Raw genomic sequence first — 143,573 nt, forward strand, 5'->3', positions numbered from 1 at the left:
CCTTGGTGTCATTAATGAAAGCATCAAGTTCATTTCCACACGTCTACTGACACTATCCAGCTTTAGCACTTTGTGACCTCACTCATCTCCTACATTGCTCCAAAATTACTGACACTGGATGAACAGAAATGTCCTTAAATTAAATGTTAGGAAGACAGAAACCATTGTTTTTGGTCTCTACTGCAAATTTTGTTCCTTAGCACCTGGTTCATCTTTCTCCCACCCAAAAATTTGATATTAAACCAGTCTGTCCACAATCTCTGTCATATTCAGTGTCAAGATGTGATTCTAAATCTCATACCTACAGCATAATACCACCTATTTCCAACACTGGAACATTGCTTAACAACATCCCTGTCTCCTTAACTGGTAAAACGCTTATTCATGTCTCTGTCATATTTAGACTTGGCTATTTCGACACATTCCTGTCTCCAGCTCATATCTCTTCAAGGTACCTTTGCTCCTCTAATTCTGGACTCCTGTTTATCTGTAATTTTAACCACTCCACCACTGGTGGCTGTGCCATCATTTGATTTGGCTCCAATTTCTGGGATATGCTCCATTCACCTCTGTACCTCAAATTCCTCCTTGCAAGACGTTCCTTAGAATCTCCCTCTTTAACTAAGCTTTTGGACAGCTGCCTTAATTTTCTTTATGTGACTCAAAGTTATATTTTGTTATATTACTGCAAAGCACCTTGGGATGTTTTATCAAATGTGCTATATAAACATAAGCTGTTAATGTGACTTGCACTGTTGTCATGTGTACTGCTGGCTACCTGACTACTTTCAGAGTCTTGTACAGTTAGTAAAACTTATTTTCTATTACAAATGAAGGTCAAGAGAGGTGGATTTAATGTGTACTAACTCTTATATTCTCTGTATGTTAATAATATATAAAGCCAATACTCTGCATATTTTAGTTTTCTTTTCATTTGTATATTTACTGTGCTTCAGGAGACATTTTTAAACCTTAGTCAATGCTAGGGTAACAATGTGTATCACATAACCAGAAAGAATTGCCACACGGAGAAATACGTTGCTCCATTAAGCCTGTATTTGGACTTCATTTCAGCAATCTAAAATTGATGCAAATGGCCTGTTTTTTCCCCATGTCTTTTTGTGCCGTCTTCTGTTTCAAATATTTGATTTACTTTAATTTTGATCAAATACTGTACATGAATTTAAATAAGGCAAAAGAATTTCACTTAATTAGGTCTTATTGTTCTTGGAATGTGAACTTGCTGAACAAACTGCACATATTGCCTATCCCTGACTGTTTTCTGATGACTGTATAAATCCAGTATTGAAACCAATGTACAGTGTATTAACCTACCACACCTTATTTAGACAGAACTCTCCATGGGGCAATGTCCAATAAATTAATTTTCCATCGATAATGTTGATTGAGTATTTATAATGATAAACATTTAACACTTTTTTCTACTTGACAGAGTGAGTTTAATTTATCTTCCTCTTTGGAAATGGTGTCAAAGTGTATGCGATTAGGTGTGTCTTTCGACTTACTACAGTTGAAAGTGCTTTATACTTTCATTACGTAGAGTTTGTAGTGAGAGAATTAGTATTGATATATGTTGGGTGTGTGACTCTCTACAAATGTTTATATATGAATGATGTGGAATTGCAAAATGCTAAAAATATGTAATTTCAGTCCTCCTATTGTTTGGTTCAGAAAAAAAGAATAGGTACTTATTTTTAGAGAAAGGTAATTTGCATCCTCAGTTAACACTACGAGGATCCCATTAGCAATATTTTGATGAGCAGGGGCATTCCCTCCTGGCTGATATTCATTCCTCAATCAACATCACTGAAACAGATTATCTGGTTGCTTTCATAACACTGTTTGGCAGAATCTGCTGTACACACGCTAGCTGTTACATTTCAGCTATTACAACAATTTGCTTCAAAATACGTTTTTGACTTTAGAATGCTTTTGCTGTCATGGAAAGGTGACTCTAAGACAATGTCAGCCAATGTGCTCTGCCATTCAATGATCTGCTTATACGCAATTCCACTTTCCTGCTTTCCCCCCCACACCCTTCTTTGCTGATTAAAAATCTGTCTTTTTCTACATAATCATATCAAGTATTCAGTCAAACTTAATCTTTTAAAAATGTGTTAACAGTTGCCCATGGGCAGAAAATTGTTTTCAACCTAAATGGAATGTAGGCGTCACTGTCTGAGCCAAAGGGTATTGCCCATCCCTAGTTAAATCATGGAGTCCTACCGTACAGACAAGTGCTTATCCTAGTACTTTTTAAAAAACGTTGTGAAGTTACTGCCTCCACCAACCTCCCAGGCAGTGCATTCCAGGCTACCACCTTTTGGGTGAAAGCATATTTCCTCAACACCCGTCTAAATCTCTTGCCTTTTGCCATAAACATACGCCCCCTTGTTACTGAACCTTCATCTCATAGAGATGTACAGCATGGAAACAGACCCTTCGATCCAACCCATCCATGCTGAACAGACATCCTAACCTAATCTAGTCCCATTTGTCAGCATTTAGCCCATATCCCTCTAAACCCTTTCTATTCATATACCCATCCAGATGCCTTTTAAATGTTGTAATTGTATTAGCCTCCACCACTGCCTCTGGCAGCTCATTCCATACACATACCACCCTCTATGTGAAAACGTTGGTCCTTAGGTCCCTTTTAAATTTTTCCCCTCTCACCCTAAACCTATGCCCTCTAGTTCTGGACTCCCTCAACCAAGGGAAAGACTTTGTCTATTTACCCTATCCATGCCCCTCATGATTTTATAAACCTCTATAAGGTCAGCCCTTAGTCTCTGACGCTCCAGGGCAAACAGCCCCACCCTGTTCAGCCTCCCCCTGTAGCTCATATCCTCCAACCCTGGCAACATCCCTGTCAATCTTTTCTGAACCTTTTCAAGTTTCACAACATCCTTCTGATTGTAAGGAGACCAGAATTGCATTCAATAATCCAAAAGTGACCTAATCAATATCCTGTACAACCGCAACATGACCTCCCACGTCCTATTCTCAATGCTCTGAACAATAAAGGAAAGCATACGATACACCTTCTTCACTATCCTACCTGCCTGCGACTCCACTTTCAAGGAGCTATGAACCTGCAAGGTCTCTTTGTTCAGCAACCCGCCCCAGGACCTTACCATTAAGTGTCCAAGTCCTGCTCCTATTTGCCCTTCCAACTAATGAGGAACATTTTCACCCTGTCTGTCCATCTCATAGTCTTATACATCTCTATCATCAGGACCCCCCTCAGTACTCTCTGTCTCAAAGAAAACCCAGGTTTATTCAGCCTCTCTTTATAACTAAAGTGCTCCATACCAGACAACATCTTGGTGAATCTCCTCTGCACACTTTCCAGAACAATCATTACAGTGACCAGAACTGCACATGGAACTAATGCTGTGGCCTAACCAAAGTTATGTACAGCTCCAATATAAACTCCCTGCTCTTATAGAAACATAGAAAATAGATGCAAGAGTAGATCATTCGGCCCTTCAAAACTGCACCACCATTCCGTATGATCATGGCTAACCATGCAATTTCAGTATTCCATTCCTGCCCTCTCCCATACCCCTTGATCCCTTTAGCCACAACAGCCATGTCCAGCTTCCTGTAGAATCTATCTAATGAACTGGCCCTAACAAGTTCACAACACTCCGAGTGAAGAAATTCTTCCTTATCTCAGTCCTGAATGGTTCACTCTTAATTCTTAGAGTGTGAGCCTTTGTTCTGGACTTCCCCAACATTGGGAACATTCTTCCTGCATCTAGTCTGTCCAGTCTCATCAGGATTTTGTATGTTTCTATAGACATCCCTCATTCTTCTAAATTCCAGACCCAGTCGATCCAACCTTTCGTCATATGTCAGTCCTGCCATCCTGGGAAGTAATCTGGTGAATCTTTGCTGGACTCACTCAATAGCGAGAATGTCCTTCCTCAGACTCGGAGACCACAATACTCAAGCTGTGGCTTCAATAAGGCCCTGTATAGCTGCAGTAAGACATCCTTACTGTGACACTCAAATCCTCTCTGTATGAAAGCCAGCATGCCATTAGCTATCCTCACGGCCTGCTGCATGTGCATGTCAACCTTCAGTGACTGTACCATCATGACACCCAGGTCTCATTATACCTCACCTTTTCCTAAACTGCCACCATTCAGATATTAACTTGCGTTCCTTTTTTTTGTAACTAAAGTGGATAACCTCATATTTATCCACATGATATTGCATTTACCAAGTAATTGCCCACTCAGCCTGTCTGTCCAAGTCACCCTGCAGGCTCCTAACATCCTCCTCAGAACACACACTGCCATCAAGCTTAGTGTCATCTGCAAATTTGGAGATATTGCATTCAATTCCCTCGTCCAAATCATTTATGTACATTGTTAACAGCTGAGGTCCCAGCACTTAACCCTGCACCACCCTGTCCGTCATTACCTGAAAAGGTCCTGTTTATTCCAACTCTCTGCCAACCAGTTCTCTATCCATGCCAATACATTCCTGAAAGTTTAAAGTTTCAGAAAAGATTTACGAGGATGTTGCTGGAGTTGGAGGGTTTGAGATATAAGGAGAGACTTGAATAGGCTGGGGCTGGTTTCCCTGGAGTGTCAGAGGCTGAGGGGTGACCTTAGAGAGGCTTATAAAAGCATGAGGGGCATGGATAGGGTTTTTCCCTGGAATGGGGAAGTCCAGAACTATAAGACATAGGTTTAAGGTGAGAGGGGAAAAATATAAAACAGACCTAAGGGGCAATGTTTTCATGCAGAGGGTGGCCTGAGGGAGGCTGGTACAATTACAACATTTAAAAGACATCTGGAGGGATACATGAATAGGGAGGGTTTTGAGGAATATCGGCCAAGTGCTGCAGGTTGGACTAGGCTAATTTAGGATATTTGGTTGGCATGGACAAGTTAGACCGAAGATTTTGTTTCCATACTGTATATCTCTATAATTCTATGCCTCAACTGATAAGAATACAAGTATCCCCTGAGAATGTGAGGGTGAACTGCTTTATGAACGGCTACAGTTTATTTGTTGTAGGTGGACCCTGAGGGGTAAAATTACCATTAGCAAGAAACTGAACTGAACTCACCAAATAAATATTATGGCCAGAAGAACAGGTCAAAGACTTGCAAATAATTCACCTCCTGACTCCCTAAAGCCTAGACACCATCTACAAAGACACAATATTCAAAAACCCATAATCTTACAGGAATTTGACCCAGCAACACTTAAAGAGCAGCAATATATTACCAAGTCAGTAATGGTGAATGGCTTGGAGCTGAACTTGCAGATGAGGGAGTTCCCATGTATCTGCTGTCATTAACCTTCTAGATGGCAGTATTGTGGGTTTGGAAACTGCTGTCTTAAGAAGCCTTGGTGAATTACTGCAGTGCATCTTGTAAATGGTACACATTGCTATTACTGAGCATTGATGGTGTAAGGAGTGGATGTGGTGCCAATCAAATGGACCGCTTTGACCTGGATAATGGCAGGGCTTTTGAATGTTGTGTCTTTGTAGATGGTGTCTAGGCTTTAGGAAGTCAGGAGGTGAATTATTCGCAAGTCTTTGACCCTGTTCTTGTAGCCATAGTATTTATTTGTTGAGTTCAGTTCAGTTTCTTGCTAATGGTAACCTCTAGGATGTTGATAAAGGGGAAAAATCAGCAATGGTAATGCCATTGAATGTCAAAGGGCAATGGTCAGATTTTCCCAAATTCAAGATAAGTATTGCCTGGCACTGAATTCTTGTTGGATGCTGCCTGAACTGCTGTGCTCTTCCAGCACCACTGATCCAGAAATTTTACTTGCCATGTTTGAGCAGGCCTTGCTGCATTTGGACATAAGACTGCTTCAGTATCTCAGGATTTGCAAATGGTGCTAAACAAATGTGCAATCATCAACAAAAATCCCCATTTCTGACCTTACGATGGTGGAAAGTGGGTGAAGATGGTTAGGCCCAGGACAATACCCTGTAGAACATATTCGGAGGTAACTGGAGCTCAGTTGACTGACCTTCGACAACCAAAATAAAACAAAACGGGAATATTTTAAATAGAAATGATTGTTGATTCAGAACAGGTGAATTCCCAAAAAGGTCACATAGCAAAAATGCCCTTCACTAGTGGGCAGACTCTGGGGATTCAGGGGAATTACTGGAAACAAACCGACTACATCAAAACAGGGACTACATTGTTATACGAAGTACGATGCAACATTTTATGTTGAAGCACTTTAGATACAATAAAGAAACATTTTTATTTTTAATGCGTGTCCTCCAACCTGGGTGGACACGTGCACGATCAAAGTCAGTGTTGTCGCCCTGACCTAGTCTCCTCTCAGACACAAATCATGAAAGATTGGTGAATTTGCGTTTATTGTAGTTTGTTGTTTTGCTCGAGCATCCTGGTTTCGATTGGTCATTTTACCTCATGTTGATCAAAAACTATGTAGACCGAAGACAAATTGTTGCGGGTTGAGGATGCAGAGAGGACCTATTTTCCGGGGTGTACAATCCGAGCCGAGCAGATTGTGGCAGGAGCGGCGGGAATAAAGATGTTCCCTTGAAGCTGCTGCTGCCCTGGTCGAATGAACAACTTCGCACAAAATTCCTGACTGACCTGCAAGCCCATAATCTTCCAAGTGGTGTTAAAAAAAAATTAACAGGAATATTGCAAAGTGGAATCTGCCCCTGAAATTCCCCCCCCAAAAAAGTCACATGGCAAAATGCCTTTCAATAGTCCCGGAAGCACCTCTCCCCTCTCCATTCTCTTTGACACACTCCAGCTTTCTAGTGGGGGGACAATGCTAAGCAATATCCAAGCATTCAAAATGTTCTCCAAAATTGGAAAATATAATTTCCCATTTATTATCAACTCCCTGCTAGTTGCCAGCGATTGAAAAAGTCAGTGAACCCAACTCCTTTCGAAATTCGATCAGACCTTTGCTGAATCACATGACACCCAGTCACATGATATCCAAAACAGCTGATCGGCTGTCGGAAGTGTGGAATGAAAAGCTGCAAGATCTCTATTTTCATTTAGTCCCTGCCCTCCCCCTCACTGTTTCGATCACATAGCAATGCCCTTTGATGTGAAGGGCACTGCTTGTCACAGGCCACTCGGGTGTTTCCTTTCTTCCTGGTGGTGGAAATTAAATAAAGATTTGTGCACTTTGTGTCTCTCACACCTGCACACACACACCATGGATGCTGGGGAGAAAATAAGCACTACCGCAGTTAGGCGGTAGTGCGGGGGTAAAGGAGGAAAAAAAAGAAAAAAAATGTGTTTAAAAAAAAGCTGCAAGATGTCAGCGATTGTGAAGGATTCAGCAGCTTGTGCTGCTGTTCCATCAGTATGATAGAGCACTCCACAAGATTCTGTATTTACCTTGATAATCCAAACAGTCTCTGTAAATAGTGCCGAGTGACAGCACAGAGATTGACATGACATTCCAGGCTGCTTTACAGGATTGTAGTTTGCACTTTTGCCAAGGCCACAGGGCTACAGGTTCATTGACACATCAACAGCAATGATTGAGTTTAGATAGCTGCGCCCGCCCTCTGCTAATATGTAATATTGAGTCCAATGGAATAGTTCCAAGTGTAAATGATACGAATTATATTACTTCTTTAAACCACCTGTGTGTCGAGGGCTTGGCTCAGTTCATCCCTCCTAATACTTTAATCCTTTAAAACTCCCGTGCCCACCATGACGGACTCGTAAAAATGAGAAACACTAATGCAATAACCTCTGCCAACCTTCCTCTGTCCTAATATTTATGCAATTTGATTATCAAATATTAGGAAAAAGGGGAATCTGTACTTTTGGTTTAATCTCGTGATCTGAATAGAAACTCCAGAAATAATGTATTTTAGATGGTGAACTTAAACTCCCAATACAATAAAGAATTCTTTCATTCAATTCACAGCACGTATGAGTGCCCATTACTTATCTAAAGATATGATTTTACTGGAACTATACTGCAAAAGGTATTTTGCAATAATCACGAGGGCAGTATTCATAAAGATAAATGTTAATTAGATATGAAGTGTTGCTCCATGGTAATTCAAGTCCAACTTTTGAGACTTGCCAAATCAGGTTGACACTTTTAGTACAGCCATGACTGAGTGCAGAAATGTTGCATGTATTGTCCCTCATGTGTTATGAAAAATTCTGCCTTAAAGGTTTAGTGTAAAAGATGCCATGGGATCATTCAAAGAAAAACACAAAGAGCCTTAAATAATAAATGTTCATTAACCAGAATTACTAAAAATAAAATGGATTACCTGATAGCTTATTGCATTGCTGTTCATTTCATTGCTGGTGAATTTCTGACATAGGATTATACTTCAAAAGTACATCTTTGGTTGTAACTTTTTTTGCAATGTCCTGATGTCATGTAGAATCTACATAATGCAAGTTGTTTCTTTTTAATTAAGTATTTGCATTCAAATAGCCTGTTAACTGACACAGAAACTGAAGAAACTCAGCAAGTCTGGCAAATTCCATGCAGAGAGAAATGTCCAAGATTCTTCTTCAGAACTGACAACTGAATATGCTTCTACATTTATTGAATATGCTGTTCACCAGAAACTGCTGCTTAATCAATATGGTTTGGGATTTCCCCAATGGCTCAGCAATTTGTCTCAGCTATACTGAACAGGAAGGTCAATCCCCAATGTGTGATAAACTTAGATCTGGCTGTAATAGATCATACAAAATAGGAGCATGGTAGATCATTAGCTCATCCAGCCTGCTTCACCAATCAAAAGATCATGATTTGACTGTGGTTTGAACTTCACTCTCTGACCCTTCTCCCGCTAACTCTTGATTCCTTTGTCAATCAAAAAATTTCTAATTCAGCCTTGATTATACTCACTGTTCTGATCTCCACCTGTGGAAAAGCAATCCAAACACTAATGAAATAAAATAAAGAACTGCAGGTGACAGAGATCTGAAACAAAAACAGATATTGCTGGAGAAGCATAGCAGGTCTCGTAGCATCGGTAGGAGAGTGTAGAGTTAATGTTTCAGGTCCAGTGACTCTTCATCAAACGTGAATGACCCTCTGAGAGAAGAAATTCCTCCTTAATTCAGTCTTAAATGGGTGACCCCTTATTTTTAAATTATGTGCCTTCCAGATTCTACCATGAGAGGAAAGGTTCTCTCAGAATCTTATTAGTTTCAATAAGATCACATCTCATTCTCATAACCTCTCTAATGAGCTGAGGCACAACCTCCTCAATGTGTTCTCATCACACAGCCCCTTCATCCCAGGATTCAGCTCAGTGAATCTTGGCAAAGTGAGTATATCCCTTGTTAATGAAGGAGACCAGAACTGTACGTAATATCCCAGGTAACACACAAAGAGGCAATGGTCTAGTGGTATTATCACTAGAGTGTTAATCAGAGACCCAAGTAATGTTCTCGGGACCTGAGTGCGAATCTTGCCTATGGCAGATGGTGGATTTGAATTCAATAAAAATCTGGAATGAAGAGTCCAATGAAGACAACAAATTGATTGTTGGGAAAAACTAATCATTTAGAGAAGGGAACTGTCATCCTTATCTGGTCTGGCCCACATGTGACTCCAGGCCCACAGCAATGTGGTTGGCTCTGGGCAATCGGGGATGGGCAATAAATGCTGGTCTTGTCCTGTGAATGACTAAAAAGAAGGTGCAATGTCACCAATGCATTGTGCAGTTGGAATAAGACCTTCTTAATCTTATATTCCATCTGCCTCACAAAACAGGTCTACTGTGTTTCTGTGGACTATGGAGGAGAAAATCAGCAAGTATCCCAATGCTCAATTCTATTCTGGTGATCAGTGTTCAAAATATGCATGGTGGTTTATTGAATGAGGATGGGATGATAACTGTCCACCCTCTCCCAATCTCCAAATACCCCTTACAGTGGTATAGCTTTCTGTCAAGGCTCACTCCTGAAAGAGACGGTCACTCCAGCATCATACCATGGACTATGGCCAGGTGAAGTAAAAACACTGTCTGCAAAAGAGGGCAAAGAAGTAATAAGAAATTATCTAGATAAAATGCTTGGTATTTTAGTCCAGGGATCTGTGGGAGAGAGTCAGATCCAGGCTTATTACTGCTTCAAAAATGAATATAACTTAATTGAATTCAATTTCACAGGACAATACTGATACTGGTTGTTAGCTATGCCCACCTTAACCTCTGGATTTCCTCTTTTTGAACCTCTTTATCACTCTGAAGGTCCCCTTTAAAATCCTCCTCTTTGGTCAAAATTTTGGTCACTTGTCCTAATATTTCTTGATCAGCTCAGTGTCAAAGGCCAAAAGGCCTTTGTTAAGGTGCCACACAGGAGGCTGCTGAGCAAGGTGAGGGCCCATGGTGTTCAAGGTGAGCTACTGGTATGGATTGGGGATTAGCTGTCTGACAGAAGGCAGAGAGTTGGGATTAAAGGTTCTTTTTCGGAATGGCAGCCGGTGACAAGCGGTATCCCGCAGGGTTCAGTGTTGGGACCGCAGCTGTTCACATTATATATTAATGATCTGGATGAAGGGACTCAGGGGCATTCTAACGAAGTTTGCCGATGATACGAAGTTAGGTAGACAGGCAGGTAGTACTGAGGAAGTGGGGAGGCTGCAGAAGGATCTAGACAGTTTGGGAGAGTGGTCCAGGAAATGGCTGATGGAATTTAACGTGAGCAAATGCGAGGTCTTGCACTTTGGAAAAAAGAATAAAAGCATAGACCACTTTCTAAACGGTGAGAAAATTCGTAAAGCCAAAGTACAAAGGGATCTGGGAGTGCTAGCCGAGGATTCTCTAAAGGTAAACATGCAGGTTGAGTCTGTGATTAAGAAAGCGAATGCAATGTTGTCATTTATCTCAAGAGGGTTGGAATATAAAAGCACCGTTGTGCTACTGAGACTTTATAAAGCTCTGGTTAGGCCCCATTTGGAGTACTGTGTCCAGTTTTGGTCCCCACACCTCAGGAAGGACATACTGGCACTGGAACCTGTCCAGCGGTGATTCACACAGATGATCCCTGGAATGGTAGGTCTAACATACGAGGAACGGCTGAGGATCCTGGGATTGTATTCATTGGAGTTTAGAAGATTAAGGGGAGATTTAATAGAAACTTACAAGATAGTACATGGCTTGGAAAGGGTGGACGCTAGGAAATTGCTTCTGTCAGGCAAGGAGACTAGGTCCAGTGGACACAGCCTTAGAATTAGAGGAGGTAAATTCAGAACAGAAATGTGAAGACATTTCTTCAGCCAGAGAGTGGTGGGCCTGTGGAATTCATTGCCGCAGAGTGCAGTGGAGGCCAGGACGCTAAATGTCTTCAAGGCAGAGTTTGATAAATTCTTGATGTCACAAGGAATTAAGGATTACGGGGAGAATGCTGGTAAGTGGAGTTGAAATGCCCATCAGCCATGATTGAATGGCGGAGTGGACTCGATGGGCTGAATGGCCTTACTTCCACTCCTATGTCTTATGGTCTTTATCTTGATAATACTCCTGTGAAGCACCTTGAGGTATTTTACTCTATTAAAGGTACTTCTTAAATGTCAATTGTTGCTATTGTATCGCAAAGCTATATCTGGTCTTGGCATTCCAGGTTCTTGCTCCTGTTTACAAGCAATGGATCCATTTTTTTGCAGTTGTTGGGGGAAGTGACCTTTGGGATTGGGTCCACACTCCAGCCTGCGCAAGTGAGTATTGCACAGTCTGAGGTGCTATCTTTGCATGAGTTATTAAACAATGACCTTATTTGCTTTCATGGGTGAACATAAGAAATCCTTGGCATTAATTCAGAGAACAGCAGGGGAGTTCTGTCTGGTGTCTTGTCCAATAGTTATGCCCTAAGCTACATCCTTAAAAAGAAATTACCTGTACTTGGTTACATTTCTACTTATAGAATCTAACTGTACATTGTAGCAATGACTACACCTTGAATAGTAATTAATTGATGGTAAAGCACTTTAGCATTGCCTAGGTTGTGGAAGTTTCTATATAAAGTAATCTGTTTAAGAATGGATGAAAGTAAGGACTGCAGATGCTGGAATTTAGAGTCGTGAGTGTGGTGCTGGAAAAGCACAGCAGAAGCGTTGACATTTTGGGCAAAAGCCTTTCATTAGGAATGTTTAAGATTGGACACATTTGTGATTTTAATAAGGAATATTTCTAATAGATGAAGACTTCTGTCATTCGCTCCAGCAAAAGTATAGTTGGCCTTTAGGATACTAGTCTCCACTGATTCTGAAATACTGACTTGGTCTTTTAGACCATAAGGCCATCAAACATAGAAGCAGAAATTAGGCCATTCAGCCCATCGAGTCTGCTCCACCATTCAATTATGGCTGACAGGTTTCTCAGAGAGGAGACAATGAGGACTGCAGATGCTGGAGATCAGAGTTGAGAGTGTGGTGCTGGAAAAGCACAGCAGATCAGACAGCATCCGAGGAGCAGGAGAATCGATGTTCTGGGCATAAGTCTTTCATCATTCCTGATGAAGGGCTTATGCCCGAAACATCGATTCTCCTGCTCCTCAGATGCTGACTGATAAGTTTCTCAACCCCATTCTCCTGCTTTCTCCCCATAACCCTTGATCCCCTTGACAGTCAAGAACCTATCTATCTCCGTCTTAAATATATTCAATAACCTGGCGCCCAGAGCCGTCTGTAGATTCCATAGATTCGCCACTCTGGCTGAAGAAGTTTCTCCTTATCTCTGTTCTAAAAGGTCTTCCCTTTGCTCTAAGGCTGTGTCCACGGGTCCTAGTCTCCCCTACAAATGGAAACATCTCCCCAACATCCACTCTATCCAGGCCATTTTGTATTCTGTAAGTTTCTATTAGATTCCATCTCATCTTTCTAAATTCCATTGAGTATAGACCCAGATTCCTCAAATGTTCCTCAAGTTAATATGTTTCTACTTTGCAATAAACTTTGAGTATCTTCGGCCTCTAGTTTACTTTAATTCCAGATTCTTAGCTGCTGGTCTTTACTTTTAATAGATTCAAAGCAGTACTCATTGGTAACAGTATTTTCCTGGCCTCCTGTTGACCTCGGATAGACAAATGATGGTAATGTCTTCTGACAGCGGTTAACGCTTACTGTTTAATGCTCTCTTCTTTCTATATGGACCAACTGATTTTCAGGCAGCAAAAAAAAAGACCCTAAGAGTTAGATTGAAGACCATTTTATTTCCTCTGCTTGAATTCCACACAATGTCAACAGCACCCTGCACAACAATGCGCAGAGTTATTTGAATAGTAATGTTGTAAGGCTGATTTTCTGCCTCACTAACACTGGACATAAATTATGCTCACGGAAAGTGGGCTACCAGTGTTGCTAGGTAACACAATTAAAGGCAGCAGGATTTAAAGTGCCTGAATAATTTCTAGGAAAGGATTCATAGTAAAGAAAACACATAATAAAACTTGAATTTATATAGTACCTTTCATGAATTCAGTGTATCTCAAAGCACCTTACAGTTTAATGAAGTACTACAGTTATAGAGATGTACTGTATGGAAACTGACCCTTCAGTCCAACTCATATATACCAACCAGTTACCCTAAATTAATCTAGTCTCATTTGCACCTGGCCCATATCCCCCTAAACTCTTCCTATTTATATACCCATCTAGATACCTTTTAAATGGTGTAATTGTACTGATCTCCACCACTTGGCAGCTCATTCCATACATTCCCACTCCCTGCATGAAACATTTGCCCCCAGGTTCCTTTTAGATCTTTCCCCTCTCATCTAACCAGTGCCTCTAGTTCTGAACTCCCCCAACCCCGGGAAAAGACCTTGTCTATTTTTCCTATCCTTGCCCCTTATGATTTTATAAACCTCTATAAGGTCGCACCTCAGTCTCTGATGCTCCAGGAAAATCAGCCCCAGCCTATTCAACCTTCTGAAATGTTTTAAGGTAGGAAGCACAGCAGCCAGTGTGTCATCTTGGAATCCTACTTACTTCCAATTCTGGCTTCTTACACATTCCTGGTTTTCATTGGCCTTTTATTGGCAGCCATGTCTGCAGCTAAAGAGGGTCCAAGCTCTGGAATTCCCTCTCTAAAACCATGCTGCCTCTTCACAAGCTAAGATGTTGCCAAACAAGTTATTTTTGCTATCATTCCTATTAGCCCATTCTTTGGTACAGTGTCACATTTTGTTTAAAGACCAGCCCTAGGAAATATCACTATCTTACCGCGTTATGCTATATAATTGCAATTGGTTATTGCTGTGGTAGCAAAGGTGGAACCTGTTCCAATGAATCTTTTCTTTAGGCCTGCAAACTTGTATTGGCAGATTTCTGGATATCTAATGAAGCCTTTTGCAAAATATCTCAATTGTGTGTTCAAACGTTATGGTTCTGTGTTGATTCATTTTGGATCAACTAATCAAGAGAAGCAACGTTTTCTCCAAATATATTTTATTCATAATATTTCTAGACATATTTCAAGTGTGACAGCTCATAAAAATCAATTTAGTTTAATACAGGAAATGACATTGTAACCTGTGTCACTACTCTCAGTACACATGTCAATAGTTCGTTTAAAACACTTTTTAATGGATGCAGCCTTAAGGTTTTGTGTTGGTTTCCAGTGTCTCAATTTCTTATGGTGGGATGACCTTTGACTGTATCATTTTGCCAATGGACCATTGTGTTGGCTACCCAAACATTAGTTTGTCCTGCAACATATTACCCTGAGCATTATAATGTGCCGATCTACAACACCTACACTGGAAGACAAACCAGTTTCAGGCAAGTGAATAAAGAGCATTTCATCAAATTAATTGTCAAGTTATCAGTGAGGTGATCAAGGCAATAACCCTGTCAATTTTTTTTCTTTCTCTAGTCCAAGTAGTCTCAAGTCACTTGAAGGAGCTCCTGGGCAGCCAGACTGGAATCAGTTAGTACCCACTAATCACATCACACAGGTGCTGCCTATAGACATTGAGGCAATAAGGGAAGGATGAGGCAAGTTCCTTTTCAATTACCACTTTATGTAAGTAATACGTTTGAACCACACTTCTCACTCATGAATGTTTGCGATGCAAAACAAAGACACCAAGTTACATATAAAGATATTACAGCATTTGTACAAAACCTTGGTCAAAGAGGTACGTTTTATGGAGCGTTTTCAAAATAAAGCAGTGTAAAAAGTTAGGATTATACAAACATATGAACAAGGAACACGAGTAGGCGCTTTCAGCCTGCTCCACTATTCAATGAAATCATGGCTGATCTGATTTTAATTTCAATTTTACATTTCTATATATTCCCAATTATTAGATTAGATTAGATTAGATTAGATTACTTACAGTGTGGAATCTTTAATTCTCTTAGTAATCAAGAATCTAACTATCTCTGCCTTAAAAAAATTTCAGGATTCTGAATCCACTGCCTTAAAAGGAAGGGAATTTCAATTATCTCAATCCTCAGGGGAATGTTTGCTTTTTCTTTGTTCTAAATGGGCAACCCTTATTTTTAAATTATGATCCCTTGTTCTCGATTCTCCCAGAGGAAGAAACACCCTTTAAACATCACCCGGTTAAATCTGCTCAGGATCTTATCTATTTCAATTAAATCACTTCTGACTCCTCTGAACTCTAGAGGATACAAGCATAGCTACTCATTCCAGGTATTAGTCTAGTAAACCTTCTTTGAACTGCTTTCAATGCATTAACTTGGTTAGAGATAAAAAAAAACCTGCAGATGCTGGAATCCAAAGTAGATAGGCAGGAGGCTGGAAGAACACAGCAAGCCAGGCAGAGGTGCAGAAGTTGATGTTTCAGGTGAAACCCTTCTTCAGGGCTGGGGGTGAGTGTAGGGGGAGCTGCAAATAAAGGGGGAGGCATGGGTAGGCTGGTGAAGTGGGGATAGACGAAGACACATAGAGGGTATGACCTAGTCGGTCAATGGGAGGAATGAATCCAGTTGGTGGCAGGGAGCAGTGGAAGGGAGGGGGTGGGGCTGGAAAGGGAGTCAGAGGAAGGGGAGGGAGATTATTTGGAACTGGAGAACTCTGGGCTGCAGGGTGCCTAGGCAGAAGCTAAGGTGTTGTTCCTTCAATAGCAGCTGTGGTTTGTTTTGGCAATGGAGAAGGCCAAGGATGGTCATGTTGGAAAGGGAGTGGTTGGGGGAATTGAAATGGGTGGTGACTGGTATCTTTCTGTAAGATGGCCAGTATTATACACAGTACTCCAGATGCACTCTCACTAAAGCCCTGTATTACTGAAGCATAAGTGCCCTTCTAAAGCAATCAATTTTCCTCACAATAAAACACAACTCCGGTTGGGAGTCAAGAGTTTAGAGCCACTATAATTGGTGAAGCAATCACAATCAAGGAAGGTGAAGAGCACAGATATTTCCAATTACTCTGGGACAAAGGCAATTGTAAATATTTCAACTTTTTTGTCCAAAGATATAGTTTATTTGTAAACATTTACCATATTATTTTCACGCCGGTTCAAATTGATATTTTTAAAAGTTCTTTTCACACGCAATGTGACACTCTGTGGTGTATAATTACAAATACACATGATAATATCTTGGCAAAACAACAAGGGGACAAGGACCAGCAAACCTTTCTCTGATCACCTCACTTGGTTTAAGGTCACCCTGAGAGTGTGAGTAGGCAGGAGACACAGCATTTCCTAATATGGAAAGCTCTACGGTCGATTCAGTGAAACTTTGACTCCTCCTCTGGAGAGCTGAATCACTTTGCAGTACTATGTCACTGTTGCCACGACAACGAGCTGTGTAATCAGCTGACTGCTCTTGTGTTCTGCTTGGAGAACTTGCCAGACTTGTTTCCATTCTGGTGTTATCAAATCCATGGAAAATCAACATTGAATTGGAGAAAATATACCCATCACTGTTCTTCTGTAATTATCCCATACTATTTTTCAGACCCCTCCTGCTCGACCCACAGAATTGAAAAAAGTGAAGTAATATTAAAGTTATGTCAAAGCCTCCCACATTTCAAACTTCTGGACTCCATTTTAGTCACTGGACAAGCTGCATGAAGAATGTGGAAGGATGACACCAGAAATGAATGGGTTTATCCCAGCAGGAAATATTGAACAGGCAGGGGAACCCTATTCTCTAAAGAATGGGTGATCAATCAGAGGCCATTATTAAATTTTGAAGGAGCTTGAATAAGCACAAGTGCAAGGATGAGGTTTATCACATGCTGAGAGCCTTGTCACGGTGTCTAAAGATCAGAACCAACCCCGCGACAGTGGGTATGGAACACCTTACTGGGGCTGGGTAGGCTGGTTATTTATTTGTTGTCTTCCATTGGTCATGGACCTGCCTTCAAAGGGAGGTTACTCCAAGGACTAATTGAGGAGACTACTAGGGTTCATCTGCTGATTTGCCCACATGGTGGCGGCACCTTCTGACACTGGTAAAACAGCGGTAGGGGTAGAAGATGGCCATGAGGTGAGACCATCACCTCATGATATTATCACTGGAATGTTAATCCACACACTCAGGTAATGTTCTGGGGAACTGGGTTTGAATCCTGTCACAGCAGATTAGATTCCACTACAGTGTGGAAACAGGCCGTTCGGCCCAACAAGTCCACACTGACCCTCCAAAGACTAACTCACCCAGACTCATTTCCCTCTGACTAATACACCTATCACTATGGGCAATTTAGCATGGCCAATTGACCGGGTCTGCACAGGAGCACCCAGAAGAAACCCATGCAGTCATGGGGAAAACCTGCAAAGTCCCAAGGCTGGAATCGAACCTGGGTCCCTGGCGCTGTGAGGCAGCAGTGCTAACCACTGAGCCACCGTGCCGTGCTGTGATGAAATTTGGATTTAATCAAGAAACTATGAAGCCATTGCTGATTGTTGGAAGAATCTATCTGGTTCACTGATCTTCGTTGGGGAAGGAAATGGCCATCCTTACCCGGTCTGGCCTATATGTGACTCCAGAGGCACAGCAATGTGATTAACTCTTATCTGCCCTCTGGGCATTGACAGAAAGGCAACAAATGCTGGCCCAGCTAGTGACACCCTCACCCCGTGAAAGAAACAAAAACTGAGTGCTCAATGGCACATCAATGGGTAGCCAAACCACAGAGATTTACTGTTAATATGCGATGTCACCAATGGACATAAAATTGACTTGATGTTTCCACTTGTGGGGAAGTCCAAAACCAAAGGACGTAAATATAAAGATAGTCATGAAGTAAATCCAACAACAAATTCAAGAGGAGCACCTTCAGCCAGAGATTGATGACCAGGCTGTGGAGGACAAATGACTGCATTTATTCAAGAAAGAGGCAGATAAATATTTAGATTTTGACAGCATCAAGGGGTATGGGGTACAAAAGTAGGAATGTGGCATTGAGATAGAGGATCAGCCATGATCATATTGAATGATGGAGCAGGCTCGAAGGGCCAAATGGCCTACTGCTCCAAGTTACTATGTACTATGTAGTGCATGAAATCTGCTATCACACATGGCAATGTGAGGAATGGGCAGATTTATGGCAAAGCAGCAAAATATGAAATCAAAACACTGAGATTGCTGAAATAAAAACAGAGAATGCAGGAAATTTTCAATAGGTCTGGCAATAGCTACAGAGAGAGAAATATTTAATGTTGATGATTTTTCATCAAATACAGACTTCAATAAAAAGAAAAGCTGGAATTAAGAATCTAAAGATGACCATCAATTCACTGTCAATTGTTGTAAAAGCCCATCTGGTTCACTACCTTCCTTAAGGGAAAGCAACTGCCATCCTTACCTGGTGTGGTTTACATGTGACTCCAGACTCACAACAATATGGTTGACTCTTGACTGCCCTCTGGGTAATTAGGGGTGGGCAATAAAGGCTGCCTAGCCAGTGACACCCCCATCCTGTGAATGAATAAAAAAAACAAATATCAAGATGGAACTGGTTGAAAGGCAGGGGAAGACAAAGGGAAAAAGAGAAGTGAAGATCTGTAAAAGAATAGAGGCAGGATTACTTCCTGTCTCAACTTTATTAAGTCCCTGCTTACTACGACTCTTCAGAATTCCTCTGCCCAAAACAATTTTGTCAACTTAGCTTTCAATTTTTGCTTTTCCCTCAGCTTCATTTGGGCCACCTCTGGCTCCTCTTTTCCCTTTTCTGGGTTCTCTATCTCTGTTTCTGGGGATTGTAAGCCCACTGACTTAGAGTCATAGACTCATAGAGATGTACAGCATGGAAACAGACCCTTTGGTCCAACCCGTCCATACCGACTAGATATCCCAACCCAATCTAGTCCCACCTGCCAGCACCTGGCCCATATCCCTCCAAACCTTCCTATTCATATACCCATCCAAATGCCTCTTAAATGTTGCAATTGTACCAGCATCCACCACATCCTCTGGCAGCTCATTCCATCCAGTACCACCCTCTGCATGAAAAAGTTGCCCCTTGGGTCTCTTTTATAGCTCTCACCCTAAGCCTATGCCCTCTAGTTCTGGACTCCCCCACCCCAGGGAAAATACTTTATCTATTTATCCTATCCATCCCCCTCATAATTTTGTAAAAGTCTATAAGCCTCCGACACTCCAGGGAAAACAGCCCCAGCCTGTTCGGCCTCTCCCTGTAGCTCAGATCTTCCAACCCTGGCAACATCCTTGTAAATCTTTTCTGAACCCTTTCAAGTTTCACAACATCTTTCCGATAGGAAGGAGACCAATATTCCAACAGTGGCCTAACCAATGGCCTGTACACGCGCAACATGATTTCCCAACTCCTGTACTCAATACTCTGACCAATAAAGGAAAGCATACCAAACGCCTTCTTCACTATCCTATCTACCTGCGACTCCACTTTCAAGGAGCTATGAACCTGCACTCCAAGGTCTCTTTGTTCAGCAACACTCCCTAGGACCTTATGATTAAGTATATAAGTCCTGCTAAGATTTGCTTTCCCAAAATGCAGCACCTCGCATTTATCTGAATTAAACTCCATCTGCCACTTCTCAGCCCATTAGCCCATCTGGTCCAGATGCTGTTGTAATATGAGGTAACCCTCTTTGCTATCCTCTACACCTCCAATTTTGGTGTCATCTGCAAACTTACTAACTGTACCTCTTATGCTCGCATCCAAATCATTTATGTAGATGACAAAAAGTAGAGACCCAGCACCGATCCTTGTGGCACTCCACTGGTCAGAGGCCTCCAGTCTGAAAAACAACCCTCCACCACCACCTTCTGTCTTCTACCTTTGAGCCAGTTCTGCATCCAAATGGCTAGTTCTCCCTGTATTCCATGAGATCTAACCTTGCTAATCAGTCTCCCATGTGGAACCTTGTTGAACGCCTTACTGAAGTCCATATAGATCACATCTACTATGCTGCCCTCATCAATCTTCGTTGTTACTTCTTCAAAAAACATGATTTCCCATGCACAAAGCCATGGTGACTATCCACACTGTACTTCCTCCATTCCATTCTTTCTGCAAGAATGTTATTCCATTTCCCCAGTTTTGCTGTCTCTGACTCACTTGTTCTGATGGTGCAGGCGAAAGTGAGGACTGTAGATCCTGGAGATCAGAGTCCAGAGTGTGGCGCTGGAAAAGCACAGCAGGTCAGGCAGCATCTGAGGAGCAGGAGAATCAACGTTTCAGGCAAAAGCCCTTCATCAGGAATTCTGATAGTGCAGTCAGTGCTTCTAATGTTCCATTGATAGGCTAATTATTCAGTTTGGTGTAAAACAGTATTCCACAATGAATATTGTTGTGTCTGCTCCATTTATAATTTACCTCAATGATTAGGGCACCAGAACAATATCAACATTTGCCAACAGCAATTAAACTGTCTGTAGCTAAAGTAACGTGAAATATAATAGATGCAGTGAAGAAGGCATCTGATATGCTTTCCTGCTTTGGTCAGAGCATGGAGTATAGGAGTTGGAAGGTCATGTTGAGGCTTGCAGGACTTTAGTTACGCCACTTTTGGAATATTGTGTGCAATTCCTGTCTCCCTCCTATCAAAATGATGTTGCGAAACTTGAAGGGGTTCAGAAAAGATTTACAAGGATGTTGTCAGGGTTGGAGGATTTGAGTTATAGGGAGATGCTGAATAGACTGGGGCTATTTTCCCTGGCATGTTGGAGGATGAGGGGTGACCTGACAGAGGTTTATAAAATCATGAGAGGTATGGATAGGATAAATAGACAAAGTCTTTTCTTTTGGGTGAGGGAGTCCAGATCTAGAGGGCATAGGTTTAGCATGAGAGGGGAAACTTTTTCACGCAGAGGGTTGTGCGTGTATGGAATGTGCTGCCAGAGGAAGTGCTGGAGGCTGGTACAATTACAGCATTTAAAAGGCATCTAGATGGGTATATGAATAGGAAGGGCTTAGAAAAATAGGGGCCAAGTGCTGGCAAATGAGACTAGATTAGTTTCTGAAGGATCTGTTTCAGTGCTGTACATCTCTATCACTCTATGAGGAAACTTGAAGATCATGCAGTTAAGTTAGAAATAAGCTGTGGCATTGATAAAGATGATACACTTTCATAGAAAATGTAGGAGCATCGCTTTCATTCATTAAAAATAAGAAATGAATGTGCTACAAAGCAATGATACAGGTGAATAAATCATGAAAAGCAACGTTGCAGGTTTGCAAAACAATTTAACATTGTAATGAAGCTCCTCTTTTTCATCTGCTACAAATAGCTACTTCTGCCAGAAGATCTGCAGTCATGACTTGCCCTGTCTGGCTTTCTTATGTCATCCTAATGCACTGACTGTAGCTGATCTGCACCCACTCTGTGACATTCAATATCCAACTATGGCTTCGCTGAAACCTCTTTCTGCTGTCCTTCACAAAAGATCTCTTTTCAGCTCTGATCAAATAGCTAAAACACAGACATTTTCTTTTCTGGACATTTATGGAGGCTTAAAATTCAACATTTGTGAAGATACATTAAATCAGAACCCAGTTCAGACAACATTTAAAATGCTGCTCTGCACATTTCTTAAGTTTCTTTGTGCTATGTACTATCAAGAAAGGACATGAAAACATCAGACAAGGTACAAAGAGAGTTTCCAAGGATGAGGCCAAAGCTGAGAGATTATAGCTATCAGGAAAGTGTGAATAGGTTGGAACGTTCTTCTTTAGAATGAGTTGGATAGAATAGATATGGAGAGAATATTTACACTAGTGGAACTGCCTCTCAGATCTCTGTCCAAGATTTAATTTTAACAATTGATACAGCATTCATTACTACACTTCCTGACTTTCTAGAATCTTTAAGATGTGGTAACAGGCCATTCAGACCTACAAGTCCACACCAACCCTGTGAAGAGTATCCCACCCAGACCCATTCCCCTACTACTCTACATTTACCCATGACTAATGCACTTACACATCCCTGAACACTACGGGCAATTTAGCATGGCCAATTCAACTAACTTGCACATCTTTGGATTGTGGGAGGAAACCACAGCACCTGGAGCAAACCCACACAGACCCGGGGAGAATGTGCAAACTCCATAGAGATAGTCGCTTGAGGCTGGAATTGAACTTGGGCCGCTGGCGCTGTGAGGTAGCAGTGCTAACCACTGAGCCACCGTGCCACCCCATGTCTGTGGGTCTAGAGTCACACATAGGGCAGATGAAGTAAGGATGACAGATTGTAGACATTAATGAACCAGATGGGTTTTCACAACAATTGACAGTAGTTACATAGTTACTGTTAAATAAACATTCTTTTTGTCCCAGATTTTTACTGAATTCAAATTTCACTATTTACTCTGGTGGCATTTGAAAGCATGTCTCCAGAACAACAGCCTGGGGTCCTGGATTACTAATCCAGTGACATTACCACTATACCCTGGGATAAAAAGCTGGTCTGATAGTGACCATGTAATCACTATCAATTGTCATAGAAAAACCCATCTGGTTCACTAATGTCCTTGATGGAAGGAAATCTGCCTCCCTCATTTGGTCTGTATAGTGATTGTAACAGGGTCAGCCACCTGCTGGGAAATAGATTGTGAGTTTCCTGATTGGGGCTGTTAATCTGGTCCAATACAAGAGCTCTGGCTGACAGAGAAAGATGTGGAGTGTCAGAGATACTGACACTCTGATAGCTGACTCTGAATGAGGCAGTACTAAAATCATTATCACAGAGATGTACAGCACTGAAACAGGCCCTTCAGTCCAACTCGTCCATGCCGACCAGATATCCTAAATTAATCTAGTCCAGGACTGTTCATGTGTAAATAATGGGTGATTTGGTAACGGACACCAGACTCTGTGGAGTTAATTCAGTCTGGCCTACATGTGACTCCAAACCACAGCAATGTGGTTGGCTCTTAACTGCCACCTGGGCAATTTGGGATGGGCAATAAATGCTGTGATGCCCTTTTCTAAAAACATATTTGTTCACAGGATAAGTCTTTAATTGGAGGAGTAAGGGAGGTAGAATCTCTGATTGGAAAACAGCTCCTTCTGATTCTGTCTCTGGGTTATGGGGATATTATTTCTCCAATTAGTCACAGTTGGAGAGAGAGGGGGTGGTGCGGCCTAAGCCTGGGACCCCCGAAGCACCATCTGCTCCACCTTGTGTGGGCACTACCTTCCCACAAGGCTATTATTTAACAAGATGAGTTTGTGCTATTAATTAACATTAACTTTTGTTTGAGATTGATTTAATTAATTCTTTTAAAACATTTTTGCTGCAATAGTGAGATTTTAACTCCTGCAGTTTGGGGATCATTAGTTCAATCCTTTGAATTATCATTCAGTAATATTACCGTAAAGGCCCATCCTCAACACCTACTTGGTGGTCCAGTATAAACAACAGTACAGGGATCATACTGTAATTATGTCCCTATCCTTGAGGCCGGGGGGAGGGGGGTGAGGGGGGGTTGGGGGAGGGGGGGTGGAGGTGGTGGTGTTGTTGCGTTGAAGTCCTACCTACTACTCCAGAGGTGTGTAATAACATTGTGGTGTACAAAGTTAAAAATCACTCTACACCAGGTTATAGTCCAACAGGTTTAATTGGAAGCACTACTTTTCGGAGCACTGCTCCTTCATTTGTCTTACAATTGTGTACCCCACAACCACCTGATGAAGGAGCAACGCTCTGAAAGCTAGTGCTTCCAATTAAACCTGTTGGACTATAATCTGCAGTTGTGTGATTTTTAACGTTGTTGAACAGGTTTATTAAAACAAAATTGAAACACCTGTACAGATTGGTTAGGCTAATATTCTATGACTGCTGTTTTATGTAATTAAACCAGATATGGTGAACTTTATTTTCTATCGTGATCCTTAAACTTGTACAGAAAGGTAAGCACTACAATGATAAAGGAATGAATTATCAGGAATGTATTAAGAATAATTTACTGTAAAATGTTGTGAAACTCCACTGATTCCTCCTCATTTGGTTAATATGATGGTGCTGTTTTTGTTTTACTTCAGTTGGTGGAGGTTTGATGACTGCCTTCAGTCATTCAGTTGATTGACCTTTCACTTGACATTGGTGTTTCTTCGATAGTAACTACACATTAGTATTTCTAGGCCTTGCAGTCTTCTTGCCCACTAGTGGCCACTTCCCTCCATAGCAGCTGTTCAGATCAATGGAGCCTTGCAGGGCTCCACCAGCTGGACAGAGGGCATCAAGGTTTTTATTTCTGGCAGGGTTACTGTTTCTGCTCATTGACACACAGAATCCTCCTGTGGCAAAGATGTTGTCTGCTATTTTGACCCTGACCTTCCCAAATACTGGAGATTTAGCCTTCAGCTCAACTGGTCTACTCTGCTGTAAACATTAAAATGCTGTAAGGGCAGTACCAAACTTAATAGTTCCTTTTTGATGTTACAGAATTTTCTCTGGTGGGTGTTGAGTATCTTTGAAAAGTAACCAACTGGCTATTTAATTCCATCATCATTTTCCTGTAGCAGAACAGCTCCAACTCCTGTGTCAACTCCTATGTCATGAGCATTGATTACAACTTTGAAGGGTTTCAGAAAGTTTGATGTAACTAAAACTTATGGAAGAATCCGCTTAGTCCCAAAAATCAAAGCACCTCTGTCCTCAAGGTTGGTTGTGGAAATTCCTCAATGGCCTTTGCCTTAGCGTTCCTTGGGGTCAACCTTCCATGACTGATGTTATTTCCCGAGAGTGTCACCTCTGCTTTTGTGAATTCTGTTTTCATTAAGTTTATTACCAGTTCTGCTTCACTTAATCATTCAAAGAGCCCTGCCAACTGTAGCATGTGATCTTTCCATGACTCACTAAAGACCACTACATCGTCCAGATAGACTGCACAGTTTATTAACCCAGCCATAACTCTGTTCATGAGTCTTTGGAATGTGGTGGGTGCGTTCTTCATTCCAAAAAGCATCACTTTGAATCGGTATAGCTTATTTGGGGATACAAGTGCAGAAATGTCGCTTTTTTTCTCTGATAAAGGTACCTGCCAAAAACCATGCAGTAAGTCCAACTTTGTGATGTAACTGGCTTGTCCAACTTTCTTGATACAGTTTTCTGATCTCAGTATTGGGTATGAGTCCAATTTCGTTACGGCGTTGACTTTCCAATAATCCACACAAAATCATTGAGTCCCATCAGGTTTGGGAACTAACAGGATTGCCAAGCTCCACTCGCTGTGACTCGGTTAGACGATATCTTCATTGAGCATCGCATCCACCTCTTTCTGCAGCTGTGTGGCTTTGAAAGGATTAAACCTGTAGGGGTGTTGTCTTATCAAGACAGTATTCACTACTTCTACTTCATGCATAGTAGCATTAGTCCTCCTGATCTTATTCCTCATATTGCTCCCATACTGCTGCAACAAACCGTTCCACTGCGGTCTTTGCTCCTGAGGTAGATAGTTCACTAACCTATCCCACTCCTCAAGGACTTCCTCATTGTCTAATGTATTTTGAGGCACATCAAACTTCACTACATCTGGAATGGAATTCTCACACTGCAGGGCAGTAACTAACACCTGTTTCTCCAATTCCCTCTCTCAATTATAATAAGGTTTCAACATATTCACATGACAAAGCTGATGCAGTTTTTTTCCTATCCAGCATTTTTGCCAGATAGTTTACCTGACTCAATTTATTTCTCAATTTGATAGGGACCACTAAACCTGGCCTCAAAGGGATCTCCTATCACTGGTAACAATATTAATACGTCATCCTCATAGGAAAATGTCCTTTTCAGGTGCTGTTTCACCAACTTACCCACTTCGTTTAATCTCTCCCTCACCTCCAATTTATAATCTAAGTGTGAGATCTCCGACTTTGGTCTGTCAATTTCTCGTTAATTAATTTCAAAGTGCCTCTCACTTCATGTCTGAATATTAACTCAAAGGGAGTAACCTGAATAGATTTATTTCATCCATCTCTATTGGCAAACAATACGAGTGGCATACCTTTATCCCAATCATTCGGGTAATCCTGAGAGTACACTCTTAGCATGGTTTTCAGGTCTGATGCCATCTTTCCAAAACTCCCTGGGATTGAGAATGATATATGCTTGTTTTAAGGTGCTATATGTCAAAGCTATCCATGAATTCCTTAAACAGCCTAGCAATAAAATTAGACCCTTTGGTCTGACTGAATCTCTCTGGGTAGCCCAAACCACACAAAGAAAGCTACTAACTCCTCTACCACCCTTTTTGCCTTAATACTCTGCAATGGAATTGCCTCTGGGAATCTGGTAGACACATCCATTATGATTAACAAGTACTGGTTCCCACTTTTAGTTGTTGGGAGGGGACCTACACAAACAATCAATCATAACCTGCATGAAAGGTTTCTCGAATGCAGGAATTAGCAACAAAGGTGCTGGTTTTATTACTGCCTCTGGCTTACCTACCATTTGGCACATTTGACATATATGGCAAACGTTAACCACATCCTTGTGCATTCCAGGCCAATAGAAATGTTTTTGTACCTTAGTTTGAGTCTTCTGGTAATTCATGTGCTACCTGTAACACTTCCAGTCTGTATGCTACCGGCAACACAATCTAGTCACTTTTGCCCATTTCTCCTCTGCACTAACCTGCAGTGATCTCCATTTTCGTCTGAGGATTCTATCTTTAAGACAATAACCCTCAGGAATATTCTCTAAATCCTTTTCTGAGTATGCATCAACACATATATCTTTTTTTTTGTAGATATTTTTATTGAAATTTAACATTTTTGCAAATTTACAAAAATAAACAAAACTCTCAAATACAAACATTGATGTACAATTAAATCATATATACAATAGTCATAATTTAACAAAGAAAAGAGAAAGAAAGAAAACAAAAAAAGAAACGAAAAAAGAAAGAAAAAAAAACCTCAACTTTCTACTAATCTAACCTATAACTAACCAGAGTGTATACCTAAGTCTCTTACATGCTCGGAGTGTATAAACATCAAATATAATAAAACCCGTATTCGCGCAGGATTCCTCTCCCAAGGGGCCCCGGAGCAGCCCGGTCTGAAATCTTCACTAAATAAAAGCCCTTGTTAGGATAGCCGAAATATCTGCATTTATATAATTCAAAAAGGGCTGCCATATTTTATAAAATAATTCAGTCTTTCGGTGCACCATATTTGTGAGGAAGTCAAGGGGGATATATTCCATAATTAATCTGTGCCAATTTGAAAGTCCAGGGGGGGCCTCAGCCACCCAGTTCACCAAAATATTTTTCCTTGCACAGAAAGAGAGAATAGAAAATAGTCTCTTCCCATGCATATCCAGAGATGAGAGGTTCGAAAAGCCCAAAAGGAGAGATACAGGGTCCACCCTAATTTCCGTTCCTAAAATTTCTGTCAGGGTATTTGCCACTTTAGTCCAGTATCTGCGGATTTTCTGACAAGTCCACAGACAATGTACAAGAGTACCCACCTCTATTTTGCATTTAGGACACATTGGAGATGCTCCTGCCTTAAATTTTGCCAGTCGAGCCGGAGCTATATGGGCCCTATGAAGTATCTTTAGTTGGATAGCCTGAGTTCTGTTACAGATAGCAATTCTTCTAGCATTTTCCCAAATGTCATTCCACATATCCTCAGAGATTTCTAGCCCCAAGTCCTGCTCCCATGTTTTAAGCAGGTCATCCATGTCTCCTGAGACTCCATCATGTAGCAAATGGTATATAGTACTAACGGAGGATGCCCCCGCTGGTCGTAAGACATTACGTTCTCTGTCTGATTTATAAAGACTATCTATTAATGTAGTCTTCCTCTGTATATAATCTCTAACTTGGAAGTATCGAAAGAGATCCCCATTAGGTATTCCGAATTTCAGACGCAGCTGCTCAAAGGACATCAGGATCCCATCTTTAAATAGGTCCCCTAAGCATGAGATGCCCCTGGATCTCCAGAGTTTAAAGGTGGTATCTGTAATCCCCGGTTGGAATCCCCATGCGCCTACTATTGGTGCATGGGGGGATGTTTTATGTGAGTTACCCTCATTTTGCCGCATTATATTCCAGGCCTTAATTGTGTTTAATATTATGGGATTTTTACAGTGGTTTGTAATGATTTTCCTCTTATCTGAAAATAAAAGGTTAATAAGTGGGTATTTTACTTGGGAGGCTTCGATATCCAGCCAAATTGATTGTGGATCAGATGAAACCCAATCAGCTATGTAACTTAGTAGGGAGCTTAACTGATATTTCCTAAAGTCTGGGAAGTCCAGTCCTCCCCTTGCCTGTGGAAGTTGTAGCTTCTTCAGCTTAATAAGGGGCCGTCTATGGTTCCAAATAAAGGAGCCTAACCAGCCATATAATTTACATAGGGCTAGCCTTGGCAGTATCAGCGGGAGCATTCTCATAGGATATAAGAGACGGGGCAGAACATTCATTTTAATTAATGCTATTCTCCCTAGCCAGGAAATCGGAAGGTCTCTCCATCGCTGGAGGTCCTGCCTTATCCTTTCCATTAATTGTACAAAATTAGCCCTATACAGCTGATCAAATACTGGCGTGATAAAAATACCTAAATATAAGAAGCCCTCCAGGGACCAACGGAAGGGAAAAGGGGATCCGTCCATTAAGTGGGGTATCATAGCCAGACCACCCATTGGCATGGCTTCCGATTTTGAAAAATTAATTTTATAGCCTGAGAATGCACTAAATGTATTAATAACTTGAATTAGACGAGGCACTGACATTAAAGGATTACTGAGGAATAAGAGAACGTCATCTGCATAGAGGGTAATTTTGTGTTTACCTGTACCAATCCTCGGGGCCGTTATATTAGGATCAGTCCGGATGGCTTCTGCTAATGGTTCGATTATCAGTGTAAACAACAATGGTGAGAGAGGACATCCTTGACGGCAGCCCCTACCCACACTGAAGCCATCCGATCTTAACCCATTAGTAATAACAGCTGCTTTGGGGTCATTATACAATGTTGAAACCCATTTGGTAAACACCTGTCCAACGCCAAACCTCTCCAATGTGTAAAATAAATATGACCATTCAACCCTATCAAATGCCTTTTCCGCATCCAATGAAATTACTACTCCTGGTATCTTTCCCTGATGACAGGCTTGGATCATATTCAAGACCCTTCTGATATTATTGGATGATCTGCGGCCCTTAATAAATCCCGTCTGGTCCTCCTTTATAATATATGGCAGTACCCTTTCTAGCCTTAGTGCTAACATTTTTGAGAGAATTTTAAAGTCTGCATTTAGTAAGGATATTGGTCTGTAAGATGCACAATCTTCTGGGTCTTTTCCTTTTTTGAGGATAAGAGAAATATTTGCTTCTTTCAGCGTGGGCGGGAGACAGATCTGACTATGCGCAAAATTATACATATCCATAAGTGGGTCAACCAATATTCCTGTAAATTCTTTATAGAATTCAGCTTGAAAACCATCCGGGCCCGGTGCTTTTCCGCTCTGAAGTTGCCTAATTGCCTCAAGTATTTCTTGGACTGTTAAAGGGGTATTTGGGGCCGACACCTGTTCCGGAGTCAGGCCCGGGAAGGTCAAATTTTTAAAAAATGACTGCATCCTCCTAATCCTATCTTCACAATCCTGCGATCTATATAGTTTAGAATAAAATTCTTTAAAGGTCGCATTGATCTTTTTATGATCATGAGTCAGGGTACCTGTACTTTCCTTGATGGTCGGAATAGTTTGAGGGGCTTTCTTTTTCTTTGCAAGAAATGCTAAGTATCTACCCGGTTTGTCGCCATATTCATATAATCTTTGTTTTGCAAATAATATTTCCCTTTTAGCCATTTGAGTAAGCGCAATGTTTAAAGCTGTCCTAAGAGCTGTAATCCTCTGCAATTTTGTGATAGAAGGTCTATCAGCATATGCTGTTTCGGCTGCTTTTAGGCGAGCTTCGAGCAGACGCTGTTGCTCTCCCTTCATTTTCCTCTGGGTCGCTGAATAGGAGATGATCAAACCTCGTGCATAAGCTTTGATGGTCTCCCACATCATTGACGGATTGCTAGCCGTACCAGTATTAATTTCTAAAAAAGTTTTAAGTTCTTGGGAGAAGTACTTTAAAAATTTGCTATCTTTTATCAGGAAGGGGTCCATACGCCAATGCCGAGCAGATGTCCCATTGTTCTTTACCTTAGTTTCCATGTATACAGCGGCATGGTCAGAGATTGCTATAGTACCTATTTTACAGGTTGCTATAGAGTTTAGAAAAATCGATGGGGCAAAAAACATATCAATTCTTGTGTGACATTTATGTGGATTAGAGTAGAAAGAAAAATCTCTACCCTGTGGATGGAGACATCGCCATACATCTACCAATCCTAATTCTTTATTCAGGTCCGCCAGTTGTCTAGATCTGGGAGATACTCCAGCGGCACTCTTGGGAATCCTGTCTATTTCCGGATCCATAATACAATTAAAGTCTCCCCCTATAATTGTATGACGGGCACCAAAGGCCATCAGTTTTGAAAAAGCTTCCGTTATGAATTTAAAGGGGTGTGCCGGGGGGCAGTATACATTTAAGATCCCATATTCCTCTCCATTTATGAGGGCTTGAATCAAAATATATCGTCCAGATTCGTCTTTTATCTGATTTAGAATTTTCAAAGGGAAGTTCTTCCGGACAAGGATAACGACTCCCCTACTTTTTGAATTAAAAGAGGAAAAAAAGGCCTGATCAAATCCGCCCTGTCGTAATTTTAAGTGTTCTTTATCCGACAGGTGTGTCTCCTGTAGGAGAGCTATATCAACTCTCTCCTTCTTAAGATTTGATAATATTTTCTTCCTTTTAACTGGCGAATTACTCCCCCTGACATTCCAGGTGCACCACTTAACCGACTGTTCAGCCATAATCATCTGGACAGATCCGAGACCCCTCGGGAGGGGAAACCCTATCTGGAACATCCCGAGCATGGAGCATACAAGATTTACAAAAGTAAAGATTCTCTGATACACTCAAAACAATATAACAAAAAACTCTTTCTAAGTATAAAAAATGTAAAACATTCCGAATTGGAGATTTTCTCCCTTGTTCCCAGGGAGCGTCACTTCCTCTCCCACAGTCCATCTTACCCTCTTCCAACCAGTGCCCCACCCTTGACCCAGGTGTTCCTCAATAAAATGAGGAGAATTCAAATATAATATAAAGCTAGAGTTAACAGTGAACACCCCACCCCCACCCACACCCACATCTAAATATATTTGGGAATATTAATACCATATATAACTATAAGATTACAATCTCAACATGTAATACTTAAATATAATACCACAAAATAACAGGGGAAAGAAAAACAACCCCGCTCCTAAAAACAGAAGTAAAATAGAATAAGGTAACCACCTCTCCCCATCAACATTAACCAAACGCCCCAACATATATATATACATACACACATAGGGGGAAAGATAAGAAAAGATGAAGGGATGTAAACCAAAATAATGGGAAAGGCAGACCAGCGTCCACAATCTCTTACAGTTTATTTAAGAGAGTCCAAGAATTCCTTAGCCTTCTCCGGTGATCCGAAGTTATATATGGATCCTTCGTGGCTAAGGCGTAGCGTCGCTGGATATCGTAAGGAGCACTGGATATTTAAGTCCCTTAAACGCTTCTTCGCCTCATCGAATGCCTTCCTCTTTCGGACCAAAGCTGGGGAGAAGTCCTGGAACAGCATGATCCTGGATCCTTTGTGGGTCATAGCTTGGGGATCTTTTCCCAGATTTCTTGAGGCTTCCAGGAGCATCTGCCTCTCCCTATAGCTCTGCAGCTGGAACAGGACCGGGCGTGGGCGCTGGGTTGAGCCGGGCCCACGTACTGTGACCCGGTAGGCCCATTCTACCCTTACCTGGCCTGATCCATTATGCAGATTTAAAAGTTGTGGCAGCCAATGCTCTAAGAATGCTGTCAGCTGACCTCCCTCTTCCTGCTCGGGCAGGCCCAACAACCGAATATTTTTTCTACGACATCGATTTTCGAGGTCATCAATGTGGTTTTCTAGGTTCTGGACTCGATTCTCGAGAAAACGGATGTGGTCGGCTGTTGATTTTATCCTAATCTCTGAGGCTGCGGCCTTCGACTCCACCTCTCTGACTCGGCATTCCAATTCCTGAATGTCTCTGCCCTGCTTCTGCAGCTCGACTGATAGTGCTTCTCTGCTCTGCCGAGACTCATCGATAAAAGCATCAATCTTCGCCTCCCACCTGGCAAACATCTCCTCAAAGCTCATCTTCATTGGTAAATCTCCTGAAGTAGCTGAAGACACCTTTGTTGCAGCTGAAGAGGGAGAGGGTGGGGGAGGGGTCCCTGCTTTCTTAGAGCTGCCTGTTCCCTTCCCTTTACTCATTTTCCAGCTAGTATTAGACTATTTAAATGTACTAATAGGTAACTATTTAAGGTTAACAACTATTATAAATGGTTTAGTGAGTGTGGTGGGGGTGGATAGCCCACTTTTCCCAAGTTTTGGGTAGAGCACTGTGGACTCAGTCTTGCTGGGTCGCCGCCATCTTGGATCCCCCAACACATATATCTTTCATTGTCTCATCTTTTTGTTGAAAGTCCATTAGCCTTTCAAGATTAAACACGTCTGCCTGACCCACTGCCTGTTCAGGTTTTTCTTACACCATTACATCAAACAGGGTGTCCTCTAACTGAACCTTAACTCCTTCATCTTTCTCTTAGGGTTTGCTTCATGTTATGACTTATGATAGTGGGATCACGTTACTACACAGTTTTAGAAAATTCTGGCGTAGTTTTTTTAGATTAGATTAGATTACTTACAGTGTAGAACAGGCTCTTTGGCCCAACAAGTCCACACCGACCCGCCGAAGCGCAACCCACCCATACCCCTACATTTTCTTTGGCTTCTCTGCAATAAGGGGTGTCACTCCCACCTTGGATCATGCTAAATCTTTGCCAAGACCAAACTGGATTCCTGGAACTGACACTCTGTCAATCACTCCCACTGTTACTTCCCCAGGCTTGAGTTGGCACTCCAACCTGATCTTACATTGGGAAATGCTAAATCTCAGTCCATCTATCCCACAAATTACCACAATCTCAGGTAACAGGTCAAAAAGCGTGCAAATACATTCATCTCTTATTATTAGAGACTGATTAGATTCTGTATCTCTCAAAATTATAACTTCTTTCCCTTCTCTCACAGTTCTTTCTGAGTCAAAATTACACACAGATGTGAATTCTTAATAGAGATCAGGCACTAGCTCCATTCCCAGCCCCTGTCTCGGCTGTGCACTCTCCTGCAGCTCCTCGACTTTTCTTTACTACTATCACTAATGCCACTGGTTTAGCTTCTTTTACCACATCTTTTCCCACCGTGCCTTTCTTTTTCAACCACCACTGAGACTTTATGTATTCCACTGTTTGGCAGTGAAAACACCTTTTCCCAGTGCCCTTCTGAAACTACCGGCACTGTAATTTTCTGTGTCTCACTTCATTACAGTGAAAATACCTGAGGCCTTTCACCTCCTTTCCACTCCTTGGGTTTTTAAAAAAAACCTGTGGTAAGGAATTACTGTGTTCTCTACTCTTTGTTTTGTAGTGTATGATCTCCCCTTCTCCCAATTTCTCTCCCTTAAAGGATGAATCTTGCCGGAAGCTAAACTTTGCCTTATGCACCAACGTTTATTAATCTGCCATCTCTGCTGCTCTTCTCACTTCTTGAACTTTCTGTTCACCCACATGCCTTCATATCATCTCTGGAAGTGAGCTTTTAAACTCCTCCAGCAGAATAATCTGTCTGAGAGCCTCAGGTCTTATCTACTTTTAAGGCCAACCCATCTATCAAAATTACTATGTTTAATTCTTTCGAACGCAACATAAGTCTCACCTGGTTCTTTCTCTAAGTTTCTGAACCATTGTCTATATGCTTCTTGTACCAATTCATAAGCACTTATAATAGCCTGTTTAACCTCTTTATAATCTCTTGACCCCTCATCTGACACATGGCAAATACCTCACCAGCTCTGCCTGCCAGCTTAGTCTGAACTAGCATTACCCACAAGTCCTCTGACCACTCCATCTGCAGAGCCAATTTTTCAATGAAATAAAGAAGGATTTGACATTTTTCTCGTCAAAATGTGGCAAAGTTTTAACATATTTTTATATACCACTACCCTCTGTCTTCTTCTCCATCCTGTTAACTTGACTTTCCTGACGAAGTTCAAATTCTCTGTCCTTTTCTCTTTCTTTTCTCTCTTTTTATCTCTCCCTTTTTTTCTTCTCTCTCTCTTTCTCTCTCCCTTTCTTTTTCCTCTCTCTCCCTGTTTATCTTCTAACTCCATTTTCCTCAATGGTAATTTAAGTTCTTCTAACTCTACTGCACGTGTCAGTTTTTCTGACACACCTAAGTGCTTGACTAACTCCCTTACAATTTCAGTTTATTTTTGTCCTTGGTTAAACCCAAATCTAACCTCTTTGCTAATTCTAAACGTGTGGTCTTTTTCTGTCCTTCTAAACTTACTTGGCAAATTTGTGAATCATCTTCAAATCCCAGAACGTCTTTTGCAATCTTATGAGCCATTTCTCTCACTTTTAATTTAACCAGCCACAAATAACTGAAATTAAACAAATTGTCTCACCTACATTTTATTTAAAGATCTCAGATATTAATCAGCACGTGTTTAAATCTGCTGGGATTAAATCTGTTCAAATCTCAGACTGGACCCGTCTAAACCTGTCCAAATCCTGGACCCATGCCCCCAAACTGTTCTGACATGGTGGCAGACACTTTAAACCAAACACCCAACAAAGATCACCTCATCTTGTAATCTGTTAAAGTATGAGTGACAGAGAACTCCCAACTATTTAAAGAAAAAAAAAGCCCTTCATCAGGACTGAAACGACACATCTGCCAGGGCTCCCTCTGACCTTTCATCACAACTAGGAGAACATACACATCCGACAGCTTTTCACCCAAAGGGTTGTATGGGACAAGGAGATAATTGTAAAAGATGGACCATTGAATGAAGGTCACTTTTGAGTCCAGCAGCACTTGCCTGCCCTGAGTCGAGTTTGTTGGTATCATCCAGTGTGGCTGCCTTGCTAAATCAGGCTTGTTGGTCTGGACAGGTTTCAGGTTTGTACAAGGGAAAGTTTGGGATAAGAAGGAGCCAAGTTACTGAAAAAGTTTATTCTCATCAGAGTTTGGAGGAAGAAGTCTCCCATGCCTGGTACACACACCAGGTTTGTGAACACACAAGTTCACTGGTTTTGTTTCATGAGATTGTGACCTTGCACCTAATTCTGGATTGCCAGGATGTTAATGAGAACTCATGAAATGCTAATAAATGCTAAAGAGGTTCTGTGAAGGTCAAGAAAGTTAACCAGCCTGAAAGGTACTAGAAGCTAACAGCAAACCTGCCAGGAAGTGATGTTTTTGTTGCTCTCCCTGCCCTTCCAAAAACTCCAGGCAAATCGAGAAAATTCCACCCTGTAATATGGCTTCCCTTTAACTGCATTTATCCATTTTGCCTCACTCGTTCCTTGTGATAACTTGCTCTACATTCACACCACTGTTTTGGGTAAATAAGTTTATCCTGATATCTCTGGAATTCATTTGTTACTATCTTATATTTATGGCTCTTGATTTTGTCCCAACAAGTGGAAACATTCTTACTCTGCTTCCTCTATGTGTTCTGCCTGTCCAATCCTCTCTCAATTTAAATATCTCTATCAGGTCATCTGTCAGCTTCCTCTGTCAGGCCAGTCTGTTTAACCTTTCTTGTTAAGTGTATCCACTTAACTCTGCTATTATCCTGGTAAATCCTATTTGAATCCGCTTCACTCCCTCCCTATGTTTTTATGGTAAGGAAATCAAAACTGTTCCCATTACTTCAATTGTGGTCTAACTAAAGTTCAATTCGATTTGTCTACTCTGTACTCTGATAGCAGCAGCAACAAATTAATAGACTTTGCTTTATGAAATACCCGAGCTACATCAATTAAAGGGAGCAAGGGAAATGCATAGGAAAAAGAAACAGAATAAATCTGCATTTGTTGGGAATCTGAATTAAAAACAGAAAAGACTGAAATGTACAACAGGTCCCCAAGTATCTGTAAGGAATCAAGACAAGTTTCTGTCTTCTCCTTTTTGCAGTGTTAATTACTCTGTTATGTTTCCATTATCACAGACCACATTCCAACAATGTGCACTGCCCATTGCCCCATGCCCAGCTTTACAGCTACTGCACCTGTACCCATGCTGCCTGCTGAAGACTTCGAGGAGGGGGATGTTCTTTCTCTTTGGAATGTAGTCAGCAAAGTTCATAGATCTGTCACCTTCCCTGATGAAGGGGACAACAAAGAAAACAGCAGAGATTGAAGCCCTCTTGGTCTGTACATGCCAGCTGTGGATCAGCTGGTAATTCAGTCTGGATCAAGAGGGCCTGGGTTCAATTTCTGTTCCAGAGACATAAGGCGGAAATCCAGGTTAATATTCCAGTGTAATGTTGACAGAGCGTTGCAGTATTGAGTTGCCACCTTATTGTAAAGTCCCATCTTTTATTTTCTCCCTGATGTTCTGGACAATATGTGTCCAATCAGAAAGTGTCACTGAAACGTTATTAGATATTGTTTGTGGGAGTGTGCTGTGTAATTTGACAGCTGTATTTCCGACATCACAACAGTGATGACATTTAGAGTTCCTACCACTTGGCCTGAAGGTCTGGGTTCAAGTCCCATCTGCCCTGGAGATGTGTCATAATACATCAGAACAGCTTGATTAAAAATATTCACAGAGTGTTCTTGGGACATCCTGAGTTCATGAGAAGTCCGATATGAATGCTAGTCTCTCTTGCTTTATCTGGATTATTTATCTGTGAACAACTGTGGTAAATGGAAAAATGAATTTTCCTAAACTCTAAATTTATAAGTTCCTAACTCATGAAACTCTGTCTTGCATGTGAGTGGTACATGCTTACAGATGAATAATATGGGTAATGATGCAGTGACAACTGTACACTGCAAATTATAGCATGCAGCTATCAGGAGGAGTTGAGATTCTCACCTTCACTGGCAATGGTCAACAAGCAGAGGAGGGTAATTGTAACAGAACAGGGCGGAATGGAATATGTTGGTCGAGAGTCAGTAATTATCCCAATTTGCAACAGAAATGCAACCAATTGTATCCATTGTTCCTCATTTACATTAGAGGCTGTTCAGGTGTGCAGCACAAGGGAATAAATATTGTTTTTCTCAATTTCACTTGCTGATTACCTGATACAGATACAACTCCAGCTTGGGAGCAGCCTTGGTTCAAACATAGATGAGAAAGCTGAACTCTTAGGACCATATGATATAGAGCAGAAGTAGGCCATTTGACTCATTGAGTCTGCTCCAGCATTCAATGAGATCATTTCCTGTCTTTTCACCATAATCCTTGATTCTCTTATTGATTAAAGATCTGTCAACCTCAGCCTTGAATATGCTTAATGACATAACCTCAAAGCCTTTTAAGGTAAAGATTTCCAAAGATTCACTATCCTCAGATAAGAAAGAATTCTATGTTCTAAGTGTCACACTCCTTCATCTAGGGCAGCATGGTTGCTCAGTGGTTAGCACTGTTGTCTCACAGCGCCAGGTACCCAGGTTCGATCCCACCCTCGGGCAACTACCTGTGTGGAGATGCACATTCTCCCTGTGGGTGTGTTCTGGTTTTCGACACAATCCAAAGATGTGCAGGTTAAGTGAATTGGCCATGCTAAATTATCCATGGTGTTTAGGGACATGTTGGTTAGACGAATTAGTAGAGGAATGGGTTTTGGTGGGATACTCTTTGGAGGGTCAGTGTGGACTTGTTGGGCCAAAGTGCCTGTTTCCACACTGTGGGGATTCTAATCTGTGATTGCACACGATGATCCTAACACTTTCAAAAAGGTGAAAAAGATAGTTCAGCATCTGCCTTTTCCAGTCCCCTAAGGACGTTGTATGTTTTAATAAGATCGCCTATCATTCTTCTGAACCCCACAGAGTACAGGCCCAATCTATTCACCATCTCCTCATAAAACCATTTCCCCACATTCAGGAGCAACCTACTGAACCTTCTCTGGACTGCCCCCAATTCTAGTATATCTTTCCATAGATAGAGGACTAAGGGTGGTGATGGCCATAATACGAGAAAGTTACACATTTAATCCAGAAACTCAGCTAATGTTCTGGGGACCTGGGTTCAAATCCCACCATGGCAGATGGAGGAATTTGAATTCAATAAATATCTGGAATTAAGAATCTAATAGTGACCATGAAACCATTGTGAATTGTTGGAAAACCCCATCTGGTTCACTAATGTCCTACATTAGTGATACATACAAGTCACTTGGATGAAAATGTAGGGTTAGTAAGTTTGTAGACAATACAAAGATCAGTGGAGCTGTGGATAGTGTAGAAGGTTGTCATATGCAAGGAATGGAGAGATATGGATCATAGGCAGGCAGGAGGAATTAGTTTAATTTGGCATCATGTTCAGCACAACATAGAGCCATAGAGATGTACAGCACAAAAATAGATCCATCAGTCCAACTCATCCATGCCAACCAGATATCATAGAACACAGGACAGAGAACAGTACAGCACAGCACAGAAAAGGCCCTTCAGCCCTGCATGTTGTGCCAGCCTATATCCTAAATTAATCTAGATCCTTTTGCCAGGACTTGGCCCATATCCCGCTAAACCCTTCCTATTCATATTCCCATCCAGATTCCTTTTAAATGTTGCAAATGTATTCGCCTCCATCACTTCCTCTAGCAACCCATTCCTCTACTAATTCCTCTAGCATGCGCCACCTTCTGTGTGAAAAAGTTGCCCCTTATGTCTCTTTTATATCTTTCCTCTCTCACCCTAAACCTATGCCCTCTATTTCTGGACTCCCCCACCCCAGGGAAAAGACCTTGTCTATTTACCCTATCCATGTCCCTCATTATTTTGTAGACCTCTGTAAAGGTCACCCCTCAGCCTCTGTCACTCCAGGGAAAACAGCCCCAGCCTATTCAGCCTCTCCCTTTCACTCAAATCCTCCAACCCTGGCAAGTTGAACCCTTTCAAGTTTCACAGCGTCCTTCCTATAGGAGGGAGACCCTCTTGGACTGAAGGGCCCATTCCTGTGCTGTACAGTTCTAAGATCTATGTTCTGCAGTCTTTCACTATTTAAATAACCTTCAGTTTTTCTCTCCTTCCTGCCAAAGTACATAAATTCATGTTTTCACACACTACCTGTCATGCAGATGCGGACTGTCACTGTTGGATGACTTTCCATTGGGTCTTCAGCATTAAGAGAGTAACCTCTATCCTTAATTGGACAATGGACCCTCTTCCTCTTTTTTAATTGCATTAGAATCAAATATAGGAGGAGTCCTGTGGGGAATATAAGGGGTCAGGACCCTAGATAGACCCCAGTGTCAGGTTTCTGACCCAAAAATTGAAATCCCACACATTTATTCCATTTATCTCCCTTTGTAGCTTCCTTCTCTCTTGTGCACAACTTGCTTGACCTTCTAATGGACTGTGTATCCAAGGTTGCAAATGAAAACTCTTTACCCATCCAATTTATTTATTGGCAGTGGAATGCTGTGATTCCATTGTAGATCCCTGGAAATAATATTTATTTTATTCTTTCATTGTAGGTCGGTGTTCCTGGCAAGGTATTTTTGCCCTTGAACTGAAAGGATTTCTAAGTAAATTCAGAGACCCATTAAGAGTCAACCACACTACTGTTAATCCAAGTCATATGTAGGCCAGACCAAGTAATGGTGGTAGATTACCTTCCCTAAAGTACATGAGTGAACCAAATGGGTTATTTACAACAATTGCTGGTTGAATCATGGCTCTTTACTGAGGCTAGTTTTGTACAGATTTATTAATTGAATTTAAATTCCACCAACTGCAATGGTAGGCTTTGAACCATATCCCCAGAGCATTAGTGTGGACCTTCATGTTACTAGCACAATGACATTTTTAATATGCCACCATCTCCACTAATCACAAATCCGATGTGAAATACTTATTGAGTTGCAAAACTGAGTTTCAGTTTCCCACTATATGTTATTTTTCTTCTCTTTCTGTCTGAAACCACAGATTGCTGTTCGGTATATTGCCAGGGATTCTGGCATCAACTTGTACTTTTAATGCATGATTTAGGCTGTGCCACAATAGAATATACAGTATCAGAGTTGCCATTCAGGAATCAAACACACATTCTCCTTCAGATGTCATGGGAATACAATGGGGAGCAGTACTGCAATAAATTGTACTACCAGTTGCTGGCCAGGTGGAGATGGATTACATTTCTGGCCCCTTTTTGGACCAATTCTTGATGAAGCATCCCTCTCAGATGATTCTTCCCGACATTAAGTTGAGAAACATAGTACTAAATGTGTCTGAAGGTCTGATTGAGTTCTCTCTACAGGAAAGGAGTCCCTGTGAATTTTGTTACCCACCAGAAGGCCATTCAATCAAATTCCATCCGTTAGAATATTCTGTTAGGATATTATCAGGTGCAGGGAATAATTCCTCAGGAATGTACAGCCCTCTCCCCACCAAACAGATTTGAGAATGTGGTTCTCATGTTAGTAATGCAGGAAATTATGTGAGACAATATAAATTATAAACAATCGAGAAGTTTATTAAAGAATGAAACATGCAATTTGTAGTGTAGTGAAAATGTTCAAGTTGAGAATCCAGTTTTTAAATTCAGCTATTGTTACAGTTTAATATCTTAAACAGGAAATATACAAGATAGAGCTCAAGAAGTTGAGGATAATGTATTAGTAAAGGGACGGTGGCACAGTGGTTAGCACTGCTGCCTCACAGCGCCAGAGACCTGGGTTCAATTCCCACCTCAGGCGATTGACTGTGTGGAGTTTGCACGTTCTCCCAGTGTCTGTGCGGGTTTGCTCCGGTTTCCTCCCACTATCCAAAGATGTGCGGGTCAGGTGAATTGGCCATGCTAAATTGCCCATGGTGTTAGGTAAGAGGTAAATGTAGGTGTATGTGTGGGTTGCACTTCGGCGGGTCGGTGTGGACTTGTTGGGCCGACGGGCCTGTTTCCACAATGTAAGTAATCTAATCTAATAAATTGGGAATTTTAATGTTGACAGGCTGTAACTGGTGGGGTGCAGTGTGGATCAGCTATTCAGACACAATATGAGTGAAAAAGACAATTCTATGTGGAGATGTGAGGAGAACATAAAGAGGATATAAATAACGAACATAAATATAAAGTAAGCGAGTGAGCAAGCTGGCCTATAATGTGCGAAAGTTTGAGGTGTACACTTTGGTCGTAAGGATTAAATACAAAATACTTATTAAAAGGCATGGATTTTAAATGTTGATATTCAGCAAGCCATGGATACATTTGTATAAGAAACACTAAAAATTAGCATAAAATTATTGCAAACAATGAGGTAGTACTTCTAATGTACTACCAAAATCTCCACAATCTGGTCCATTATTAAGGATGACATTGCAGAGTACTTGGAAGTGCATAGTAAAATAGGACTGAGTCAGCACAGTTTCATCAAGGAAAGGTTATGCCTGACAAATCCATTGAGGAGGTAACAAGCATACTAGACAAAAACGAGCCAATGGATGTGATCTATTTGGCTTTCCAGAAGGCCTTTGACAAGGTGCCACATAGGAGGTCGTTAAATAAGAGCCCATGGTGTTAGGGGCAAGGTGCTGGCATCTATAGAGGATTGGCTGACTGGCAGAAGGCAGAGATTGGGGACAATATTGTGTTTGTCAGGATGGCAGCCAGTGACTAGTTGAGTTTGGCAGGGGGCAGTTTTGGGAGCACAGTTATTCACGTTATGCATTAATGATGTGAACGAAGGAACTAAGGGCATTGTTGTTAAATTTGCAGATAACAAAAAGATGGAGGGGCAGGTCATGTTGAGGAAACTGGGGAGGTTGCAGAAGGAGTTGGACAGGCTGGGAGAGTGAGCAAAAAGGTGGCTGATGGAATACAATGTGAGGGTATGCACTTTGGTAGGAACAATAGACTGGGGAAAGGCTTCAAAAATCTGAAGCACAAAGGTTCAGGATTTTCTTAAGATGAACATGCAGATCATTGATAGTTAGGAAGGCAAATGCAATGTTAGCTAGAAGACAAGAGCAGTGTCATAAAAGAGGCTGTATAAGGGTCTGGTCAGGCTGCGTTTGGAATATTGTGAACAGTTTTGAGCCTAAGGGAGAATATCCTGGGCATGGAGGGGATCGAGAGAAAGTTTACAAGAATGATTCCAGAAAGGACGGCTTATAATATGACGTGTGGTTGAGGACTCTGGGTCTGAACTCAGTGAGGTTAAGAAGGATGTGTGCGTGTGTGTGTGGATGAGTGGGTGAGGGGGTGGGGTGGTGTGGTGTGGTGTGGAAGGGTGGAATCTGATTTAAACTTATGGAGGACTTAGAGGCCTGGATAAAGTGGATGTGGAGAAGATATGTCCTCGAGGAGGAGAGACTAGGACCTAACGGCACAGCCAAAGAGTGCAAGGACGACCCATTATAAACTGAGATGAGAAGGAATTTCTTCAGCCAGAGGGTGCTGGTCTATGGAACTCATTGCCACAGAGGGTTGCGGAGACCAAGTCATTGAGTATATTTAAGAGAGAGATAGATTTTTGATTAATAAGGGGGTTAATGGTTACTGGGAGAAGACAGGAAAATGGGCTATATGAGAACATACCAGCCATGATCAAATGGTGGCACAGACTTAATGGCCCTATTGGTATAACAGTCAGCCATTCAGCCCACCCTGCATATTATTTCTATTTAAATAATTATCTCATGCCTTAGAATCATATAATACAGAAGAGGCTTTTCAGTCCATTGAGTATGTATTACTCCCTACACTTACACCACTTTCCCACCATCGGCCAGTAGCCTTGACTTTTTTTTAATTTCAAAAATATACTTTATTCATAAAATATTTTGATGATTTGTACAATTGGTCATGCCATACATATGTATACGTTCTATTTCTTTACATACAGTGATTGGAATTAATCAATTGTATATACAGGTCTGTACATTGATCATCCATATGTTTAGCTGAGGCGTCAGCGGAGCCCACTTACTGCGTGGGCTCCCTATTCTTCTTTAGGCAGGCAGATGTTAAACAGTGGTCTTTCCCCACTGCGAGTAAAAAGTGAGGTCTGCAGATGCTGGAGATCAGAGCTGAAACTGTGTTGCTGGTTAAAGCACAGCAGGTCAGGCAGCATCCAAGGAACAGGAAATTCGACGTTTCCATATCTCTCTGAATTTTTCCTATTAATTTACCCACCCAGATGCTTTTTAAATTCTGTAATTGTACCCACCTCTACAACTTCCTCTCTCAACATTTCATACATGCACCATCCTCTGCGTGAAAAGTTACCCCTCAGGTTCTTTTTAAAGCTTGCCCCATTCACCTTAAGCCAATGACATCTAGTTTTGGACTCCTTCACCCTAGGAGAAAGACATTGGCTATTCACCCTATCCTTCGTGATCACCCCTCAGTCTTTGACACTCTAGGTAAAATAAAGGCCTCAGCCTTTTGTCCAACTGCACATGTTTGGTCCTTATTCTCAGTCCATCTGGAAGGATGTTGTTAAACTTGAGAGCGTGTAGAAAAGTTTTACAAGGATGTTGCCAAGTCCGGAGGGTTTGAATTATACAGACAAACTAAATAGGCTGATACAGACTGGCATAGAAGGATCCTCATGACGTCAGCCTGAGATGACATTATCGAGCCGTCTTCTTCCTTCAGGCTGCTGAGCACAGAGCTCTCTGTGTGCACCTTCTGGAAGAAGAAACGTGAGCACGTCTCGTCCTGCTCCACCGAGTGGACCCTGGACCGGAAGATTATCTTGGAAGCCTCCGAGGCAAAGAGTGAGGCTTGCTGGCCCTTCACCTCCTTGAGGTCCTCCGTGACATCGACCCCCATCGTCTGCAGCAGGAGCAGGTTCTGCATAATTTCCTGGAGCTGGGACAGTTTTCCCCGCCTCTCTCTCACCTCCTGAACACCTTTGAGGATGAAGAACCTCTTGATGTTCCTTTTTACTGTTTCCCACCAGTCCGCTGGGGACTCAAAGAGGGGCATCACGGTTCTCCAACCTGCGTAGTCCCTCTTGAGCTCCTCAATGTTTCCCGGGGTCAACAGTTTTGTGTTCAGCTTCCACCTTCCCTTACCAGCCCGCTGCTCGTCCTGTAGGTGACAGTCGGCCAGCAGGAGGCAGTGGTCAGAGAAGAACACTGGCTTGACATCGGTGGATCTGACCAAGAGCAGGTACCTTTTTTTAATTTCAAAAATCTGACCGTATCTCCAAGAGCTCCTCCCAAGTCCTGCTTAAAGGTTGTGAAGTTTCCTGCCTCAGTACCGCTCCCAGACAGGGCGTTCCAGATTTCCAGCACTCTCTGGGTGAAAATTGTTTTCTCAAATCCCCTGCCTCACTTTATGAAGAAAAACACCTTTGACCACAAATCCGTCCGGAAGTGGTCAAATCTCCTCTAAACCTGTTACCTTTCACTTTAAAACCACTTCCGATTGAGCCTGTTTCCACCACACGTTCAACGAAGTCGCTGGTGAACACTAGTGATACGTTTTGTTTTTTGTTTGTGAAGGAGGGGCGTTTATTTTGTTCATGTCCAATGAGTCAGCCAATGATTAAAGGGCTTTTTCTTCGACAGAGGCAGGTTCCGCGTCAGCTTGTATTGTCTGAAGGCGGACATGTCTCCGAAACAGCTGCTGGCTGGTGTCCTGTTTGTCGCTCCGTTTATTTACTGGAGCCCTGGCTTGCTGCTGAATGTGCTGCTGCTGCTGGTTTTCAGCTGGTGGCTCCGTGCCCCGGTCACTGAGGGGAACACCGACCAGCTGGACCAGCTGGACCCCAGGCCGGATTGCGGGGACCAGGCATTGTCTGAGACAACGGAGGAGCTGGTGGTGGTGAGTGCGGTCTGTTTGCTCAGGAACAGCGATCTTCAGATAGAGAAACACTTAGCTTTTCTCTTCTCCAAAACCTCCACTGCCGAACCGTGACAACCGCAGTCTACACCACTGATTCTGATTTGGTTACAATTTCCTCCATTGCGTAGCCTTTCAAGTTGCTCAGTATGATCTCCTGTCTGTTTCTGCAGGCGGAATCGCTATTGTCTGTCTCTGTGTGAGGTTGAGGTGTTAGTTTTAGACCAGGAATTCTTGGTTATGGGGTCCACTGTGGGAGTCAAGTATGAGAATTAAGCTTAGGTGTATGGATTATGTTCTGGTCAGGTTTGGAACCAGGCTTGTCTGGTCATGATTGAACTGATCTGTAATTTACCCCACTTGCCCATTTTCACCCAGTAGCTCTGCATATTCCTTAAAACACAACAATCTCACTCACTTTTGACATCCTTGATTGTCGCTGCCTTCACTATACTCCAGGACAGTGCATTCCAGACTCTAAACAGCCACTGTGTGAAAAATATTTTTTCTTGACATTACTTCTTGTGCCAATTATCTAAAACTTCTGCCTATTAATCATCAAATCTTCCATCAATGGGAGCAGTTTTTCCTTATGTCACTATCAGATAGAGTCATGGAGATGTACAGCACAGAAACAGACCCTTCAGTCTGACTCGTCCATGTCAACCAGATATCCTAAGCTAATCTAGTCCCATATGCCAGCACTTAGCCCATGTCCCGCTAAACCCTTCCTATTCATATGCTGTCGGAGAAATTTGCCCAATTGGTTAGAGATCACAAAACACAGCTCGAAGTGAAATTGACAAACAGTTTATTGCAAGCTATATGGCTGGAAGAGAAACTGACTAGGCTGACACAGAACTGACAGTTTGTAGGTAGATCAGATTTCTCTTCCCAGAGCTGAGGATGAGATCAGTTTTATAATAGTGCTGCACGAGGCTGGTTACGAAATTGAAAACTACAATGTGTCTGGAAATGGAGTAATCCAGTTACAAGGATGCTAATTGGAAAACAGTTATCAGACGAACGTTCTGTTCGTTGGCACGGTGGCACAGTGGTTAGCACTGTTGCCTCACAGCACCAGAGACCCAGGTTCAATTCCTGCCTCAGGTGTGAGACTGTGTGGAGTTTGCACATGCTCCCAGTGTCTGTGTGGGTTTCCTCCAGGTGCTCCGGTTTCCTCCCACAGTCCAAAGATGTGTGGGTCAGGTGAATTGGCCATGCTAAATTGCCTGTAGTGTTAGGTGCAGGGGTAAATGTAGGGGAATGGGTCTGGGTGGGTTGCGCTTCGGCGGGTAGGTGTGGACTTGTTGGGCTGAAGGGCCTGTTTCCACACTGTAAATAATCTAATCTTTAAAAAATGCACAATGCATCATCCTGTAGTATAGATGATTTCATTCCTCTTTACAGGTAGGTGTTAATGTCTCCTTTGAAGTGGTGAGGTGCTTCCATAGTCCTGTTCCTGGAGCATGTCCTTTGATTAGATTAGATTACTTACAGTGTGGAAACAGGCCCTTTGGCCCAACAAGTCCACACCGACCACCTGAAGCGCAACCCACCCATACCCCTACATTTACCCCTTACCTAACACTACGGGCAATTTAGTATGGCCAATTCACCTGACCCGCACATCTTTGGACTGTGGGAGGAAACCCACGCAGACACGGGGAGAACGTGCAAACTCCACACAGTCAGTCGCCAGTCGGGAATTGAACCCGGGTCTCAGGCGCTGTGAGGCAGCAGTGCTAACCACTGTGCCACCTTTGCTGGTGCCTCTCTGTCTGACCTGCTCTTTATGTGACTTTGGTATTGCTGAGTTGTGAAACTGACCTTGGGGCAATGAGATATCTGTGGTGCTCTGTCATTCTTAATGAGCTTAAAGTGTATTCTCCTGGTGTGTGGGCTGTCTGATTTGGCTTGTGAGCCTGCTTGGGAATTCTGGGTGTTTTTGGTACAGTTTTTGTGGGCCTATCGTGGCTTAGCAGATCTTTTCCCACATATACCCATCCAGATACCTTTTAAATGCTGTAATTGTACCAGCCTCCACCACTTCCTCTGACAGCTCATTCCATACACGCACCACCCTGTGCATGAAAAGATTGTCCCTTGGGTCCCTTTTATATCTTTCCCCTCTCACCCTGAACCTATGCCCTCTAGTTCTGGACTTCCCCACCCCAGGGAAATGACCTTGTATATTAATCCTATCCATGCCCCTCATGATTTTATAAACCTCCATAAGGTCACACCAAAATTGGAGGTGTAGTGGACTGTGAAAAAGATTACCTCAGATTACAGTGGGATCTTGATGAGATGGGAGTTTAGATCAGTGTGGTGCTGGAAAAGCACAGCAGGTCAGGCAGCATCCAAGGAGCAGGAAAATTGACATTTCAGGCAAAAGCCCTTCATCAGGAATAGAGGATCAGCTGGGCCAATGGGCTGAGGAGTGGCAGATGGAGTTTGGTGCTGCATTTTGGAAAAGCAAATCAGAGCAGGACTTACACTTAATGGCTAGGTCCTGTGTAGCGTTGCTGAACAAAGTGACCTTGGAGTGCAGGTTCATAGCTCCTTGAAAATCCCAGTTGGCCCTGGGGAAGATACTGGTGAACTGTCTTCTTGAATATCTGCCGTTGAAATAAAGGTGCACCCTCAGTGCTGTTAGAAAGGGAGTTCCAGGTCATTGACCCAGCAATATTGAAGGAGTGGCAATATCACTCCAAATCAGGTTGAAGTCACTATCCTTTAAGTATGTACTGTTATATTCCTCATATCTCTCTGTTCTGTGATCGTCAATGATTTATGCCCAATAAATCCAGATCCTCTTGCTCATGCACCCCTTTTAGAATTATGCCTTCTATTTTGCAGTGTCTCTCTCCCTTCTCCATACTAAGATTAGTGGGAAGTGATGACCAAGTGGTATTATCACTGGACTGTTAATCCAGAGACCCATGTAATGTTGTGGGATACTGGGTTCAAATCCCACCATCTGGAATTAAGAGTCTAATGATGAGCATCAATCTGTTTATGATTGTTGGAAACATTCATCTCATCCACTAATGTCCTTTAGAGAAGGAAATTGCCAGTCTTACCTGATCTAGCCTATTTGTGACTCCACACCCTCCTGTAATGTGGTTGAGTCTTAATTGCCCTCTGGGATGGGCAATAAATGGTGGCCTAGACAGCAATGTCCTCATCCATGTGAATGAATTTAAAAAAAAATCACTTCACATTTTTCCTAATTGAATTTTATCTGCTTTTGCACTGACCTATCCACATTCCTTTGAAGTTCTGCATGGTTCACAATAATTCCAAGTTTTCCCTATATACCAAGCTCCATGTCATTAATGTGCAACAACAAGAACAGAAGTCCTAAATCCATCCTGGGGAACTCTGCAATGACCTTTCCTTCAGTCCAAAAAAATCAGCCATTAACCACCAGCTTCTGATTCCAATCAATCAGCTGTTCTTCTCACGTTGCTTTTTATTTCATGAGCTTCTTATTCAAGTCATTCATATCAATGTCATTATTTCCCAGTTCCCTTCATCCTCAATTCCCTCAGTCTCCAGTTGTCTGAACGATCAGTTCCAGCTTTGTGTGACTCTCCTCTGACTTTGGATTGCAGTTTATCCCCCTCCCTCATTCATTGTCTGTCGTAACTCCAGTCCAGTTATTTGGAACTACCTTAAATCCACTTTCGCGCTTCAGCTGTCCATCTGTCGTTTTACCATTTTCTATCTCCACTCTCATCTGCTGCTCAGTGCTGAATGCTCTGCTGTATTCAGAGCACTGAGGTTTGAAGTGAATAAGGCTGCAAACTAAATACAAATCGTGAGACGGCTGGAGAAACTCAGCAGGTCTGGCAGCATTTGCGGAGAGAAATTTTATGTCTGGTACAGAGTTCCAACACGTTGACTAACATACCAGCAGGGAGATTTGCTAGAGCTGCCGGGGAGGATTTAAACTAGTGAGGGGTGGGGGGAGTGGGGGAACCCAGGGAGGTAGTGAAGAAAGAGATTAATTTGAGACTGGTACAGTTGGGAACAGGAACGAATCAAATACTCAGGGCAGGCAGGAACAAAGCAGGAAACAAGGTAGGACTGATAAATTAAACTGCATTTATTTCAATGCAAGAGGCCTAACAGGAAACGCAGATGAACTCAGGGCATGGTTAGGAACATGGACTGGGATATCATAGCAATTACGGAAATATGGCTCAGGGATGGACAGGACTGGCAGCTTAATAGTCCAGGATTCAAATGCGATAGGAAGGATAGAAAGGGGTCAAGGGAAAGCGTGTCTAATAAGGGATACCATTACGGCTGTACTTAGGGAGGGTTTTTCCGGGGATACATCCAGGGAAATTATTTGGGTGGAACTGAGAAATAGGAAATGGGATGATCACCTTACTGGGATTGTATTATAGAACCCCCAATAGTCAGCGGGAAATTGAGAAACAAGTTTGTAAGGAGATCTCAGTTATTTGTAAGAATAATAGGTTGGTTATGGTAGAGGATTTTAACTTTCCAAACATAAACTGGGACTGCCATAGTCTTCAGGGTTTAGATGGAGAGGAATTTGTTAAGTGCGTACAAGAAAATTTTCTGATTCACTACGTGGTTGTACCTACGAGAGAAGCTGCAAAACTTGACCTACTCTTGGGACATAAGGCAGGGCAGGTGACTAAGGTGTCAGTGGGGGAACACTTTGGGGCCAACTAATTCTATTAGTTCTAAAATAGTGATGAAAAAGGATAGACCGGATTTAAAAGTTGAAGTTATAAATTGAAAGAAGGCCAATTTTGGTAGGATTAGGCAAGAACTTTCAAAAGTTGATTGGGGGCAGATGTTTGCAGGTAAACAGGCAGCTGGAAAATGGGAAGCCTTCAAAGATGAGATAATGAGAATCCAGAGACAGTATATTCCTATTAGTTGGAAAGGCAAGGCTGATAGATGTAGGGAATGCTGGATGACTAGAGAAGTTGAGATTTTGGTTAAGATATAGAAGGATACATATGTCAGGTATAGACAGCGGAGATCCAGTGAATCCTTAGAGTATAAGCAGTAGGAATATAGATAAGAGGGAAATCAGGAGGGCAAAAACAGGACATGAGATAGCTTTGACAAATAGGGTTAAGGAGAATCCAAAGGGATTTTATAAATATATTAAGGACAAAAGGGCAACTAGGGAGAGAATAGGGCCCCTCAAAGATCAGCAAGGCAGCCTATGTGTGGAGCCACAGGAGATGGGGAAGATACTAAACAAATATCTTGCATCAGTGTTTACTGTGGAGAAGGACATAGAAGATGTAGAATGTGGGGAAATAGATGGTGACATCTTGAATAATCTCCATATTACAGAGAACAAGGTGCTGGTTATCTTAAAACGCATAAAAGTGGATAAATCTCCAGGACCTGATCAGGTGTATCCCAGAGCTCTGTGGGAAGCTAGGGAAGTGATTGCTGGGCCCCTTGTTGATATGTTTGTGTCATTAAAGTCACAGGTGAGGTGCTGGAAGACTGGAGGATGACTAACGTGCTGCCACTATTAAAGAAAGCTGGTATGGAAAAGCCAGGGAAGTATAGACCGGTGAGCCTGACATTGGTGGTGGGCAAGTTGTTGGAAGGAATCCTGAGGGACAGGATTTACCTGTATTTGGAAAGGCAAAGACTGATTAGGGATAGTCAACATGGCTTTGTGTGTGGGAAATCATGTTACACGGACATGATTGAGTTTTTTGAAGAAATAATGAAGAGAATTGATGAGGGCAGAGTGGTGGATGTGATCTATATGGACTTCAGTTTGGTGTTCAACAAGGTTCCTCATGGTAGACTGGTTAGCAAGGTTAGATCTCATGGAAAACAGAGAGGAGTAGCCATTTGGATACAGAACTGGCTCGAAGGTAGAAGACAGAAGGTGGTGCTGGTGGAGGATTGTTTTTCAGACTGGAGGCCTGTGACCAGTGGAGTGCCACAAGGATCGGTGCTGGGTCCACTACTTTTCATAATTTATGTAAGTGATTTGGATGTGAGCATAAGAGGTATAGCTAATAAGTTTGCAGATGAACCAAACTTAGGGGTTTAGTGGACAGCGAAGAAGGTAACCTCAGATTATAACAGATCTTGATCAGATGGGCCAGTGGGCTGAGAAGTGGCAGATGGAGTTTAATCAAGATGAATGTGAGGTGCTGCATTTTGGGAAAGCAAATCTTAGCAGGACCTATACACTTAATTGTAAGGTCCTGGGGAGTGTTGCTGAACAAAGAGACCTTGGAGTGCAGAGAAGTAGCCATTTGGATACAGAACTGGCTTGAAGGTAGAAGACAGAGGGTGGTGCTGGTGGAGGGTTGTTTTTCAGACTGGAGGCCTATGACCAGTGGAGTGCCACAAGGATCGGTGCTGGGTCCACTACTTTTCATCATTTATATAATGATGTGAACATTTGGATGTGAACATAGGAAGTATACTTAGCAAGTTTGCAGATGACACCAAACTTGGAGGTGTAGTGGACTGCAAAGAAGGTTACCTAAGATTACAATGGGATCTTGATCAAATGGGCCAATGGGCTGAGGAGTGGCAGATAGAGTTTAATTTAGATAGATGTGAGGTGCTGTTGTTTGGAACAGCAAATCTTGGCAGGACTTAGACACTTAATGGTAAGGTCCTAGGGAGTATTGCTGAACAAAGAGACCTTGGAGTTCAGGTTGATTCTTGAAAGTAGATTCACAGAGAGGTAGGATAGTGAAGAAGGCATTTGGTATGCTTTCCTTTATTGGTCAGAGTATTGAGTACAGGAGTTGGGAGGTCATGTTGCAGTTGTACAGGATATTGACTAGGCCACTTTTGGAATATTGCATGCAATTCTGGTCTTCTTCCTTTGAACAAGTAACAAAGAGGATTGATGAGAGCAGAACAGTAGATGTGATCTATGTGGACTTCATTCGACAAGGTTCCCCAGGGGAGACTGGTTAGCAAGGTTAGATTTCATGGGATACAGGGAGAACTAGCCATTTGGATACAGAACTGGCTCAAAGGTAGAAGACAGAGGGTGGTGGTGGAGGGTTGTTTTTCAGACTGGAGGCCTGTGACCCGTGGAGTGCCACAAGGATCGGTGCTAGGTCCACTGCTTTTCATCATTTATATAAATGATTTGGATGTGAGCATAAGAGGTATAGTTAGTAAGTTTGCAGATGACACCAAACTTAGAGGTGTAGTGGAAAGCGAAGAAGGTTACCTCAGATTATAACGGATATTGTTCAGATGGGCCAATGGGTTGAGAAGTGGCAGATGGAGTTTAATTTAGATAAATGTGAGGTGCTGCATTTTGGGAAAGCAAATCTTAGCAGGACTTATACACTTAATGGTAAGGTCCTGGAGAGTGTTGCTGAACAAAGAGACCTTGGAGTGCAGGTTCACAGCTCCTTGAAAGTGGAGTCGCAGGTAGATAGGATAGTGAAGAAGGCATTTGGTATGCTTTCCTTTATTGGTCAGAGTACTGAGTACAGGGGTTGCGAGGTCGTACAGGACATTGGTTAGGCCACTGTTGGAATATTGCGTACAATTCTGGTCTCCCTCTGATGGGAGAGAGGTTGTGAAACTTGAAAGGGTTCAGAAAAGATTTACAAGGATGTTGCCAGGGTTGGAGGATTTGAGCTATAGGGAGAGGCTGAATAGGCAGGGGCTGTTTTCCCTGGAGTGTCGGAGGCTGAGGGGTGGCCTTATAGAGGTTTACAAAATCATAAGGGGCATGGATTCGATAAATAGGCAAAGTCTTTTTCCTGCGGAGGGGGACTCCAGAACTAGAGGGCATAGGTTTAGGGTGAGAGTGGAAAGATATAAAAGAGACCTAAGGGGCAACTTTTTCACGCAGGAGTGGTACATGTATGGAATGAGCTGCCAGAGGATGTGGTGGAGGCTAGTATAATTGCAACATTTAAAAGGCACCTGGATGGGTATACGAATAGGAAGGGTTTGTGGGATATGGACAGGTGGGACTGGATTGGGTTGGGATATCTGCATGGATGAATTGGACCAAAGGGTCTGTTTCCATGCTGTAATTCTCTGTGACTATGAGAAGGATGTTGTGAAACTTGAGAGGGTTCATTCACTTATCAGAACTTTTGGTGTTTTTTTTATGAAGAGAAAGCACATCCTCTTTTTGATTCTGTTTATTTATCCTAAATGAATCTTTCGTTTCACTTGTGCTGACAAAGTCACCAGATGCTGGTCATCCAATCAACCTAATGATTTTTATGTTAAGGACAGGGTTTGAATTGATCAGTATTCTAACAAGCATATATAAATTTTCCAAAAGTAAAGTCATTTTAAGTAGTGTGGGGAACCAACTAGTTTGAAATACAGGAAGGCATTGTGGTTCTGTTCACCGAGCTGGGAATTTGTGTTGCAGACGTTTCGTTCCCTGTCTAGGTGACATCCTCAGTGCTTTTGAGCCTCCTGTGAAGCGCCAACAATGAAACGAGGACATGCCACAACCCAAAGGACTAGCCACACTACCATACATCAAGAGCATTTCCGAACTGACAGCCAGACTATTACAACCACTAGGAATCATAACAGCACACAAACCAACAGCCACTCTCAGACAACAACTCACCAGAACGAAGGACCTGATACCCAGCATAAGCAAAACCAATGTAGTGTACAAAATCCCATGCAAGGACTGCACAAAACACTACATAGGACAAACAGGAAGACAGCTAACGATCCATGAACATCAACTAGCCACGAAACGACATGACCAGCTATCCTTAGTAGCCACACACTCAGATGACAAGTAACACGAATTCGACTGGGACAACACAACTAATATAGGACAAGTCAAACAGAGAACAGCCAGGGAATTCCTAGAGGCATGGCACTCATCCACAGATTCAATCAATAAGCACATCGCCCTGGACCCAATATACCGACCACTGCAGCAGACAGCTGGAACTGACAACCGGCAGCGGCAGATTCAAACCACTACAAACGCCGGAGGAAAGATCACAGAAGCGCTTCACAGGAAGTTCCCAAGCACTGAGGATGTCACCTAGACAGGGGACGAAACGTCCGCAACACAAATTCCCAGCTCGGCGAACAGAACCACAACAACAAGCACCCAAGCTACAAATCTTCTCACAAACTTTGAATACAGGAAGACATTAGGCAGAATGTGTCTTTGCACAATATTCTTTAATGCAACACTGGATGTAATATTCAAGATGAAGGGCTTTTGCCCGAAATGTCGATTTTCCTGCTCCTCGGATGCTACCTGACCTGCTCAGCTTTTCCAGCACCACTCTGATCTAAACACTGCAATATTCAAATGTCAACATGATAACATGGGCACTGGGTTTAAGTTATTAGATAATCATTGTATTGTCAAGATTTCATTTAGATGTCTTCCAAATGCACCAGTTCCATACCACATTATTTCCCAACCTCTGTATCCTCAGGAAAAGTCCCTTGTATGTCTCTCTTAGGTACTTCCAATCTTAAACAGAAAGTACATATGTTTTCCAGTCTTTGGTTATGACTCAATCCTCTGTTAGGAACTCAATCTTGTGACTTATCTCTGTTTCATCAATATGGCTGGGTCTTTCCTTTCTGTGTGAGAGTTCAGGGAAAGCTGAACATACTTCTCAAATATAGCCTGAATGTAGTCTTCTGCCTTATTCTGAATTAAATTAAAATGAGAAAGGTAAGGATAAAGAATGGCCAATAGGTCCATTTCATATACTCCTCCATAAGAACCTACAGCTTTTTACCAGCAATGCAGCAGTTTCTGACACACAGCACTGGAGTGTCATAGAAACATGGGAATAGGAGTAGGTCATTCAAACCTTTAAACCAGTTCTGCCTTTCAGCACTATCGTGGCTGATCAAGCAATTCAACACCTTTTTCAGCATCATCCCCATAACCTTAAATGCCATTGATAATCAAAAGATTATCAACCACTTTTTAAATATACTTACCAACTGAGCTCCCACAGCCCTCTGTAGTAGAGAATTCCAAATATTCACAACCTTCTGAGTAAATAAAATGAGGTAGTTAGGGAAAAGGTTAAGGCTTTGTAGAATGAATACAGGAGGTTTGTTGAAGGTTAAAAGCAGAACCTCAAATGTAGTAATCTCTGGTTTACACCCGGTGCCATGTTCTGGTGAGAGTAGGAATAAAAAGATAGGGCAAAAAAGTCAACAGGTGATGAAATGGAGCAATTTACAAGGATTCAGATCCTTGGATCATTGAGAAGATAAGGTGGTTCATATGTGGAATGAACTTCCAGGGATAGTGGTGGATGGAGCTACAGTTACAACATTTCACATACATATGGATAAGTACATGAATAGGAAAGATATGGGCCAAACACAGGCAAGAGGGGCTAGTTTAGTTTGGGAACATGATAGGTGTGGATTAGTTAGACTGAAGAGATTGGAAACACACCCTATTATCTTATGATCCTAAATGTCATTCCCTCTGATTCTTAAATTGTGTCCCTGGTACTAGACTGTCCAACCAAGGGAAACATCTACCCTGTCTGTCCTTTAAAGCATTTTGCAAGTTTCAGTTGGATCAACGTTTCTTCTTTGAAACTGTAGAAATAGATATTAAGATTAAATTACTTACAGTGTGGAAACAGGCCCTTTGGCCCAACAAGTCCACACTAACCCTCTGAAAAGCAACCCACCCAAACCCATTCCCCTCCATTTACCCCTTCACCTAACACAATGGGCAATTTAGTGTGTCCAATTCACCTAACCTGCACATCTTTGGACTGTGGGAGGAAACCGGAACACCCTGAGGAAACCCACGCAGACATGGGGAGAATGTGCAAACTCCACAGTTGCCCGATGCGGAAATTGAACGCGGGTCTCTGGCGCTGTGAGGCAGCAGTGCTAACCACTGTGCCACCGTGCCACCCTCAAATACTAGAAACGCTAGAAGAAATCTGGTGAACCTGTGTTCCATTCCCTCAATGGCAATAATATCGTTCCTCAACTGAGATTATGGTCTTCAGTCTTAGCATTCACCTTGATGCCTTAACCTTCTGACCTCATAAGAATGTAGCAATTGTGGCCAGTATGTCATTCTCCTATTTACTTATTTGATTTTCTGGTTGTGTCTATGCTGACTATCAGACACCAAACTACCCTCATTCTATTTATCTGCACTTGGTCCATAGCCTACTATACCCTGGCACATGAATGGATTTAGCGTAGTGTTATTCATTTACTATGTAATTACTTGGTAGTATGGAACTTATTCATTGTTAAAAGGAAATGCTGTCAAGGATTTTTGCTTTGCACTAATCAGGATTGAAATGCAAGAAACAAATTGAAAAAGGGACACCAATTTATAAAGCATTAAAAAACTGCTGATTCCTTGGACTGTGGTTGTCAAAATGTCTTCACATGGTTCTTGCATGATAGCTTTCAGTTTTGATGGCCTTTATCATCACTTTCCAGTATCAGAGTAAGTGGGGACTGTGCAACAATTGCTAGAGTCCAGTCACTTCATAGAGTTCCTGCTGTGATTAACATTTGCTGTTACATGTATTGACATTCTATGTAGTAATTCTAATTGCTAAATTAAATGTTCCTTCACCAACCCCAAACCTGGCACAGATAGAAGTGCATAATGGCATCAAAGGAAACCAACATGTTGAACTACAATGAATCCACATTTCGGATAAACTCACTCATTTTTTAAAATTCCATTTGTCCCATCTCTGTCCTTTAACCCTTGTTGTAATTGATTGATAAAATGCTTCTATAATGCTGTACTGTAATCTGCTTTCTTGACTTTACTTGACATATTGCATTAAACACATTAGTCTTTTTAGATAATGGATTTCATCATTGATGGGTTGCAAGAAGAAGGGCCATCTTCACATGTAGTTTGTACTATGATACCATTTTTGTAACATTTTTATCAATTAAGGACATTTGGGGAAACCTTACATCGATCCTGATCTTGAGAAATGTTGGCCAAGATCTTAAAATCTGCAATTAAATGACAATGTTGTGAACCTCTGAGGAATCCACCCACAGCAATCTAGCAATCTGTGGTGTGGATTTTTAATTTCCTGATATTACTTTGTATTTGGCCTGAAGTCCAGGAACTGCAGATATGTAGAGACAGTGATGTCAGCAAGCTGGACATACACACATGGAAGTATTCTCACAGACAACATACCAGGAAGTAAAATACACTGAGTATTTTTCACTCTTTATACTTTATATGCTCTTCACATCTTACAGATTTTGAAATAAGTAAGTGATAGAAACTTAAAATGATCAAAATTCCAACTTTTAAAAAATGTATCAAATTTCCTGGATCATAACAGAGAAATTTAAAAAGATCAATTTTCCAAGGTCGGAATTTTTTTCCGTAATATTTATGAATTTACATACTAAGAACCCACGTGACATTTTCAAGAAAGACTAATAATGTAAGAAAGTTAGTTTTCATCAGTGTAGTGTTTGTAAGGAGGCTTTCAACGCTGCACTACATGAAGAAATGTAGAATCAATAACAGCAATTTTTGGATATTTTGCACACATGCAGATACTTAATTGTTGTCCATTTCAGAGAAGTGCTGATGGTTTTGTTATAACTACTACAAAATGTTGGTGATTATCAGTATATTGACTTCACTTTTGCCCCATGCTGTCTGTGAAAAGCTGCTACAGAGTGCATTTTGTTCTCTTGGCGTTCTTTCCTATGTTACCATCAGGAATGAAAGATATTCTCACACTTTATTTGAGTGAAAATGAAAGTTAAGATCAACTAGAGCATTAATCTCTTTCCTGTGCATTCACTTCAGTGGGAGTGATTTTGAGGTTAATATGTCAGTGTTGAAATAACTTGAGTGTAATTGAATATTCTTATGTTCTATTGAGCTACTACTGAACTCTTTCCACTGGATTGGTTTAGTATTGCGTTCCACTTCCTGTTGTGCGACTTTAAACCACACTATTGATATTGTGGGGTATTTAGGGAGCTGCAGAAAACTACACATTGGTATTTTAAATGTAGTTTTAACTCTGTGGTTCATATCCATGTGTTGTTATTCGACAGTCTAGCTCATTGCCTGTTATAGATGAATAACTATTGATTATTATTGCTGAGATTGTCATTACCCATGATTGTTCACTGCCTTTGGATGAGAAAGGGTAGACAATTAGCAATGTGGGAGTACATAAAATAGAGAATTCTAGGATTTATTGAAGGTCATTAGTCTAATTCCAAGTCAGATTTTGATGTTCTTGTCACTGCTGTACTGTTTAACTTTTTCGGTATGATGACAATGGTGTTGGTCAAATGATACTGCAAACCCAGTGCTTTCATGAACAGCAATAGATTCAGTATCACAATATGGCCAGGCAGAAATGCAGACCTGAGGATGTAAGGAGCATCCACAAAGAGGTCAAAGTCAGCCTATTCCCACAAAACATGGTCAAGTGGAACTTCTTATATCTGTAAGAGCCAGTAGACTTTCAAGATAATGAAAGGACACAAAATAATTTAGGAAACAGAGGTGATTCTCGGGTTCTGGGAATTATTCTTGGAGTCCTCAATGTTCCCAGTTTACTTATAATAGAATCATATTCAAATTTCTTTCATTTTTACATGTCTACCTAACACTGTTTTCCAGTTCACACACTTGTAGTTAAGCATTCTAAAGTCATTCTATGATCCAGAAAATTCCAAAATCTGAAAATTATTTGGCATTTCTATATACAGTCATCTTCCTTTGCTCCCTGTGATGTTCAGTTCAGATGCAGGTTCTTTTTTTCTTCCATTTCTCTCCAATACAATCTGTTTTTTATGCCTATCTAATTAGTATCTTTCACCTTTCTCACTCTGGATGTGTAATTCTTTTTGAACTGTTAGTAATGCAATACTGCAAGAATCCTTCCCCACCCACTGTCAAGGAAGGGAAGCCATTGCAAGTGATTGTCCTATATAAAGCCTTTTCACTACAAAATGGTGGATTACATTCATTCTTAATTTTTCAAAACGTTACCGGCTGGATAAAATAAGCAATTGAAGTCTTGAAATACTTTTGAGTGGAAGTTACTGTTTGTTCCCAAATTACAAAGTTTTTTTTAGGGGATATTCTTTATACCTCAATACATATGATGTGCAAGGCATAACCTTTTGATGGACCCAGCACATGGTAATCACTCCTAATCAAATAATCTGTAATATTTGGACCATAACCTTATATTTAATTTTTTATAGGAAGTAGGCCAACCTCAAGATCATGTGGATGCACCTGATAGGAGAGAGCAGAATTCAGTTGTGCTTGATCCAGGCCTTCAACAGTCCCTCAGGAAAGGTAAATATTCCATGTTTCTGAATTCAGGCCATTGTTTTTGTGTGTGCTGATCACAGTAAACCTGGGACCAAGTAGTCATTTCTTTGTTGCTATTGAATCGCCAGTCCTTAACATTTTTGTTTTGTTTTAAATGGTCAACTTGAGTGCACAGAGGGTTTCAGATTAAGCCACTCATGGGCTGAGAGTTTCCATTTCTGTGCCAGCAGCCAGTGACTTTCTGTTAATTGGTGTGAATGATGGTGATATGGGAGGTGATGGCGGTATTGCTGGACTGTTACTCCAGAGACCCAAGTACTGTTCTGGGGAAACCGAAAGAATTGCGGATGCTGCAAATCTGAAACAAAAAGCAGAAATTGCTGGAGAAGCTCAGCATGCCTGGCAGCATCTGTGAAGAGAAATCAGAGTTAACTTTTCAGGTCGGGTGACCCTTCCTCAGAACTAACATTCAGGGGACCCAAGTTTGAATCCCACCATGGCAGATCATGGAATTTCAATTCAATTAAAAAAAGGTCTGGAATTAAGAGTCTAATGACGACTATGAATCCATTGTTGAAAAAACTCATTAGGTCCAATCTTGTCCTAAAGGGCAGGGAACTGCCATAGGTTTGGCCTAGATGTGACTTCAGGCCCACAACACTGTTGTAACTCTTATCCACTCTTAGAGATGGGCAATAAATGCTGGTCCTGCTGGGGATGCCCTCATTCCATGACTGGATAAAAGAAAGATATGCAGGACCACACAAGACCAAGGCTTTGAGATGCTGGAATGCATCAGATACTTATCACAATCAGAACCTCAATTGGGAAAGCTGAGAAGAAAACATTTTCATACAGCAAGTAGTTAGGGTGAGGAGGGCACTGTCTGGAAATGTGGTGGGGGCAGGTTCAATTGAGGCATTCAAAAGTGTAATGGATGATTTGGATAAAGATAATGTGCAAGGCTATGGGGAATTTGAATTCAATTTAACATAATCTGGAATTAAGAGTCTAATGATGACTAGGAATCCATTGTTGGAAAACTTCATCCGGTTGACACTGGGTAATGATCATTTGGAGAGCTAGTGTAGACATAACAGGCTGAATCCCTTGCTGTATCACAACACTTCTGTGATTCTGTAAAACATGATCCATCCCTCTATTTGTAGTTAGTTGGGTAAATCACAATTACCTGTTCAATCAAAATCAGGAGGTCTGTTACAAGATGGTCCTGTTTGTTGGTGCTACATTTAAACACATTCAAATGTTTTTTTTTTGCAATGTCCAAACCTCTTTGATTTTCTTCTAGTGTACACTAATGGTTCTCCCATGGCACCTCTCACATATGTAATTTTCTGAGGTATGGATCTACCAGGTCAACTTTTTGCATGAGTTTTCACCCAGAAACGTAACTGTTGTTTTGTTTAGGAGGAATGCTTTGCACAAGTATTTCTACTGAATCTTTTTCTCATTGAAATTGTTATTTCTTATAGTGTTTGAGTGCAGTTACTCACAGTTCATCTTGTTATGGTACAATCCACCCGAACCCCGAGAAGATCAGCCACTCTACCAAGTCCTGTTCCATGAGTTCACCTTGGCTGTAGATCATGCAGTCTTGAAGATCAGGAATCTGGACCTCACCAGAATAGAAATCGGATTGATTCAAACATTTGCCAAGCATTTGAAATCTGCCAAGAAGGGAAAGCAGAGGTATTGTGTGTGTTTTTAAGTTTCAAAAGGGAAATTTCAGTGGTTAAGAATGGGACTTCAGCTAAAATAGGAATATCACCAGCAAAATCCACTAGAATTTCATCCCTACTAACTGTTTGTGTTTATCATTCATCCTTAATATGGTAAAGTATAACCTTTAGAAATAAATTCCTTACTTTGAGATTGACAAGAGCTTTACAGGACATGAACTTCCGTAGCCTTCCCTTGGGTGAGGCAGCATTTCTAGATAGATTAGATTACTTACAGTGTGGAAACAGGCCCTTTGGTCCAACAAATACACACCGACCCGCCACCCAGACCCATTGCCTTACATTTACCCCTTCATCTAAGGTGGTGAGGCAATTTAGCATGGCCAATTAACCTAACCTGCACATTTTTGGATTGTGGGAAGAAACTGGAGCAAACCCATGCGTAGAATGTGCAAACTCCACACAGAGAGTCACCTGAGACTGGAATTGAACCCAGGTCTCTGGCGCTGTGAGGCAGCAGTGCTAACCACTGTGCCACCTTGCTGCTGTTCTGTATGTTCAGCAGTTTACCCTGTAATAATGCAGAAGTTAACAGAGCTAATAAGTCTATGAAAAATGTGCAATGTTTTGCAATTTTCCAAACCTTGAAGGAAAGTCCCATGACCCAAGACCAATGGCCAAGAGCTCTTACTGCATTATAACACAAACAACATGTCAGCCATCATCTTGGTCATGACCCCTTAACAAGCCTTATTTGGCCAATGCCTCTTTTTGTGAATCAACCCTCCTGTTACCACATCTGTCAATCTGGCCTGTTTTCATCACCGCATACTTGACTTGTTTTTCAATTAAGTAAGCCAACATCACTTGTAAAAACAAAATATAGCTCAAAATGGGCCACTTTTCCTGATTGATGTAGGAACAGGAACTTTGAATGGAATCTTGGAGGCAATGGAGATTTGAGCCTTGCACCACCTCTTTTCAGGAAGACCTGTCCCCATTTGTTCCACTTAGGTACTTGACAATGATCCTTCTAATGGGATCAGGCATCTACCTGCTGAAAGCTGCTGACCTGGCATCTCTGAATGGCAGTGCCACTGGGAGTGAGGTAGCTACTGCTGGTATGCCAGCAACTCAAAGCCAAGGATCATCCCTGGCTCCTGGGTCAGAGGTGAATGATAACAGGAGGGGTTGGGGTGGTTGGCAATAAAGTTGACCAGTAGGCCTCTTCCTTCCTGATATCATTAGGATTGACCTATTGGAACGTCAAAGCAATTATAAAAAGGGATAAGACACCCTTGAACATTGAACATGCTGAGACCATTTCCTCTAGAAAATTGAAGAATGAGGGAGTGACCGGTTAATGGGCTTTAAGGTTCTGAAAATGTTTGATATGTTAAATATGGAAAAAAATATCTCTACAGAACAGGGATGCTGAAATATGAGGTAAAGGGGAATTCTAGAGGAACTTATTTACTCAATGTGAGTGGGAGTTGACTCATGGTGATTTGAAACACCTGACCTAAATGTTTTCGTGCTTAAGTTGTACACAATCTTATGCATTTCGTTATTATGCCTGCATTTTATGAACTATCAATCTCGACCTAGTTTTACAATTCCTTTAGGGAAACAAACAGGGAAACAAACTCTGCTCCAACTCGTCCATGCTGACCAGATATTCTAAACTGATCAGATCCCATTTGCCAGCATTTGGCCCATATCCCTCTTCAACCCTTCCTATTCATATACCTACCCAGATGTCTTTTAAACATTGTAATTGCACCAGCTGCCACCATTTCCTATGGCAGCTCGTTCCATACATGTACCACCCTTTGCATTAAATAGTTGATCCTTGGGCCCCTTTTAAATCTTTCCCTGCTCACCTTAAAGTCCACGTCCTCTGATGTGCAGAGGTTTCCAAGTGTAGTAAACCTGTTGGATTCATGCACTGGAAAGATCCATTTCCTTTTATTGAGTTGGCAATTCCAATAATGTCCTGCTAGATCACCAACTGGCTGAGCTTTAGTCATGATGGTCATCCCCAAGGTGACTTTACTGCATGTCTGTAAGATTAGCATATAATTGAGGTAGATTTATAATCTGGTAAATGGACAGCTGGCAAAGAAAGTGGAGCTGGCACTTAGTTTCAGTTTCTGTTGGAGTATATACATATAGGCAATGAACATAGCAATTGCAATATTAGAATTGTTTAGATTAGATTAGATTAGATGTGAAGCTATCGAACCTGTATTTATGCTACTTCTAACTCAAAGTTTGATTTTCACCAGAGGCATCTTCACCTTACCTAGACCCACCCTATATACATGTCCAACTGATCCAAAACTCTTACCTTTAGTGGGAGTCTTGACTCACCTTTGATCCAGTATCGAGCTTCGTCATTCTACTGTACTCTATCCAACCCTCTTCATTCTCTTTACTTCTAGTCCTTCAAAAGCCTCTGTCAAAGTTTTCTCCAATGTTCTTTTCCATAAAGGAGCAAGGTGCTTTGTGCAATGAAGAGTCACTGTGCAGATGGAACATACTGGAGGTTCACTGAGAGACTCTCAGTTCAAAAAGAGTATAAGTATGCTACTATTATTGGTTTGCTCTCAGTTGCCATTGTAAACTTGATACTTAGCCATTTCTAGGTTTGTAATTTTTTTCTGTACTATATAAAGCCCCAAAACAGGCCATTTGTCCCATTCAGCCCATGCTAGCATGTGTAATGATTGCTTGTGTCAGCCCTGACTCAATTTGTACTCCTTCTCTTTCTCAGTCAAAATGTTCTGTGTTTGCATTCCACTCCAGGACTTGAGCACAAATATCACTCCATTGCAATATTGAGGGAGTGCTGTACTGTCAGAGATGCTGTATTTTGGGTGGATGTGAAACTAGGGGCCGATCTTTAGTTTGAGTTGTGAGTAAGAGATCCCATGGCACTATATTGAAAAAGAGCAGGAGAGTTTTCCTAGTCTGGCTGTAAATTATCCCTCAATCACCATCACAAGAATAAGTTACCTGGTCATTATCATGTTGTTTGTTTGTGGAGGCCAGCTGCATGTAAAAACATTTCCTGAAACACAACAGTGATTTTTAATTTGATTTATTATTGTCACATGCACTGAGATACAGTGAAAAATATTATTTAGAGTCACAGAGTCATAGAGATGGACAGCATGGAAGCAGACCCTTCGGTCCAACATGTCCACGCCAACCAGATATCCCAAACCAATCTAGTCCCATCTGCCAGCACCTGGCCATATCACTCCAAACCCTTCCAATTCATATACCCATCCAAACGCTTCTTAAATGTTGCAATTGTACCAGCCTCCACCACTTCCTCTGGCAGCTCATTCTATACATGTACCACCCTCTGAGTGAAAATGTTGCCCCGTAGGTCTCTTTTATATCTTTCCCCTCTCATCCTAAATCTATGCCCTCTAGTTCTGTACTCCCCGATCCCAGGGAAAAGAGTTTGCCTATTTACCCAATCCATGCCCCTCATAATTTTGTAAACCTCTATAAGGTCATCCCTCAGCCTCCGACGCTCAAGGGAAAACAGCCCCAGCCCGTTCAGTCTCTCCCTACAGCTCAAATCCTCCAACCCTGGCAACATCCTTGTAAATTATTTCTGAACCCTTTCAAGTTGCACAACATCTTTCCGATAGGAAAGAGACCAGAATTGCACGCAATATTCCAACAGTGGCCTAACTAATGTACTGTACAGCCGCAACCTGACCTCCCACCTCCTGTACTCCATACTCTGACCAATAACGGAAAGCATACCAAATGCTTTCTTCACTATCCTATCTACCTGTGACTCCACATTCAAGGAACTATGAACCTGCACTCCAACGTCTCTTTGTTTAGCAACACTCCCTAGAATCTTACCATTAAATGTAAAAGTCCTGCTAAGATTTGCTTTCCCAAAATGCAGCATCTCGCATTTATCTGAATTAAACTCCATCTGCCACTTCTTAGCCCATTGGCCCACCTGGTCAAGATCCTGTTGTAAACTGAGGTAACCCTCTTCGCTGTCCACTACACCTCCAATTTTGGTGTCATCTGCAAACTTACTAACTATACCTCTTATGCTCGCATCGAAATCATTTATGTAAATGACAAAAAGTAGAGGAACCAGCACCGATCCTTGTGGCACTCCACTGGTCACAGGCCTCCAGTCTGAAAAACAACCCTCTACCACCACCCTCTGTCTTCTACCTTTGAGCTAGATCTGTATCCAAATGGCTAATTCTCGTTGTATTCCATGAAGTCTAACCTTGCTAATCTGTCTCCCATGGGGAACCTTGTTGAATGCCTTACTGAAGTCAATATAGATCACATCTACTGCTCTGCCCTCATCAATCTTCTTTGTTACTTCCTCAAAAAACTCAATCAAGTTTGTGAGACATGGTTTCCCATGCACAAAGCCATGTTGACTATCCTTAATCAGTCCTTGCCTTTCCAAATACATGTACATCCTGTCCCTCAGGATTCCCTCCAACAACTTGCCCACCACCGACATCAGGCTCACTGGTCTATAATTCCCTGGCTTGTCCTTACTACCCTTCTTAAACAGTGGCACCACGTTTGCCAAACACCAGTCTTCCGGCACCTCACCTGTGACTATCGATGATACAAATATCTCAGCAAGAGGCCCAGCAATCACTTCTCTAGCTTCCCACAGAGTTCTCGGTACACCTGATCAGGTCCTGGGGACTTATCCACCTTTATGCATTTCAAGACCTCCAGCACTTCCTCCTCTGTAATTTGGACATTTTGCAAGGTGTCACCATCTATTTCCATATCTTCCATATCCTTTTTCACAGTAAATACTGATGCAAAGTACATATTTAGTATCTCCCATTTTCTGCGGGTCCACACAAAGGCTACCTTGCTGATCTTTGAGGGGCCGTATTCTCTCCCTAGTTACCCTTTTGTCCTTAATGTATTTGTAAAACCCTTTGGATTCTCCTTAATTCTATTTGCCAAAGCTATCCCATGTCCCCTTTTTGCCCTACTGGTTTCCCTCTTAAGTATACTCCTACTTCCTTTATACTCTTCTAAGGATTCATTCGATCTATCCTGTCTATACCTTACATATGCTTCCTTCTTTTTCTTTTGTGTGCTACAGACAAATCATATCTTGCAGAAGTACATCAGGGTAATTGAACAGAATGCAGAATATAGTGTTGCAGCTTCGGAGAAGGTATGGAGAAAGATCAACTCTAATATGCGAGTGATCCATTCATAAGTCTGATAACAGTGAGGAAGAAGCCGTTCTTGATTCTGTTGGTACATATTTTCATACTTTATTTATTCTGCCCAATGGAAGAGGTTATTACCAGGGTGGGCAGTGTCTTTGATTTTGTTGGCTGCTTTCACATGGCAACAGGAACTGTCTGGTTAGGCCCCATTTGGAGTACTGTGTCCAGTTTTGGTCCCCACACCTCAGGAAGGACATAATGGCACTGGAATGTGTCCAGCAAAGATTCACACGGATGATCCCTGGAATGGTAGGTCTAACATATGAGGAACGGCTGAGGATCCTGGGATTGTATTCATTGGAGTTTAGAAGATTAAGGGGAGACTTAATAGAGACGTACAAGATAATACATGGCTTGGAAAGGGTGGACGCTAGGAAATTGTTTCCATTAGACGAGGAGACTAGGACCCGTGGACACAGCCTTAGAAGTAGAGGGGGTCAATTCAGAACAGAAATGCGGAGACATTTCTTCAGCCAGAGAGTGGTGGGCCTGTGGAATTCATTGCCACAGGGTGCAGTGGAGGCCGGGACGCTAAATGTCTTCAAGGCAGAGATTGATAGATTCTTGTTGTCTCGAGGAATTAAGGGCTACGGGAAGAATGCTGGTAAGTGGAGCTGAAATGCCCATCAGCCATGATTGAATGGCGGAGTGGACTCGATGGGCCGAATGGCCTTACTTCCACTCCTATGTCTTATGGTCTTATGGTCTTAGGAACTATATCACAGAATTCCTACAGTGTGGAAGCAGGCCATTCAGCCATTTAATCCACACTGATCCTTTCCCTGTAACATTGTGTTTCCCATGGCCTAGGCAATCCACCTAGCCTACATATCCCTGGACACTGCACATCTTGGTCTGTGTTTTGCCTGGAGTCAATGGAAGGAAGATTGGTTTTCGTGATGGACTGCGCTGTGTTCACAACTCTGTAATTTCTCGTGGTCTTGTGCAGAGCAGTTGCCACGCTGTGCTGTGAAGCATCTGGACAGGATGCTTTCTGTGGTATATCTGTAGAAATTGGTAAGAGTTATTGTGGAGATTCCAAATTTCCTTAGCCTTCTCAGGAAGTATAGGCTTTGATGTGTTTTCTTGACTGTGTACTGTTGACGTGGATGGACTGGGATTGCATTTCAAAAGTGCTCGATTCTGACTCCCAGGTGCTATAGACAGTAAATATAGACATGGGTCAGAAGCAGCACACAGATCATAGCCGGTTGATAGACTGAGCTTTATTTGCAAACCTTCCCTCTGATTGTTGGGATATGCTGGTAAAAATTTCAAATGTTGCTGAGGTATGAGTCCATTAGTGCTTGTTACTTTTTGTACGTTATCCAGATCACTTTTATTCATTGCTATAAAGACCTTCAGCAGGCCAACTATGCACAGAAAACAATAGAACTAAACAAGTGTAATTTGTGTTCAACTCAAGAGCAGCATCTTTAGTTGACCTTCCCCTCCCTACTTCTGAAGAAACTCTTATTTTATTCTCTTGCAGTACTGTAAAATAACTGCTTTTCTACCCGTATGTTCTAAGCCGCAGCAAGTTATTACATCTGGTGAAATGCTTTTTGCGACGAAGATCACTACATAACATTGCAACTGACCTGTCCCTGTTATTAGTGAGTTCAAACCCACCATGTTACCTATAGCTTAGTAAAATTCTGTGCTAATCTGGTGAAACTGATACATTTTCTTCTGTATTGCTTCTCCATCCAAGCTCCTCCTGTGTCTAACTGAACATTAGAACCCTTATCCCCCACTCCTAGTGCGATTTTAGAAATTCTTTTCATATGTTTTTTATGTGTGTGCCTGAGATCCTGCCAACTCTCAGTTTGAGAAATCTAACCTGAGGTGATATGTTTTAATCCAAAGAAGTAAAGTTGCTGAAAGTAAGAGGTTTAAATACCATAATAGGAAAGAATTTGCCCAGTTTGTTGCCTGGCTTTGTATAAAGTGACTCCTTTGTGACTACTAATGTAAGTTATATCTTATCGCCAACAATTTCAAGAATTGAGGCCCTTGCTTTATCTCCAACTCAGTTTTACTCTAAGTATTAACATTCTTACAAGAATCTGATGCAGGTTCTGACATGTGACTGAATCAACAATCGCCAACTATTCCAAACATTCAGAAGCTGGTTTTAATTTTTCTGGCTCATGTGCAGTATCAAAAATAAATCACATGAGAACAGAAAAGCTAACAACCGTTCAATTGGGGTTGAAACCCAGTCACATGGATGTTAAAGTTTCTCACAGAGTTGCCAGGAAGTCTGGAAAAGTAGCGTTACTTAGGTAGCTTGTTCCTCGTGGTTCAGCTGACTGTTATACGATCCCAACAGTGTGGAAACAGGCCATTCGGCCCAACTCGTCCACACCAGCCTTCCGGTAAGCATCCCATCACCCTACATTTCCCACGGCTAACTCCCCTAGCCTGCACATCCCTGAACACCAAGGACGAATTAGCGTGGCCACTCCATCTAACTTGTACACCTTTGTGACTGTAGGAGGGAACACCCAATGAAAACCCATGCAGACACGGGGAATGTGCAAACTCCATACAGTAGTTCAAGGGTGGAGTTGAACCCGTGCTGCTGGCGCTGTGAAGCAGCAGTGCTAACCGCTGAGCCACTGTGCCATTTGCAACTGGTTAGCTAATGTGGTGGGACACTTGCCTGTGGTTATGAATGTAAGCCATATTCCAGAACAGATTCTGTAATGCAGGACTAAAGAAGTGAAAGACTGTCTGAGACTCTAGTATGTGAGTGAGATATTACATGGAACCTCTGCTTGCCTGATCCAGGTGTGCCAATGGGTGTTAGTAAATCCTTTGGCGCTGTCAGATAAAGTGTATTCTCCCTGTGTTTCCAACTTCAGATAACACTGTGCAGGAGAAAGCTATTTGGCATAACATACCTGTACCTGCTCTTTGCTTGATCATTTAGATCACACTCAAATGCTGTTTTGTTGTACTCTTACAACTTTTTTCATTTCAAATTCAGATACACTGCCTGAGTGGGTAGTGGAGGAAATTAAGTGAAGATTATTCAATGGGACCCCAGCAACTGCTGAAAGCTAAAACTAAAGATTCTGGCCTTCTGGGAGCTTGACCCCACCCATTCAGGTTCTTGTATAGTTCCACCTTTTTCAAAAAAGACCCAAGGCCTCATAAGCTGTCTATTTTATTGGTGTTGAGCAGACCACTTGATACCTCTGTCTTTCTTCAGGAAAATAAATGATTAAATACACCACTTAAAGCCAGAGTATAATTACAAATCTGCTTCTGCTCCCTCTCCGGGTTGTGCATTCTGGATCACAACAAATCGCTACCTAAAACAGAAAAACTACTCTCTGTTCCCAACTACAAAATGAAATCCAGAAGAAAGATGTTTTCTGCAAAAGAGTCACTGGACCCAAAACATGAACTCTGTTTCTCCCTTGGCAGGTACTGCCAATACCTGCTGAGTTTCTCCAGCAACTTGTTTTTGTACAGGATTTTTCAATGTCTGTAGCAAGTGGAGGATGGAGTAGTCTCTTAAACATAGAATGAGTTCACTTTCCTTTAGGAATCAAGGAATGAGTGTCAACAGAGTTTAAGTGAGAGGCATGATTTGGAGATGCCAATATTGGACTGAGGTGTACAAAGTTAAAAATCACACAACACCAGGTTATAGTCCAACAGGTTTAATTGGAAGCACACTAGCTTTCAGAGCGCAACTCTTTCGTCAGGTGGTAGTCACCTGATGAAGGAGCAGCCCTCCGAAAGCTAGTACTTCCAATTAAACCTGTTGGGCTATAACCTGGTGTTGTGTGATTTTTAATTGAGTGAGAGGCAACTGTCTGTGTGAAGTTTGCACATTCTCCCTGTGTCTGCATGGGTTCTGCTGTATCCTTTGGTTTCCTCACTCGGTCCAAAATGTGCAGGTTAGGCCATGCTAAATTGCCCCATAGTCTCCAGGAATGTACAGACTAGGTGGATTAACCATGGTAAATGCGGGTTACAGGGATAGGGTGGGGTGACGGTTGGACGTTCTTCAGAGGATCGGTGCAGACTTGGTGGGTCAAATGGCTTCATTCCGTACTGTAGGGATTCTATGATTCTAATTCTTGCTCATTCCTGGATTTGTGTCTGTTGGTATAAATCAAATCTGTGTCCAGGCTCCATTGCCATCACAGGTTGTGTTGAATCCACTTTATGTATTGTTAAAATTAGAAATATGAGAATATAAGAAATTCTTGTTATTTGCAAAAAATATTGATTCAGGCTGATTAGAAATCCCATCTAAGGATTTTTAAAAATAATCTTTTATGGGATTGGATGTTGTTGCTCATTCCTAATTGCCTGATGAGCTATTTCAGAGGGCAGGTAAGGGTCAGCAACGTTGGGTGTAGTTCTGGAGTCACACATCAGGTTAGGATGACTGATTTCTTTCCTTAGTGAATCGGATGAGTTTTTACAGTAATCAGGGATAGCTTTATGGTTACCTTTATTTGTTGATATTTTAATATTATTGAATCTTAAATTCCACCAGATGTGGGGTGAGATTTGAACCCACATCCCTGGAGCATTGCTATCGGCCTCTGGATTAATAATCCAGTGAAATTACCATGATACCAATCTTCTTCCTAACCATGAACATGGGATCAAGTGAGGTTTTGGTTCATCATTCTCCCTCAGTGCTACTTGTAAGGTGGAAAGTATCAATCATAACAGAGTACTGTTCCACAGATGATTGCAATGTGGTAGCTTGTCCAGTGGTCAAGACCCTCCACCTACTGTCCTTAATTTCAATTAGTGTTTGCCGGAAAGAAACCTTGAGCACAAGTCTTGGCTGATTTTGTTTCTAAAATTACGCCTGGGACACTGATCACAGTTGCCGGTCTCTGTAATCCTGTGGGTGAGAACAGCTGAATTATCACTTCCAGAGACAGAAGTTGTTGGGTCACATCAAAAGAATGCCACATGATTTTACTATATTTAGCCATTGAAACATAACATGGAGTCACACAACACAGTCCCAACCAGTCCGTGCTGAACGTAATCCAAACTAAACTAGTGCCACCTGCCTGCTCCTGGCCCATATCCCTCCAAACCTTTCCAAGTGTCTTTTGAACGTTGTAATTGTACCCATATCCACCACTTTTCCAGGAAGTTCATTCCACATGCAAACCACCATGTGTGCAAAAACAAGGTCACCCCTCATGTCTTTTTAAACTGTCTCTCTTCTCACATTAAAATTGTGCCCCTTAGTCTTGAATCCCCCATCCTAGGGAAAAGTCAACCACCATTAACTCTGTCTGTATCCCTCCATGATTCTATAAAATCACTTTTCAATGTTACATTTTCCGGTGAACTTCAAGATCTATTTTGACATGCTACAAAGTAAAGCCATCCTTCTTTACAAGAAAATTCACCGATATGTCCGGTTACAGGGAGAAGATGTTCCAAACCCGACAAGAGGAGGTCTTTTTCCTGAGGAAGGCTGCAGAAACCCTGATGTGGAATCTAGTTCCGGATTCATTGTGGAAATTAAACACTTATCAGCAACTACTGAAGGAAGTTGTTGCTCTGAAAGGCAGGTACCAGCACTGGCTGTGTTAAATATACATTACTGTGTTGTCTTCTGCCCTTGTAAATGTTGGCTCACCAAAGATTTGTTTCGCATATCCTAACTCCTCTTTACCCATCATCCCTGCGCTTGATGACTTACATTGGTCCCTTGGATCTATGTTGAAGGTATTAAACAAATGCATTTTATGATTGTCCTTTGACCTAGCTGGAGACTTTGGTTAAAATTGCCAGACACCCTAAGAATTTTATGCGCTTTTTATTTTCGCTGCCCCTCGGGATTTTTAAAGTATTATTTTTTATTTTGCTTTATGCACAATTCAATAAACTCTAACAAAAACTGAATTTGCTGGAGAAACTCAGCATCTATGGAAAGAAAGCAGAGTTAACCTATTGAGTCCAGTGACCTTTCTTCAGAGGTGATGGCAGGAAGGGAAAGATAGTGTTTTTGTTGAAGACAGGGGATTGGGGTTGGGAGAAAGGAGTGAGAGGATAGGGAAGATGGAACCCAGAGAAAGTGAATGACATTTTGGGAAACTCGGGGATGGATAATCTGCTCAGCAGAAAGAAAAGCTGATAAGGGGACCAGACATAGGTGGCTTCCACACAGCCAACCCATTTAGTCCTACTTTTATAAAGCACAAATACCACCTTTTTCTAGCTTGATCAATTGGGTCAATGGGCTGAAGAGTGGCAGCTGAAGTTTAATTTGAGTAAATGTAAGGTATTGCATTTTGGTAAAACGAACAAGGGTAGGACTTATACAATTAAATACAGGGCCTTGGGTAGTGCTGTACAAGAGAAACCTAGGGGTTCATGTACATTTGGAGTTTGAGTCAATGTAGACAGGGTGGTTAAAAAGGCATTTAACACACTTGCCTTCATTGCTTAGGCCTTTGAGTGTAGCCGTTGGGTCATCATGTTGAGGTTGTAGAGGACATTGGTGAGGCTCCTTCTGTGTCAAGTTCTGCTCGTCCTGTTACACAAAGTATGGCTAGAGAGGCTTCAGCAAAGCTTTACCAGGATTTTGCCAGGAATGGAGGGATTAAGCTATAAGGAGAGGCTCAATAGGCTGGGACTTTTTTTCACTGAAGCATAGGAGGTTGAGGGGTGACCTTTACAGAGGTTTATAAAATTATAAGGAGTATAGAAAAGGTGAGTGGCAGGTGTCTTTTCCTTAGGGTTGGGAATTTCAAGATTAAGGAGCAAATTTTTAAGATGAGAGGAGAAAGATTTAAAAAAGACTTGGGGCAACATTTTACACACAGAGCAGTTCATGTGTGGGATGCCCTCCCAGAGGAAGTGGTGGATACAGGTACAATGACAATGTTTAAAATACAATCGATAAATATATCAATTAAGAAATGTTTGGAGGGGTATGGGCTAGGAACAGGCAGGTGGGATTAGTTTAGTTTGGTATTATGGTTGACATGGACTGGTCGAGCTGAAGAGTCTGTTTCCGTGCTATATGACTCTACGCCTCTACTTAGAGTTCTCAGGAAGGGTCACTGGACTCAAAATGTTAACTTTGCTTTCTCTTCACAGATGTTGCCAGACCAGCAATTTTTGTTTCAGATTTCCAGCACCTGCAGTTCTTTTATTTTAATGCAATAAACTGTGCTGTGTTTCTTTTCAATGAGCTTTTACTATGCTTAGTTAAGTCTTGACATGCATCTCTTGCTCAAAGTAAACACAAACCAACTAGATTGGCTGCTTGAAGATTCCAGGCTAGAACTTGTCTGGAATCAGCCTTCATGAATCTAGTAGGTGTACTGTAAGTTTGGTGTTGGCTTTAAGAGATTCATTTATCAAAAGGTGGAAATGCTAGCACTTATTCAGTCCAATGCAATTCCCTGCAATCTGTTAGAAGACCACAGGAAGTTGAAGCAGGAGTTGGCCGCTCAGACCCTTGAACTTGCTCCTCTATTTAGTAAGGTCAGGTCAGATCTAATTATGGTGTCACTTGCCTGACCACCGTATCCCCTGATTCCCTAACTGAGTAAAACTATAACTCAGCCTTCAATGACTCACCCTCACACTATTTTCTTAGGAAGACAATTCCACAGGCTAACAATGCTCCAAGAGGAAATAATTCACCTCATCCTAGTCATGGCACTGAGAGTATGTGGCAGCAAGAGGCTTGTATCTGTGACAAAACATGCAACCATTCCTTCCTGATATCGTTGGTGCAAGGGACTGGTCTGTGTGTCACTGGCCAATTTATACCACCCGCAATCCCCCTCCATCCTAACACATTGAGCCTTGCTTTCCGATCCACCTGAAGCTGTTGCACACAGGTCATTCACCCAATATTCTGTAGAATGGGACAAGCTAAATACTAGTAACTGCATTGGTTGATCATTGAAATTGTTGTGCATCTTTTAGCTCTGTGATTTTGTCAGAATTTTTTTAATATAATGGTTTAAGGTGTTGGAGGAAGGTGCAAGTTGGAATTTTCAAGGAAATTTTCTTAGAATGGAATATATGTGATTTTTGCTGATTTCAACAGCCAATCTCCCGAACTAGTGCTGAGCTTAGATATTGAGAAATGTGTGGCTGGATAAGCTGAAGTCAACTGGAAGGTGACTCATACTGAGAAAGACAGCCTTGCAGCAGTAACATGCTGAGAGCGTGCTAAATTGCTTAGCCTCCCACATACAAGGCAATCGTCAAGATAAGAAGGAGGGCAGTGCCAACAGAACTGCACACCAGCATGGCTCAGCCTAGAAAGGACTGCTAGGCGTGATAACTACAGTGAATCACAGTGTATAAGGCATTATTATATGTAAAATATATGAATATTGCTATAATACAATCTAAACCATGAGAAAATAAACATTCATTGTCAAATTGATTTTTTTTTAACTCCAACATATTTCCCAACTGCGCAGTTTTGGAGGAAGTGATAAATATGGTCTGTGATCCGGATTTTATCAATCAGACATTGATCAAATTTCTGGATAAAGATTCAGGTGAAACTAAAGAAGTTAAAGACATTGAAAACCCTCCCCAGAAAATGGGAGCAAGTAATGAAATCAAGTGAGTAGAGTTTTTATAATGCACGATGTACTTTCTATCTTCCTCCTGCTAGAATAAAAAATTATTTCTTTGAGTGAGACATCATTGCACTTTGATCCCATTCCTGATTGAACTCTGATCCCACTTGCAAGGTCATATTCCTGCCTGGGGCTTAAAATTGGACCTCGTGGAAGTCATAGAGATGTACAACATGGAGACAGACCCTTCGGTCCAACTCATCCATGCTGATCAGATATCTTAACCTAATTTAGTCCCATTTTCCAGCATTTAGCCCATGTTCCTCTAAACCCTTCCTATTCATATACCCATCCAGATGCCTTTTAAATGTTGTAATTGTATCAGCCTCCACCATTTCCTCTGGCAGCTCATTCCATACACACACCACCCCCTGCATGAAAAGTTGCCCCTGAGGTCCCTTTTATATCTTTCCCCTCTCACCCTAAACCCATGCCCTCCAGTTCTGGACTCCCCCACCCCAGGGAAAAGACCTTGTCTATTTATCTTATCCATGATTTTATAAACCTCTATAAGGTCACTCCTCAGTCTCCAACCTTTAGGGAATTCAGCTTCTCCCAATAGGTAGAATCCTTCAAGTCTGGCAACATCCTTGTAAATCTTTTCTGAACCGTTTCAAGTTTCACAACAACCTTCTGATATGAGGGAGACCAGAATTGCACAAAATATTCCAGAAGAACCAATGTTCTGTACAGCCGCAACATGACCTCCAAACTCCTGTACTCAATGCTCTGACCAATAAAGGAAAGCATACCAAACACTGCCTTCACTATCCTACCTACCTGCGACTCCACTTTCAAGCAACTATGAACTTGCACTCCAAGTCTCTTTGCTCAACAACACTCACCAGGACCTTACTATTAAGAGTCTAGGACTGAGGAAGGCTTTGTAGCTGGGTCCAAACCATCCTTACCTGATATTCACACATATGTACTTGGCAGAGTTTCTGGATAAAAATCAGGAGGGGGTAGCCATGACAGCTAGTGTTTCTTCCTTAATTCAGAACCACCAAGGCCAGTTATAGTTAATGGGATTAGACAATCCATGCCAGACTGGAGATCGAGCTTTTATGGGCTAAACCCACACGCTCATTAAATAAACTCATCTATCCAATGGTGGAGAGAGATGATTAAAAGAAAGCACTTGCATTTATATAGCATCTCAAAACATCAGGAAATTACAAGCTACCACAAAACAAATTAAGTAATTTTGGAGTGTGGTCACGGTTGTAATGTAGAAAGTTCAACAGTTTGATTTTAGTCATGACCATCGAATATTGAGCAAGGGTCCAAAGAGAACTCAATTGCTCTTCTTCAGAATAATGCCACAGAATTTTATGTATCTGACTTAAGAGATACACAGGCACAATAATAATTTAATGTATCTTATGTGTGAAGCTGAAATATTATTGTTCCATTCCTGCAGAAATTGTAATATTCCTAAGGAAAACAAGAAAAAGAAATCATACAAAAAGGGTGAGTAATTTTCCTAACAGTCCTTTGTAAATTTTTTTACATCTTTGTCGGGTTGTGCATCTTGTGTCATGTTGTCATCACTTTAGGTATCTCCAAATCTTTGACAAGTTGCTGCTTCATGAACACACAAACATGTAAAAGTTTCCATTGGTGCTCCAGGACTTGGTTGCTCTCTCAATAGAGATAGGTGACTGGTGAAGAGTTTAATCTGAGCTTCACCACACCTCAGCCAAGGAGTGAGGTTGAGAGGATGGGAGTTTTGTGGTTCAATTCTGCTGTCCCTACTATAGGAAGAATGTTGTTAAACTTGAAAGGGTTCAGAACCATTTTAACTAGGGCTTTTGTATAGCCATGATGCTTTGATCTGGTGTACTTGAAGTCCTTGAAGGAAGAACTCCAAGTAAATTTGTGTGTAATACTTAGTGCTCTCAGAGGTTGGGAGCTGATGTTTTGTTGTGCTGAGTTGTTTTATTTATTTATTAATAACCTTTACTGATTTGCCTATTTTGCACATGGGTATAGTTGTGTTTTGTTTGTGTTGGTGTTTTTTTTCTCTCTTTTGTTGTTAAATACCCATATTGAGTAAGGTTTTTTCCCTCTCTTGGTGGTTTGTTAGTGTTGTATTTTGTTTGTAATTTTTTTGGAAGAAAAATTTGCTTTTAATAAAAATATCTAAAAAAATAGGGTTCAGGAAAGATCTACAAGGATGATATCAGGCTTGGAGTGTTTGTGATATAGGGAGAGGCTGAATAGACTGGGACTATTTTCCCTGGAGCCTCAGAAACTAAATGGTGACCTTCTAGGGGTTTGTAAGACCATGAGTGACATGGATAGGATAAATAGTCCAGCTCTTTTCCCCAGGGTAATGAATTCCAAGATCAGAGGGCATAGGTTTAAGGTGAGAGGGGAAAGATTTTAAAGGGACTAAAGGAGCAAAGTTTTCACACAGATGGTGGTGCGTGTATGGAATGAGCTGCCAGAGGAAGTGTTGGAGGCTGGTTCGATTACAGCATTTAAAAGGCATTTAGATGAGTATATGAATAGGAAGGGTTTAGAGGGATATGGGCCATATGCTGGAAAACCAGGATTAGATTAATTTAGAATATCTGGTCAGCACGGACGAGTTGGACCAAAGGGTCTGTTACCATGCTGAACATCTCTGTGACTCTATGGCAACCTCAGTCCATATGGAAGCAGAACCCACACCATTGCTGTCACTCTTAATCACAAACTAGCTGTCCAGCCAACTGATCAAACTGACATCCAACATGAGCAAGTAACCATCAGATGATTTTATACAAAATCTATGTGACTATCTAATTTACACTCTCTTGCCCTTTTGAATGTTGGAATATCTTGAATTCATGAAAAGTCAGATGATCAATGTTCTCTCAACATCAATGAACTTCTCTGTTACTTTTCCACTGTAAACATGCTTCATGATGCTTCTGCTGTATGTTTAATCAACTTCCCATAGATTTTAATTTTTCAAAGCACTCAATCTTTATTGCAGCCGCTTAATTTTTTCATCTTCTCCATGCTCTTCGAGACAATGGAAATCTTGTTTCTTTTTTGCTGTCATAAGTCAATTTACCTTCATTGTATATATAATGCTCCTAGGATGGAAGTTCTGATGCTCTTTTTTTTTACATTCTGGAATTGTTCACTGGTTTTATTGTTTAATTTTGATTCGAATGTTTATTCCATTCAAGCATTCAATTCAAAGTTTTCAAAAATATTTAAGAGATCCAAAAAGAAGGGTGCTGAAACCAGTTCATCATTTGGCCACACAGATGAAGTTGATGGAGAGTCTTGTTCTGAACTTGAAGCTGTTGACCAGAGCTTTAGATCATTTTCTACAGATGTGGAAGACAGTGTTGACGATTCTGCAGAAGAAAAAGACATCAAATTTCCTGATGAGGTCTGTGGGAAATTCCTTTAGAAGTAATCTATAGCTGACGTAGTCAATGTCTAACTTTTCAATGGTGGTAAATAATGAAAATATTTTATTCTCCTTTAGATTTTTAAAGTATTTCTAAGTTTTTTTTTCTCTCTCCTACAAAACTTTTCTGAGAGGGGAACAACTATATTAGAATGGCCTCAATTGTCTCCTGTGTTACTTTGGAAAGGAAGATTTCTTAACCTGTTTTAGCCAGGAGCATAGTTTATTTTGAATAAGGATTCTTCAAATTGTAGAACACTCCTGGATCAGTTCTGGGAATTGTTCACAAAGGCTTGTATTATTTCATGCCACCCAGCACTCTGATGTTCTACCAAACTTGGTATTGGTTTGTTCCTACACAACTTTTAAGGTTCAAAAAACCCACCCATTGTTACTGGATTCATTATGATCCTAAAATCATACAAAACAATACACATCACCTTAATAATGTGCCCCCTCATTAACCCTTTATCTAAGGGGAACAGCTTCATCCTAGCCACCCTGTCCATGTCCCTCATAATCTTATACACCTCAAAGAAGTTCCCTCGCAAGCTGCTCTGAAGAAAATAACCCAAGAGTTTCTAACCACTCTCAAATAAACTGCTCCATCCCAGGCAGCATCTTGGTGAACCCCCTCTGCCAACCCCATTCCAGTCCAGAGTGGCCTAACCAAAGCTTCAAACCAAAATCCTTCCAACACATGCCAGTGTTGAGAGTGGGAGATATTCCCAGTCAGCCATGTGATTGAAAGAATGCTAGCGCTTCTTAAATTGCTAACTCTGGCTCCGAACCACAAAACAATATAAAGGTAGATGTTGCCACAGCAAATCAGACTCCCAGAGTGAACTGTAACACACCATCACACCTGTTTGACATTGAATCAAGTTCTGTTTGACTGCTAGATGAAATGTGTAATAAGTAATGGGGACTGGAATCCCATAATGGTGAACGTTGGAAATAAAGTATTTGCATTCTCGGTTTTAGCATGCTGCCAGTCCCTAGTTAAGGTGAATTCCTGTACCTTTCTGGGGTCTACCTACCAATCTTGCATCAACTTGTTGAGAATAGCTAACAGACTTAGAAAGGATCCCAGAAAATCTTGATTGCAGTCCACTGCCTTCCTGTGGTGGGGGTTATGAATTTATACATGATGGTGAATCTTAGGCCCTCACTGTTTTGGTGATGTGTTCAGTCCGTTGGCTCTTAGTTAGGCCATCCAGACTCCCCATTGCACTGGCTAATTTCATCTTGGCCATTATGTGATGAGATTTTCTTGCCATTGATAAGTGATTTTTAAAAAATTTATCTTGCCCAAACCAAATCTAATCTAATCTAATCTGAGGATCTGCCATCAGTAAAATCAAAAGAGTTTATGTTTATGCCAATATCTTGCATAAATGTTTTATGGTGCTGTATATTTAAAATTTAGATGCTTGAATGGCTGAAAGAAAACCTTCTTATTACCACTGAAAATGAAGAATCATCACTAAGAAACTGCAAGATCACTATTTCAATGGTATGTTGTAAATTAATTTCCTAAAGCACACATCATTCTTGTGGTATATGTTGTGGTTGTTTGGTTTTGTTTTAATGTATTTTTGGATATTACAATTTAAACAGAAACAATCACTTTCATTTTCTAAACTTTTCTATCCTCAAAGGAAATGGCTTAGTGCTACGGAATGGAGCAGTCACCCATATTAGGTCTTTTGTATGCAACACAATATTATGTACAGTCAGTTCCACTATAAGACCATGAGACCATAAGACATAAGAGTGGAAGTAAGAACATTCGGCCCATCGAGTCCACTCCGCCATTCAATCATGGCTGATGGGCATTTCAACTCCACTTACCAGCATTCCCCCCGTAGCCCTTAATTCCTTGTGACATCAAGAATTTATCAATCTCTGCCTTGAAGACATTTAGCGTCCCGGCCTCCACTATAACACGATAGTTCTGTTCTCATGCAATCCTGCGCTGTAAGAAAGTCACATGAAACCAGCACCATTTAAACTAATGGGGCCAGAATTGCATTATAACCAATACACACTTTAAAACTTTGTGCTTTCGAAATGGTGTCCCCATTTCATCAATTCTGTTAAAGCAAGTTTGCATTAGCAAAACGTCCATTATAGCAGAATGACCTGTAGTTGGATAGAAAGGTTCTGAGCTGAAAATGTGTTGCTGGTTCAAGTGCAGCAGGTCAGGCAGCATCCAAGGAACAGGAAATTCGACGTTTCGGGCTAAAGCCCTTCATCAGCATCCTGATGAAGGGCTTTAGCCCGAAACATCGAATTTCCTGTTCCTTGGATGCTGCCTGACCTGCTGCGCTTGAACCAGCAACACATTTTCAGCTCTGATCTCCAGCATCTGCAGACCTCACTTTTTACTAGAAAGGTTCTGCTCTTGATAATCCAGGCTTCAGTGCAACAACCACCCCCAATTTCATTCGTGCAAATTTTAATATTTCTCACCTTTGACAGCTTTCAGACTCCTCTCCATGAGATTGTGAACTTCTGCTCTTTTTACAAATTGACTAAGAAGTAGCTGGATTGTCTGAATTCACTTTTCTTTAGAATATCCTGTTCAATGAAAGCCTTGTAGAACCATGTTTTTGATTCCGGTCATGATTTTAATCTTTCACTTGGCATTGACTGTAACCAGTTGGGCCTCATAGAAAACGAGTTTCCTGATTGGGACTGTTAATCTGGTTGACAGATTAAAAAAAAAGGAGTGTCAGAGATACTGACATTCTGACAGCTGACTCTAAAGAGGTTGTATTAGAGTCAAGCACTGTTCACATGTAAAAGGTGAATTGGCGAATGGATACCTGCCTCTGTGGAGTTATTTCATCCTTCCTGGCAGCTGTCCCTGAGGCTGAACCAGACTGGTTGCAACTTTGCACTCCTACCTGACTCTGCAATGGACTTCTGATTATGAATCTCCATCAGAGCTATGACCACCTATTTCCACTTCCATAACATTGCCTGACTCTGCCCTGCCTGGTTTTTCTGCTGCTGAATCCCTCATCTGTACTTTCACTATCTCCAAATACGATGATTCCAATGTCTGGTTGAGCACTGATCTATTTCCCTCCAAAAATCTGAGGTTATTTAAAACTGCTCTCTGTGCCCTGATTTGCACCAAGTCTCATTTCCTGTCACTGCCATGTTTACTGACCTACATTGGCTCCTGAATAAGCATTTCTTAATGTTGAAATTTCATCCATCTTTTCAAATCCCTCCATGATGTTGCTCCTCCCAGCTTTTGTTTATCTCCTCCAGCCTGACAGTCTCTGAAATATCAGTTCCCTTTCATTCTGACTTCTTGAACATCTCTGATTTTAGTTGCTCCACCATTGGTGGTTGTGCATTCATCTGCTGAGGGTCTAAGTTCTAGATTTCCATCGCTAAAGATCTGTCTCTCTAATTCTCTTCATTCTTAGAGGCTGGTCTTAAGGAATTCCTTTCAAACTAAGTGTTTGATAATCTGCCCTAAAAAGTCTTCAAGTCTTAGATTGTATTTTTATATTGTATTTGATTACACCCCTGTGAAGTGCCCTGAGGTAAAAGCAGACTACTACAGATTAGATTAGATTACTTACAGTGTGGAAACAGGCCCTTCGGCCCAACAAGTCTACATCGACCCGCCGAAGCGCAACCCACCCAGATCCATTCCCCTATATTTACCCCTTCACCTAACACAACGGGCAATTTAGCATGGCCAATTCACCTAACCTGCACATTTTTTTTTGGACTGTGGGAGGAAACCGGTGTACCCGGAGGAAACCTTCGTAGACACGGGAAGAATGTGCAAACGCCACACAGTCAGTCGCCTGAGGTGGGAATTGAACCTGGGTCTCTGGCGCTGTGAGGCAGCAGTGCTAACCACTGTGCCACCCATTGGAATGCTGGAAATCCGAATCATGTAGAAAGTGCTGGAGAAACTCTGCAGGTCTAGCAGTATCTGTCGAGAGAGAGAAACAAAATTAATGCTTTGAGTCCAGGATGATGATTTTAAAATGAAGCGCTTTGAGGTTTTTATTACCTTTAAAGATGCTATATGATTGCAAATTTTTGTAATGGATATCTTCCTAACTCATACTATATAATTTGACTGTGTGGCTCCATATTATTAAAAGATTTGTCGGGAGGTGCTGACTGACACATGCTGGAAAACAAGTTAGCTGCCCTCAACACTACTTTGTATATTGCTCATGTGATTATTCTTCAGTGGACCTAGATTGTGAGTGTCTTTAGGTTAATTGATTGTGCAGAGATACCACACCTGAGCTAAATTTGCTCTTGACTAATGTTGTGGTTGAACAGTGACAGCCCTGGCTGATTTCATTTTTTAGCAGGAGCAAGGGACATAGGAACCTACAAATCAGAAGCAGAAATAGGCCACTTGGCTCTTTTCACTTGTTTCATTATTCAACTCATGGCTGATCTGATCTGATTGGTCAAGGTCTATCCTGTCCCACGAGGGAAAACATGCTAATGTTACATGTTTTGCAGGTACTTTGGGATGAAATAGAGAATCCAACTTGTGTAATAGATATAGAAAACGTGGAAGTTGCAGAGGAATGCTGGTCTATTGAGAGAGAATACCATGAATTTGAGGAACTTCAGAAAGAGCTCAGTAAGGTAATCAACTTCTTTCTTCAAAAATCCAGAAGTGATCATCTAATTTTCTAAAAGAATTTCTGTAAAAAACAATCATGTGAAAATATCTATTAATGTTGGATTATTGATTGATAAATTTTCGCAATTCCATGTGATCAGTTGAGAAATTTGACTTGCTGTTTTGGAACTGGATATTAAAGTGACTTTCAGCCTCATTGTTTAATCCTCTGAGTACTGGTTTGATTTGTTTTGCCTTCCACACTGGGCTCCCCCTTTCTCTCACTCCCTCCTGAAGGCACTGGTTTCTTGCAGAGCTCCAAGGCAATGTAATCTGGTGGTCTTCTTGACCATGTTGTGTATTTGGATTTTCAGAATGCATTTGATAATTTGCCACATAAAAGGATATTGCACAAGTTAGCAGCTCGGGGAGAGGTAGTGTATTGGCATGATTAACACACACAAGGTGAGAGTCTGGATGAAAGGGCCTTTTGCAAAAAGGCTTTTAACTAGGGCTTGATTAGCTCAGTTGGCTGGACAGTTGTTTTGATATACAGAGTGACACCAACAGCTTGTGTTCAATTCTCATATTGGCCGTGGTCACGATGAAGATCTCAGTTTCTCCACCTTGTCTAAAGCACAGTGACTCTCCAGTTAAATTCAATGCCAGTCATCCATCTGTCAACTGAGAGGGCAGTCTCTGGTACTTCAGCAACTTGTAGCTTCAGTAGTGTCCCGTAAAGCTGTTATGTGACTACAGTCTGACTCTGGAGCTGGTTTGTGATCTTACAGTGGAGCAGAGTTCCTGGGAGGATCAGGTCCTGTGGGTCACCTTGGCTCAAACTAACCTGAAATGTTAGTACCTGAGTAACATGCTTACATCCTGACAATAAATTAATCAGGATAGATCTTTCTCTTTGGCATATAGTAATAATTTATTTGAATTGATACCCCATACATACAGGACAACGTATGAACGGGTCTTTCAAATGGATGTCACTCCTTGTCACCAGATTACTACAGGATGTAGTGAAGACAAAAGTTCAGGCAAATGTTATAATTGGAAATTTTAAGAAAGGATGCTTTCATGGGATGTGTGTGTTGCCAGGAAGGCTGGCATTTGTTGCCTATCTTTAATTGCCCTGGAATAGAGCAGCTTGCCAGGCCTTTTTCGAGAACAGTGAAGTGTCAGCCACATTGGTCTGGAGTTCAATGTTTGCCAGCCTGGCAGAGAGCAGACCTTCCCTGAAAGACATTAGTAAACAAGATTTCTTTTGACAAACAACGGTTTCATCGTCATCATTGTTGAGACTACCTTTATACTCCAGAATTATTAATTGAATTTAAATTCCATGAGCTACTTTGGTGGGAATTGAACCTGTGTCCCTGGACCATTAACCCATGTGTCTGGATTACTAGTCCAGTGACGTTACTGCCACATTAACATCTCCTCTGGCATTGTGAGTTTAGGTCCCTTTATATTGTTGACAAATTTGGAATTCCAAAATTGAAGTCATTGACTATTCTTGCCATTGTCAGAGATTTGACTTCTGACTTTTTCAGTTTGTCCTGCAGTTGAGCGCAGTTTGTAGAAACTGAAAGATGATTTTCTGATCCGTTATTTCACTAAAACCATTGTTCTTCTTTTCCAGACATTCGACACTTTGGTTGAAACAAAGCTACCATCAATCAATAGTGTGAAACCTGACACCATCGACGATAAATTCAAGGAAACTATTGAATGTCAACTAAATGGATTTTTAAAGGTTAGAGAACCAAATAACTTAATAATGATTGAATTTGGTCTGATGAAAATTGAAGAAGATCTGATTTGAACAGCTTCTCGATTAGCATAGTCTTGTTATTCCAATGTTTTCTTTGGGGCAACAAAGGAGCAGGAATAGGCCATTCAGCCCGTTGAGCCTGCCCTGCCATTCAGCATGACCATGGCTGACCATCTACTTCAATATGTTTTCTCATGCTATCTCCATGCTCTTTTACTTCACTGGTATTTAGAAATCTGACAGTCTCTCCTTTAAATATACACAATAACTGAGCTTCCAATGGTCACGTGCTGCTCTCCTAACCAAGCTGTTCCAGTATAGTTACAACACTGACATCTGTTCAGCAATAAGGAAAACTACCCAAGTAAGCCCTGTCCACAAAAAAAAACAATCTAACCTGGCCAATTGCCATTCCACTAGTCTATTCTTGACCATCAGTTAAAGTGATGGATGGGGTCATCAATGGTACTGTCAAACAGTGCCTCCTCAGCAACATCCCACTCACTAACGTTCACTTTGGGCTCTGCCAAGGCTCTTTAGATCCTGATCTCATTACAGATTTTGTCCAAACATTGATGAAAGAGCTGAATTGCATGGGTAAGGCGAGAATGACTGCACATTGACAGCAGGGCTGCATCTGACAGAGTGTGGAGCCCTAAAGGAGCTTGAGTAAACTGGAGTCGATGGTAATTAGGGAGAGGAAAATGTTGCTGATGTTTGCAAAGTGTTGAGCACAATTTATGACTCCTCACTTACTGAAGTAGCCCTTGTCCAAATTGGACAACGGTAAGGCTTGAGCTGATACATGGCAAATAACAGTTACTCCACACAGGTGCCATGCAATGACCATCTTCAATGAGTGAGATCCTAATCGTTGCACCATGACATTTAATGGTGTGATGCCTGGCTTTAACACCCTGGAATACTTTGATTTGTTAGGTTGGAAAGTGTCTAAATCTTTAATTTGTTCAAAACTAATTTAGCCTAATTTAGTTTGTAGTTGGCTTCAAAATGAAATCTGGATTTTAGATTCAAGAGTTGCAAAGTTTGAGCAGGTTTACTTTCAAAGTTTCTTTTGGTAGAGCAGAATGGGGATTATTCAGGTGTGAAGAGCAGAGATACTATACTCATTAGTTAATAAATTAAATAAAGTATGATAAAGATGGCAGGTCAGATAGTGCTGGATACAAAGGTGATCAAAAGTGAACACAACTGGCGCGAGTGTTTGTATCTCAAAGATCTTCAGATGCAAGTTGGGGAGATCTAGGCTGAGTTATAGACTGTGCCACCTCAGGAAAGGGCAAGTTACCTGGACACTTGGATCCAGGAGGCAGGAGCACCCTTAAATTAGTTGATTCAAACTTAGATAATGATCAAAGAGATGAGGGTGTGATTGCACATGAGACAGGTATCAGCTGTCTAAGGAACCTGAGGTACAACTCTTGAGGAGTTCCAGTCCCTAAAATTGTCCAGCAGTTATGAGGTTCTTGCAAGCTTTGTGGATGAGAAAAGGAACTGCAGGGAGGATGAGCAAACTGGCTAGGACACTTTGATGCAAGGAGACATTCAAGTAGGAGGAAGGTGGGAATATAGAAATGGTACAGGATAGTATAATTAGGTGGATTGATACTGTTCTCTACAGTTGAGCATGAGTTCCTAAGACTGTGTTGTCTGCCAGGTGTCAGGACATCTCCTTGGGGCTGTGGAGGAAATTGGAGAGGGAGGGGGAGGAATCTAATTGTCTTCATCCACATTGATACAGATGATTTTTGAAAGGACTAGAAAGGAGGTTCTGCTGAAAGGTTTTGAATAGTTAAATTAAAATGTAGAATCTCCAAGGTAATAATGTCCTTCAGTTGTAACCTTCACAATAATCTATAGCCCCAGTAGCATTAGAATACTAGACTAGCACACTTGCACCATGTACCCTCAATTTTTCACCACTTCTCTTGTGTATTCCTGGCAGTGGGAAGCAGACACGTTTTTCACTTGTACTGCTTCCTTTCACCATATTATGTCCATAGTCTGGGACTGTGACTCTCGAGTGATAGTTCAGCTTTCTGCCTTGTATCTCCTCCTTTTGAAGTGTTTCTCTAAAATTCCTTCAATGTGTATCATTCCATAGTCTCTCCAGGGACTGGGTGTAAACCACACAAGAATTTCCCAGAGAACCATTGGATTGCATTCTCCAAAATCTCTGGCTTGTACTACCTTTTCTAAAAACCAGTCAAGCCATCTTCCTCTGATAAATCTGTAAGTAGTTGGGGATGATGATCATTTGTTGTGGTAGTATGACACTGCAAGGACAGCTATGGTTTGAGAAGGTGACTCAGCACCAATTTCCACAGGACAAATAGGGGATGGGCTATAAATGCTGGCCCAGCTAGTGACTGCATTAAAAAAACATAACAGAGCTTCTCTTTTCACATGTACATTTCCCTGCAGGACCAAGTCCATCACTATGTTGTGATCTGCTTGCAAATACTCCTTTACATTCAAAAGTAGACAAGGGCTCTTGTAGTAATGTCAATTTCAGCCTAGGCTCATGTCCCACCTGTTCCAGAAGTGTGTAGTAACATCCCTGAACAGATTAATGAGAAAATATGCAAAGCATTCCAGGAATGAAAGGCACCCTGTAATGAAAGCTTTCTTTAACTATATGACTAAAACCTGCTGTTTTCTCTCTTGCAGAAGCTGGTGTCTGAAGAGTCCATTTTGTATAACGAGAGTACCCGCAAATTCTTCTCGGCCAGTGATGAGCTTCGAGAATATTGGGGGCTATTAAAATCTCTGTTCAACGAGGATGATGAGGTAAATGCATACGATATGGGTATTTGTCTCAGCTTATGGGTCTCAACCAGGTATAATAGTGAAAACACATGAAAATTCTTCTTAAAAAAGTGAACAACAACTACGGTTTTCATTTCCTTGCGATGTAAATCAATAGTCCTGACTTTGCATTTATCATTGTCACTGTGTGACCAATGTTTTTTTTCTCACATTGAAACAAAACAGGGAATTAAGGGTATCAAAATAACTTGTGGTAGCTGCTATGCTCGTTACAGCTTTGATAAGATTAGGAAGGTCCACACGCATTTGTGTGGACATGAGGAACCATTATTGAATACAATTATATATAGCTGATGAAGGCATCATCAAGAATTCTGCAGACCCAACCTCCATGTGATCTAATGACACATTGACTCACTCTTCAGCTGCATCATCAAAAGGTCTGAAGTGCTGATGTTTGCTAATGATTGCATAATGTTGAGCATCATTTGTGACTCCTCAGATACTGATGGAATCTATGTCCATAATGCAGCAGGACCTGGACCACGTCCAGACTGGGGTGATGTGATAAGTGTGACAAGTGCCAGGCAATGAGCGTCTCCAGCAAAAGGGAAAACAACCATTGTCCCTTGATGTTCAATTGGATTACCATTGCTGAATGTTCCACTATCAACATCCTGGTAGTAACTGTTAGCTAGTTTTGAGAAGATTTGTAGCTCAGGTTGAGGTTTTGGATATAGGTTTGCTCACTGAGCTGGAAGGTTCATTTCCAGATGTTTTGTTACCCTACTAGATAACATCTTCAGTGGGCCTCAGGCAAGGCAATGCTGAAAATTCCTGCTTTCTATTTATATGTTTGGGTTTCTTTGGTTGGTGATGTCATTTCCTGTGGTGATGTTATTTCCTGTGGTGAAGTCACTTCCAGTTCCTTTTCTCAGGGGGAAGTAGATGGGTATTAACTGTAAACCAGAAGCTAAATAGGACAAACCACTTTACATGCTATGCCTATAAAAGTAGGTCAGAGTGACAAATAACTTCCCTCCTGTCTGGTAATGTCTGTCCAATATCTACAAGGCTCAAGCCAAGAGTGTGGTGGAATACTCTGCACCTTGCAGATCACACCAAACTTGGACATGGAGGGGACAGCAAAGAAGGTTACCTCAGAGTACATGGAATCAGATGGGCCAATGGAGGAGTGACTGGTGAAGTTTAATTTAGGTAAATGTGAGGTGCTGCATTTTGGAAAGGCAAATCAGGGCATGGTAAGGTCCTGGAGGGTGTTGCTGAACAATGAGACCTTTGGAGTGCAGGTTCATAGTTCCTTGAAAAGTGGAGTCGCAGGTAGATAGGACAGTGAAGAAGGCATTTGGTATGCTTTGCTTTTTTGGTCATAGCATTGACTATAGGAGTTGGGAGGTCATGTTGCAGCTGTACAGGACACTGGTTAGGCCACTGTTGGAATGTTGTGTGCAATTCTGGTCTCCCTCCTATAGGAAGTATGTTTTGAAACTTGAATGTTACCAGGGTTGGAGATTTGAGCTATAGAGAAAGGCTGAATAGGCTGGGGCAGTTTCCCTGGAGTGTCAGAGGCAGAGGGGTGGCCTTATCGAGGTTTATAAAATCATGAGGGGCATGGATAGAGTAAATAGGCAAGTTCTTTTCCCTGGAGTGAGCGAGTCCAGAATTAGACCGCATAGATTTAGGGTGACAGGGAAAAAATGTAAAAGGCACCTAAGGGGCAACTTTTTCACAGAAGGTGGTGCATGTATGGAATGAACTGCCAGAAGAAGTGGTGGAGGCTAGTACAATTACAATATTTAAAAGGCATCTGGATGGGTATATGAACAGGAAGGCTGTGGAGGGATATGGGCCAAGTGCTGGCAAATGGGACAAGATTAACTTAAGATATCTATTCAGCATGGTCATGTTGGACCGAAGGGCCTGTTTCCATGCTGTACATCTCTATGACTTTATGACTGTCAGCAGCTCCAACAAGACTCAAGTAGCTCAACTCCATCCAGGACAAAGCAACTGGCTTGCTTGGCATCCCATCCACTTTTCAACATTCACAGTCTTCACCTCCAATGCATTGTGGTAGCAGAGTACCCCATCTACAAGTGCACTACAATAAAAGACCAGGGCCTCTTTGATAGCACCTCCCACACCGGAGACCTCTACCACCTAGAAGTACAAGGATAACAGATTCATGGGAGCACCACCACCTGGAAATTCTCACATACCATCCTTAGTTAGAACAATTTGCTGCTCCTTCGTGGTGCTAGGTCAAAAACCAATAATCCCCTTCCCATCAGCATTGTGGGGTTCCGAAATGCTAATGGCTGCTGCAGTTCAAGACGCTCGCCACCACTTTCTGAATCCGAGCTTTTCGATAAATGATGGCCTGAAAGGTGACACCCAAAAGGAATACTTTAATGTCCTCCTAGGTGTTCTTCCCTTGTGTGTTAGATAAAAGACAGGGGGTTGATTTGGAATTTAACGAACCAACCCCCTTTTTATTTAACTCTTCAGGTGTCAGCATAAAACATATATTCGTTGCAACATTTAATTTTCATTTCATCTAATTTCAACATGAACTCATTTCGTTTCATTTCACTTTAACTTAATTCACATTTAACTCTAATTCTAAAGTGAACTCTATAAGTGGTGACACCCACATGCCTTGAATAAAAAGAACTATAACTTAGTTGCGTACACTCAAGCTTTTCTGAGAATGTTGGTGTAATTAGCCTTTTACACTTCCATGGCCAAAGTTACAAATAGTTTTCTTTAGATTATGGCCAGTGCATTGGCCTCAGTCTTTTGAATTTAAACAGCAAAAGAACAAACTTTTTTTTTCAATAGACTTCTCAACTTGTTCTGCTACCTTAACAGTCCCATGTATGTGTGCCACAAATGTGTCTTTGACTCCATACTGTATGTTAACATTTATATAATTTATTTTATTTTACCGCTCATCATCATTCCTCCTAAAATGAATGTCTTTATACTTCTCTGTGTTAAGTCTCAACTCCCTTGTGTCGGGCAGCGTAGAAAGTGAATGTCTCTCCTGCCAATACCAAAGATAATGTTGAGTTCAGTTTAAAGCAAGTACCAAGCAGGTACCAAGCCTGACACACTTGTCAGTGAAATTTAACATTGTTGGTGGCCATAGTTTCAACTGCCAAGGACTTAATCTCTGCCCCAAACCTCATTACCCCCTTTAAGACACTCCTTAGAATTTGTCTCTGAGATTAAGTTACTAGTTCCCTATCCAAGCATTTCACTTTGTGACTCAGAGGCGACCTTTGCTTTGCAACATTTCTTTTGTGAAGTATTTTGAGATGGTTTATGACTTTGAAATGACTAAATAAGTGCAAGTTGAAGTAAAGTTACCTTTCTACTAGTTTTACCTATCCTACTCCCATGATTGTGTAATGTTTCTGGTTTACCTTCCCCGTTGTAAGAGTGCAAAGCTTATTTACCAGTCATTCCTCATAATAGAGACACTGCCTCCAGCACCACTGGACTTGCTCAGTGACTTGGTGACTAGGACTGACTCCATTGACCCAAATGCAAAGCAACAGCACCAATTTATGTATCTGCGGCACCTTCACCAAACCATAATGCCCCAATTGGGGTTGCACTAGCACAGATGTTATGTCAATAAAATACAGAGTCAGGGATTAATGGTCCTTTGAATTGACTTCTGATTTCAGTACAGAATCTCACTCCAAATACATGGGGAGGAGGTGAAGGTGGTCAAAGTTGCCGCTTGATTAGCATGATCTTCACAACATTCAGTCACTCACAGCCGATGCTCAGTAGCAGCAGTCTGTACTGTCTACAAGATGCGCTGCAGAAATTTGCTGAAGATCCTTAAACAGCTCCTTGTGAACCCACAACCATTTTCACCTAGAAGGACAAGGGCAGCAGTAGATACATGCAAATGTCACCAGTTGCAAGTCTGCCCCCGCTCCACCACTCCACAAAGCCATTCACAATGCTGACTCGCTTGCCTTCACTGTCACTGTATCACGATCCTGGAATCCCCTCCCTCAGGGCATTGTGGGTCAATTGACAGCAGGCGGACTGCAGCTATGCAAGAAGGTGACTCACCCCCAGCTTCTCAAGGGCAAGTAGGAACAGGCAAAAAGTTCCTGGCCTAGCTAGCAACACCCACATCTCATGAGTGAATTAAAACAAAACATTGGCGCAGATGATAGAAGGAATCATTGCCAGCAGGTCGCAGTACATATAAGATCTGAATTGAAGAATCAGAGTTTTGTGGGTGTGCGTTGAAGGTAATTTTAAGAAAATAAAGTAGTTCAAGGTGTTTCTCTCACTGTCACCAAAGAAAATTTGACAGCAAAAGACACACGATGACTTTGGGTACACGACAAACGTTTGATCAAAGAAGTAGATTTTGTGTGATTTAGAGGAGGAAAGAATTAGGAATGTGGAGAGTCATAGGCATGATGTGGAGGAGCCAGTGTTGGACTGGAGTATACAAAGTTAAAAATCTCACCTGATGCAGGAGCTGTGCTCCGAAAGCTAGTGCTTCCAAATAAACCTGTTGGACTATAACCTGGTGTTGTGAGAGTCAGAGTCATACAGCATGGAAACAGATCCTTTGGTCCAACTAGTCCATGCCAAACATAATCACAAACTAAACTAGTCCCACCTGCCCATATCCCTCCAAACCTTTCTTATTCATGTACTTATCCAAATGTCTTTTAAATATTGTAATTATACCACCATCCAGTACTTCCTCAGGAAGTTCATTCCATATGCAAACCACCCTTTGTGTAAAAGATTTTAAAATTTGCTCCTCATGCCTTTTTTAATTCTTTCTCCTCTCACCTTAAAATTGTATCCCCTAGTCTTGAAATCCCTCATCCTGGGGAAATGACAACTACCATTAAACTATCTATACCTCTCATTATCTTATAAACTTCTTTAAGGTTGTCTCTCAACCAGTGTTCAAGGAAATTATTCCAGAGTATTGAGATGAGACAAATAGATGAAGGCACTGTCATCACTGCCCTAGCAGTGAAGATTTGGGATGGACAGGAGGCCAGAAACGATACGATTTCAGAAAGCTGCAGGTGAGGGTGGGAAGATAGATTAGATTAGATTCCCTACAGTGTGGAAACAGGCCCTTCTGCCCAACAAGTCCACATCGACCCTCCAAAGAGTAACCCACCCTCCTTTGACAAATGCACCTAACATTATGGACAATTTAACATGGCCAATTCACCTGACGTGGACATCTTTGGAATGTGGGAGGAAACCCACGCAGACACGGGGAGAATGTGCAAACTCCACATAGACAGTCACCCGAGGCTGGAATCGAAGCTGGCACTGTGAGGCAGCAGTGCTAACCACTGAGCCACTGTGCTGCCCAAACTGTGCTGGGAAATGAAGAAAGGCAGTTGACACAGTAACTATGTAGGTAAAAACAATGACTGCAGATGCTGGAAACCAGATTCTGGATTAGTGGTGCTGGAAGAGCACAGCAGTTCAGGCAGCATCTGAGGAGCAGCAAAATTGACGTTTCGGGCAAAAGCCCTTCATCAGGAATGGTACATTTGTGTAATTTACTATTCAGTGTGTCTGTAAAACGAAATGTAGTTTTGTAAGCTTGTGTGTGAAAATTCCTGATTTTTTTCACTGTCCTATACCATAGGTGATTTGTACAGGAAGTGGTACTTCAGAAGACCCATGTAACACTGATGTGGGTGAAGATGAGCCTTTGGAAACAGATCCAGAAAACACAGAGATTCCGAACCATAAGTCCGTAGAATCACTACCTTCCGAAATACTTAGTGAAGACTCTGAATCAGATTGTGGCTTCAGATTGCTGTCAGGTACTTCTAAAAAGAAAGTTGCAGGTAGAGTCAGCATTTCCAGCAGGAAGAGGATAAATGGACTATCTTGGGGAAAGATTCCACAAACTTCAGAACGGACAGAATGCCTCACAAACGAGGTTCAGAAGCTCTTGGAAGAATTGTTTTGTACAGGTGAACTTTTATTTTCCTTTTTTGAAGCAGCTTTACGTTAATATTTTGACATGAGGCAATGGATTTTCCCACACACACTCTTTATACTGAGTGCATCTTTTGTTTAGACTCCATTTAACCTGACTGTTTTGATGAGGTTCATAAATAAGAACATAGCTCTGTGGTTCTGTTTCATATCTTTCTGCAATAGAACAGAATCGACTGAAGGCAGTGTGGTAATTACGGGCTCAGCCTTACCAGAAACTGGCTCAGTGGCATTTTTGTCATTTTTGACCTTTCTGCAACGTCTACTGAGATTTCTTGAGTTTATCATTCCACATTCACTTCATTATCTCCATATTGGTACTCCTTATAGAGTTATAAAGTCATAGAGATGTACAACATGGAAACAGACCCTTGGTCCAACTCATCCATGCCGACCGGATATCCCAACCCAATCTAGTCCCATTTGCCAGCACTTGGCCCATATCCCTTTAAACCCTTCCTATACATAAACCCATCCAGATGCCTTGTAAATGTTGTAATTGTACCAGCCTCCAGCACGTCCTCTGACAGCTCATTCCATTCACGCACCACCCTCTGCATGAAAAAGTTGCCCCCTAGGTCCCTTTTAAATTTTTTCCCTCTCACCCTAAATCTATGTGGTCTAGTTCTGGACTCGCCCAACCCAGGGAACAGGTCCTGTCTATTTACCTAATTCATGCCCCTTGTGATTTAATAAACCTCTATAACGTCACTCCTCAGCCTCCGACATTCCAGGTAAAATAGCCCCAGCCTATTCAGCCATTCCCTATCACACACATCCTCCAACCCCGGCAACATGAGCAATGCTAGCCCGATTCCCCCAATCTCTATAGGTGGATACTGCTAAGATATCGCAGGATGCCTAACGCAGGAACCATCTTTGACCCCTAGGTTAGGCACTGACACTCCAGAGTTTCCATTCATTTAATGGGATAGCAGCCACAAGCCAATACTTATCAGGGCACCTAGGTGGCGTGGCTAATATTTGTCTGTACACATAACTGCACGTTCTTATATTGATCAACCTTCAAGCACCAAGCCACACAGGTAACCTGTCCTTAGAACCATTCCATCTTAAAACCCTCTCTAAGTCACTGCTTCTGTTTTCCCAATGGTCACTCTTGCCCAGAATTTTATGAAAAAAAAATGTTCTTTGAACAATGGGGGCATCACTGGTTGTGCCAGTGTTTATTGCCTGAGCCTAGTGCCCTTGAGAAAGTGGTGGTGGATTGCTACTTTGAACTGCTGCAGTCCCTGTGCTGTAGATAAATCCCTTTGGAAGGGAGTTGCACAATTTAGGCCCAGTCACACAATCAATGAGTGGTCACCACACTCGGCCCACATCTACCAAAACGGGTACTGATTAGTCCTGTCCAGCTTGCAGCATCTGACATTGCTCTCTAATAATATGCAGAAAGCTAAGTTCTTCCTGCTTCGTAACTTCATCTTCCTATTTGGAAAATTGCTCCAGCCCTCTCAGCTCACCAGCATCCATCATATCGCCACTTCGGCTGCTCTTGTTGTGAAGAGCACATCGTGCTAGGATTATATGATAGATTCTGTAATCTCACCCTTCCACTTCCAATCAATCCAAGCAGCAGAACCTCAACTTGAGGAGGTCTACCTGGTCAGGTCCACGTCCCCCAACAACCCACCCTCCCATCCTGGCACCCTCCCCTGCCACCACTGGAATTGCAAAACCTGCGCCCACACCTCCTCCCTCACATCCATCCAAGGCCCCAAAGGAGCCTTCCACATCCATCAAAGTTTTACCTGCGCATCCACCAATATCATTTATTGTATCCGTTGCTCCCGATGCGGTCTCCTCTACATTGGGGAGACTGGACGCCTCCTAGTAGAGCGCTTTAGGGGCCATCTCTGGGACAGCCGCACCAATAACCCCACCGCCCTGTGGCCCCACATTTCAACTCCCCCTCTCACTCTGCCAAGGACATGGAGGTCCTGGGCCTCCTCCACCGCCGCTCCCTCACCACCCGATGCCTGGAGGAAGAGCACCTCATCTTCCGCCTCGGAACACTTCAACACTTCAATAGTGGGTGGCACGGTGGCACAGTGGTTAGCACTGCTGCCTCACAGCGCCTGAGACCCGGGTTCAATTCCCGACTCAGGCGACTGACTGTGGAGTTTGCACGTTCTCCCCGTGTCTGCGTGGGTTTCCTTCGGGTGCTCCGGTTTCCTCCCACAGTCCAAAGATGTGCAGGTCACGTGAATTGGCCATGCTAAATTGCCCGTAGTGTTAGGTAAGGGGTGGGTGTAGGGGTATGGGTGGTTTGCGCTTCGGCGGGTCAGTGTGGACTTGTTGGGCCGAAGGGCCTGTTTCCACACTGTAAGTAATCTAATCTAAACCCCATGGCATCAATGTGGATTTCACCAGTTTCCACATTTCCCCTTCCCCTGCCTTACCTCAGCTCCAACCTTCCAGCTCAGCACCGCCCTCATGACCTGTCCTACCTGCCTATCTTCCTTTCCACCTATCCACTCCACCCTCCTCTCTGACATATCACCTTCATCTCCACCCCCATTCACCTATTGTACTCTATGCTACTTTCTCCCCATCCCCATCCCTCTCTCATTTATCTCTCCACTCTGCAGGCACCCTGAAAATGAAGGAAATGTGAATTTAGTTCTGAAGGTGATTGGCCTTTTTTTTAAAAGAAAAGTTCAGAAAGCCATTTTAAGCAGTGAAGTAATGATTTTAAAAAAATATGTGACCAAATTAAATATTCAGTCCGTTTCTGTGGAGTTGATTACTGAAAGTTTACTAAATTAAGCTTTATGATATAGAATGAGTTCAGGGACCAATAGTAAGTTGAGTTAAGAGGAGTTATATCAGCTGAATTTTAGGTGGTATAAATCCCCAAACTGTCAGAATTAGAAGGACATGTCCAAACTATTAGAGCTGAAAAGAATTCTTAAGCAGTCCCAGGAGAAGAATAGAAGGGAATTATTTGAGTACAAAATTAAAGATAGGAGTGATATCTCACTGGGATTGCGTGACGATAAAGGATATTGCTAGGAAAAGGGTTTGAATCATTATTCCTAATACTAAATAAAAACCAAAAGAACTGCGGATGCTGTAAATCAGAAACACATGAAGCTGTTGCTGGAAAAGCTCAGCAGGTCTGGCAGTAGCTTTGAAGAGAAATCCGAGCTAATGTTTCAGGTCCAGTGACCCTTTCTCAGAACTCAGGTTCTGGGTCACTAAATCCAAAACGTTAACTCTGATTTCTCTTCACAGCTGCTGCCAGACCTACTGAGCTTTTACAGCAACTTCTGTTTCCCTTTCTGATTATTTTTAATATTTCCATTAAGATCTTTCTAAATGGTTTGTACAGATGAATTACATTTGGTTTAATAAAGTTATGTTCTTTTGTTTAAAGAACATTGCCAGCCTCAGTTGAATATGTTCACTGTCTGACAACCACAGTGACCAAGCTGCAAGAAAAAAAACTTACAATCTATAAAGTTAGGTTTCACTCTGAGAACTGACTTTTTCAGTAACGCTGTTTTCTGTGGGCATATTTATCTGTGTAATTTTATCTTTGTAGGTTCTACATGCCTACATTTAATTAAAAGTTAATAGGTTGATGTGGTTGAGCATGCTTTTGCCAAGGTTTGGATGCTCTTGGTCAAGTGAACTCCTATAAAGACAAAATTGTTATTATTGCATTTCTCATCATTGACTCCTCAGACACTGATGCAGATTGGCCACTTGGTACCTTTGTGTTATTGGTTTACATCAGACACGACTAAAAGACATCTTTCAGATGAGGCATTTGATTTGAATTATTATTGTCAGGCATACCTAGGTACAGTGAAAAGTTCTATTTTGCCTGCACTACAGACCGATCATGCCATACAAAGTGCATTAGGGTGATAGAACACAGCAAGGAATGTTACAGCAGCAGAGAATGTGCACAGAGATCAAGATCAACATTAAATTTAAAATTTGAGAGGCCCATTCAGAAGTCTAACAACAGGAGCGAAGAAGCTGTTCTTGAATCTGTATAAAATTTTTATATCTTCTGACTGATGGAATAGAGTATTTCTGGGATGGGATGGGTCTTTGATGATTCTGGTTGACATTGGACCAAAGCTACTCCTTCTCCCTGTCCTTTCACTCCAACAGGAGCAAATTAGGAACTTATCGCAGTTAAACTGAGCCTGCATTTTAGTCGACTGTTGGAACTGGAGCTTAGGCTTTACATACTTAACACAGTTTCAGTCTGCTCCTCTTTCAAGTCAATGTTTCCAGAAATGTTATGACACACCTCTGGGGCAGATGGCACTTCAACCTGGACCTTCTGGCCCAGAGGTAGGAACACTACATTTGCACCACAAGAGCTCTCCTGCTCCTACTTATAAATGTACAACTGAGTCCCAGTTAATGCCCTCTGCTTGAATATGATTACACACACAATTAATATACAATCAACATTGTATATTAATTAAGATTGCCAAATGAAATGTTTGTGGCTCTGCTGTGATAAGTTTCATGTTTCACGTTTCACATGACAGATTCACATCAGCCTCCACCTATTCTATTTATCTAATCCTATCAAGATATCCTGCTAGTCCCTTCTCCCTCATGTATTTATCTAACTTCCCCTTAAATACATCTATAGTATTTAGCTTAACTGCTCCTTTTAATAACAAGTTCCATCTTATAACCATTCTCTTGATAAAGAGGTTCTCATGAATGTTTATTAGTTAATTATTTACCTTGTTCTACTTGTGGATTGCCCTGCAGTGAAAACATTACCGAATGACAGAATTGTTACGGCTAGATTACTCACAGTGTGGAAACAGGCCCTTCGGCCCAACAAGTCCACACCGACCCGCCGAAGCGCACCCACCCAGACCCATTCACCCCTGAACCTAACACTACGGGCAATTTAGCGTGGCCAATTCACCTAACCTGCGGTTCACTGTGTCTGCACCAGCTCTCCAATGAACATTGTAACTTGGTGCCAGTCTCCTGGCCAAACCCTATTTAAAAATAATCTAATACCATCTTGACTGCCTCAGCTGAATCTACTTTTGCAACACTTCCAGGCAGACTACTTGAGACCTGAATCACCCTCTGTCTGCCATTATGTTTCATAATTCGCTTTCACTTCTCTGTCCTCTTCCAGAGAAATTAGCCTGAGCCTATATAGTCTGTCCTGAATGTTCAAACTTCTCCAATCTATAAGACAAATGGATGTGATCTGGTACGGTTATAGAGACATGATTGCAGGGAGACCAGGTTTGGGAATTGAATGTCTAAGGATTCTCAGTGTTTCAGAAGGATAGGCAGTACAGAAAAGGAGGCAGTGTAGCTTTGTTAGTAAAGGATGATGTCGGTGCTATAGTGAGAAATGATGTCAGCACTGGAGATCAAGACATAGAATCAGTCTGAGTCAAAATAAGAAATAGCAAGGGAAAGAAGTCCCCAGTGGGAGTAATCTATAGGTAGCTAAACAGTAGTTCCACAGTGGGCACAGTATAAACTAGGAAATACTGCCAGAAAGGTACAGCAAAAATCATTAGTGATTTTAACATGCATATAGATCAGATTAATCAAATTGCTAGGGTAGACTCGAGGGAGAGTTCTGGAACGTATTAGAGATTGTTTCCAGAACATATTGCTCCAAGAAAGAATCAGGGAAATTGCTATTCTCGAAATGATGTTGTGTAATGAGGTGCAGATAAATTAATGATCTCATAGTAAAAAAGCCTTAGGAAAGAGTGATCATTCAAATTCAGTTGGAGGGTGAGAAACTGGAATCCCAAACTAGCGTTCTGGAGTTACACAAGGTAATTACCTAGGCATGAGGACAGATCTGGTCATAGTGGGACTGGAAGGGAAATCTAAAGATAGGGCAGTTGATGAGCAGTGGCAGGTATTTGAAGAGATATTCAATTGCTCCCAACTAAAATATTTCCCAGAAAGGAAGAAATACTGTAAGAGGGAAAGAAAGCATCCATGGCTAAGCAAGGAAGTTACAGATGATGTAAAGTCAAAAACTATGGCGTACAATATTGGAAGAGTTTAAAGATCAATAAAGGGCCACCAAAAAAATTCATACAGAAAGGGGAAAATGTGAAAAAAACTCAGCACAAAATATGGAAACGGATGACAAAAGTTTCTGTAAATATATAAAATGGAAGAGAGTAGCAAAAGTAAATGTTGGTCCCTAGAACTGAGTTGGAGAGCTAATAATGGAGAACACAGAAATGACAGGGTCTCTAATTGAATATTTTGCTTCAACTTTTGTCGTGGAGGACACTAAGACTATCCTAATTTTACAATGTAATGTAAGGTTATAAAACAGGAGAAACTTAGAACAATCGTCATCGCTTGAGAAAAAGTATTAAGCAAACTATTGGGACTGAAAGCAGATAAATCCCCACAGCCTGATGGCCCAAATCCCATGGTTGTAAAGGAACTGGCAGCTGTGAAGATGATTGCATTGGTTATGATATTCCAAAATTCCCTGGACGCAGGCAAGGTTATAGTGGATTGGAAAAAGGCTACTAAAACACACTTATTCAAAATGGGAGGGAGGCAGAAAGTAGGAAATTACAGACCAGTTAGCTTAAAATGCATCATTAGGAATTTGTTGGAATCTGCTAGAACATAGAACATTACAGTGCAGTACAGGCACTTTGACCCGTGGAACCAATCTGAAGCCCGTCTAGCCTGCGCTATTCCATTCTCATCATATGCCTATCCAAAGACCATTTAAATGCTCTTAAAGCTGGCAAGTCTACTACTATTGCAGGCAGTGCATTCCATGCCCCTACTACTCTGTCCTATATCTATCACCCCTCAACTTAAAGCTAGCCATTGCCATCAGAGGAAAAAGACACCCACTGTCCAACATATCTAACCCTCTGATTATCTTATTATATCAATTAAGTCACCTCTCAACCTTCTTCTCTCTAACAAAAACAGCCTCAAGTCCCTCAGCCTTTCCTTGGAAGACCTTCCCTCCACACCGGGCAATATCCTAGTAAATCACCTCTGAACCCTTTCCAAAGCGTCCACATCCTTCCTGTAATGCGGTGACCAGAACTGTACGTTGTAAAGGAAGTAATGACAAGATGTTTCAAAAGTCAGAATGCAATTCATCAGAGTCAGTGGATTTATAAAGAATACATTGTATTTGACTAATTTGCTAGCATTCTTTGAAGATGTAACAAACAATATAGGAATTGAGGATTCTAGTAGATGTAGTAAATCTGGACTTCCAGAAGGCATTTGATAAGGCACCACACAAAAGGTGGTGTCACATAGGCTTAGGGATAGTTATTAACTTGGATAGAGGATTGGCTAACCAACAGGAAGCAGAGAGTGGAAATAAATGTGTCTTTTTCTGGTAGGCAGGATGCCACAGGAGTCAGTCCTTTTGCCCCAACTATTTATAATCTATACTCAAAACTTAGATGTGGGAATGGAAACTACTATGGCTGAATTCAGAGATGACACTAAAATATGTGAGGAAGTAAGTTGCAATGAGGAAATAAGGATGTAATAAATAAATATGGATTGCTTAGGTGATTGAGTAAGTGTTAGGTTATCCATTTTGGTCCTAGGAGTAGAAAGGCAACTTCCCATCTAAATGGAGAGAAAGTTCAGAGTTCTTCAATGCAGAGGGACCTGGGTGTCTTTGAGCATGAATCATAGGAAACTAGTGTTTAGGTAGAACAGGTAATGGGAAAGCAAATAGAATTTCAGTATTTATTGCTAAAGGAGTAGAGTTTAAATGTAGGGAAATGTTACTAGTGAGAGCACAATTATGGTCTCCTTATTTGCAGAGGGATGTAGTTACGTTGGAGGCAGTTCTGAGGAGATTCTCTAGATTGATTCCAGAGTTTGCGTCATGAAAAGAGATTGAGCAGTTTAGGCCTATACTCCCTGGAGTTTAGCAAACTGAAAGGAGATCTAATTGGAGTGTGTAAGATGCTAAAGGGGATTAACAATGTAGACATGGAAAGGCTGTTTCCTCTATAGACAATCTAGAATGACAGGTCATAGTTTTAGGATAAGGGATGGCAGATTTAAAACAGAAATGAAATTACTTCATTGAAAGGATCATGAATCTGTGAATCTCCATTACCCCGCATTCGTTTTAGTTATATATGACACATGAACCTTGTTAATTTGTTTAAGACAGGAAAAAAAGTTTCCGGCAATATTTGGTGTGGAATGCACTGCCTTAAGGGGTGGTGGCAGGAGATACATCAGTAACTACAGATGAGAAATGGATATTTACTTGAAAAAGAAAAGCTTGAAAGACTTTTGCAGAATAACTGGGATTAAGACTAAATTCTTAACTGTTTCAAAGTGTTTTGTTTGTGCAATTGGTTTTGTACAATTTTATAATTAAATACGCTTCATGTTATCATCCTGTCTATAATGTACAACTGTCATTTTAGTGGTATATGTATCTTTTTGTTACAGATGATTATTTTCTCAACAAATTATTTCTGAGAGTTGCATTAAATTTTGTCCGGACATGCAAAAGGAAGTAAGTGGCTTATAATTTCACAATTTAAAACATTGGCTAATGGTAGGTTCTGTCAGCACTGACATCATAAATGCAAATTTGACTGCATTCTGGAGAGCAGGACAATCTTAACCTACAAACAGCTCATCCCTGCTTCTTATTAATTAGCAAGTAGTTTACTTAATTTACCTCCCATTGTTTACCATCCCTCATCAGTGTCGTTACTCCAGCTTCCATTTTAACTGAAGGTCAAAAAGTCACATTACATCAGGTTTTGTTCAACAGGTTTATTTGAAAACACTAGCTTTCGGAGCACTGCTCCTACAGTTGCTTCAAGTTGGCGTGTGAGTTTTGACCTTGTCCAAGCCAGTTCAACACCGGCACCTCCAAATCATGACACTTTTAGCTGAAGGCAGAGAAGTTAAGGCTAGGATGGTTGCTTATTGAGCTGGTATTAAGAGGAAGCCACATTATAGCTGGTACCCATCGTGAACCATGCTATGACTGGTCAGAAGGTCAAGTCCCAGTGTGATTGATGGGGTAGATGAAGGAAGCAAGAGATTTACATGGAACAGAAACAAAAGCATGAACATGGCCTGTTTCTATGTAAAATCTAGCGTCTGACTGGACCTGTATGTTGTGTGTACCAGAGTTACAATGGGTAGTGCCTGGTTTGCTAGGAAGGCATCCAATATTAATTCCACATTCACTTACCTGTTCATTACAGTGATATTTTATCACAATAGCTGAAGGTACAAGTTGATGATGTGGCAATCTTGGAAACTAGACATCTGGGACCTGAGTGAGCTAGGTATGTAATTGTATCCTCTTAAGCAATCAGGTTATAGATATTTTTAATCAGCCTATTCAGGAATGTTACAACACATCTCTTGAGCCAGCGCAGCTTGAATCCAGACCTTCATGGCCTGGAGATAGGGACACTACCACTGTGCCACAATCAGATTGTAGGAATATCAAGTTAACAACCTGGGCGCTGAGAAAAGCGTGAATTCAATATTGTCAGGAACAAAGGGAAAATAGAGAGGAAAAGGACGTTTGATTAAGCCTGAAAATAAGCACAGAAAGAAAAACGTTTTTAAATATGTCAGAATTTCATACTTTTCCAATTCCTAACAATTAAAACCAGAAGACTGAGAAACAATTGTTAATTTCAATGTGAGATCTTCATTGGCAGAAACCAAAATTCAGACCTGTTTTAGGATTTCTGACAGCCATTCTTGACATAATTAAATATGTATGAATTTTAATTGACTCCAAAAGAGGCTCTTACCGTCACTTCAGACCAGCTAAAGCCTTCTATGATGTTACTTTGTACAAAAATGCGAGATTATATCATTCGGTGTGGCATAGCGCAAGATGCCATTTTTGAAAAACTAATGATGGAAGAAAGCATCTTGGACATTAATTCTGGGTTTCCCTGTTTCATCGTGTATCTTTCCATAGTGTGTAGCACAGGCCCTATAAATATCAGCAAAGGTTATTAGCTTTGTGGCTATTTTGACAGCAGCTTATGGCCCGTGATGTTTGTGTTTGCAAATCTTTGAATGATGTGAGTTATGGGAAACCACAACTTCTGAACAAGCAGAAAGGGAAATCAAAGGCACATTTTTTTTTTACATTAAGTTGCAGAAGAATAAGTTCAAGCTATGGCTTTGGAAAATGCAAAATTGCTTTTGACTTTGAAATTTATCTAACTAATTCTGTTTTCAAATAGAAGTAGATTGTCCTATAAAAGTGAATTGACAATTTGAATTCCATACCAAAAGAAGTTGAAGTATTGAAAATGAAGATCTATTCTAATATTGATGGTTTGTATTTGACTAACTTAAATTTTTTGATTTGATTTATTATTTTCATGTACCAAGGTACAGTGAAAAGTTTTGTTTTGCGTACCATACAGGCAGATCATACCATACAAAGTGCAAGAACAAGAAATATAATGTTACACCTGTACAGAAGGTGCACAAAGAGTGAGATCAACATTAAATTTAAAATTTGAGAGGTCCATTCAGAACAACGGAGAAGAAGCAGTTCTTGAATCTATTTTAACATAACATCAATGTGCATAGAAATTCCTTCAATAATTGAAATAATTGAACTTAAATGTTTTTAATTTGTTCAAACTAAAAAAAAAAGTGTGTTTGGTTTTAAAATAAAATCAATATTTTTGACTTTTTAAGAAAGATACATTGGGAATTTGAGTAGTGTAGTTTAAATGTAAATACAAGGTTTATGTTAAGTTGTTGCACTTCAGTACCCTGGTTATGCAAAATTATCTGTTTCCCAATGTGTGGAAGCTCTAAAATAGAGCAGATTTAATCTCTGAATCCTAAAAACAATTTAATGTAAGGACAAAAGCTAGTTAAAAGTTTCAAAATATGTAAACCCCTGCACATATATGAAAACTGGAAAAATGTCCTCTATATAGTCATCCAATGTGTCTGTTCTTTTGTTGATTAAACTATATTGATGATCTAGTTTTAGCTCTGGCCTCTTACTCACTTTTCGATGCATCAATTATGTTTCCTTTGTAGATATATTCAGAAAAGGCTGGACCAGTTCTTCAGTAAGGAACAGATGATTCTGTATGTGGACTGTCTCAGAGAGACATTGTGGCCCAATGGAAAACCTGCGGGGCCACCTCCAGAAAGATCCCTTGAAGAGAAAACCTCTGCTAAAGAAAGAGCTGAGGAACTACTACAGGAGAAAGTTTCAGGTAAATGTTTGTAACTCTGAATTGTATTTTCATGCCTTTTATTCCCTGTAAACTTTACTTAAATGTTCCTATACACAATCTAATCTTGACCAGGAGAGGTGATTCTTGAATATTATACGAAGATTAGACCGATCTTGCTATTAAATCAAATCATGGCTTCAGATTCTCCTCTTGTTTGGTTGTCTCCTGCACTGATTATGACTTGGTGGATGTGGGAAGAGAATTTCCTCTTGTTGGTCAACCCAGAACTAGAGAGCACTGTTTTTAAAATTAGGGGTCATCATTTTAGGACAGAGATGATAATCTTTATTTCTCTAAGAGTTGTGCGCCTTTGGAATTCTCTGCACCAGAAAGTGGTGAGGTGGAGCTGTTGAATACTTTTAAGTTAAAATTCACACAACACTAGTTTGTTGTGCAACAGGTTTATTTGGAAGAATAAGCTTTCAGAGCGCTGCTTATTCATCAGGTGACAAATAATAGGAAGGATTGAAAGTACACAGAGAGCTGAACGTTGAGAGAAAGCAAAACTTGTGCTCTCCAGTGTGTTATTATAAAGCTGATCAATTTATCGCCAGCTAGTCCTTTCAGGCAGTGAATAAATGAGCTGCCTGGCTGTTCTGATGGGCTAGAATTAAAAGTCTCAATGATACTACTTTTTTTTCTACTAACCTGGAAACTAAGTAGCAAAGAACATTGGATTTTTATTTCTGCAGTCCAAGTATAAATGCAGCTCAAACAGGTGGGACAGAGGTCTCCCAACCATAAGGGGAATGTGGGCATATTGAATTCCTATTTAGTTCTGCGCTGTGAGCATGCTATCATTACATAACATTTGCAAACAGCCCATTTGGTCTAACCAGCTACAAATGGGTGCAAGAATTGCAATCTCGCTCAGCATGATCAAGATCCATTCTCCTGAAGGTTTAGTGCTGAGATCCATTAGTTAGGGTAGCTTGGAGAGAATTTGCTGGCTGTTGCCCAGAGTGTTGGATGTTGCCAATGAACAAGTCTTATTAGTGGGAAAGAACAATTCTCTGAAGTCAGACAAAATTCCCAACCTTGCAGTGTCCCCATTTATCAGAACCGTTTTTGCAACCACCCTCTTGCCAAAAGTACCACCTACTGGTAAAATACCTGTGATAGCAAGACCATACAGAAAATACCTTTAAAATAGTACCAGGTGATTGAATAGGGTTAGCTCAGTTGGCTGGATGGATGGTTTGCAACTGCAAAATAATGCCAACTGTGTGGGATCAAGTCAGCTGAGGTCACCATGAAGATCCCATCTTCTCAACCTCTCCCCTCACCTGAGGCGCAGTGACCACCCCCCCCCCCCCCTTCCCTCAGGTTAATCTCTCCACCAGTCATCTCACTGTCTCTACTGAGAGAGCAGCCCTATGGTCCTCTGGGACTATGGTGTTTACCTTTTACGTGACATAAATCTGCATTTTGACCACTGCAAAGGCAAATATTTGCTTGATGGAGAGTTTAGCTGTTTCGGAAGACTCTAACTGCAGCATTGTTTCCAGATACACCGGACCAAGTCCTGACAGGATAGGAGTGGTGGTGTTGGTGAGAGGAAAGGGCTAAGGGGTAGAGTTTAGTCCACTTCCCCCTGCAGGTTCAGTAGTTCAGTTCCTAATCTTAGGTGGTTGTGGGGGTGAGGACATTTATGGTGGGGCCTTGAGGGACTGTGGGAAAGCATTTGCCTACACCCTAAAGTTGTCGATGCCCCCCTTCAACTGTCTCATTTCATAGAATTATAGAATCCCTACAGTATGGAAACAGGCCATTTGGCCCAACAAGTCCACACCGACCCTCCGAAGAGTATCCCATCAAGACACATTCCCCTACCCTATTACTTTACATTTACCCTGACTAATACACCAAACCTACACATCCCTGAACACTATGGGCAATTTAGCATGGCCAATTCACCTAATCTGCACATCTTTGGACTGTGGGAGGAAACTGGAGCACCCGGAGGAAACCCACGCAGACATAGGGAGAATGCACAAACTTCACATAGATTGTCCCCCAAGGCTGGAATTGAACCCTGGGTCCCTGGTGCTGTGAGGTCCCACTGAACTACCGTACCACCCTGTCATTCCCTGAGGAGCCTGCCAGCAAGTCTTAAATCAGAGGTTGCCTGTCTCATTAAAACAATTAATTGACAAAACCATCTCTTAGAGATGAGTTGGCTCCCCACTTGTTGTCCCATCGTTGTTAAACATGAAAATGGGTCAACTGGTCGTGGATTGGAGTAAATTTTGGGAATTTGAAGGTCTAGCAAGAATGCTCAATTTCAAACAATCACGGTAATTTATACTACAGGAGAAAAGGTTGCTGATTGGTTAGCAAGTTATCTCTGGCTGAGGTGTTGCCATTGGAGTTATCAGTATTGCTGATGAGTACAAAATGAGAAGCTTCCACACACAGCAGAAGCTGTATTCAGGTTCTGCCATCCAGGTGAATGATTTTTAAAGTCTAGCATTTATTGAGGAATAAGATTCAGCCCACACTGTCAATTTACAGTACACTTTACTATTTATTTACACGGCTCCCTCTCAGCAATAGACTTATTGTGTGGCCTTGACTGTGTCCATTCAGTTGCTAAAGTGTTTTCATGGGTTATAATACATGGAGAAAGTGATTTTCATATTATCTTAATCAAAAAAGAAGATTTGATGTCTGTGACCTTTTGTTCTTATAAACTTTAAGATAGCAAGTAAAAACTGACCTTTTTTGTTTAATTTCAGATTTAAAAATGCCTTCAGCTTTTTTTCCTTTTAAAGAAATTGTGCAACGTTTGTTACCCATATTTCAAGATGTGGAAACTAATAAGAGACTTGTATATGTAAGTACCACAAAATGGTTTATAAGGTCTTTTACAACACAGAGGGCTGGAATATATACTCCCCTTCCAGAGGATTTGAAGGTTGGGAAAAGGAACTCATAAAATCCAGTGGGCGGCCTATCTTCTCGTCCTGATTTGTCTGAAACTTTCAGTGAGGGCGTTGATGCTCCCACTAGAGCTGTCACCCTGCCCATCCCCAAGCCCTTGCAAGTATTGAGGCTCTTAAATAGCCAATAGCCAATTTGTTTTTTTTTTTATTCATCCATACATCTGATGTAGCATTTATTGTCCATCTCTAATGGCCCAGGGGACGGTTAAGAGTCAACTACATTGCTGTGGGTCTGGAGTTGCACGTAGGCCAGACTAGGATACAAGGCAGTTTCCTTTCCTAAAGCACATTAGTGAACTAGGTGGGTTGTTCCCAGTCACCAGACTTGTTTTTTTATTGAATTCAAGTTTCACAATCTGCCATGGTGGCATTTGTACCTATTTTCCCAGAGCATTAGCCAGGGTTTATGGATTACCAGTCCAGTGACATTATCACTATGCTCCCAGCTCTCCCTGTTATTAATGGTCACCGAGCCTTATCCTACCAGTAGCATTTTACCCATGTAACAGGAAAAGCGCATGTCATGCAGTATGTCTGAGGCTGTGTGGGTTGGTGACAGGCAAAGGAAATGAATTTGCTGAGTTCCTCGCTGGCTGGCTGTTAACAAGCTGATTGCTTTGGCAAATGGGGATGATGAGTCAGTCACCATTGATCTCGTCGCCCTACATTTAGGCTGGAAAATGTAAAATGACAGAATTATTATGGCCCATCATGTCTGCAGTGGCTTTCTGAGCATTTTGACTTTGTGTCAAACTCTTGCTTTTTCTCCCATAACCCTGCACATTTGGTTTTAGTTTTATCTTGGCCTGGGTGCGATAGGTTAACCTGGAGGTGCATTTATTAATTGCACTGCCTTAACATTTCTTCCACTCTTATTTCTAGAAAAGTCTTATGAAGTTGCTTTGAATACTGGGTCTTGTTTACAAATGTTTGTCAGTCCTGGGGAACACTCTTTGTTAAGATACTTTTAATTAGAATGCTTCAGTTAAATAAGGGGACATTCATTCATTCTGCCGTAAGGATGTTAGTTAATCAGATAGTTTTCCTCATTTGTTTTTACACAGAACATGCTGAAGTTTTTGTTGTCTGAAATCACAACTGGGGCAAAGGAGTCTTGGAAACCTGATGTGATACCTTGTTCGAGAAGATTAAATGACAATGAGCTAAATGATAAACCACTGTGAGAGCAACCAAATTGGAAAAAAAAAATTGCCTTGAAACAAATGATGATATTCATAAACAATTGAAAATGTTAGGGGGATGCTGTTCTTCTGCAGACTACAGAGGTTCCCCCCAACTCATTTGACCGCTTGACAATGAAATGACAATGAAATGTTTTATAGATATTTTCTAATCAATCTGTTTATGGATATTAGAACACAGCTCTGGAGCAGGTGCTACTTGAGCCCAGGCCTCCTGGCTCAGAGATAGGGATACTACACAAGTCCATGAAATGCTTTCCATGCTGGTAGGATTGGCAATGCTTATTCATCAATGAATCCACTTCTGTGCCAGATATTGAAACATGTATCTTCCAGGTTTTTTTTAATACTTCAGGATTAATGACCACTTGTGACTTAGTACTGTTTGCTCTACATTGGCAGACAATCCACAAACACTTTAAACATAGTGTTTACACAAAGTATTGAGTTATTTCTAAGGCATGTTTTCAAGTCAGTTAAGCAGCATGGTGGCTCAGTGGTTAGCACTGCTGCCTCACAGCACCAGGGTCCTAGGTTCAATTCCAGCCTCGGGCGACTGTCTGTATGGAGTTTGCACATTCTCCCCGTGTCTGTATGAGTTTCCTCTGGGTGCTCTGTTTTCCTCCCGCAGTCCAAAGATGTGCAGGTCAGGTGAATTGGCCATGTTAAATTACCCATAGTGTTAGGTGCATTAATCAGAGGGGGTGAATTGCTCTTCGGAGGGTCAGTGTGGATGTTTTGGGCTGAAGGGCCTGTTTCCACACTGTAGGTAATCTAATCTAAGAACATTCTGAACCACTCCTTTCCACCATGTGTACAAAGAATACCGTCTGCCTCTGATTGTTACTCTGTGGAAATTTCTTTTGATGCGCTGAAAATGTCTCTTCATGGAGACATGTGTCTGATCCAATGTCACTATGTCTTTGACCAAAGTTGTAAATCAGAATGTAATTTCATTGATTTGCTTCCTGTACTTAATGTTTTTCTGAGACATTTTACTCCTTTACAAGCACTGTATTGAAGTATATTTTTTGTGAACAGATTCATAATCCTTAGTTTATTTTTAAGAGTCAACAAAATTTTATAGAATTTGATTCCTATAGATGATGTATGAGGAGCTCCATGTTTAGAATCGTTGGAGTTAGTAGATCACTAGACTGGGGCAGGAAGGGATAGCGTACACAAAAATAGAAATTCAGCAGCTAATAGAGTTAAAGGGGGACAGAATGGTAAAAAGACAAAATTTGAATGGACATCACATTTAGAACAAAATAAATGAACCAGCAGCATAGATAGAGGTAATGGGTATGATCTTATAGCCACAATGGAGATATGATTATGCTAGGAGATCAACCAGGAACTAAATATTCAGGGCCATGTGACTGTTTGAAAGGAAAGACAGGAAGGTATAGATGATGGGATAGCTTTGTAAGCGTGGGATGGAATAAATATGATAGCAAGAGATGATCTTGCATTGAAAGATGTAAATGTGTGGAGATAATAAATAAGAGGAAGAAGACGTTGGTGGGAGTAATCTATGGGCCTCCGAGCAGTAGCTACACTGCAACACAGAATAAATCTGGAGATAATGAGGGCATGTCAGAAGGGGGTCATTGTGCATCAATCACAAAAAGCTAGCATCTAAGTTCAGTAGGTAATTAGGAAGGTAAATGGGATGTGAGCCTTTCATTCAAAGGGAATGGAACACAAAAATAGGGAGGTCACTAAAAGGTACTAAATTGACTACGCCTAGAATATTGTGAATAGTTTGGTCCCCATATCTAAGGAAAAATATATTGGCATTGAAGACAATGCAGAGCGGGTTCACTTGGTCAATGTCTGCTACGCAGAGCTTTTCTTGAGAGGTTGAGTAAGTCAGGCTTGTACCCATTGGAATTTAGAAGAGAGAGAAGTAACCTTATTGAAACAAACAACTTCTTAGGGGGCTGAGGGAAGATTGGTTCCCTCAGTATAAGAGTCTAGAATGAGAGGCCATTCTCAAAGTAAGAGATTGCCTGTTTAAGACATAGCTGAGGAGGTATTTCTTTAAGGGTGATGAATCTGTGGGATTCTTTACTGCAGACAGTTATTGAGGCTGGATCATTAATTATATTCAAGACTGAGATAGAGACTTTTTTAATAAATAAGGGAATCAAAGGGAAAATGCAGGAAAGTAAAGTTGAGAATTATTAGAAACAAAAGCAGAAGTGGCTGGAAAAGCTCAACAGGTCTGGCAGCATCTGTGAATAGAGATCAGAGTTAATGTTTCGGGTATGGTGACCCTTCCTCAGAACAGTTTTTATTGAGGATTATTAGGTTAGCCGTGATTTCATTGAACAACAGAGCAGACTCAATGGGCTGAATGGCCTACTTCAGCTTCTATGTCTTATGGTATAAATAGAATATTTCAAGTGGATTAACATTTTAGGAGAGATGTGTTCCTCTGTTATGTATTGTCAGTCCTGGAAATTGAATATTGTCTGCTGGTCAGAACCTTTTATCAAGCGTCAGGTATTTTGCCACAAATACCAAGAATACTGAAGAAACTCAACGTCTGGAGAAACTTGTCAGTTCTGCAGAGTTTCTGCCGCATTCTATGTTTGCTTCAGATTCCCAGGATCCACAATATTCAGAAACTTTGAACTTATTGACTGCAATTTTATGTGTAATATTTTAAAGGTATTTGGGTGTACTTCAACATTTGAACTTGTAAGTGTACTTTTCAAATGTATTCCTTAGCCTATTTTAAGTTTCAGTTTAGTTCAATGATAGATCACTTGCCTCCTGGATTCATACCTCAGTCCATGGATTTGAGCACATTATCCAGACTGGTGCTACTGCAGTTACTTAGGGAGTGCTGCCTTATCAGAGGTGCTGTCTGATATATGCAATGTTGAATGAGATCCTGTCTGGCTCTTCGATGGACACAAAAGGTTTCTTGATGCTTTTTCAAAAGAGCAAAGTAGTGCCTGAGACCTACAACCAGCAATACAGTGAAGAGCTGACAAGAACATTAACTTATTACTATGCACAAGTTGATTCCTGCATTTCCCTCAGCTGGGATTATATTTCAAAATGAATGAATTGGTTGTAATTCGCATTGAGATATCCTGAACACACACAAGGTCCTATATAAGTACAAGTCACTTATTTAAATTCAACAGTGTGCTGAGTGACTAAATTTTAATTGAACACATTGGGACTAGAGATGTCAACTTTCAGATATTGTATTACTGCACTTTCTGAATATATACATAAATAAACCAAACATTGTTGTAAATCGTACTCTTAAACAAAAAATGTAACTGTGATTTATTAAAGAGGACTCGCTTGTTTACAAATAAGTGGTCACTGTGTCCTATCCGTTATTCTCACTAAAATGTTTACTTTTATTGTTCACAAATGGGAATCTGCATGTTGCTGCTGGCCAGGATTTATTGTCCATCTTTAGTTGCTGTTGAGAAAGTGAATGGCTCCTTGTACTACTGAGGTTTGTTTACTCTAGGGACACCCACAGTGTTATTGGGGAATGATTTTCAAGATCTTGACCCAGATTTTTGATGCTGAAGGGACAGCGATATATTCCCAAGTCTGGATGGTGAGTGGCTTGGAGGGAACTTGTAGGTGCCAATGTTCCCATGTATTTGCCGTCCATGATTTCTTTAAGCTGCATGGCTCTCACTGATCGGGAGAGGGTTTAAAGAAAGGATCAGCCTCTTCTTTTAGCAGAAAAGTGCAGCCAAATCATTGTGGAAATTATTGTGAAGTGTCATTTTTGAAAGTAAGGCTTTCTATAATACATGTTTTAATAGACTTGAATTAAATAACTAAGCTATTGCATAATGAAATTTTAGCTGTCTCAAAGTATACTGATTCACAATACCACATGGTTTGAAATGAAAATCCCCTCCACTGCTAATATTATTTACTTAGAAGCATAGTTTTGTAGAGACCAAAAAAGTGACTGGGAATTGAGAGTATAAGAGTCTGTAATTGTTATTGCTTTGTTTATCTTGGTAAAATTTGCAATGTTCACTTGCCAATCATTTTGGGGTCACAAATGATGAATGCGTGGGAAAACAATGTAATAGTGCACTCAGAAATGTGATGAGCATCACATTTCTTAGATCAGTAGAACCTCAAAATTTGACACTAAACCCTGAAAATCTGCAAGTGAAAGCTAGTCTCAGGGATGATCACAAACTTAATATCAACAGTCATCCAAACACATCGGTTCATTAATGCCCAGCGGAGAAGGAAGTTTGTCATCCTTACCCAATCTGAAAATAATTGGGTTGTTTCTTGCTGTCTAAAATGGCAGAGCAAGCCATTCCGTTCAAAAGTATTTCAGGATGGGGATCACATGATGACCTTGTCAGAAAAGCCCAGTGTCATCCCACTAAGGTTGGCTCAAGGTGTAGGTAACAATTTCTGCTTTGCCAGTGACGCCACCTCCAGACACAACTTTTAAAAAGAATCACACAATTTTGGGATTTGTGCTTTTGTTCTTTGGTTGTGAGCATTGCTGGCAATGTTAATTTAACTTCTCACCCCTGATTGCCTAAGTGCTCTGTCCCTTATTTTTTAAATATATCACCAAAAATATAGAACAAAATGTCAGGTGGAGGGGAATAAGTAAGTTTGAGCAGAGTGGTTGACAGTAATGAAGGTACAAAAATAGAAGATATCTTTAAGGTTCTTGCTACACCAGCCATTTCAGTTTGTTATATGAAAATAAGTAAATGAGCAGCACAGAATATTCCAATTAGTATTTATTTTTCAAGAAATAGTTAATTAAATTTGTGTTGCTCAAGATAAAATGTGTCTCTATTTTGGGGGTAATGAAAATGTTCATTTGGCTACCTAATTATTTATCTAAATATCATACTTATTGATGTCTAAACATTGTGGGTGTGTCGTATTACAGGACTCATAACCCAGGGGTCTGGTCTCTGGTTTCTTCTCTCAGTCCAAAGATATGCAGGTTAAGTGGATTAGCCATGCTAAATTGCCCCATAGTGTCCAGAAATGTGCAGGCTAGGTGGTTTAGCCATAGTACGTACAGAGTTAGGATCTGGGTGGGTTTGATGGACTGAATGGCATGCTTCTGTGCGGTAGGGATTCAATGATTCTATGATCCAAAAGTGTGTGTCAAAATCTCATCATAGCAATTGAGGAATGCAAATTCAGATAATTAACATAAATCTGGAATAAAATGCTAATATAAGGAATCCATCCCTTTGGAGATGGAAATGACCCTCATGTCACTCCATTGCATTCAGGAAGGTCACTCACTGTCCTTTTCTCAAGGACATTTAGTGATGGGATGCTGGTAGATACAAAAACAAAGAGCTGGAAATACATAGAAGCGCTGGCAGCATCTGGGAAGAGTGAAGCAAAAGTTAATGTTTGAGTTGAATAAGACTTTTCTTCAGACCTGAAAATGGGAGAAATGTGACCTATTCCACTCCCAAAACATCTGTCTCTAATTTTTAGATCATGCTGCTCAGTCCTAAACTCCCAAAGGAAATAGTTACAGTGGAAATATTCTTTCTCCACCCACCCTCTCTGATCCCCCTAAAATCTTGAAAACCTAAATTAAATCACTCCTAACCTAGTAATTGGTAACAAAGAAAACCCATGTTTGTCTAATCAGTCTCATAATGTGAGCCTTAGAATTCCGGTGATAATCTGGAAAGACTATATTTCCACTTCCCACAAGGTCAATATATCCTTCCTGAGGTGTGGTGCCCAGACTGTTCAAAGAATCCAAAGTTTTGTATATTTGGAGTATATTTTCTACCTCTTTATTTCTGTCCCTTAGATAGAAAGGCCTTCATTCCATTAACCTTTAAGTGGTTTTTTTTGTATCTAATCATGACTCTTTGTAATTTAGTGCCACCCCCACTGACGCTCAGTGGTAGCACTGCTGCCTTCACAACACCAGGGACTTTGCTTCGATTCCAGCCTTGGACAATGGTCTGTGTGGAGTTTGCACATTCTCCTTGTATCTGTGAGGGTTTCTTCTGAATGCTCCGGTTTTCTCCCACAGTCCAAAGATGTGCAGGTTAGGTGGATTGGCCATGCTAAATTGCCCTATAGTGTCCAGAGATGGGCAGGGAGGTGGATTAACCATGGTAAATGCAAGGTTATGGGGTAGAATAGAAGGCTGAAATCTGGCTCTTCAGTGGGTCGGTACAGACTTGATGGGCTGAATGGCCTCTTTTTGCACTGTAGGGATTCTACGATTCTGTGACATTTTGATGAACTCTCCAGTGCAATGCCTAAGTATTTTTGGACCTCTACTTTTCCTAACTTTTCAGAATTTAGAAAGTATTTCAGTTAAACTAAGCACCCTGCTTTTCTGTGCAGTGGGTATATATTTGCTTATTATAGCAAAAGGCAGCAGTCATAGGGTTGTAAAACACAGAAAGAAACCCTTCTGTGTCTGTGCCAGTCATCAAGATCCTATCTACTTTAGTCCCATTATCCGTACTTGGTCCATAGTCTTGTGTGTTGTAGCATTTCAAGTGGTTGCTAAATGTTGTGATGGTTCCAGCTCTACAACGCTTTCAAGCAATGAGTTCCAAATACCCACCACCCTCTGGGTGAATAAAATCTTCCTTAAATCCCCTCAAAGCCTCAGTCCTTTGCATTGCATCTATGCCCCCTTGTTGTTGATCCCTTTACCGGGGGAAAAGTTTCTCTCTACCTTATCTCTGCCCCTCATAATTTTTATGTCTCAATTATTTGCCCCTCAGCTTTGTCTACTCTAAGGAAAAGATCCTTGTTATTCATCTTGATTTTATAAACCTCAATAAGGTTACCCCTCAACCTCCTATGCTCAAATGAAAAAAGTCCCAACCTATTCAGCCTCACCTTATAACTAAGCCCTCTATTCCAGACAATGTCCTGGTAAATCTTTTCTGAACCCTCTCCAATTTAATAATCTTCTCCCTTTAACACAGTGACCAGAACTGCACGCACTAGTCCAGAAGAGGCTTCACTAATGTCCTGTACAATCTCAACATGACGTTCCAACTCCTATACTCAAATGTCTGAACATTGAAGGCAAGCATACTTAAACACCTTCTTAACTACCTTGTCTACGTGTGGCACAAGTTTCAAAGAATAATGTACCCGAACCCCTAGGTCTCTCTGTTCAACATCACCACCCTACCATTAACAGTGTCCATCCTGTCCTTGTTTGTATTATCAAAATGTAATACCTCACTTTTATCCAGATTAAACTCCATCTGCCGCTCAGCCCATTGACCCAATTGATCAAGATTTCGGTTTTTAAAGACCACCACTGCTTCATTGTAGATTTTCCTACAGTAGCTACTCCCAATCCGTTTCTGCCAGATCCAGTTTAATCAGATTAAAAGCTACCTTCTCCTAATTCAAAACCTTTATTTCTGATCCATCTTTGTCCTTTTCCATGACTACCTTAAATCCAACTGAGTTATGGTCACCATCACCAAAATGTCCTCCCACTGACACTTCTACCACTTCCCCAGCTTCAATCCCTTAAAGTGAGATCCAGCGTTGTTCCGTTCTTGTATGATTTTTTACGTGATCTCTGGGATACATTTTAAAATATTCTACCCTTTCTAAGTCTTTCACACTTTGTCTATCAAATTAGGCAAATTGAAATTCTCTACTATTATACACTATTATTTTTACACTTCTTTGAACGTTGCCTACATGCCTGTCCTTCTATATCTTTGATTGTTTTGGGGTCCATGGTACACTCCTAACAATGAGATTGCTGTCTTTTTGTTTTTAAGTTCTACAAATATGGCCTCATTTGAGGAGCCTACTAAGTTCTCACTCATCCTAATATCAATAAATGACTCCTTGATCAATATTGCAATGGTACCTAGTCTTTTGCACTCCTTCCTGTCTTGCTGTAGGATTCCATAGCCCAGAATATTGAGCTGCCAGTCCAGAAGACCATAAGACATGGGAGTGGAAGTAAGGCCATTCAGCCCATTGAGTCCACTCTGCCATTTAATCATGGCTGATGGGCATTTCAACTCCACTTACCCACACTCTCCCCATGGCCCTTAATTCCTTGCAGGCTCAAGAATTTGTCAATCTCTGCCTTGATGGCATTTAACATGCCAGCCTCCATTGCTGTCCGTGGCAATGAATTCCACAAGCCCCCACTCTCTGGCTGAAGAAATGTCTCCTCAGTCCTGTCCCTCCCTCCCTCAACCGTGTTTACAGTAATATCTTGGATTTATTCATTTATGGGATGAGGGTATCACTGGCTAGGCAGCACTAATTGCCAATCTCTAAGTGCCCAGAAGGCTGTTGAGAGTCAACCACATTGCTGTGGGGCAGGAGTTACACGTAGGCCAAACCAGGTAAGGATTGCAGTTTCTTTCCCTAAGGGGCATTAGCGACACAAATGGGTTTACCACCAAATGGCAATAGATTCATGGTCATCATTAGATTCTTAGTTCCTGATATTCATTGAATTCAAATTCCACCATCTGCCTCAGTGGGTTTTGAACCCGGGTCTCTAGAACATTATCTGATCTCTGGATTGACAGTCCAGCAGTACTACCAGTGGGGCATTGTCTCCCCTACAGGTTAATCAAAAGCCTTCTATCATCTGCCTTACTTGCAAGACCCTTTATATTAGAATAAATGCAATCCAGCCTGGTTGTTATCTCTTGTGCTTTAACTTGCCATATGTGCTCTAACTTCCAGGCTGACTTGGCTTTCTTTCAACAGTCCATCAACTGTTGTAACTTCACTCTGCATTCCATTTCAATATCAGATTAGTTTAAACCCTCTCCCTCCCGGTCCTTGCAAGGATGTTAGTCACATTTCGGATCAGGTGCAAACTGTTGGACCTTACTGGTTCCTGCCTTCCCCAGAAACAGATGCAGGATTTTAAAACTCCAACTTGCAACAAGATTTCGGCCACATATTCATCTGTTTTAGCTGCCTATTCCTTTATTCATGAGCACTTGGCACTGGGAGTCATCCAGAGATTTACAATCTTGGAGGTCCTACTTTTCAGGGGTCCTGAGATATCCCAGCAGCCCTGAGTGCTTCAGTCTGTGGCTAAAATAGGGCTGGAATCAGATAAGCAGAACTCCAAAGAGGTGAAGTACCTAAGTAATCAGGTGTGCGAGGCATGATAGTGAGAGAAATTTCACTAGGCTTTGTGGAAAGAGACCATCCATTAAACTTGTCAAAAATGGTGTTTAGCTGATTTCTGATAGCACTTAGCCCAAGGTGTCTAAAGTTCAGTATTTTTTCTTGTCTCTCGCACCGAAGTTCTCCACTGTTACTCACTGCCCCATCTAGTGGTTCAGACAGAAACAACTGTATTCTCCCCTGTAGATTTGGAAATTCTGATAGTTTGCCGTAATAACCATCAGACACTGTTAGAGTTGCTCTCAGTGATTCTACCTTTGAAAGCTCCACAGTCTGTAATCAATCTGTAATCAGTGTCATTTTACATTGTCATTGTAAGAATCATTGAAGGCAAGCATGCTTAAACACCTTCTTAACAACCTTGTCTACCTGTGGCACAAATTTCAATGAATAATGTAACTGAACCCCTAGGTCTCTCTGTTCAACATCACTACCCTACCATTAACAGTGTCCATCCTGTCCTTGTTTGTATTATCAAAATGTAATACCTCACTTTTATCCAGATTAAACTCCATCTGCCGCTCAGCCCATTGACCCAATTGATCAAGATTTCGGTTTTTAAAGACCACCACTGCTTCATTGTAGATTTTCCTACAGTAGCTACTCCCAATCCGTTTCTGCCAGATCCAGTTTAATCAGATTAAAAGCTACCTTCTCCTAATTCAAAACCTTTATTTCTGATCCATCTTTGTCCTTTTCCATGACTACCTTAAATCCAACTGAGTTATGGTCACCATCACCAAAATGTCCTCCCACTGACACTTCTACCACTTCCCCAGCTTCAATCCCTTAAAGTGAGATCCAGCGTTGTTCCGTTCTTGTATGATTTTTTACGTGCTCTCTGGGATACGTTTTAAAATATTCCACCCTTTCTAAGTCTTTCACACTTTGTCTATCAAATTAGGCAAATTGAAATTCTCTACTATTATACACTATTATTTTTACACTTCTTTGAACGTTGCCTACATGTCTGTCCTTCTACATCTTTGATTGTTTTGGGGTCCATGGTACACTCCTAACAATGAGATTGCTGTCTTTTTGTTTTTAAGTTCTACAAATATGGCCTCATTTGAGGAGCCTTCTAAGTTCTCACCCATCCTCATATCAGTAAATGACTCCTTGATCAATATTGCAATGGTACCTAGTCTTTTGCACTCCTTCCTGTCTTGCTGTAGGATTCCATAGCCCAGAATATTGAGCTGCCAGTCCAGAAGACCATAAGACATGGGAGTGGAAGTAAGGCCATTCAGCCCATTGAGTCCACTCTACCATTTAATCATGGCTGATGGGTATTTCAACTCCACTTACCCACACTCTCCCCATGGCCCTTAATTCCTTGTGGGATCAAGAATTTGTCAATCTCTGCTTTGAAGGAATTTAACATCCCAGCCTCCATTGCTGTCCATGGCAATGAATTCCACAAGCCCCCACTCTCTGGCTGAAGAAATGTCTCCTCAGTCCTGTCCCTCCCTCCATCAGCCATGTTTACTGTGATATGTTTTATTATTCAATCATGGAATGAGGGTATCGCTGGCTAGGCAGCACTAATTGCCCATCCCCTAAATGCCCAGAAGGCAGTTAAGAGTCAACCACATTGCTGTGGGTCAGGAGTTACACGTAGGCCAAACCAGATAAGGATTACAGTTTCTTTCCCTAATGGGCATTAGTGACCCAAATAGGTTTTACCAACAACTCACAATGGATTCATGGTCATCATTAGATTCTTAATTCCTGATATTCATTGAATTCAAATTCCACCATCTGCCACTGTGGGTTTTGAACCCAGGTCCCCAGAACATTATCTGATCTCTGGATTAACAGGCCAGCAGTACTACCAGTGGGGCATTGTCTCCCCTACAGGTTAATCAAAAGCCTCCTATCATCTGCCTTACTTGCAAGACCCTTTACATTAGAATAAATGCAATCCAGCCTGGTTGTTATCACTTGTGCTTTAACTTGCCATATATGCTCTAACATCCAGGCTGACTTGGCTTTCTTTCAACATTTGCCAGTCCATCAACTGTTGTAACTTCACTCTGCATTCCATTTCAATATCAGATTAGTTTAAACCCGTTCCCTCCCGCTCTTTGCTAGGATGTTAGTCACATTTCCTGTTGGACCTTATGGGTTCCCGCCTTCCCCAGAAACAGATGCAGGAATTTAAAATTCCAACCTGCAACAATATTTCAGCCACACGTTCATCTGTTTTAGCTGCCTATTCCTTTATTCATGAGCAGGTGGCACTGGGAGTAATCCAGAGACTTTGAGGTCCTACTTTTCAGAGGTCCTGGGGTATCCCAGCAGCCCTGACTGCTTCAGTCTGTGGCCAAAATAGGGCTGGAATCAGATAAGCAGAGCTCCAAGGGGGTGAGGTACCTAAGTAATGAGGTGTGTGAAGCATGATTGTGAGAGAAATTTCACTAGGCTTTGTGGAGAGAGACCCTCCATTAAACTTGTCAAAAATGGTGTTTAGCCGATTTCTGGTAGCACTTAGCCCAAGGTGTCTAAAGTTTATCAACCTTTTTTGTCTCTCACACCAAAGTTGTCCATTGTCACCCACTGCTCCATCTAGTGGTTCATCAAGTTGTATTCTCCCCTGTGGATTTGGATTTTGATAGTTTTGTTATAATTACTGTCAGCCATTGCTAGAGTGATACGTCCCAGAGTTGCTCTCAGTGATTCTACCCTTGAAAGCTCCACAGTCTGTAATCATGAGGAATCACTGATCTGATGAGACATTGTCATTTTACACTGTTCATTGCTCTGTAAGAATCATGGGAAAATCTTGTATCTTATTGAGCTTTTTAAATTAGGTGATTGTGATGAAGGAGCAGCATCCCGAAATCTACTGCTTCCAAATAAACCTGTTGGACTATAACCTGGTGTTGTGTGATTTCTAACTTTGTACACCCCAGTCCAACACCGGCATCTCCAAATCATGAGCTTTTTAAATGGCATTCTAAGTTCAAAATTACTGCTGAACAGTCTTACCGTTCACTTATTAAATAATGATGTCGTCGAAAGTCAATATTTTCCAAAAGGTTCCACATTTTTATCTTTTCTTAAGTTTTCTTTCACAATACTCAAGCTTCTACCTTAATCCAATATGGCCCAATCTTGCACTTAGCTCTCTGTTTTTCACTTTTAATTAAATTTCTTTGCATTTCGCTCCCTGGTTTCCATACCATGATTGCTACTTTTCTTTCATATTAGTGATGAGCCATGGGCTTCACTGGCTGGGCCAACGTTAATTCCTCGTCCCTAGATGCACTTAAGAGCCATACAACACAGAAACAGACCCCGCGATCCAACTCATCCATGCCAACCAAGTTTTCCAAATTAAACTAGTCCCACTGTCTGCGTTTGGCCTATATCCCTCTAAACCTTTCCTTTCATGTACCTGTCCAAATCTCTCTTAAGTGTTGTTACTGTACCTGCATCTATCACTACTTCTGGTAGTTCATATCACGTATGAACCATCATCAGAGTGAAAGGTGCCCATCTTTATTCTCTCACCTTAAAAATATGCCCTCTAGTATTGAACTGCCCCACCCTAGGGAAATGACCTGTGCTGTTCATCTTATCTATGCCCCTCATGATTTTATAAGTTGAGAAGATGATGGCAAGGTGCCTTCTTGGACAGATGCAATCCAAGTGCTGAGAGTGAGGGAGTTCCAGGTTCTGACACAGTGACAGTGAAGGGACAACAGTATACTTTCAAATCAGGACGGTGGGTGGCTCAGAAGAATCTTGCGGGTGGTGGCATTCCCATGAACCCGCTGCCTTTTCTTTCTAGGTGATCGAGGTCAAAGGTTTGGAGGAGACCATCGAAAGAGTCTTGGTGAGCTGTTGTATTGCTTCATAGAAATGGTATACACTGTAACACCTGTGCATTGCTGATAGACTGAATGTTGACATTGATAAATAAAGTGACAAAGTAATAAAACCCTTGCTGTTCTTTTTTAAATCATTTTTGGTGGAAAGTGTGCGCTGAGAGTTGAAGGTGACATTTGCACTGTGAACAGCAGTTTACAAAAAAGGACAACTAATGAACTGATACTTGTTTATAGCATTTATTGTGGAAGTTAATTGCAAATTGACTCTTGATCAAAGAATATTGGCTCTGGAGATGTGTTGTGCTAAAGTGCAGGCAGATGTTTGGATGTTAACGGGGACCATCAGAGAGAAGCCAATGCTCTCTTGGTTAACAAAGAGAATGTTTAGAAAAAACAGAGCAACGACATTTTGAACTTTTTTGTCCGATTTGGTGGAGCTGGTGTTGAAGTGGGTGGACAAAGTTAAAAATCACACAACACCAGGTTATAGTCCAACAGGTTTAATTGGAAGCTCTAGCTTTCGAAGCATTGCTTCTTCATCAGGTGCTTGTCTACCTGATGAAGAAGCAGTGCTTCAAAAGCTAGTGCTTCCAAATATACCTGTTGGACTATAACCTGGTGTTGTGTGATTTTTAACTTTTTTGTCAGAAGGATTCTGGTGGCAAAGCTACAGGATGGGTGTTTAGTGGCTCCTTGTTTATCCTCCCACTATCAACTTATTGAAATTTCAGAGAACAGAATCTCTGTTATAAGAATTAAATGAATATTATTTGGAGCTTACTGCAAGCTATTTGTATTGACCAGTGACTTCAGAAATCAATCAAAATACAATCCCATGTGCCTGTGATATTATTGTATTAATACATTTTTAATTCTTTTATTTAAAGTCTAGATTTGGTATTGGTGATTCAATAAGTTTGATTAGCAATCATTGGGGCAATTTTGAGAGCCAGTGAATATGTTAATTTTAATCTGTTGTGTATACAAGGATAGGGAGGCTGATTTGATTTGACTGCCTCATTATAGGAGAAAGTGAGGACTGCAGATGCTGGAGATCAGAGTCGAGAGTGTGGTGCTGGAAAAGCACAGCAGGTCAGGCAGCATCCGACAAGCAGGAGAATCGATGTTTCAGGCATACACCTTCATCAGGATGGTGGGCTTATGCCAAAAACATTGATTCACTGGCTTTTCGGATGTTGCCTGACCGGCTCTGCTTTTCCAGCACCACACTCCTGACTCCGAATGTCTCATGATGCTTTGTCCGAGATGGTGTTGAACTTCTTGAGGGTTGTTGCAGCTGCACTGCTCTAGAAAAGGGAAAGTGCCTGCCACCAGGTTCTTGATCTGTGCCTTGAACACAGTGAACACACTATGGGGAATCGGGAAGAGAGAAACTACAGAGTTCCCAACCTTTGAACTGCTGTTGTAGCCACAGTATTCATATGGTTGGTGCAGTTCATGGACAAGCCCAAGTATGGGTATGATGAGGGTGTTAGTAACGGTCAAGATGTTGAATGTCAAGGGTATTTGGTAGTGTGTGGGGCGGGGTGGGGTGAATGTTTAGACTGTCACATTTTGGGAATGTTCATTGCCTGGCATTTGTGTGGCACAGATGTTACTTGCCACTTGTCAGCCCAAATCTGGATTTTGTTCGGGTCTTGCTGCATTTGGACAAGAACTGCTTGAAAATGGGTCTATCAAAAAACGATAAGCATTCTGGTCAATGTCCACAATCTGTGAATAAGCTGACCTTAAATTACAGCAAATTACTTTTTTAAAAGCCAAATAACCCATCATTGTAGCTAGTAAATTGTTCTTTACAGAGTTCATCTGTAAAGCAAAAGAATGCAAAAGCTTTTCAAACTTACTTATTGGTTTATTTTATACTGGAAACAAAGCATACTCTTGCAAACCTCAGAGTATTAACCAAATTGCTGTAATTAAGGGAAACTCCCATAATGATTTAATTTGATTTTGGGATGTGTGAGCAGTTTTGTGGGTTGGGTCTCCTAGCATGATGCTTCTCCAACCAACCCACAAGATTGTGGAAACTTAATTTATACAGAGAAGATAATTTGTGCTTGGAATTGAAATTTAACTGGTTTGGTCAATTTCAGGTGAATTGCATTGTTCAAGGTCACTGGCATACTCCAGTAGCTGGTCATCATGAGGATTCAATCAGCCACTGGCTTGAAAGGCTGTTATTCTGCAGTGGAAATACTGTGTTGCCTGGCAGAATGCAAGATTTTCTATTTTTGTTCAACATGCAGCATCTGATTTAGTTGGCATCAGGAAACTAGGTCATGTCCCTGTTTCATTTTCAGTAATTCATCCTTGGTTTCATACAGTTTCATGTGCAGTATCACAGATGGGAGCAGCTGGTGTGGGTTTAGGTGGATAGAGAAATAGCTTTCAGTTTCCTATGAATTAATGTTTCAACACTATTTTTTTCTGAAAATTATGAGAGATTTTAATCAACATGTTTAAATGTGTTATGGCACACTTCTGGAACAGGTGAGACTTGAACCTGGTCGTTCTGGCTCAGAGTTAGGGATGGTCCCACAGATGAGCCTATCAAAATTACTTGGAGCTGTAGGAGAGGTTGAAAATGCTGAAGCTGTTTTCCTGGAGCTGACGGGTGACCTTTTAGAAGTTTATAAAATCATGAGGGGCATGGGTACGGTAAACAACCTGGTTGGGAGAGTACAGAACTAAAGGGCATAGGTATAGGATAAACGGGGAAAGATTTAAAAGGGACTGAAGGGGCAACGTTTTCACTAAAAGGATGGGGTATGTCCGGAATGAGCTGCCAAAGGAAGTAGTGGAAGATGGTACGATTACAACACTTAAAAGGCATCTGGATGGGTTTAGAGGGATATGAATAGGAAGAGTTTAGAGGGATATGGGCCAAGTGCTGGCAAATGGGACTAGATTAATGTAGGATACCTGGTCAGCAGAGACGGGTTGGACTGAAGGGTCTGTTTCCATGCTGTACATCTCTATGACAATATTCTATCAGTCCCACCCACTTAATTGACACTTGTCGTTGCACTTTTTTTCACACATTTTGTGGGACATGGGTGTAGTTGACTGTCCCTAGTTGCCCTTGAGGTGGTAGTGAGCTGCCTACTTGAACTGCTGTAGTCCACCTGCTGTGGATTGACCCACAATGCCATTAGGCAGAGAATTCCAGGATTTTGACCCAGCGGCAGTGAAGGAACAGCGGTATATTTCCAAGTCAGTATGGTGAGTGGCTTGGAGGGGAACTTGGAGTGGCTTGTTATTGGAATATGTTCAATCCAGGAAACTCCTGTGACAAAACAGCCAGCCACTCTATGGATGTACCTCTCATCCCTGTTCCCCGTCTCCAAAAGTGCTGGGAATCTTTTGTTGCATTTGGTGGTTTCCCCAGTGCAACAGGGTAAGTGAGGGATATTGTGCTGGCAAATTACCACATTTTAAGGGGGCAAGCCACTATCAGATTTATCCTACCAGCCCTGACACCTGGATACAGTAGGAAATGGACACCAGAGGCTGGGGAGAATTCTGGCAACAGTTGAAAACTGGGAATTTCCAAAAGGCATTTGAAAAGGTTCCACATCAAAATTATTGCAGAAAATAAAATCCCAAGTAAGAAACATATTGGTGTTGTGATAAATAAATAATTTGGTATTTAGATTTTAAATAGAAGCAGTTATTCATGAGTTAGTTCTATGAAAGTTTTTTTTAAATGGTCAAAAAGTCTGTTTGGAACTGAATACATCTGTTCCAAAAAGGTATGTGAGTTCAGTTGAGTGTCTAAGAAACCCATACAATGTTAATGGATAAAATGCTTACACTGTTAGGTTTATGACAGGCATAGCAAAAGCATAATGGCAATTAATTTAGTTTTGCCATCAGAACAGAATGTTCAAAATTTTAGTTCAGAATAATCTGGAGTTCAGTTCAAAAGGGAGCATTCTTTGTCTAGCAGGAAATTTGAGTTTTTAGTTTAGCTCATGGGAGCCAGTCATCCCAGCAGTCATGGTTACTAGTCTACAGAGCTTTTAAGCCAGAGAGTTAAGCAAGAAATCTTCATAAATGAACTTGTAACAATGGTCTCTGCAGTCCAATTAAAATGAACTGAATAGTGCCAATTAACTAAAAAGTTGTGATACAAATGATATTTCTCTGGATTGACAGTCTGTAATGAACCATATTCGGAAGTAGGTTGGAACTTTGTTTTGATGTTTGTGTTAATATTTTTGAATTGTTATTTATAAATTTAGAGCTTGTTAGCTTATTTCTTCTTTGATGTAATAAAGTTATGTTCGTTTGTTAGAGAACATTTCCATCCTCATACGAATGTCTTTCAGTGACTTGACACCATGTTAACTAACTGCAACAAAAAAAAAATTTATCAAGACAATTTTCATTTTGGGATTGATCTATCCAATATTACCAACAGCTAAGGACATAACAGCCTGATTAGAAGATTGGCTAGTGAACACATAACACATTTATGGCAGAACACATAAATGGCTCTTTTCAGATTGGCAAGATGTAACAAGTGATGCGCCACGGAGATCAGCGCTGGTGCCTCAACTTATATAAATGACTTAGATGAAGAGACAAAAGCTTTATGATTGCTAAATTTGCTGATAATACCAAGATATGTACATTGTGAAGAGGCCTTAAAGAAGCTACAAAGAAGTGTAGATAAGTGAGTGGTTAAAGATGTGCAAATTGGGTACATGGGAGACCATATGAATTTGTCCATTTTGGTTAATTAGAAAGGAAACCCCTTCACCAAATGGTGAGGGTTTACACTGCTGTCATATGCAGAAGGATCAGAGTGTCTTAGTGTGTGAATTGCAAAAGGTTAGCATGTGAGTAAAACAAGTAATTAAGAAAGCTACTAAAATGTTACCGTCTGTTGAAAGGGAAATTGAACACAAAGAAAGGAAGTTATGTTTCAGTTGTACAGGACATTAGTGAAACCATATCTGGACAATATCGGTTTCTTTGCCTAAGGAAAGATGTAAATATGTTGGAAGCAATTCAGTAAAGGTTCGCTGGACTAGCAACTGGAATGTGTGGTTGGCTTATGATGAAAGGTTAGGCAAACTAGGATTGTCGTCGAAAGTGAGGACTGCAGATGCTGGAGATTAGAGTAATGCTGGAAAAGCACAGCAGGTCAGGCAGCATCCGAGGAGCAGGAAAATCGACATTTCAGGCAGGAGCCCTTCATCAGGAATCCTGAAACATCGATTGTCCTGGTACTCCGATGCTGCCTGACCTGCTGTGCATTTTCAGCACCACTCTAATCATCACTCTATTAAGAGCAAACCCATGCAAACAAGTCTTGGGTGGGAAGGTGAAGAGGTGCCATCAAAATGGAGGACAGAATTCATTGTCTGGAGTTGTTCCACTCAACGTTGTTCAGTAATATCAATTTAATACTAATTTATTCAGTATTTTACAAGTTATAAACTTATTCAGCAATTTATTCAGCCCGACACGTCGATATTCCTGCTCCTCGGATGCTGCCTGACCTGCTATGCTTTTCCAGCACCACTCCAAACTATGATTGTATCCACTGGAGTTCAGACATGTGAGAGATGATTCGATTGAAATGTATAAGATCTGAGGTACATCTACATACTGAATCAGAAAATTGTGTTGTACACACTTAACAAATTCCTCTCCATCTAAACCTTGAAGACTATGGCAGTCCCAGTCTATGTTTAGAAAGTTAAAATCCCCTACCATAACCACCCTATTTTTCTTACAGATAGCTGAGATCTCCTTACAAGTTTGTATCTCATTTTTCCTTTGACTATTAGGGGGACTATAATACAATCCCAATAAGGTTATCATCCCTTTCTTATTTCTCAGTTCCACCCAAATAACTTCCCTGGATGTATTTCCGGGAATATCCTCCCTCAGCACAGCTGTAATGCTATCCCTCATCAATAACACCACTCCCCCTCCTCTCTTGCTTCCCTTTCTATCCTTCCTGTAGCATTTGTATCCTGGAACATTAAGCTGCCAGTCCTGCCCATCCCTGAGCCATGTTTCTGTAATTGCTCTGATTTCCCAGTCCCATGTTCCTAACCATGCCCTGAGTTCATCTGCCTTCCCTGTTAGGCCCCTTTCTTTGAAATAACTGCAATTTAATTTTTTTAGTCCTACCTTGTCCCTGCCTGCCCTGACTGTTTGTTTGTGTCGCTTCTGTTCTCAACTGTACCAGTCTCAGATTGATCTCTTTCCTCACTATCTTCCTTGGTTCCCCCCCCCCCCCCCCCCCCCCCCGCCCCAACCTTACTAGTTTAAATCCTCCCAAGCAGCTCTAGCAAATCTCCCTGCCAGTATATTAGTCCCCTTCCAATTTAGGTGCAATCCGTCCTTCTTGTACAGGTCACTTCTACCCCAAAAGAGATTCCAATGATCCAAACATATGAATCCTTACCCCATACACCAGCTCCTCAGCCATGCATTCATCTGCTCTATCCTTCTATTCCTGCCCTCACTAGCTCAAAGCACTGGGAGTAATCCAGATATTACTACTCTCAATGACCTTTTTAAATTCCTGCCTAGCTCTCTGTAATCTCCCCTCAGAATCTCAACCTTTTCCTTCCTATGTTATTGGTTCCAATGTCGACAATGACCACTTGCTGGCCCCTCTCCCCCATGAGAACATTCTGCACCCTCTCTGAGACATCCTTGATCCTGGCACCAGGGAAGCAACACACCATTCTGCTTTTTTGCAGCTGGCCACAGAAACATCTGTCTGTACCTCGGATTAGAGAATCCCCTAACACAATTGATCTCTTGGAACCCAACGTACCCATCATTGCATTAGAGCCAGTGTCAATACCAGAAACTTGGCTGTTTGTGCTACGCTCCCCTGAGAATCCATCACCCCCTACATTTTCCAAGACAGCATACCTGTTTGAAATGGGTATATCCACAAAAGACTCCTGCACTAGCTGCCTACCTCTCTTAACTTTCCTGGAGTTAAGCCATCTATGCGACTGTATCTGAGACTTTTCCCCCCTTCCTATAACTGCCATCCACCATATACTGTTGCTGTTGCAAATTCCTCATCGGTTCTAACTGTCTCTCCAAACCCATTCGTTCTGATAAGATTCGCAGCCAGCAACATTTATGGCAGATATAATCCACAGTAATCCTTAAACTCTCTTTAAACTCCCACATCTGACAAGAAGTAGACATCACTCCATTAAAGGCCATTTTTGCTCTTTCACAATCTACAGACACAGAAAATAACACCATCTTATTCCTCGACAAACACTGCCCCATGTTAAATTAATAGCTGTGGCTTATATTTTAAGTTTAATCAAGAGACATATCTCCAAAAACATATAGTCAAGAAAGAACCCACTCGACTCACTACTGCAGAATATCTGTAGGCCACACTTAAAATAACGATTAACTTATCTGATTCTGTGCTGTGAACTTCACCCTATAGTTCCTCCAAGATCAGTTGTGAATGTCACTGATAATTTTCCCAGATGCACTCCGATGTCCAACGATACATGAATTCAAACATCAAAGGTAGTAACTGTGCAGGTTCTCTCTCTCTCTCTCTCTCCTGCAATGATCTCACCATGTGCTTCATTTGTCTGTTCTTCTCCTTTTTAAAACTTGTTTTGACTTTTTTTTTCCCAAAGTTCCAAAACAATGCAACAGCAAATGAAACAGTAATTGCTGCTCCTGCAATTTGAGGAAATCCCCTCCAGCACCTAAAATACCTCAAAAAAAAAGAGGAGCTGTTACAGCCAAAATGGATTCTCTGGTCCTCCATCTTGGATTACCCAGAATTCTGAGGTATGATCTTATTTAATGGCGGTCAGCTTTTGAGGGGCAGAGTGACCTATTCCTCCTAACTCATATGTTCATACATCAGAGTTTTCATGTGATGCTTCAAGTTTCACCAATTATACCACGCCCAATCACTTTCCTGGTCCACCACCCCTAGCTCCTGCCTCCCAACATCTCCCCCCTCCTTCACTTCCTCAGCACCACTCATGGCTTAAATGTCACTCATACTATTGGGTAAATGTTGTCAGAATCTTATGGAACAAAGCTTGAAAAATTGTAATCTCCTGGTAAGTGAGTGGGAACAGTACAGTGGGAACAGCTGGAAAGAAATTTACTTCTTGAACTTTAACATAGATGGTTGAGGGGCATAGGAGGGGATGATCCTGGAACTGGTTTTGTTTCACAAACTAAAGATAATTGAATGACTTATGGGTAGGGAGTATGTTCAGGAGATGGTACCATGTCATAACTTGAGATTGACATCAGCTAGATGTGGAACCTTTAAGAACATGAAATTCAGATCTACAGAAACAGCAAGTGGAGGCCACCCCACCTCCCCCACTGGGGCACTCAGCCCCTCTTGCTCTTCCTGCATCATGCAGGACAATGAGATAAAAATTACAGCCTCATAGTGCAGGAAGTTGGGCGGACGGATCAGAAGATTTCACCGTTGGTCTGGCCAAAGTGGCCAAAATAGATACACTGGCTGTGGAGGGAGATTGGAGCACCCAACTAACTGGCCTTTCTCCATAGTAATGTTGTGAACCATGGAGGGGGAAACATGCAGAGTTCACATTTGGGCATTGAAGAGTTTGGGATGCATCATTACACTTGGTAATGATATGTTAATTTAATGCTAATAGGTTTCCATTTAACCTTTTGATGTCTTTGCTAGCATGCCCCTACCATGGGCTGCTTCAACCGTTAGTATTTATTTTCAAAGGGTAGGAAGGAGGATTGGTGGCAGAAAAACTCTCTGACCGCGAGCTGCCAGTGGTTGTTACTCAGAGACCAATGTAACATGGTGCTCAGCAGTGGACACCATTGCTAACGTACCTGAAGATAATCATAATGGCAGGAATTCATTTAACCCAGAAGAAATTTCTTTTCAAAGAAGAAATTGACAGTCAGTCAGAAGCCAAAATGTGAAAACCAACAATCAGCAGCAGTCATAGGAGTGGCAACAGCCATAAGGCAGCACTCCAGATGAAAACCTTCTCCTCAGAATTGGTAGACATGGAAAACAGTGTAGGCTAGGGAAAAAAAAAACTAGCGATATTGAAAAAAGAGAGAAACCTTGGAGAAGAAGGTTCTGGTGAAGCATCTGGGAGAAAAGTTAGAGATCCCGAGGGCAATGAGATGCAAACCTTAAGTAAAGTGGTAGAAGATTAGGCTGGAAAGGAAGGACGTGAAAGGAAATGCTCACCCTCCAGATGAACATCGCCGCCATCTTGAACAGCTACAGCAAATATAGCAAGAGCAACAAGTAATTTATAATGGGGCCACAGTAATGGAAAAGTACACACTTATTTAAGGGGATAAAGGTCAAATTATAAAAATATTTGAAGGAAGTGTCTGACAGAAAAAAAATTTTGAAAGAGTTTTACAAGGTTGTGATGTTTGTAATTTAAACTGTACTTTCAGCAACAAGAGTTATTAAGAACACCGCCATAAAAGTTTGTTTCTAAAAATTGTCAGGTGGGATAATGTTTTGTGTTTGCTCCATGAGAGGTGGGAAAGCAAACATTATACCTGGAAAGAATCGGTAAGCCATTATCTTGAAAAAAACTGTCTAGACTCGTGACCCACAGTTTAATCCATTTAGTGGGTAGGAAACCCCCAAGCAGCAGTACAGAGATACTCTCTTGCTATAAGACAGAATTTGTAACTTCAGAAGATGTAACAGAATACAGTCCTGCCACCTAAACAAATTCAAAGGTTTTTTTTTGGAAAAATACCATACAGTATTGCTGTATAACTGAGTTTAAAGTCTGAAAATAGAGGTTAAAAGTTTGAAGAAACTTTTAAGAAACATTGAAACAGTATTGAATGTAATATTGAAGACAGCAGATAAAACATTGAGATTTACTACTGATTTAAAGCTTTATATAAATAAGAAGAAATAAATACATTTAGAAGAAAAGGGAGGAAAAATGATAGTTCCAAAAGCAGTTATTGTCAGAAACAGACCAAAAGGAATACAGGATTGGACAATTTGGAGAAAATCATTCTTAAGATATAGAATTACTTCAATTTAGACACCAAGTCTCCAGTTGAAGAGATGAATACTTTAATATATTCAATGGACCCTAAAATAGATGATGTTATAAATCAAAAATATCACAGGAGATAGTGATATCTTTGAGAAAATAATAAAATCTTTTCATTTTTACTTCAATTTTAAAATGACAATATTTAACAGAAGAGTTTAGCTTCCAAAGGAATCTGTGTATAATTTAGTAAGCTCCACATGTAGTGGAAAACCGTGACTGGGCTTTTGAAGTAAGAATTCATTAGACACGATTGCTGTTGGAATCATTAATGACTGTCCAGTTTCTTGTTGTACAAGGACAATTTAATTTTAAAGAAAGCTGTTCAAATCAGCAGGAAGCAGAAATCAGAAAGACCCTCAGACAGTTCCTGACACATGACCAACACATTATTGTGGTATGTGACACACCAACACGGGCAGTAAGTCTAACAGCAGATGTAAGAGTCAATGTAAACACTGTGGAACAACAACGCCCTATAGATAAAGGCAATGCCCAGTCATGATGAAACATTGCTCCATGTGTAAGACTTTAAGTCACTTCTGGAAGATGTGTCAAAGTAGAACATGATTTTGAATCAGCAAAAACCCAAATGCTTACCCTTATAAAGAGGTTAATGTGAACTGCCCACACTCTGCTAGAAAAGATGCACATCCAAAGGAACCAAAATATCTCCATTAGAAAAGGTAACCTAAGTACTTTTAGGTTAATTTAGTGCTTCAAATAAAATTAGCTAAAATTTCATTCATATTTGTCAATGGATATCTTGTTAATTTTAAGTTTGATGAAGGAATGTGTGTTACTATCCTATTAGATAAAATAACATGGCTGAGTAAAGAGATGTTTCATCCTATAAGGATTAGCTCCCAACCCTCAGCAACTGCATAGTCCAGATGCAGCAACTCCCAAAATTGAAGGTATGCTTCAAGTAACATTAGAATTCTTAGAACATTAGGAACAGCATATGGAGAGTTGAAAATGTATGTTTGGTTCACAATCAATGCACCTCGCTTTTGAGCTTAAATACATGGCTTGGTCACAACACCCTTATTTAGAACTAGGAGCTCAATTAGTTCAGAAATATACCACTGTCAACCGAGTGGTCAAGAGACAACTGATAGGACATTTCATTAGGCTTTCACAAATCATTGAAGAGCCCAATCTGAAGAAAGAATCTAGATTATCAGCATTGGGGTAAATGAGAAATGCTTCACTCTCTAAACTGGAAGGAAGTTAGAGATTTTATGGGAATATTGGAATTTTCCATTCCCAGCCTCACTGAAAAACACAGGAATCATTACTTATCAGTATCAATGGCAAAAATAGTGCTTGATGATGTCTAGTTCACTGAGAAAGACAAATACAGAGGTGAATGAAAATAGAATCATAGAAATTTACAGCACAGAAACAGATCCTTCGGTCCAATTCCTCCATGCAGACCAGATATCCTATACAAATCTAGTCCCCCGATGTAATTCAGTCAGTTAAGTCCGAAATATGGATTATCCAATAAGAACCTTTTCTGATACCTCCAGATAAGGGACTCTGGGGGATATGGAAGGACTCTGTAAGATGTGGAACAGAGAATTAGGACAGGACATTTCACCAGATATATGGGAAGATATCTGGGACAATGTAAGGAAAATTTCAGTATGTAACAGAGAGCACAGGCTATGCAATTGAAGATCTTACTTAGGGCTCAAATGGCACCAGAAAGGCTAGCTAAGTTTAAGAGAGGAGTGTCACCAGAATGTCCCAAATGTAAAATTAATATAGGTACGCTCACACATTGTTATTGGTCATGTTGCAAGATCCAAAGATATTGGAGTACTATCATAAGGGAGTTAAAGGACATTCTGTGGATTGAAATTAACGTGGATCCATCAATTCTTCTTTTGGGGCTGCCAAACTTGCCCTCTCTGGGGAAACATGGAAGAGTAATATCCTTGCCTGTTGCACGAGAAAGGACATTTGACTAAATTGGGGTGGCGTTAGCTGGTGATGGAGCATTTCCCCCCCAAATTACCTCCCAAATATGTTGCACCACAAAACGGAACAGTTTTATAGGACATGGCAGCCCTTTTTAAATTATATTGAAACTGACTTGTTGGCAATATTAGTCAGAGCTGTCGCATAGCCATGGGAATCGTTATGGGAGCCCATAGGGCCCCGGAAGGAGGAGACTGGAAGAAAAAGATAATGGGTTCTGTGGGGGTATTCCCAGGAATGGGAGCCTCAGTGGAGGTGTAATGAGTAAGATAGAATAAAGTAGTAAGGCATTATCTAATTTAAGTAACTTGAATGTAATTTGAGCTAGTATTTATTCAATATGTTTGTAGTTTAGTTTTAGTTAAGTGGATAGGTTTGTTTTGGTAGAATAGTGGGTTGTTTAGTAACAATGGTTTTGTTCTTTGTACTTTTTTTTCTGTTTTGATGGTTTTTTAAATATATAAATGTTTTGTAAAAGATTTTTAAAAGCTTTTCAATAAAAATATTTATTTAAAAATAAAATGTAGTCCCATTTTCCAGCATTTGCCCATCTGCCTCTAAACCCTTCCGTTTCATATAATCATACCAGCCTCCACCACTTTCTCTGGCAGCTCATTCCAAGCACATACCACCCTTTGTGTGAAAATGTTTCCCCTTAGGCCCCTTTTATATCTTTCCCTTCTCACCTTAAATCTATGCCCTCTAGTTTTGGATCCCCCACCCAGGCAAAAGACCTTGCCTATTTATCCTATCCATGCCCCTCATGATTTTATAAACCTCTATAAGGTCACTCCTCAGCCTCTGACATGCCAGGGAAAATAGCCCCAGTCAATTCAGCCTCTCCCTATAGCTCGAACCCTCCAACCCTGACAACATCCTTGTAAGTCTTTTCCAAACCCATTCTAGTTTCACAAAGTCTTTCCTGTAGAAGGGAGACCAAATATGCACACAATGCTCCAATATGGCCTAACCAATGCAACAATACCTCCCAACCCTTATACTCAACCAATAAATGTATACATTTGTGGGGAAATCACCTCAAACTACCTTTAATTTGGCTGCATATTAAGAAATCTCATAGACAATCAAATACTGAAACAATGTTTAAACTTTATTATAGGTAGTAACCAAAATAAGACCCCTCAAGTAAGCAAGTTAAACCATACAACCAACCAAACTATTACCCAGTTAATGGTGGAATCTGGCCAGGATTCCAACCAATCATGTCTGTGTCTTGAAGTGTCCAGGGTTCAATCCTAGTGTAGTGTTGTTCTTTGAAATTCTGCTATTGAATTGTTGGATTCTTATACAAAATTTCTCTCTTTCAAATATATATATACTGTGACATTCTGATGATTCAATAGATTATTTCAGTGTATTGATTACATTCCAGGAGATTCCAAATCTGAAGTTTGCCTTCTTATCAGAAGGAGCTCCCCTGTCCCTTATTACATTTGGGGTTAGCTGTCTGTTTAAAACACAGCTTTTCCTGAAATTAACACCTTTACTGCAGGACATTACTTCTGCAGGCAATCTTAATTGCCCATTTGGCATGAGGCAGTAGGTTATTAAACAGTTATTATGGCCTCATTGCTAAGAAACAGCTTGTTTACATTGCTTCTTCCCAGGGACGGTTGATTAACATGTTACTTTTAATTCCTTTATAAAAGCTCCTCCTTGTCGCTATCATCTTGAAAAAATTTTTATTCCAGAAAGAGTGTCGCTGATTCTTTCAGTCCATGAAGTTGTGGAGTTTACAATGTCACAATAATCAGTTCAAAAAGTTAAAGCAAAGAACTTATACACTTCAAAACAGATCTATCAGTATGCTGAGAGTAAAGCTTTGCTTGAACAAGATGGAGATTATCTGCACATAACTCCACAGGAAACCAGATCAATAGCCACAGATTCAGGACATGGTTCCAAAAAAGAAATGATCTGTTCTGAACATTGAGGATACTGCAAAAAAAACCTTCTTAAAACCAAAACTAAATTTCCTGGTCTACAAGTCTAAGTTACTACAAATGGAAAAAAAAAGTTTCATCTTTCATGGTTGATATTCATCAGATTAAAGATTCCTCAGAAGATGTTTATAGGGATACTTTAGCAGAGAAGTGGTCACTTACAAATAATAAAATCTGGAATATAAAGCTAGTCTCAGACATAGTGACCATGATACCTATTAGCAAATGTTGTCACAACCAACCCGGTTTTCTGGTTTCCTTTAGGGAAGGAAATCTGCCACCCATACTGGGCTTGGCCTACATGTAATGCCAAACCCACAGCAATACGGTTGACTCTTAATTTCCATCTGAAATGGCCTAGCAAGCCACTCTGTTCAAGGACAATTAGGGATGGCCAACAAATGCTGACCTTGCAGCGATGCCCACGTTCCATGAAAGAATAAAGAAAAGAATCAGAAATATCAAATATCCACACTTTTTGTATAGAATCAGGTAGAATCTTTATCTGTGAAACGAAGAAATCTGAAATGAATTGGAAACTAGCTGTGCCCAAAGAAATAAAGTATGGCTTTGCAAGGACTCTCATCAAAGCAATGGGAAATGATTAGTGGATGCCCTAGATATCAGTGTTTGGACTATTGCCTCCAAGCCCTCTGTTTTTTCCTCTACCGACGTCCCCAACAGTACCCTTCCACCGACACTCTCATTTGTTTGGCTGATCTGGTCCTCACCCTTAAAAATTTCTCCTTCGAATCCTCCCACTTCCTCCAGACCAAAGGGGTAGCCATGGGCACACCTATGGGCCCCAGCTATGCCTACTCCTTTGTTGGCTATGTAGAACAGTCGATTTTTCATAATTACACCAGCACCACTCCCCACCTCTTCCTCCGCTACATTGATGACTGCATTGGCACCACCTCGTGCTCCTGCGAGGAGGTTGAGCAATTCATCAACTTCACCAACACATTCCACCCTGACCTTAAATTTACTTGGACCATCTCTGACACTTCCCTCCCCTTCCTGGACCTCTTCATCTCCATTAATGACGACCGACTTGACACTGACATTTTTTACAAACCCACCTACTCCCACAGCTAACTGGATTACACCTCTTCCCACCCTACCTCTTGCAAAACTGCCATCCTGAATTCCCAATTCCTCTGCCTCCGCCATATCTACTCCCGGGAGGACCAGTTCCACCACAGAACGCACCAGATGGCCTCCTACTTTAGGGACCGCAATTTCCCTACCCATGTGGTTAAAGATGCTCTCCAACGCATCTCGTCCACATCCCGCACCTCCGCCCTCAGACCCCACCCCTCCAACTGTAACAAGGACATAACACCCCGGTGCTCACCTTCCACTCTACCAACCTCCACAAAAACCAAATCATCTGCCGACATTTCCGCCACCTCCAAAAAGACCCCACCACTAGGGATATATTTCCCTCCCCACCCCTTTCCGCCTTCCGCAAAGACCGTTCCCTTCGTGACTACCTGGTCAGGTCCACGCCCCCCCGCCTACAACCCACCCTCCCATCCTGGCACCTTCCCCTGCCACCGCAGGAATTGCAAAACCTGCGCCCACACCTCCTCCCTCACCTCCATCCAAGGCCGTAAAGGAGCCTTCCACATCCATCAAAGTTTTACCTGCACATCCACCAATATCATTTATTGTATCCGTTGCTCCCGATGCAGTCTCTTCTACATGTTCCCTAGCAGAGCGCTTTAGGAAACATCTCCAGGACACCCACACCAATCAACCACACTGCTAACATTTCAACTTCAACCCCAGGGCATCAATGTGGACTTCAACAGTTTCCTCATTTCCCCTTCCCCCACCTCACCCTAGTTCCAAACTTGGAATTCTTTACTGTAGAGAATGACTTGTCCAGACTTGTCCTACCTGCCTATCTTCTTTTCCACCTATCCACTCCACCTCTCCTCCCTGACCTATCACCTTCTTCCCCTCCCCCACTCACCTATTGTACTCTATGCTACTTTCTCCCCACACCCACCCTCCTCTAGCTTATCTCTCCACGCTTCAGGCTCTCTGCCTTTATTCCTGATGAAGGGCTTTTGCCCGAAACATCAATTTTACTGCTCCTCGGATGCTGCCTGAACTGCTGTACTCTTCCAGCACCACTAATCCAGAATATTGCTATTTACCATGTGCATGAAAAACTGGGAATTGAAGATAGACACAACATTGCTGATTGTATCCATATCGAAGGGAAAAAGATCAAGGTAAATGGACCTAAATAGATTGGGAAATTAGCCGAAGAAATAGCAACTAAAATTAAATGAACAATAAAAGAGAGACTGAAGAACATTAATCATTGGAACTGTAAACCAATAGGTGATCACCTGCAGGATATAGCACAGGGAAGGGATTTGGGCTATTGCTGTTCAGACCATCTGCCAGATTGGCACAGGAATAGGTGATGCAAATAGATCCTTAGGCTGTAAAGAACATGGATAGGGCCCAAATCACAGGTTGTGAAATGGAGGCTAAAGTGTTCAAAAGTAATTAATTGGTGACGAACCCATTTAGGACAAATAAAAAATGTGAAAGGTGTTATAGATATTCTATACAAAGTAGAAACCAAATTACAGGTCATTGTGATCTAGTTATCAATTTACAGGAAGGACAATTTTTTTCTACGTGCTGCAGTCACCTAAGTACACTGAAAGACAAAATGCAGCTGTGTGCCAGCATCTCACCTGCTCTTGTAACCACAATATTTTTGTGGCTGATTCAATTACGTTTCTGGTCAATTGTAACTACTCGGATATTGACGATAGATTTGATTGCTACAATGCCATTGAATGTCAGTGGGAGGTGGTTAGATGTTCTGTCATTGGAGATGATCATTGGCTTGCACTGGTGTGATGTAAGCCCAGAGATGTCAGAGCAGGAGGCCGTTCAGTCCATCAAATCTGCTTTGCCATTCATTGAGACTACGGCTGATCTGAATCCTCAACACCATGTTTCTGCCTTTTTCCCATACCCCTCGACTCTCTCACTAAGTAAAAATCGGTCTATCTCAACATTGAATGTATTTAATCACTCAGCCTGGATTCTTCTCTACAGTAAAGAATTCCACAGCTTCACCCTGAGAGAAAAAACTCCTCCTTGTCTCTGTTTTAGATACAGCACAGCTGTTGTTGTTGAGGCAGCTCAGGTCTCTCTTTCAGTTATATCTTTTATCCTTTTTATTCTTAAACTATTCAAAATGGTGCTGGATCGTGGTGATTATTGAAAAGTTTTGCTGCATTTTGCTGTATTATTCACTGTAAAATGCAAGTAACAATAAATAAATAATTCGTTTCTTTAAACGTGTGACCCATTATCCTGAGATGCTACCCTCTGGTCCTAGACAGTCCCACAAGGGGAAACAATCTCTCTGCATCTACCCTGTCAAGTCCACTAAAAACCGTGTGTAAGGTTGTCTCTTATTTTTCTTTGCTAATAAAACTATCAGAGCTGAAAATGCGTTGCTGGAATAGCGCAGCAGGTCAGGCAGCATCCAAGGAACAGGAGATTCGACGTTTCGGGCATAAGCCCTTCTTCAGGAATGAGGAGAGTGTGTCCAGCAGGCTAAGATAAAAGGTAGGGAGGAGGGACTTGGGGGAGGGGCGTTGGAGATGCGATAGGTGGAAGGAGGTCAAGGTGAGGGTGATAGGCCAGAGTGGGGTGGGAGCGGAGAGGTCAGGAAGAAGATTGCAGGTTAGGAAGGCGGTGCTGAGTTCGAAACTCGAACTCAGCACCACCTTCCTAACCTTGAACTCAGCACCACCTTCCTAACCTTCCTCCCTCCTAATAAAACCATCAGGCCTAGTTAACCTTCTCTGGGATGCCACCAATGTTAACATGTCTTTCCTTAGATAAAGGGCCAAACACCATTCAGTGTTCCAACTGTGGGCTGACTAATGCCCTTGGCCTGGAGGAAGAGCGTCTCATCATCTGGACACACGACGCCTGGAGGAAGAGCACCTCATTTTCCGCTTAGGAACCCTCCAACCACACGGGATGAATCTAGATTTCTCCAGCTTCCTCATTTCCCCTCCCCCCACCTAAACCCAGTCCCAACCCCCGGATTCAGCACCACCCTCTTGAACTGCAATCTTCTCCGCCCCCACCCCCTCTCCAGCCTATCACCCTCACCCTCACGTCCTTCCACCTATCGTATTCCCAGCGCCCCTCCCCCAAATTCCCTCCCCCCTACCTTTTATCTCAGCTGGCTTGGCACACCAGCCTCATTCCTGAAGAAGGGCTTACGCCCAAAACGTCGATTCTCCTGCTCCTCGGATGCTGCCTGGCCTGCTGCGCCTTTCCAGCACCACACTTTTCAACTCTGGCCTCCAGCATCTGCAGTCCTCACTTTCTCCTGACTAGTGCCCTTGTATAGTTTTAGCCAGACTGCACTTTTTGTCTTCATTCCTGTGAATGTTACTTCCCACTACTTGTCAACGTAAGCATGCATGTTGTCAAGCTTTGCTGAACGTAGGTTTGGACTGTGCCATCACTAGATAAGTCACAAAAGGTACTGAATACTGTGCAAACATCAGTGAATGCTTCCACTCTGGTCTAATGATGGCCATTAATGAAGATGATTGGACCTAGGACACCTAAAATGTGAAGACCATAAGCCATGCTAACAGAAGTAGGCCATTCATCCCATTGAGTCTGCTCTGCTTTGATGATCCTCAACTCCAGTTTTCCGCCTATTTCCTAAATCCCTTGAATTCCTTGCTGATTAAAATTTTAGTGTTGGATGTTCTTAATGACCCAGCACCCAGAATTCCACAGATTACTACTTTCTAAGAAAAGAAATTCTTCCTTATCATTGTCTTAAATGGGTGATTCCTTGCTCTGAGATTATGTCCTCTGGTTCTGGAATCACCCACAGGAAGAATTAATCTCTACACATCTCTTGATCCCCTTAAAAATCTTGTATGTTTCAATAAGGTCACCTCTCTTTCTTCTAAATTCCAGTGATTACAGACCCAACCTACTCAACCTCTTCTCATAGGAAAACCCACTTATAACTGGGATCAACCAATATATCCTTCCTTCAATAAGGGAATAAAACTGGTCCCTGTATTCTCGGTTTGGTCTGACTAGTGCCTTGTGTAGTTGAATCAAACTTATTCTTGTTCATTCTTATGGACTGCCTCTGTACTTACTCCAGTGTATTCACAACCTTCTTATAACGTGGCACCCAGAATTGTACACAATACTCCAGCTGAGGTCTAACTAGTAGTGTCTTATAAACGTTCACAAAAGCAAGGCTTTGTGTTGATGATGTATGCTCCAAATGTATCTCGAACACTCCGCAGACATTCTGTGCCATCCTGAACACTTGCCTTCCCACCTATTTTGTATCATCTGCAAATTTGATGACAGGACAATTAACTTCTCTTATCAAAGTAATTTGCCAACATTTATTGCCCATCCCCGTGGAAGGTGGTGGTGAGCTGGCCTTTCTGAACTGCTGCAGTCCACATGCTGTAAGTTGACCCACGGAGCCTTTGAGGGAATTCCAAGACTTTGACCCATCAACAGCGAAGGAATGATAATATATTTCCATGTCAGGATGGTGATTGGCTTGAGGGGAACTTGAAGCTGCTAGTGTTGTCATGTGTCAGCTGTTCTTGACCTTTTGGTTTAAAATGGTAATGGGTTTGGAAGGTGCTGTCTCAGGATCTTTAATGTTTGGACTAAAGCTGTAATTTGATATGGAACTGGATGTTCCTTGGTGGAATCTTTGCTGAACCTCAATGATCAGGTTGTTGCTGGATAATTGTTGCTATATAATGTCGTGAACAACTTTTCCATCATTTTGCTGATGATTAAGAGTCAGCTGACGGCACAAGAAATTAATTGGTTTGAAGTCCTCCTACTTCTTGTGATCTGTAGATACCTGGGAAATGTTCCATTTTGTTAGGTCATTCTAGTGTTGTCACTGTAGTGGAACAAGGTAACAACAATGACTGCAGATGCTGGAAACCAGATTCTGGATCAGTGGTGCTGGAAGAGCACAGCAGTTCAGGCAGCATCCAACGAGCAGCGAAATCAACGTTTCGGGCAAAAGCCCTTCATCAAGAATAAAGGCAGAGAGACCCTTTATTCCTGTCTTTATTCCTGCCTTCCTGTCTCTCTGCCTTTATTCCTGATGAAGGGCTTATGCCCGAAACGTCGATTTCGTTGCTCGTTGGATGCTGCCTGAACTGCTGTGCTCTTCCAGCACCACTGATCCAGACTGTAGTGGAACAGCCAGGCTACTCTCAAGCAGTTTAGGAACACCAGTCTTCAGGAGTACAATATGGATAAATGTGTGTTAGAGGAAAAGCACAGTAGGTCAGGCAGCAGCCGAGAAGCAGGAAAATCGATGTTTCCTGATGAAGAGCTCCTGCCTGAAATGTTGATTTTCCTGCTCCTTGGATGCTGCCTGACCAGCTGTGCTTTTCCAGCACCACTCTAATCTTGACTCTAATCTACAACATCTTCAGTCCTCATTTTCGCCACGTAAATGTGTGGTAACAGACTGATTCCTGAGAGGGCAGGACTGATATCTGAACAGAGGCTGGGTGGCTTAGGACTAAACTCCAACAAATATAGAAGAATGAGGGGAGAATCTCACACAAACCTTTAAAATTCTAATATGGCTAGACAGAGTAAACACAGGAGTGATGTTCCCAATGACTGGGGAGGCCGTGACAGTCAGTCACAGGCTGAGGATACATGGTAGGCCATTTAGGACTGAGATGAGGAAAGATTTATTCGCCTGGAGAGTGGTGAGCCTGCAGAATTCTCTGTCACAGAAACCAGTTGAGGCTAAAACATTGAACATATTTGAGAAGGAGTTCAATATAGTTTTTAGGCCAAAGGAATTAAAGGGTAGGGGGGGAAAGTGGGAACAGGGTACGGAGTTGGATGATCAGCCATGATCACAGAATGGTGGAGCAAGTTCAAAGGGCCAAATGGTCTACTCCTGATCCTATTTTCTATGCATAGTTAGAATTTTGGTAGGCCCATATTCTTTCTGCTACCTCATGTTCTCAGCTGTTCTAGATATCAAATGGATTGAATCAAATGTGTTTTCTTTAACTCCTCCATTGTTGCTAAGTTGATGAATTCTTCTTTTTC

At 41.4% G+C, this 143,573-nt stretch overlaps 1 protein-coding gene across 2 annotated transcripts; it reads left to right on the forward strand.

Annotated features, from left to right (window-relative positions):
- The first annotated feature begins 45,016 nt into the window (after positions 1-45,016).
- si:rp71-46j2.7 (sorting nexin-25) lies at positions 45,017-112,651 on the forward strand. 2 transcript variants are annotated; one of them, XM_060832429.1, is made up of 16 exons: positions 45,017-45,364; positions 59,624-59,720; positions 61,190-61,406; positions 72,090-72,232; positions 75,117-75,264; positions 76,705-76,754; positions 78,467-78,675; positions 80,126-80,212; positions 83,215-83,343; positions 84,972-85,085; positions 87,795-87,914; positions 93,580-93,913; positions 102,408-102,474; positions 105,009-105,190; positions 107,950-108,047; positions 109,221-112,651. In XM_060832429.1, exons 1-16 carry the CDS (start codon positions 45,149-45,151, stop codon positions 109,338-109,340), a joined length of 2,331 nt encoding a protein of 776 aa, XP_060688412.1. In that variant the 5' UTR covers positions 45,017-45,148; the 3' UTR covers positions 109,341-112,651. The 2 variants fall into 2 exon arrangements, with proteins under 2 accessions (XP_060688412.1, XP_060688414.1); XM_060832431.1 differs by having other exon boundaries at positions 78,548-78,675.
- Positions 112,652-143,573: the final 30,922 nt, after the last annotated feature.

This window comes from Hemiscyllium ocellatum, chromosome 11 (assembly GCF_020745735.1).
Source record: "Hemiscyllium ocellatum isolate sHemOce1 chromosome 11, sHemOce1.pat.X.cur, whole genome shotgun sequence".
In the NCBI taxonomy this organism is placed as follows: domain Eukaryota; kingdom Metazoa; phylum Chordata; class Chondrichthyes; order Orectolobiformes; family Hemiscylliidae; genus Hemiscyllium; species Hemiscyllium ocellatum.

Excerpts from the sequence above, each read along its gene's own strand:
- si:rp71-46j2.7 (XM_060832429.1), top strand. The coding sequence starts at position 45,149 with ATGTCTCCGAAACAGCTGCTGGCTGGTGTCCTGTTTGTCGCTCCGTTT. Across the intron at positions 61,407-72,089 it reads GCCAAGAAGGGAAAGCAGAG|GGAGAAGATGTTCCAAACCC; the intron begins GTATTGTGTGTG and ends GTCCGGTTACAG. Across the intron at positions 105,191-107,949 it reads ACTACAGGAGAAAGTTTCAG|ATTTAAAAATGCCTTCAGCT; the intron begins GTAAATGTTTGT and ends GTTTAATTTCAG.